Source organism: Drosophila arizonae, chromosome 2 (assembly GCF_054131065.1).
Source record: "Drosophila arizonae isolate 15081-1271.41 chromosome 2, UAZ_ARI_1.0, whole genome shotgun sequence".
NCBI classification, from domain to species: domain Eukaryota; kingdom Metazoa; phylum Arthropoda; class Insecta; order Diptera; family Drosophilidae; genus Drosophila; species Drosophila arizonae.
In genome coordinates, this window is record NC_142922.1 from 27,489,456 (window position 1) to 27,609,805 (window position 120,350).

Here is a 120,350-nt window from a genome sequence, read left to right on the forward strand (position 1 = left end):
CTATGCAGAAAAAGAGGAAATCCCTTTCAAAGATGCTCGGCAGTATATTAAAATTTAAATTTAGAAATAACAAATATTCTTACTACATATACTCTAAATTTAAATACATTGTGTGACTAATCCAATAACGAAAACAACAATTTCCATAAGTTTGTGTGACATATAAAATTTCGTTGAATATATGAACTTCAAATATTCGTATTTTTTCTTATCAAGAAATATTCAGTATTTGAATAAATAAATATTTATATATAAAAACCTGAAGTAATATGAAAATAAACATCAGTCTCTAAGCTAATTGATATAAAATATGAGAGCAAAAAACTGTAAAAGAAATGAATCGGCTATAATTTAAAGATTAATAAGTGAAACATTAGCGCATTGTATATGTGATTATTTAATATATACCCTCTTGTTTTTAATATGTGTTGATTGGGTATAATATATCACAGCCAAATATGTTATACCAAATGATATGAAAAATAATTAAATCTATATATATAAAAGAAAGTTGTGTAAAAGTGAAGACTGCTTATAACTTGATTTGGGCTGAACCAATTTTCATGGTTTTTGATTTGTTGGATTTGTCTCCGCAACGAGCTTAGTATAGGGTCTTAAACATACTGAAAAAATTTGCCGAATACTTGAAAAACGCGGTTTTTTCCCCAAATGTTCAAATTTTTTTTATACCCAGTAGGCTTGGTAACAGTGACAGTTTTGACAATAGTGTAGAAGTAAATAAACAAATGTAGTCAGTCAGTCTACGGTCTCCTGACCTCGAGCAGACCTGACTATTCAAAAAAAAAAAAAAAAAAAAAAAAAAAAAAAAAATTTCAAATCAAAAGGAAAAATATTTCAAATCAAAAATCTGCAAAAAATCAAAAGATTAAAACCTGACTGTTCAAAAAATAAATAAAAAATTTAAAATTCGAAATTAAAAAAAAAAAAGGTAATTATTAAAAAGTGTATTTTTGGCTTTTTATATTTTCGGACTTTTAAACTTTATAAATATTTCAAATCAAAAATCTGCAAAAATTAAAAAAAAAATCAAAAGATTAAAACCTAACAATCAAAAATAAATAAAAAATTCAAAATTCAAAATTCGAAATTAAAAAAAAAAAAGTTAATTATTAAAAATTGTATTTTTGGACTTTTACAAAAGCTAAATATCTCGAAAGTTCAGGTATTTGTTTGTCTCAAACATAAATTTGTGTAAATTATTTATATTTATATTTCTCGATTGTTTTATATGGTTTTGTGCGAGGGCAGTATTACTATTAATAAAAATGCCGCGTCCTAGAAGATCTAATCTTTCCCGGCGGACCCATGATGCAATTAGGCAACGGAATAGCGCGAGTCAATTATCTGACGAGAGCGAGAAATCGCCCGAGAAAGGCTCCGCGTTAGTACCCAGGGAAGAAGGGCCTTAATTCGTGCTTCTCAAAGAGAGGCAGCCCGTGAAATGGCAATAAGAAATGGTTCAAGGATTGATTTGAATCGAGCAGCGTTTCGATATGATTGCACCATTGATTACAGCTTGAATCGTTTAGTTTGCATTGGTCCAATGGACGTTGTTTGCTAGCATTGTGGCGCATTGAAGTTTGCTGGTGAAACGCCCGGTTTGTGCTGCCTTAGTGGTAAAGTGACATTGCCATTAGCGGTCACCATAGCCATTGCGTTCCCTGCTTTATGGCGAAACACTAGAATCACGACATTTTCTAGCGAACACTCAAAAATACAATGCCTGTTTCCAAATGACATAATTTGGGGCGGAAAATATTGGAGACGGATATTTAAGGTAATTTACGTTAAAAATTTTATTTTCTATGACTGCCAAAAAAAAATTTTGAATAATGTAGTTTGTTAGATTTCTGTAAATAGTGTTTGTAAATATAACTATAACTATGGCTTTGAATTTAAAGATTCAAGGCCAGATTTGCCATCGCATTGGATCATTGCAACCTATTGAAGATGCACAGCAAAAATTCTTGCAAATATACTTCATGGGCAATATGGAAGAACAACTTGACCGGCGTCAAGAAATGAACACAGCTATGAAAAGAGCAATTCTCCATGATTTGCATGCTTAGAAATTTAAACCAACCAAAACTGTGCAATGGAACGCGTTTGGTGATAAGAAAACTGATGAGCAATGTGATTCACGCGTTGATACTCAAAGGAAAATTTAAAGATGAGGAAGTTCTTATTCCTAGGATTCCGATGAGCTCAACAGATATGCCCTTTGAATTTAAACGAATTCAATTCCCGCTTCGTCTTGCCTTCGCCATGACGATCAACAAGTCACAGGGCCAATCTTTGACTATTTGTGGCCTCAATCTAGAAAATGCGTGTTTTTCTCATGGTCAATTGTACGTGGCATGCTCACGTGTTGGCAAACGATCCGCATTATTTGTTCTTGCACCCGACCAAAAAACGAAGAATGTCGTTTACAACAAGGTGCTTGAATGAAAATCCGATTAATAAATTTATCAGTGTATCCCAGCCTGAACAACATAGCTTTCAACAATTTTTTACCTAGAAATAATATAGAGGGCAATGCAACGTTTGCCGGGCCAGCTAGTATAAACATAAATTACAAGCTCAAACTTTAAACTTAATTTTAAATTATTGAAAGTTCAAAGAGAGATCTCATCTTGTTGAGAAATATCTTTTTACTCCATTGTCCTATGGATGAAGTCTATTCAATAAGCTTACCTACCTAGACGATGGCTGATTGTAAACATGTGGACAAGATATACCAAGCAGTCAAGGAGAGTGGGAGTCGCTCTGACAGCGGGCAGCCACTTGAGAAATTAATAAAATTGCGATTACATCTGTTGTGTTTCATTGAAAAACACAAAAGAAAGAGATGGAGATATGCAAAATGCAGCGTCGAACAAACAATTTCATTGTCTTCATAGTCTTGCATATGTTAGAAGGGGGAAAATCATAAATTTGTTGACTAATTTATTAATGTAGGCCAGGCGCCAGATTCTTTTGGCCAACGAAACGTGATGGGGGATGTAGGAGGGAAAATTGCTTCTCTCTATAGAAAGAAGAGGCAACCACATTCCATAAAATGATTGTATCTAATTCCAGGGTATATTGTGATGCGAATAGGTTTGGGAACACATTTAGTTGTGACAAATGTTAAGTAAAAGTAAATGAAAGGGGAAGCAACTTTGATGTGAAGGCGCGCACATAAACCAAGAACTACTTCCCGTTGCCCCATAAAGCAAAAACTAAGAAGAAATAATTGTGAACAGCGCGATAAAAGGCTAACGGCACTGCACTTGCAAAGCAGGAATTTCTGGCTTTACAGATGGGGAGCATCCCCCAATGTGGGTATTTTTAGTCGCTAGAGTTCCCCAAACTGAAGGCGATGTGCTCCACATCGAAGAGGGGCGACATTTGGCTGCCTGTTTGGGCGTGAATTCAACTTCTTTGTGTTCCACTTTAAGTTCTCAAAATATGCTTATGGAATGCAAGAGGCATTTAAAAGTCCATCTAAATATATACAATATATATGTAAATGTATATATGCGCACATTAAAGAGAGAGACACTATTTATTCTCCCCATGCATTTTGTCCAGGTATTTTAGGTGTATCCAAACACTGACGACCCCTCTGGGTGCGCCCTGCTGGTTGCCCGATCTTTGGCGTGGCCTGCGATTGGAGCAATATCTTTAATAGTGTACTAATCTATTTCGAAGTGGAAATATTGCGAAATTACAGCATTAAGGGAATAAGCATAAAAACACAATAGTAATATAAAGCGAGAGAATAAACATAATGTTCTATGAAATAGCATAAGGAATCCAGTTTTAAAAAATACAAACACGTGTGAACCAATGCCAGAGTGTCTTGTTTGCATTGGAAACTCGATTATTCATGGTCTTTCAGGCATTCGTAGTGCCACTCCCATTAAATGATGGGGTGGGGGTGTGAAGAGTAAAGTCTTTCGAGTCCAACAGCATGAAATATGAGTGACGCGAAGTGTGTCAGAGGGTTGCTGCTGCATATATGGATGTTTGTCAAGCACATACACACACACACACACACACACACACACACACACACACTTACGTAGCCAGGCAGACAGATAGACAGACGTCCGCTGGCAGCATGTGACCCTGGCTTGCATTGAATATATATGTATATACATATATATATTTGTATGTATGGCATGCACCCCCATCTGCAGTAATCAGTACAGTCATGCATGAGCCGGGCCTAAGGGTGGTGGGCCAAGCAACAGTGGGTTCATTCAAATTGTGGCTTGCGCTCAGCGTGACTCTGACACCATCTGCTGCTGGTAATGCGGGCAGAGGTCTTCGAGTCAATGATCTATTAGACGGAGATGAGTGATCTGACAGCGGGTTGATTTTCATTAATATATAAACCCAAAAAAATAGGACTTTTAAGCACAAAGTAATTACTAATGTTTTGCAAGAGATGCGCACACGCACGAGTTTGCATTTGCCCTAGTCCTCCTCGCATCGAATGAATGTGCGTGTCATTTGGTTAGAGTTTGGGCTTGGAGTTCGACTCTAGGTGTGGCCGAAGTAACGCACCCTAACAATCGGCTTTCCTGGAATTGTTAAATTGTATTGTACACATGCACACACACACACACACACTCGCATATATATGTATACGCACACGTACAGCAACAAGCTAACGTTTGTCACACGCACACTCTGGGCCATTGTCTAAATGCTCATTTAGGTCATGTTTCGGGCAGGGATACAACAGGCTTGCCGCTCGCTTGTTTAACCTCAGGTCAGGCCTTTTGCGTTAATTGTGGGTGTTAGCCAGATTGCCGTAAGACATTCAAAACTAGATGTATTCCATTTTTCTTTGCTCTACTTAGCGCATCCGCATTTATTGTTAAGCTGCTAAATTGGTATAGGAAGCGTTCCTTCCACTGCCTTACTCATTTATTTAGTTCTCACTCTGCTTTCACAGTTTATAAATTACTTAAGCAGCTTGGGGTTTCGGTGGGTGCACGTGTGCCAGGTATTCAGAGTTTCAACCCTCACTCAATTCAGTTACGACAGACACTGCGTAAATTGTTGTGGTATGATAATCACTTATCCATGCGGCTCTCACTGATTTCGATTCCGTTCTCCGAGATATGGAAAATGTTCTCCAGCACCCGCTAATTGCTTGACTTGACAGACGAAGGCTCAGTGCCAGGCACTTCAAGTGAACGGATGGGCGTAAGCGGATGCGTTAAAATTAGCACTACATCTGGAGGCCAGCTCTCCAGGATGTATTTATAGTTCATGCTGGAGTGTCAAGAGTGCTGGAAAAGAAATTATTTTGTGGCAACAATGATCGCTAGGCATATAAAAGTATAGTCTTTATTTATGTACAGCTATCAGATTATTTCAGCTCATCTAAAAAATATTCCATTGCCTATTCATCCGGGATTACTTGCGTTTCTTGGTGCTGCCGGCTTTCTTCTGTGGCGCTGCTTTTGGCCTCTGATTTTTACGCATGCTTCGCTTGCGGTTTTCAGCTTTTTTGGCGATATTTTCTTCTTGACGCTTCTTGATGAACTCCAGACGCATTCGCGACTTTACAATCTGTTCCGGCTTCCGCAGCTCCTTGTCGTTTCCGCTGATGCGCTTCTTCAACTCCAGTTTGGCATTGTAGCGAGCGTGCCGGCCCACAGGATAGCGTTGCGCATGAGACAGCGGCTTGAAGTTCTCGTCGTCGCTGCCCGCGTTTTCACGCTGCAACTGCTCCTCGATCTTCGACTTCTCCTTCCACTCGGTGTAGCGACCTGTCTTGAACGAAGCGGGTATCCAAGCGCCGGACTCTGTGCGTATTTTGTTTGCGCGCGGATCTTGAACGGAGACCATTTTCTTTTTGATTCGATCCCATTTCTTGAGTCCCGGCTTGTGCTTCACATCCTGTGCTGGGTTGCGTTCGTAAACAGAGAACTCGGCGTTCCGTGCTTGACGTTCGAACGAGTTGATGGCGAGGCCATCTTCGGTGTGTTTATCTGCCGACTGATAAGGCACATAGTTCTCCTCATCCTTGACTTGCACTTTGCGTTTCTTCTTCTTAGGCTTGTCAGCGTATAGAGCATCCATATTCTGTCGCTTTTTTGGCGCGACGACCTTTTTAAATGTGTTGGAAATCGACTCATCATCAGCTGTTGAAATGGTGCTTGGCTTCTGGGCATCCACGACCTTTTGCACCTCATCGATGTCCTCCTTAGCGCGTTGTTGGCGAAACTTTTCAATGACTTCTGTGTGATGTGAACGTTTGTCCTTCATAACAACAAAAGGCACCGACTTTTGAGTCGTATTCAATTCAAAGATTGTCTAATAAGAATAGATATGATTATATATCAAGATATTCTGGCTAGTTGCAGGTACAACTTACACCACTCGGTCGGAAGTTCCGCATCTTGACTAAGATATCGTGTTTTTCATTTTCCAATTTACGCTCGCACTCCGCAACATCGGCCCTAGACTCATCATCCAGTTTCTGGCCAGAAATTTTAGCAGCTTGCTCCAGCACAGGCGCGGCGTTAAAGAAGTCCTCGAGTGTCTTTAAAGCAAAGAACTTGATCTTCTTGGCACGAGCATTCGCATCTGTAGATGCTGTAGGACGCGAGCTCAAGTACTTCTTGTATGCATTTTCACTTGTCCGCAATACGCCTGCCTATTAATTTAAATTTATATTAAAGTAAATAATACTATAGGTTATATATTAAACATCTTACTATATGATGGCTCTTCTTGATTTCGTTCACGGTCAGGTATTCCTCCTCCAGCAAGTCCTGTGGTATGGTGCCAATAGATGCGTTATCATTGATATTGAACGGCCGATTTAAAAACAAGTGCAAGTCCAGCAAGTGAGCTGTGTCGTCTGTGGAGAATATAGAGTAGGCTGTGCCAGTGCGTCCGGCACGAGCGCAACGGCCCACGCGATGCACAAACAGCTTTGGCACGCCAGGGAAATGCAAGTTTACTACATAGTCCAAGCTGGGTATGTCAATGCCACGTGCAGCCACATCTGTGACGATGAGAACCGAAACCTTTTTGCTGGCAAATTTAGCAGTATTGATTTTACGGGCAGCTGGATCCAAACTGGAATACACTGAGGTATTTGATATGCCCGCATGAGTAAGTATCTGAAAGGGAAGCAAAATAAGAGATTGCATTTAAGATTGAATTAGATTTGACTCACAAATGAAATGAGCTCGACGTGATGTTGTGTTCCGGCAAAGACGACTGTCTGAGCCTCTTGAGGAATCACATATTTTAGCAGCACCACCAACGCAGTGTAGCGATCATCTGGTCGACAATAAAGAAATTTAAGAGATAGTGTGTCTGGCAGCTTCGACTCAACATCCAGACGGATGAGCACAGGATCGCTGAGACCAGCCCGTGCGAATTCAACCAGAAGTTTTGGCAGCGTTGCCGAGAACATGACCGTTTGTCTCGAGGATGGCAAGCGATGCAGCGTCTCGTTCAACTGCTCGCCGAAGCCCATTTCGAAGAGCCTGTCTGCCTCGTCGAAGACCACGTACTCTACAATAGATCCGGTATAAATTACAATCGGCATATTAGGTATATGGATAGGACGCTTACCTATTGAGTTTAGCTTCAAATCCATTTCCACACACAAATGCAGGAATCGACCAGGCGTAGCCACAATAATATCTGGGCATGTGTGAATGGCTGAGAATTGCGAGTCCATGGAATCACCGCCCAGCACTAGGATCGTCTTCAGTTCCATAAATCGGCCGAGATCCTTGATGAATTTATACGTTTGCACCGCCAACTCTCGCGTTGGAGATAGGATCAAGGCACGTGCACCTTTAGTGGGCTCGCGGCGTTGCAACTTTTCGAATAAAGGGATTAGAAAGCAGGCGGTTTTGCCGGAGCCTGTTTTAGCCATGGCAACAACGTCGCGTCCCTCCAAAATCAATGGAATGGTTTTTCGCTGAATGGGAGTGGGCACCTTATAGCCACGTTTAGTTATACCCTTCAGTAACTCGAATCCCAAACCCAACGATTGGAAGCCACCGCTCTTTTTCGATTTAGGTTTGGTTTTAAGAATATCATCGTTGCCGCCACTGGTGCCACTTTGTTCCAATGACGGAAAGCCTGGTATTTCATCTGTCTGTTTCTTACGCTAAAAGTCAATATTGTTTTTAATAGCGATTACAATATCTTTGCATATATTTACTTACCATTTCTAGCGAGTTTGTATAACACGAACAAATAACTTATTTACACGTGCATATGCAACAGTGTGCCCGTTAACAATATAGTAAATTGCAAATTCTATCGACATATCGGCAACATACATGTATATATCGATAGTTATAAACTTTTAAAAGAAATTTACTTTCAGAGCAGAGTGTGCTTGGTATCGATATCATGGTCTGTTGCTTGAGAGATTGCCAAGAATGTGGTTTAATTTTTGAGAACAGTTTTTATGCCTGACGTAATGTGCCGTTCCTCCTACGTCTAGAAAAGGCATAAAAGGCATGCACAAACTCTCCTAGCTCCTTCTGTTAATCGACCTGCAACAGATCAAAGCAGACGGAATCTAGCTTATTTGAAAGTGATATAAATGTATTGAAAATGAGATTTTTAATAGAACTATAAAACCAGCAATGGACGAAAAAGAATTACAGAAGATTATTTAAGTGGTCTATATGTATGCAGCAGTACTCATTTGGCATTTATATTTAAGTAAAACGAAGCTAGACTGAATACAGCAGCAAAGAATGTTCCCATTAAAGCTCTACTACTTGCAGTAGCAGAGAGTGCTCCCATTGGTCACTTAAAGGTCGGCTGCAACGATCCCTACCTGGCGCCGGCCTCAACATTTGAGCGCGACTTACGCTTTGAGTGAAAGTCGCCCTATATAAAGGGAAGCAGCTGCAGCATTTCTTCAGCCGCCCAGGCCTGGTGGGTATCAGAAAAATTTATACTGAATCGAAACCAAATCTTAAATAACGTAAAGTGCTTTTGATCAGAAATTTTAATAGCATTGTCAATAAATAAATAATAAATTCAGTTTCCCTAATTGGTTGTTTCGTTACCTCTAAGCAGCATTGCTTATACATTTGGCACGTTGCTTTAATTTGTATAATATTTTCATTATACACAGAATTTATACCTAAGCTGACCAACTTCTTACCCGACACACACAATATTGGATCGTCTTTTGCTGTTATTTATACATTAAACTGTTCCCTGTTTACCCAAGACACATACCAGAATTTCAATGAAAAGTTTTGCCTCACAGTTGCATATAAGAATAATACTTGTATATTCTGTTATATTTAATTTATTTTTAGTGCAAAGGGATAATTTATTGTATATTTGCAAAGCCTGCCCTATATTACGGCAACTACGATGTCAGAGTCAGTTGCGTGCTCTGCGGGACCTATACGGCTCTATCCTATATACTATAGTATAGTATATGTATACTACTATGTTATCTGAAACCGAAATATCAAACTTTTCGGGGTAAAAAAATTGATGTAGTCCCATTAATACCATCGATACCTCATTGATATTGGCCGCACAGCAGAGCTTATTATAAGCAATATTAAATTTAGTTTCATCATTTTGCGGATTATAAATACTGATCATTTGAAATATTAACCACCCATAAAAAATTTTAAAATATATATATTTTCTTTAAATCTTTTTTTTTTCTTTATTTTCCGCATTAGCTTATGTAATATTTTTGGATTGTTGTGTCTGGCGATCGGGCGCTAAACAACTGAAATGGTCCGGCGCTGCATAAAGCTGTTAATTAGCGTCGTAAGCAAATGAAATAATTCTAGGTACAATAATTTGGTAACGATTCTATAAATGATATCTGTGTGTAAGCGTGTAGGCATCTATAAACGGAGCTCCGTGAAATGTAAACAAACGACAAAATATAAATATATAAGCTATTGTACATTAATTAAGGAACTAAAATCTAATCGGTACACTCATGTATTTGTGAATCGATGCACTTTTTACCTTAGGGCTATGCTTATATCTACGATTACGTGTAATTATAGTTGAGGATTGGATGTTCACTAAAAACAAATTTTATTATTTTAATGGTAGTGTCTATGGCATAAACTTTATAACAGGCTAAGTATTCAATTGGAAGTATATAGTAAGGCTGTTGAGCCCCTAAACAAGTTAAATAAATATAATAAACAATTTTCAACTACATGGAATGCTCGTGAGCAGTTGCAAAAAGTATTATTGAATAATATGAAGTTAGGAAAAAATCATAAATTAAATATTCTTAATATGCTAATGCAATAAGTATACAGATCTTGAATAAGACAAATCAATGAGTATAGTTTGCAGTAATATGTTTGACAGTATCGCTTATTATTAATAATTCACATGTACTATGATCTCGGCACCGTGTTTTAACATAGCATTACTAAAAGAAAACTTAGAATGACAATTTTTCGTACAATATTCTTAAACATATATCCTAAATACACTCAACTTGTATGAGAGAAATGTTAAACAAATGATTTCAATTACATTTCCATATTCATACATAAATCAACAAAAATCGTGAAAACAATTAAACACTACGAAGATAAAATCTAAACTCCTAATGAAACGCTCTTGAAAATTATTTAAAATACGAGTCAATGATGAAAACTAATGCGGTTGCATGCTGCACGTTGCAAGTGCAACGCAGCACGAGCAACACAACAAAATTTAAATTCCGTCACTCACATCACAATACGTTCGGGTCGGCCTCTAAAGCTGTGTGTGCCTACGTGGCCATGGACGTGGAGAAGTGGGCGTGGTGGCCTAGTTTCTGCAATTGTGTTTAGCTTTGGACTGCCCGCTGGGCATATATGCCAAGCATCTGTAGTTGGGTGGGTTTCACCAAAGAAAAAAAAAAAATAAACAAACAAATTTGAACGTCAAAGGAATTACAATACGAAACGCAACCAAACTAAATGGTAATGTCGCCATAATCCTGCGACCATTTCTCGTACGAGTTGAGACTTTGCGGCGCCACTGAACGGCGTATTCGCTTCAGCGAATTATGGAAATCCTTCTCGGTGATGGGGCGCATAGCGCTGATGTCCAGACACTTGACTTGCTCCACGTTTAGTTCACGTATGGGCTCCAAGGCGGCATCCTTGGCCAGCGCGGTTAGATCGGAGCCCGAATAGCCATCGGTTATTTTCGCCAAACGTGCCAGAGCTTCCGTATCCAGCGGACTGCCCTGCTTCTGGAGCAGACGACTTAATAGTAGTTCGCGTGTCTGTACCTCGGGCAGCGATACGTAGACACGCTTGGTAAACCGACGCAATGCAGCCTCGTCCAGCTCTTGCGGACGATTGGTCGCCGCCAGCACAACAATGCGATCGCCCTCCGGATTGCCTGGCAGCCCATCGAATTCAACCAGGAATTCAGTTTTGAGGCGACGCGACGCCTCATGCTCGTTACTGCTGCGCTCCGAGAGCAGCGAGTCGACCTCGTCAATAAATATTATCGATGGCTGCAAGTGGCGAGCCACCGCAAACAGAGCGCGCACCAATTTCTCGCCATCGCCCACGTACTTGCTGGTCAGCGAGGCAGCCGAGATGTTGAGGAATGTCGCACTGCACTCGGTGGCCACGGCGCGTGCCAACAACGTTTTGCCATTACCTGGCGGTCCGAACAGCAGCAGACCCTTGGCAGGTGCGCGCAGGCCTAAAAACGAAAGCGTTAAAACTGTTGCAGAGACTAATTAAAGGTGTTACGGCTTACCTGTAAAGAGCTCAGGACGGACGGATGGTAATATGACCATCTCCTGCAGCGCCTGCTTGGCCACATCCTGGCCAGCAATATCGGTCCACTCCACCTTGGCGCCACCCTCAACTATTTCGTCCATTATGATCTGCACCAACTTCTGCTCCACACCCTTTACACTTATCATGGGCGTGCTGGCGCCGCTGCCGCTGCCACTGCCGCTGGCTGCATTGTTGTTGATGGGCGTGCGTGAGCGCTGCGGCGGCGTATTACGTCCCGATGACTGCGGGAGATAGATATGAATTATATAGAGCTAATGCGATTGACCTGAGAGACTTACGAATTGGCGACGCACAGCCGGTGGAGTCGCTGCCGTTTTGCCCGGCTGACGCTGCAGGGCAGCGCCCACGTATGTGGAGGTCGTCTTCGAGCCAAGATTGCGCGGCAGCGTTTGTGACTTGTTAGCGACGGCCAGATTGCCGGGGCGCTTGTTGCCAATGGTTAATTTGCGACCAGATGCTAGAGTTGAGACTTCAATTAGTAACTGAATTGCAACTGCTTATTGCTGGGCGTAATTTACTAGCTTAGATCAGACAAAAACTAATCAAAATTCGAAATTCAAAAGTAAAAATGAAAATTCATGCAGTGCACGTTTGTGATGGAAATGCGAAAGAGCGAAAGAGAGTGAGGAAAATGTTGATTTTGATTGCTTGCTGTCGTTGTTGATCTGATAGTTCTTGTTGTTGTTGCTGTCTCTTATTGTTGACTGGGCGGTGCTTTAGTATTTAGCATTGTTGCTGCTGCGGCTGTTGCAGTCGCATTAAATGTTACGGCACTTACCCGCTTGCAAGGCTTTCGAGGTGCCTGCACTGGACCCCGTGCCGCTGACGGGTTTGGGTCCATAGCCGCTGCTGCGCATTGTTATCTTTGGCGGCTCAACGGCCGTCGCTTTGCTATTCGTTTGGCCCACGAGCATGGGTTGCTTGAATTTCGATGTGACCTGCTGCTTGTTCTTTGGCGGATCCATCAGGGACAAACGTTGCATTTGCAAATCTTCCTCACGCAAAGCTGAGGAATGAGGATGCGATTGGACGGGGCCGGGGGGACAATAAAACAAAACAAAAAATAGGTGCAAACACAATGACAAACAAAGGTGCAAAAGTAAACAAAAGAAAATTCAAATAACAAAATAAAAGATTACACTACGATTGAAGTGGTTCGCGGATGCAGCTATTCCTCCAGCCGTTACTTACCGAGAAAGTGCAGACGATCGCGTGCCATGGAGAGATTAGTTTGCATCTTCTCGTGCAAGCGCTGGGCGCGATCCCAGACATCACCGCGTCCGCTCCAGCAGTCAACAGCAATGCCATCCTCCAGCTCCTTGATGCCCTTGCGATACAGCTCAATGGCCAGCTCCTTGTGGCCTGAAAGGGGAAAGAGCAGGTATCAATAACATAGATCCACATATGTGTGCGTGTGTGTGGCTGTGTGTGCTTGCTAGTATCGATTCTCAACGACAATGCGATTAGAGTTGAGCGCGTGCTTTTCCGTGACACGACTTAATATCACAGCTTATCTAGGGAAACACGAATTTTGAATAACGTGTAATAAAGGGAAATGCTAAATCAAATTACGTTGCCACTAAATGTAGCAGAAACTTGTTTGAATAAAAAATTAAGAATTAAAATATATGCATACGAACATATTCAAAACTAATCAATATATATATATATACTACAAGCCGAAGACCCAACAGTAGCCAATGCTTAGCATTAAGTTGGTTTAATTTTAAGAAATATTTACTATAGTATATATTTATGTAAACAGTTTTAGCTCCCATTGCAGCGTGTAACACGAGAGACACGCTCACCTCTAGCTTATACAACAAGTATGACAACAAAGCGCGCGCTGCGTCTGATGACTCATAAAGCACACCACTCCAGCAGCCAGCCAAGGGGCCAAGACAAAGCAACCCCATGAAAGGAATACCTACTCACCTTCGTTCTCCTCGTCGATTTTGAGAGCTTTGGAAATGTACTCGAATGCGCGTCGATGGTGATGCTTCTGCTTGGCCAGCAGCGGATCACCGGGGCCCGGGGAGTAGCCACCGCTGCCGCCTCGATTGGTTGCCATTTCTAATGGGAGCAACGCGCGTTGTCTTTGGGGCAGTGCTTGTTGGGCCTTTTCAATGCCGTCGCTCGTATTCCGCTCCAATGGACAAATTATAGACTGTTGTTCCTTGGAGTTCTGGACAACGATCTCGATGTTGCAGTCGCGTCGATGCGGACTGCGATAGATCACCTTTGTGCTCGCACAGTACAAGTAGCGAAAAATACAGAACAGCTGATAAATCAGAGAGCGCAAAACGTTGAACAGAAATATAATGGGAAATGAAACAACGTAGAGGTTTTGCTTGTGCACCGAAGTGCCGCCTCTTGGCCCGTATCCACTGGTCGGTGTCAAATCCGCATCGGTGGTGTCGTCGTCTGGTGAACTGCCCGGAGTTGTGGATGTAGTTGTTGTTGCTGTTATTGTAGCGCGTTGACGATTCGACGACAATTTCGAACTAGTTTTGCCGTCATCGATTAATGCTTCACTGCAGCTGCGGCTGCGATTGGCTCCGCTGCTGCCACCTCCGCTGATCTTGACCGGCGACTTGGTGCTGCTGCTGGCGCTGGATGACGACGATTGGTTTTTGGTGCGTACCATCGATATTGATTCCGAGCCGCAGCACTGTTTTTCTATACGAGTCTCTTTTCACAAACACAACACCCTCCGCCCCCACCTCCAGAGAAGCGAAGTTTTGCTCCTCTCTTTCTCACTCTCACACAGTCAATAGCTTCCACAGCTCAGACACAAAGACAGCAAAACCAAAAAGACTACGCAATTAAATAATGTACTGAAAACTGAAATAAACTGAAACGGAACACACGACGCGCGCTTTTTGTTGTTAATTGTTATTTCTCATTTTTCTATATGTAAATTTATTGAGCGCCGTTTTTTTTGTGCCGTTTCCAACTCACAAAACAAATTTTCTCCGTCTCCGCTGATGTAGTTGCCACATCATTTCAGTTCTAACGATTTGAAAATGTTGGGGGGGAAAAACTTCAGAAAGGCAGTAAACGCTATGTTTTTCGAAATAATACTTTGGTAAATTAGAAAAGTTCGATTGAAAGATCAGCAAATGCAAAAAACACCATACACAATTAAAATATTTTCAAATTGACAATTGGTCCGGCAGCACCACATGGGTTGTTCTAGGGTTGTTGTCGCTTTGAAAATTTCGATGTATTGAAGTATCGATACGCGTGTCTTTATAAATCAGCTGCCGTCTCGGTTGTATCTGCGGTTTTTGCATAACAAAATCTTTAAATTATCCTAAAACCACAAGAAAGAGAGGGAGAGTAACCAAAATTGCTGAAAACGGAAACGTAAAGCGATAACGTAGTGTACTTACATAGAGAATAGCAACAAGATAATAAGGAAGAGTGATGGGTCAATACACGGCGTCGCAGCGCAAAAATGTGAGAATTCTGCTTGTCGGCGATGCTGGAGTTGGCAAAACGTCGTTAATATTGTCCCTGGTCAGCGAGGAGTATCCCGAGGAGGTGCCGCCTCGAGCCGAAGAGATTACAATACCGGCGAACGTGACTCCCGAACAAGTGCCCACCAATATCGTTGACTTTTCGAGCGTTGAGCAATCCGATGAAGCACTGGCCGCCGAGATAAACAAAGCGCACGTCGTGTGCATTGTGTACGCCGTGGACGATGACGACTCGCTCGATCGTATAACATCGCACTGGCTACCCCTAGTCCGCTCCACCTGTAGCAGCAGCAGCAGTACAAACACAGACGGCGAGCCCGATGTGGCGCGCAAGCCAATTGTCTTAGTTGGTAACAAAATTGATTTGATCGAGTATTCAACCATCGACAGTGTTTTGGCCATCATGGAGGACTATCCGGAGATTGAGAGCTGTGTTGAATGCTCCGCTAAGACTCTGCACAACATTTCCGAAATGTTCTACTACGCACAAAAGGCGGTGCTGCATCCCACCTCACCGCTCTACATCATGGAGGAGCAAAATGTAAGCCACATTAGTTGTTAGTTGAATAATAATTATTTCCAAATTCGAGTTGATCCTGCGAGAGAAATTTCCCACTAAAATGTAAGCTGGAATAGTCCGAATTCATTATAAAGTTTATGCAATGGAAGTGAAGACACGAAGCTTGATTAGTCCGAATATTGTGATAACCTAAATAGTACTCCACCTCATGATGACCAAAATGTAGGTTAGAACAGCCTCAATTTTCGAGGATATTTTCCATCTACGAGAGAAACTTCCTACTAAAATATAAGTTAGATTTTTCCGAATATCTTTTAAGGCTGGGTACAACAGAAGAGTTTGATTGGAAGATGTCACAAAATAAGACTACATAATGGACGATTAGATAAGTAGGAATTTTCAGTTGTTGAGATAATGCCCATAGCAGATTTGCTGCTGCGAGGCTTCTCACGAAAACGTAAACTTGATTAGTCCGAAGTTGTATTTGGTAGGCAACTTTTCCGAAATATAAATTCTCATAATCGGCAATCGATAGATAAGTAGATTGGTTTCTAGAGATCATTCTGAACTCTGAGAGTAGGTTCGCACTAAAAGGTAAGCTACATTAGACTGAATTCCCTTTAATAAAGCTTGCACAATGCAAAAACAATAGAACCTTAAGACTGAAAATTTTAGTAGATAAGTAACACCCTATCCAAAGTACAACTCACAATAAAGGACAGCAAAAAAGTAAGCTAGAGTAACGCTAGATTAATTCCAGCTTACTCTTTGGTTGTTCAGCTTAAACTATTCCAGACTCTTTTAACTTTTCGTTCCAGACCAACGTAGTCATAACGTAGTACATACATATGTACATAGCCTTGAGAGCTATTTTTATCAGAATGCAATATAAGCAACTAAATAAAAATGTTTTTTGTGGGACTCTGTGCACAATAGAATTAATATATATATATAGAGAGAGATTTGCTGGTGTTTAACCTTTGGCTAACTGAAGATAACTTTTCCTTGCAATACACTTACAGCTGACGCCTGCCTGCAAAAAGTCGCTGGTGCGCATATTCAAGATATGCGATATTGATAGCGACAATCTGCTGAATGATTACGAGCTGAACCTCTTTCAGAGGCGTTGCTTTAATACGCCGCTGCAGCCACAAATATTGGATGAGGTGAAGTCCGTGATACAGAAAAACGTGCCGGATGGCATCTACAATGATGCCGTGACGCTGCAGGGATTTCTCTTTTTGCATTGCCTGTTCATACAGCGTGGACGCAACGAGACAACGTGGGCGGTGCTGCGGCGATTTGGCTACAACGATCAATTGGAGATGTGCAAGGAGTATTTGCGGCCGGCGTTGAAGATTCCGCCGGGCAGCAGCACGGAGTTATCGCATCGCGGTCAACAGTTTTTGATTGCGCTCTTCGAGCGGTACGATCGCGATGGCGATGGCGCGCTGTCGCCGGAAGAGCACAAAATGCTATTCAGCACCTGCCCATCGCCGCCCTGGTCCTATTCGACGGACATACGCAAGTCGTGTCCGACCAATGACTGCGGCTGGGTCACACTGCACGGTTGGCTGTGCCGTTGGACGCTGATGACCCTGATCGATGTGGTCAAAACCATGGAGTATCTGGCCTACTTGGGCTTCAATGTACACGAAAACGACAGCCAACTGGTGGCCATCCATGTGACGCGAGAGCGTCGCATTGATCTGGCCAAGCGGCAGAGCAGTCGGTCCGTGTACAAGTGCCACGTGATCGGACCCAAGGGCTCGGGCAAGACCGGACTGTGCCGCGGCTTCCTCATTGACGACATGAGCAAGCTGCTGGGCAAAGAGTTCAAGACGAATGTGGTGCACTGCATCAACTCGGTGCAGGTGTATGGCCAGGAGAAGCATTTAATATTGCGTGACATCGATGTGCGGCATGCGCTCGATCCGCTGCAGCCGCAGGAGGTGAACTGCGACGTTGCCTGCCTGGTGTACGATTCCTCCAATCCGCGCTCTTTCGAGTATGTGGCCCGCATATACATTAAATACTTTGCGGAAAGCAAAATTCCTGTCATGATTGTGGGCACCAAGTGTGATCTCGAGGAGCGTCGCCAGGACTATCTAATGCAGCCGGCGGAGTTCTGCGACAAATACAAGCTGCTCCCGCCCCATCTCTTCAGCCTGAAGACCAACAAAAAGGAGCTCTACACTAAGCTGGCCACAATGGCGGCCTTTCCGTGAGTATTGAAATGCTTTTCCATTTGGGTTGCGGCCATTAGAGCGCTCATTGGGTTAACACAGATCATTTGGGCACTTGGCATTTTTGACATATTCGGATTAATGGCTATATATATATTATTACTTTTATTATCTTCTCTTATTCCCTCCCCTCCACTTACCCACTACGATTTTTGTTTGGTGTTCATGTTATGTTTTGTTGATGTATTGTGCATCCTTAATGCTTATGGAATCTGCTGCTGCTCTGATCTTGGATTTCTTGGATATATGCTGTGCTGCCGCTGTTGCTGCCACTCCGTAGGCGCTTTCAAGCCGCCTGGATACTGTTCTACAAGCACAGGTTGGTACAGCTGTGGGAATCGGCGTAAGTGTTATACATCTGACTTGAATATTTACTAACGCTGTCTGGGTTCTTTACTATATTCCTAACATGCGCTGCGATCATTCTAAACCTCACGCACTCATACACCTAACACACGCTTTGCAAATGTGTTGTACGGAGCATTCGACAATATACTTAGTTCCTTTAAAAACCATCTTTCAATTCTGTTTAGTATCTGTATCTCATGCACAATTTGTCTTATCACATCCTCTTAGATATTTGCGACAATTCGGACTGATGACTGAGGATCCGAAGGTATGGCTCAAAGCTGGCTTGGGCGTGGCCGCCGCCACGGTGCTGGGCTTCATAGTTCTAAAGGCGATAAGTGCAACTGGAACGCACTCTCGTTAAGGATTTTCAGGACCGGCGGTAACTGCCCAGGAGGACACCCACAACACAAACACACAAATGTTCAGAAATTTATGTAATTTATGTTAACTGCGGATTACAAACGCTTTTAATTGTAAACCGTTACATTATCAAAATTTTGGTTGAAAATGCCGCGTGAAACTTTTCAAGTGGATTGATAAAAGGAAGATTTTCCATTTTCATGTCAAAACCTTAGTGTACATATATTAAGCTGATCCACGGACAATGGCTAGGCGAGAGGGTATTGCAGGGCACAGGGATAGCATACATATAGTATATGTATAATATTAACTTAACTCTGTATTCTCCCATAAGTCTTAGTTGTTTACATCATATATTTATGCCCATTAGCAATCGTCTATATCTCTCACGCATACAATGCTGTGATTAAGATCGTATCTAACTAGCCGTTCTATATACTCTATATATATAAACAAATACATGGATTACGTGTATATATATCTCTATACATTTATATATATACATATGCCAATCCTATTTATAGCCCATAGATACACATTATTCATTTGGCGCCAACGGCACTTGTAAATACGCGCAAAATACCAGAATGAGCAATAAAATCTGTTTAAATATTTACTTTAATCTTAACATACTAGTATTTATAAAAGTTGTAATAAGAATTATATTTTTGTCCGTATATTTGCTTAGTTCTTAATCGCGGTCACTGCCGCCGCCGTGGGCGACATGCAGTTGCCATCGGGATAACGCTTCTGGAATTGGGTAATTAGCTCGGGGTCGACTAGGCGAATGCCATCCAATTGATTGCCCAGCGTTATCCAGTTTGGCTGAATGTTGTGCGGTCGGCCGAAGAGCTCGATTTTTCGAGTGCCCGGACTGAGGCGCTCAATGATGCCATAGATCTCGTCTGGCTTGTGACTGGTGGCGCGCACCTCTGCGACGATAACATCACAGTCGAGGCCGCGATTCAGATTTGTCGGATTGCCCTTCATGCCGACCAGGCAGTGCTCCTTGCCGTGATTCAGCCAGTGACCGGTGCGGCCAGTGCGTATGATGCGCTGCAGCTGATTCGTTTTCACCCAGATCAGCTCATCGACACGCTCATAGCCCCAGAGCTTCAGGCAATCACGTCCCAGTTCCATGGCACGCCCCGTTACCCATAGAAATATCAGGCCTTCTTCCTGCAGTGCTGGTATGCCTAGGGCACGCATCTCGTCGTCCGACATGGTGCCATACGGCAGCTCCATGTGTATGTCCCATGGGGGATCGGCCATGACGACAGCGAATTTACCGAGCACCGTCATGTCCAGAAATCGAAGATCACACTGAATCCACTGCGGCGGATAGAGAGTGCAACTGGAGTCGATGCTTCGTTTCATGCTGAGCTTGGTCTTCACATCCGTCGGCTTATTCGTGTTGATATGTGGCAGCGTATCCACCTCGTAGTGCACGTACTTGCAAGTGGCCATGTGGAAGCAGGTGTTCAGGAAACTGCAATCGCCCAGCGACTCGTCCGTGTGGGATTGAATGATTTTCTTAAAGTGCAGTTTTGTGCATTTGTCCGAGTCACCGGAGGATTCGCTATCATCTGTGGACTCCTGCGAGTCGGCCTCACAGTTGTTTAGGTTCTCCGCTATGATCTCGCCATCTTCGGCATCCTCGGAACTCAGCTTGACTAGCTTGCTACTATTGGCAATGGCTCCATCGGCAGCGACAGCATTGCGCAGCTCTTTCTCCTCGCGACGTTCGAGTTTCTTCTTTGCTGCCATTTCATTAGCTACCTGCTGAGCCTTGAGGCACTCGATTTTGGTTCCATGGGAGCAGAACTCCATGACTTGTGCACCTCCGTGGGATTTGAACTTTTCGGCCACGGAGCGCTCCTTGGCCGTCGGTTTGGTCAGCAATTCGAGTATCTCCTCGCCGACCTGTTTGCTTTGCTTCTCTCGTGTTGAAGGCAGGGACAACAGCATCATGATGTCATCCGATGCATCCAGACTGGTTGACTCTTTGCGAGCGCTTCCTGAATCCACTTTTTGTATTTTGCGCTGCAACTGCTCATCATCGTTCTCGTCATCCTGCCCAGATTCTACTGTTGGGTGCTCTATATTAATCAATATATTCTCAATCATGTACAAGCATTTGCTTACATTTTCGCTTCGCATCCGTTTCCTCATTCTGCTGGCAACTGTCGTTAATATCGTCGCATATTTCCAACAACTCCTTGGTTTGTACGGAAATCACTTCATACCCCGCTTCTGTGCCAATTGTGACATTCCTTATACCAATTGCGCCCTGATTGGCTAGCTTCCCAAGTATAAAGTTGACCATTTCCATCGTTGGAAGCTTCTCCATCAGGGAGCCGACTTTGTCGACCACTTGCGTTGAGACAATGGGAAGGACGAGAGTGCTAGCGCTGAGTGTCTGAAGTACAGCCTTCTGTACATCCACATCGGCTTCAACTGAAAATATGATATTTATATTAATATTTAACGCATTTACTTGTTGCCGGCTCGTCGCTTACCGAGCTCTTTTTTTGGGTTGGACTGGTCCTCTTGTTTGTCAGAAAGTATGTCGATCCGTTCCTTTTTACGCTTTTCCAGCTTCTCGCGCAGAGTATTGCGCTTTGTTTTAAGTGACTTTATGTCCCATACATCGGCCATTATTTGTAAGATTTCTTTTCGTCGCCGGATAATTCAGTTTTGTTTACATTAATTATGACAGATGAGACTGCTGATGCCCTGGCAGCAAGAAGTTATCGATAAAACTTAGTGTTGGAAAATGTTTCCTCTGTTCTTATTTATGAAAGTTGCAATGATTTGATGTCTGTTTAATAGCTCTTCATTCAAACGACATCCGTATTTTAAACATTTTTGTTCAATTAAACACTGTTTATTAAATATTAGTAGATATATTGCATTGCTAAAAAATGTTTGCATTCATGAAAATCAACTTTGTGTCGTTTCAGTAAAAGAAATTTGCGGTCACTGTTAATAACATTTGAGTAAATGTTAAGAAGTGTTTGTTGTCTATGTGTTAGTTTATTGCTGTTAGTATGTGTTTGCCTGAATGAGTGGCGGACGTCGTAGATTGTTCCGCGATTTTTTGGTGAATTAATCGTGGTAAATAAAATAAATAATACATGAGAGAGTTTATATGTTAAAACATCAACGGTGTGCACTCAAATTCAAATTAAATGTTGTGAAAGGCGCTGTTGTTGTTGCTACTCCCAATGTGCTTTCCTTTCCATACATTTGCGGGTATATGTATATGTCGACACACACAAACATGCATCCAACACACTTGCGTGCAATTGGTGGGCCTTTTGTTTCCTTTTGTTTATGCGCGCGTAGGAGAGCATAAAATGCGCGAATAAACACACGAACAAGCCTAACACGGACACGAAATTTGCAAAAGCGCCAACGTTGTTGAGTGCTCGTACTCGAATTTGTGCTAGTGTGTGTGATTGTATGTGGGGGAGTGCGCACATTGTTATTGCTGCCGCTTGCGCTCTTGACGCGCCCCAGCAGCGGATTTGCTGCTCACTGAATTTTTCTCTCTTTCACTCTGTCTCTCTCCTCCGCGCACTCTGGCTTCAGCATGCGAAACGAGTGACTGTGAGAAATTTATAACGCGACATTTGCACGGCTACTTTGGAGCATGACGGTTGTTTCGGGCTCTCCAACGTCAAATAGCAGACAACGCGTACGTGCAGCAGGCACATCTCTAAGCTGCTCCGGGAAATCAGTAAAATTCTATAACAGATTCATATTGGGTAGCAGCAAAAAATCGTGTTATTGATTCTGTGAGTGAGCGTTCGTGTGTGTGTGTGAATTTTGCAGTTGCAATCGTATTTGGCTCTCTGCCTCTGCTGCTGCCTCTGCCTATTCGCGTTCCGTGTACCCCTCCCCATCTCACTTCTGTTGGTCGGCTTGCTTCTCGGTTTTGGATGCGTCGTGATTCTGTGTATACCACGAAGCGCATCTTTTTGAACATTAAGGGCGAGCAGCACAGCAGGCAGCCAGCAGCCAGCAGCTGGCGCGCCCCACAGCAGCAGCCGCCCAATTGCTGCAGCGGAGAATATAAATTCTTTACTATTAAATAAATAAATATATATACACATCTATGTATATGTATGTGTGCGACAATAGAACAAAAGTTTGCGACGCTTCAAACGCTACACTCGAATAAATTTAGTTATATTATACATAACGTGTATTGGAATTTATGTGAAACAATATTTTTTACTAGATTCATAATGTGCAACAACAGAAATTAACAGCAAACACACAACAACCAAAGAAACAACAATATAATACAACAATAATTACAAAATCACCATGAAGATGGTGGACAAATCGTCAAAATTGATGGATAAATTTGTCGCCAGTGGCAGCGGCAGCGGCAGCGGCGGCGGTGGAGGAGTCGGTGGCGGTGGCGGCGGCTCAGCCACAGCATCGGCAACAGCCAACGTAGCTGCCGCTGGCGCTGCATCGGGCAATGCGTCGGGCACGGCCAGCGGCCTCAGTGGTGGCGGCGTCATCAGCAGCAATATGACAGGCAACGGACAAAAGCCGGTGCCTATGAAACTCTTCGCCGCCTGGGAAGTCGATCGAACACCGCCCAATTGCATACCAAGGTGAGTGCAAGAGCAACATTTACATAATATGCAATTGATAAAGAAATAAGCGAGAGTGAGCGAGAGAGAGAGGTACAAAATAAGTAGAGAATAAGTACACAGCGAGCAGTGTTTTTCTTTTTCGTTGATATTTCTATACAAATTAGGCGATTTGTAATTTATATTAAAAATACTATAAAAACATTTAAATTGAAATTTATCTTAATTATCTATATTTTTGATGTACACCAATTCAACATACATCAGAAACAACAAAATTCTCTGTTTTTGTTACCAAGGTAAATTATTGAGTAATTTTAATTGAAAAGCGAAAGCGAGGCAATGCTAATTCAATAAAGATTAAATTTGATAGAAATAAAAACAGAAATTAAAACTTGCAAAATACTGCGACTCACTATATTATCGGCCTATTTATGATAAAAGATTGTGTTCTTTATATATATAAACATCTTTGAGTACATGTAAGGGTATTTAGTCGTCATCAGTTGGAAAAAAGTTTTGAACTTTTGTGTTTCTTGCTCTTGTTTCTTTTTATTTTCATTTGTAAACAGCAACAATAATTGCAAAACAATTGCATTGTTGTTGTTGGCTATTTCGACTTGACTGACATATCTATTGGCGTACATCTGACATCTGTGCTAGTGACCCTAATGTGAGATTAGAGATTTTTAGTTTAATAATACATTTTTTATTTGCCAAATTCGCGTGAGTCACACGCAGAATATAAAACAAAAATACTATACAGAATCTGGCGCGTGTTTACCCATAGATAAGCTATGAGAACTTTAGTTTATTTTGACAACAACAAAATACCTAAAATGTCTAAAGACCCCACATAATTTCCTCGAATCGCCATTTATCAGAGTTTAGCTTTTCATAGCAATCAATATGTTCGCTTCAATTATTATTGGCCCGAGAGAGAGAGAGCATCAATTGAAATTTCTATATTCTTAAGCTGTTTGTAAACAGAGTCTCGCTGTAACTGCGCTGTATATTTGTATATATAAATATATATAGCTACCTATACATTTCATCGTAACCTTTTACCTTTGTCATGCACTCGCTACCCAGTGAAAAATCTCTAAAATGGGTTGTATTGCTGTGTGCATTCAGCTGTAAACTGTTATATTATTTATATATCGATATTGATATCGTTAGTTATAAAATTTTTTATCTGCCACTCTTAAGCTTATACTTCCGAGTAGGTATAGGGTATCATTTAGTCAGACACTCTAGCTGGTATCAATTTTAGATTTTCCCCCTTTTGTTTGTTTATCTCAGCCCAAAAAAGGTCAAACACCGATGCGACTCTGGCTTGAGCTAAATCGAGCAAGTTTTTTGTTTTTTTTTTTGACAGCCCGTCTGTTGTTTGTTTATAATTATGCGTTCGCTTGCGCCCCGCCCGAGATGAGACAGTTTACGTAAACAAATTGTTGTTATCAGCTTCCACTGCCATTTGCGAAGCGTGAAAGCACACAGTTTTCCTTAAGGGTCAATATGCTTGTGAGTGTCGACCTTTTTCCTCCATCCCCATCATCGTCATCTTCGTCATATTGGCAACAACTACAACAGCTTGGTTTATTTTTTTATGCGATTCGGTATTTATCTGCGGCACGTACGGCATTATGGCCTGGTATTAGGGCACACGCGGCATTAACGCAACAAATCGTTACTTTGCCTCTGATTGACCAAGAGTACGTGCAGAGCCCAGCCTGATGGCTAGACTGGGCTGGACTAGACGAGCCGGAGACTTGTTTTGCGTCCGGCTGTGCTGGCATTAAACTCACATCAAATGTTTTGCTATCACTGATTATAAGTGGATTTGAGCGATGGGATGTGTGCCTGGCGATGCAAAATGCAATGTTAAAGCAGCTTGACATCGACTTTATATATTAGTATTTATAACGGAATTACTTAAAGATAGTGCACAGATATGAAGAAATGAATATGTATTAGGTGCGATAAATTGTTGGATGTTGGCTTAATACTATAAAATTGTTAACAAGGTAAGCCCAAATAGGGCTCTCATACTATTTTATTCATTTCACATAATTCGACACAAATATAAATAAATAATTTCGTTTTACATAATTTACTGCAAAACATATGCAAATCGCATAGAAAGGCGTTTTTTCTTTTTAAATCAAAAGAGGTTAATGTTGCTGTAACATGTATACAGTTTTGGATAAATGGCTTAAAGCTGTGAAATTCTCAATTTGAATATAGTTTTAATAGTAATTTCTAAGATAGTTTAACACAGTGCAAAATAAATGTTTTCGTTAGATATAATATTATGCATTCAGTTCTATATATACTATCAAATTTATGCAAATCGCATAGAAAGGCATTGCTTAGAATCAAAAGAAAGCTTATGTTGCCAGAAATTTAAAATCGCATAGAAGAGCGTTATTATAAATCAAAAGAGTGAATGACTTCGCTCTCTTAAAATTTGAACTAGATCCGAATGCTCATTATTGTTAAAGATAATCATATAATAAGCTCAATTATCAATTATCATGTGACACAGCAAAATAGGACGGGGGGAAGTCGTAAATTAGATTAAAATAAGCATGTAAAATGTATTATTATTTTGACAGCTGAAAAAATAAATAAAAATTGAAGAAGAAGAAGTAAGAAGAGTGATCTAGTCGAGCGGGCTCGACTACGATATACCATGAATGGATATTCTAATAATTTTTTTCTGCATACACAGAAAAAAGAACTAATGCACACGCCCACGCAGACGGATAGGGCTAAATAAACTCAGCTCATAGCCCTGATCAAGAATATAAATATATTCTCTATGAGGTCTGCTACAGCTCCTTTTGCCTGTTATATCCATTTCAACCATATATGCCCTGACTTCCTAATTTCAATGGGTTTAGAGTATGAAAATAAATGTTGAATATAGATATTAAATGACTACCTCTTGAAGAGTGTTATTAAGAAAGCCAATGATATATAAGGTGTTTCGAATAACTCAAAACGCTCCCTATTTACCATGTATATTTGCTCTTACAAACAGATAACTTTAGTTCCAGCCTAACAATGCAATATAGATTGACTGATGTATGTCAGGAGCATTTCAGATTTTTAACATTGCAATATATTCCAATGCAAACAAATTTTAGAGCATCGCAAAGTTCCAGAAATCTATTAGTTCCAATAATCTTTACTTGCTCAACATACTTTTCAGCTCAATATTTACGCTGGATTCAGATAATCTATGTAGTTATATTTGTCTGTAGGTTACCAGAGGACAACTAGCAAACAAAATAGATTAGAGTAAGGTGTCAGTTTGGGCTAGGTCCGATTGGTGCGCACTTTAGAATTGATGCTTAATCTTAGCTGGGAATCGCCACAATTATTTCGTAGCAATTTGTGTAAACAAAATTCTTTCGGGCACATGACAGATCAGATCTTATGTATGCTACGTATATACATATATATACATATTGGCGCTCATGTATATATTTATAATATCGCAAATGCGAAATATGTGTATAGATTTTTTGTTGGGCCTTTCTCTGTGTGTGCTTAAAATAGAGCACCTGGCGACAAGGTTTTGATAAACTCTCTGCATAACAGCTTTTCCTTACTAAATGTGAATTTATAAACATGCGGCAATGCTTTTACGAGAAATTAATTGAACGCCAACGGCCAACAGCCAACAGCTAGCAGCCAGCAGCCAAGGCGCAATTAGCTGAATGACATACTTATTTTGTTGATACAATTTTCTATTATTTTCTTGTTGTTGTGCTTTTTTATCGTATATTTCTCTATGTAACTGAGCAAGTTGAATTTAAACAACTGTTGTTCAAATTCAAATACTCTTCTAACTAACTGGGTTATGCAAGCTAAAAGAGTTGAATGACCACAGAAATTGGGAAAATTCCATTTGCCAGGATGGAAAATGCATGAAAAACAATTTACAACTGTCTTCAAGCTCGATGGGAATAATAAATATTATTTATTTTGAAACATTTGAAAATTATTTTGGGCTTAAAGCAAAATTCTTTGATGTAGAGAAAAACAAAAAACAAAAATAATAGCAATAAAAAATACTTTTAAATATATAAATACAAATTTGGTATAATCTATATTTTATACATACGTAAAATAAATAATATAAAAATAATAATAAATAAATTTACATAAACGTATGTACATATTTATATACATGTGTTTGCATATAAACATATAGCATATAACGTATACATAATGTTTTTTAAATTTATTTATTATTTATTCTTTTTTCAATTTTATATTTTATACCATTTTTAAAAAGCTTATTCAAATATTATTCAAATTATAGCTGAAATAAATTTTACAATAGTAAAAGCAATATTAAGTAACATTTCGTAAGAGTATTTTAAATTCATTTATTCGAAGATTTAATTTATTTTCTAAATTTTGTTTTATTTGCGCGCATGTTGCCCACCAAATTTTAGCCTTGAACTTTTTGTTTGTGTTTAACAACAAAAAGAATAAAGAAACAAACACACACGCAAGTATACACACATACGAGTTCCCTCTATGTGTGTGTGTGGGCATTTGACAAATTGAATCGAATAGAAATTTCCCTGCAGCAGCAGCGTCGTTTCAATATCTGCTGCTGCATTTATTTGTCTTGTTTGTCTTGCTGTTGTTGTTGTTATTTTAGTTTGCTATTTAGACAAAAAACATTTGTAAATGCATTCAATTTGCTTCTACGACTGCTGTTGTTGTTTCTGTTGTTGTTGTAATGCAAAGCAAAAGCCAGCTACTGCAATGCGTTCGATTTTTAATGGACTTTACTGTCTGATGTTTCAGTTGCATGTTGAAGAAGGGGCTTGGCACCTAATTTATTGCAGCCAAACGAGAATTAGTATAATAAATGAAAAACGAACAAAAACAAAAATACCTTAAAGCGTTGCCAGCGTATATGCTCGACTGCGCAATACACTGTTCTCAGGGTGTGGCAGAAATTCGAAATTGAAAATGAAATTATCGAGTATTAGTTTTTATCTAATTTATTTATTTGTTATTTTAACTACTCTACCATTCTACTACTATACTATATTCATACTATTTGACTATTTATAATATTCTTTACGTAAATCGAAGGGCTGAGTATTTTATATATTTGTATGTATATAAAAGTCTTCTTCTAATATATTTTGATATCATTAAACTCCGTTTTTCCTGATTCTGTTATTGTAAAGAGTATATTCGATATATGCTCTATGCGTGTATATAATGACTTGCACTATATACATATCACAAAAACTATGTCTGAATAATATTTTCTCACTTTGTGTAGTAAATTTTGCTGTAAAAAATATTTTTTTTGATTTACAAAATTATATCTGCACTTGATCGATTTATATGGATAAATTTAGCTAAATTTTTTCTTAATGAAAAGAATGTATGTAAAGTACGTGCCCAAGTCAATAGATGCTTTTCAATCTTGTGGAATAACAGTGCAAGAATTTGAACTTTTTTTTGCAGTAAATAAATACACAAACTTATACAAATGGTCCAAACTGTATAAATTGCGGAATTCTTGTTTTTTGTTCAACTCGAATCGATTCTAAACCGCATCGATTTCTCGACTGCGTTGCTGACCCAAATACCGCAGCAAGCTGCAAGCCCAACTAATTTGAGCCTGGCTTAACTCACATTTCTCCCAAGTGGGAGTGAGAATGGTGAAGAGAGAGAGAGAGAGAGAGAGAGCAAACCCATAATCGCATTAGCTGCGTTCTGCGGCTGTTTATAAGTTGGCGTTAGGTTAATGCTAATGCATTTTCACCGACCAGCTGGAAAATCTCTGTGGTCATTAGGGCCGACAGCGTGAAATGGAAGTGGAAGGGAAGGGTAGAGTCAATTATATGAAATGAGCCATAGCTGGCGATATGAGCTACGAAGGGGATTCGCTGGCTAGTGGAGCCTAGACAACAATGAACAAAGCTTAATAAAGATACGAAATGCAACACTCGGTAGTTGGTTGCATGTTGCGTGGCAGCAACAGGAGCTGGCAACAACAATGGCAACACAGTCCCAATATCTGAAGACAGTCTGACTCAACCAAGGAGCTGGTGGCATGGCATGGCCTTCTGTTTGCAAAGCTCTTCAACAAAAGAGACAGCCAGCAAAGAGAGAGGGAGAGTGAGAGAGAGGGCCAATGGACAAGAGCAAGTGGCAGCAACGTCAACAAAATGCAGCGTCAACGTTAAGTTTGTTGACTTGTCGTCCGCCAACCTGTGCCAAAGTGGAGCTGCCAGTGGCTATAACCATACCAGCAACAACAGCAGCAGCAACAACAACAAAAGCAAAGAAAACAATGGATTGGATACCTACGACTAGTCGCAGGAAACTTCCGCTTTTGACGAGCGTCCAAACGAGCAACGGATGTCAGCTGCATAAATCGTTGCCTGTCTGTCGCTCACATCTGCATATCACACACACAAACATACACACATACACACACGCATGACCATAAAACTGCAATTTATTAGCATGTAGAGTGAGCTCTACACAGGCCAGACCCAGGCCGAAACAGTTGAATGCAGCGCAGGTTTTTGCTCTGGGCCCATGACTTTTATGGAGTAACCCAAAATAAACAAAACGAAGAAGACAAAAAAATAGTAAGATGTGGTTTGCCCCACCTGTGCTCGACTAGCTAGTTACCCTGTGTAAAACCATTAAAAATGTTGTTTATATGTTTGCTTATCGTAAATGTCACAAATATCACATTGAGCTTAGTGTATATGAAAGGTAGTGAACGTGTGAATTTTCCTTTTTTTAAATGTGCATAGCCTAAACAAATATCATCGAAATATTGATCATTTTATGAGCTATATGATAAATATTTGATATATATATCTGTATACATTTGTTTATTTTATGCCGAGTTGCGATTATCTTTAAAAACGCGTTGACAAATGCAAAGTATATGTTTGTTCTTTAAGTTTATTTTTAATTTAAATTTTAGTTTTTACTTATTATGTTTAAGATCTAATCATTGCGTCGACAAAGTATTTAATTTTTAACCAATTTTAATTTGTATTGTTATTTTTATATTTATTTGTTAGATATAAATACATAATAAAACTAATCGTTAATTAAAAAAAATAAAATAAATCTATTTAGCAAACCAAAGAATATATTTATTCTTATATTTTTTATTAGTCTAACATTTTTTTTAAATTTGTTTTATTCTATAGAAATATCTTATTTATTTTTTGACCAAGTATAACATTTTATTTTAATTTATGTTTCAATTCTTTTGTCTTTATAAAACCTCTTAACTGCTCAAGTTCGTATTATTACAGAGTATATAATGAGAAAGCAAAAGCAAACGAAAATAATCAGTTTTGTTGTGGCTGCAGTCGCCAGTTTTTCCAGTGCCAACGCCAACGCTGAATATACATATATGTGTGTATGTACATAAATGCATACATACATACAGTCACATCCATACACATATGTGTATGTATATCGGCCACTCCATTGGCCATAAAAATGCAATCAAATTTGGGATGCAGTTCTCGTGTGCATTCAATTTGGCATTATATTTGCTGTCCAAGACTTTGCGCCGTATTCAGTGGCCCTAAAACGGAATGCTGATTCGCATTACGCAACATTAATTTCTGATATTCAGATGCAAATTGAAATATGCAATCAAATTTGAATGGGCTTGTAAATAGTGTGAAATATTAACATAAGCACTCAGAGCTAGATAAACCATTAGATGTATTAATCCATATGCCTAGTCACGAGACATGGATGATGCTTGTCGCAGTCTTATTTATTACAGTTCAAGTTCAGCAGCCACTTAATTTCAATAAATTTTGTAATTTAACACAAATTTGAAGCTCTGATAAGTGCATTCTCTTCAAAGTACATTGTCTCATCTAAAGATGACGTCGTTGATGACTCACGATCAAGTATGAGTGTTCAGTGAATGGGTTGAACCAACTCGAATATCTGCTATAGTTGTTGTTGGCTGGTTATTCATTAAGTAAATAAAAATATGAAATTCACTTACAGATGAAATGCTCTTCTATTCATATTTTAGTTTAACTTTTTACAGCTACAAATTGGCAAAGCTCGGAACATATTGAATAGATGGATATTTCTGTGTAGTAAACCAAAATTTATATAAATGATTTGTCTAACTCCAATGCCCCCTATATAAGGAAACAATTTATATTGACATAGAGTATTAAATTAAATATGAAAACTTAATTAAATACCAATATAATTAATTAATTCTAATATACTTAATTTGAGTAGACGAATAAACATAGAATAAAGAAAAATGTTTTGGATGTTACATATATATTATATACTCAAGTTTACCTTAATAATTGTCGCATGCTATACCAATTAAACTATTTATATATAAATTGAGCGTTATAAAAGATAGATAATATTAAATGTTTATTTAATTTTTATATAGTAAGTTGACTAGATGATTAAGGAAATAGAATGTTTTGCATAAATATAAATGTTTCTCTTAATAATCGGTCTTATCATAACGCGGGATATATAAGAAAACTATCTATAGACATTAATAATTTATGTATAAATAATTAATTAATTATTAATTAATAATTAATTCTCATATGCGAAGATTAATAGAGATATATTTATTTATATGCAATATATAGTAATTTGATTAGATGAGTAATTACATTCGATGTATTATTATTTTGCAAAGATAAATGATATACAATATCTATTTTGTCTACTATATACACCCATGCATATTTAAATACATATTTAATTGCACACAAAATACACACAAAAGGTATATATCTTCTGCAGTTAGTTTATTAAAGTCGAGTAGCGAGTCGCAAATAAAACCCCGCTGCTGAATCATATCGCATCATTTGAACTGTTTTTTATCTTTTCCATTTTTTATGGCTTTTAACTTTTGCGTTCGCAATATTTTTTTTTTTCTTATCTGCGTCTCGTGCCGTCGTCAAGTGGCAAATGTTGAATTGAAGCCAGTGTGGCGCGGCACATGTGACGGCTGCTAACATATAAACATAAGTGGAAGCTGGTCGAAAATATAAAAAAAAGTAATAATAATAATAATAATCAATTTGAAAGTGAAAGGCGCTGAAAATGCTTCAAACTTTTGCATGCACTCCAAAATGAAATGTGGCGAACCTGCCTGCCATTAACTGAAAGAGAGCGCCACTTCTTGTGATACACAAGACAAAAGCAAAGATCCGAATGGCCTCAAAATGTTAATGAATCGTAGCTGCGGCAATTTTGAGCTGCCGTTTTGGCCCGTTGCCCCTCTGTCTTGTTGTTGGCCCAGTTAGTAGAGGCGCTTTGGCCAAAACTAAAGAATCTGCTTGACATCAATTCTGGCCACTGCTGCTTAGATTATTCATATGGTTTTTCATTAATATTATGAGCTGACATTATAAAAAGCAAGAGTGCCCTGGCTGGGGCTTGCCCGACTAGCAAATACCCGGAAGTTCGTGTAGAGCAGTTTATTTCAGCTTTATCTGTGCCTAGACTTTCAGCTCAAATACAAATATTGACATTCTATAGTAAGATATATGTATACAATTTTGAATCCTCATCCTCATCAACTCTGATTCTGATTCTCTCCTTATAGAGAGAGGTTCAACCCTGCCTTGCTCAGAAAATGCATACCCTTTCTGCCTATTTTCAATGCGTACAGGGTATGTAAAGTGGATATTAAGGCAGAACTTTGACAATCTTGAAATCATATTCATAGAGGTCGATAGCATGAGGAAGGAAGGTAAATGAAGACTTCAACTTTGCCTCAGCCACTTAGCACAGTTTTGAAGAAGCCAGAGAGCGGCAGCCGAGGCAGTTCTTAACAATGCTCCAGTTTTTCAAAGAGTAACTTTTGCAAGCATATTTTATTCGGATTTACTGCAGAGCTTTTACTTTCACCTTTATTGACAGAAAAGTTGGCAAAGTACTTTGGGTGTTTTTAAAATTTGATTAGTGTATGAATTCTGTGCTGAAAGATAAGAGTTCTTGATAATACCCTATATTTAGCGGTCAAGTTTTGATTGATAAAATCGATTCTGATCAAAGGCAGACCTCCAGAACGGCAATGTGTGTATTCAATAATATTTCAGCAAATGTTTGGCATACTTAAATATAAAAACATAAAATTCCGTTTATTTTTATTTTTATTTTTATTTTTTTGAGTGAAGCACACAAAAATCTGAAATCATTCGCTTTGCAGAAAATAAACAAACTCGTTTATTGTTTATGAGGTATGCCACAATATATGCTTCTGTATACAAAAGTGTGGCATTCATATGTCGAAGCAGTTCAGCAATATGGCTTTTTTATGTGGAAAAACTTAAAGAAAGTAAAATCAATGGGCATCTCAATGGCAGCTTATAAATTACAAGTTTTTCTAAGGCAACCATACGTCGGTACATGTGTTAATGCTCTAAACAAATTCAATAATTGATTGTATATAAAATAAGAAAGCAATTCTGGCTCAATAGAAAACAGAATGAACCGTCAATCATTTCGGTTTTTGAAAGATGTTTCCCATATCGATTTAGTTAAATTTAATTTGTTGATTAAATTTCAAATTATATTCGCCCACATGCCAAAGAAAGCTCAGCTGGCAAAATGTAATTTTATATTTAATAAATTTTAATGAAATTTCCAAGTTGAAATTTTGAGTTTATCTTCTTGTTCCTCAACTCACAAAGGCAATTCCTATCAATATTAAGAGAATTTGGCATAATAAAACCAAGTGAATCAAGCAATTTTCCATTTTCCACTTCCATTTCCCTGTTTTCTGCTGTGAACTTCTCATTTGAATGGCAACATTTGTCAATTCCCCCAAGTCGTCAAATTCTCGGAAGTGGTCAATTTCAATTAAACTGAGAAATTCGTTCGCCCAGCTAACTTGGTAGGCGATGGCATCCTGCTGTGCTGTGCTGTGCTCGTCGCCCGCAGTGTTTCAGTAGCAATGTCAGCAAAGAGCACAAACACACATACACACACACACACAGTAAGACAGAGGAAGAGGTAGAGGGAGACCCAAGGCACATATTGCTGGGTAAAGCCACAACCACTTTAAAGGCAAAGTGTCAGGCGCTGGTTAGTTTTATGGGACTCATTTTACACTGTCCTGCAGCGCAGGCGGCTTGGGGCGTGGCCCAATATTGAGGCAACATGGGGCTCCCCATGTTAACCATTTCGACACGCCTTGTGCGGCATTTTTTTTTTTTGCTTGCTGGCCTTAAATTTGGCTCGCTTTGAGGGTATATTTTTTCCTGCAACTAATCTAAGGTATCTGCTAGTCGTCCACATTCCAGTTCCAGTTCCATTAAGCTTTTTACTTTTTAAACTTAAATAGATTTTTTATTTTGTCTAGCAACACACTTGCCTTGCTTTTGGCAACATTTGTGGGCGGCATTAAAAAAAAAAAACAAAAAAAAAACATATAAATCCAATATTTGTTTAAGGTACATACATGCACGTGTGGGTATATTTTATATACACGAGTCTACGCTATATACATATATGCTATATACATTTATTTATATATATAATCATCTAGGAAATTCCTAAGTCTGTAGCCAAGTGTGTCTGTGTTTTTGTTTTATATAAATTTTCTACGTACAAAGTGTCAACAAAATCCCATAGATTTGCGTCACAAAGAGCTGTGCAAGAACCTCATAAATAAGCACAATTTATGTAATAAGTCTATACGATTTTCTAATAAGTACACGAATTCGCCTTATTTCTACCGAGCAGACCCTGACATAGATAAATGCCAGAAGACTTTATGCCCAGAGTAAATGTGTATAATAGCATTATATAACATAAACACATTCGTGTGCTCAGCATTGAAATATATAATCATAATAATAATAATAATAATGATTATCATTTGAGTTAGCTGTGTAGCTAGTATATGATTCTATTGATAGTTTTTCACAGCAGCCCTTAATTATATAACTTTTGCTCTATATTCGCACAGCCTTGCTTCCCTTATTTTTAGCAAAAAGTGTTTAGTTTAGACCAATGTGCTAGCCTTGTGGCTTGTGTTCTCTGCTCTTAGCCTTGATTCTAACACTTGAATAGTTATTTCTAGCATTTCAACATTTATTCGCATTTTGTTATTTATTTTTAGCAGCTTAAACCGAAGTCACTCGGCTGCATTGTTAGCAAATTTGTTCTTGCTTTTGAGCGGCAGTCATCTGTGTTGGGCGCTCGTCTCAATTGAGTGACCGACGCGTCGGCCCCGCTGTCCGTTGGGAACCCTTGTCAACGTGACGTATGAGTAATCGGTTGACAGATTCATGCAGCATTTGTTATTAGTTATTGTTTTGTTGCTGTTGTTGTCGATGTTGTTTTTGTGTATGTAAAGCACAGACACATGTATGTGTAGCAATATATGTATTTAATATCCAAGCCGTTGAACAATTTGTTAATGACCCATATATCATATGACCCATCGACCACTCCCCCTCCACTGCCTCTGTCTCTGCCTCTGCCTCAGCCCAACCCAGCTAAATATCTACCTACATACCGTGCAACCAGCCATCGCTCTTTATTAAGCACTGCTGCGGCTTCTGTCAGTTAACGCGTTGCTTATTTAGTTTCTTCGGTTCATTTTTCGTCGATGGTTACAAAAGCAATTTGCCAATGCCATTTTATTGATTGCATTTCACATTCATGTTACATAAATCCACACACACATATATATTTTTATATATATATGGACATATATCTATCTGTACTTTGTTTATGCCCAAGTGCAAAGTTTGTTTGCCATCAGCGCTCAGCTTTTCGCTTAATCCATCAAGATATTTTTGGAGTCTGTCATCGTTGATTGACGATTCGATATATATAAATATAAATGAATAATCGCAATTTGGGCAAATCGAATTTAGTAAATAAATGAAAGAGTATAGCGAATGCATTTGTTGGGCTTGTTAATAAAATTACACGCTTAAGCACGCCATAAATGTAAACTAATGTAACGCAGTAATTGTATATAGCTACATATATAAATATATACATATATGCAAGATTGGCATCAACAGCACAGTCTATTTAGTCAGGGCAGTTTTATTGTATGTCGCATGTCGTATGTCGATTTTGTATAGAATGCCATGGATCGATAGTTTATTTGCAGATCATCGATAAACACACACTTAAACCTAAGTTGAGTAGCTCTCCAGCAGTCCCTGCTTAATTTTAAGTTCGTTTTTAATTTTATATTAAATCTATCATACTATTATATATAAAAGCACTAGAAACAGAAAACATATTTCATTCCATTTAGTTTATATATACATCTTTTTTTTTCTCTATTTAAGCAGAGTTATTATAACTTTACCATAAAATAAAGCTTAAGCTATAGAGGTAGAGTCTCACGATTATGAATTTACTTTATACAATTTGCTTTTTTCCTCATATTTTTTGGTGCAAAATTTGACGAAAATATTTAAATTGAAATTAGTTGAACATATAGTCAGTAGTCATGGTCAATAGTGGGTCAATAGAATAAATAGATCATATGCAGATAATTTGCAAAATTACATATTGTTAGAATTCAGGTTATTTAGTCCTAGCTCGCCCACAACTATAGCATTTTTCGTCATTCTTATTTGTAATTAAACTGAGTTCAATATAGTTTCTAAACTAATTAAATCTTTAAAAATACCTCTTAATTGTTGGCCAACTCTTATTGAATATTTAATATCGATTCTTAATTGAAATTCTGAAATTTCCTAAGTGTAGATATTTTCAATGTTTACTGAAAGTACGCAAGCTATCTGCAATATTTTCAATAGTTCAGTTTTTATGGCTTTTTAGTGGCTTTTGAGTACTTAAAGCATCGTACCAAGCTAAGGCGTGTATGGAATGCTGCGTAAAAATAGGCGTAAAATTGTGTTTTTCACAAATTACTTAACACATTCGCTGCATTTTAATGACGAAACGAATTTCCTTTTAATTGCCGCTTGAATATTTATTGGAGTATAACCAATAATATGGCTGTTGCTGTTGCTGTTGTAGTAGTTTTTAATTGTTGTTGACTGTTGTAAAATACAGCACTTCGAGTGACATTCGTTAATTATCGATGAGGACGAAGAGGGCGCGACTTTGCTATGCTTTCAGTCAACGAACTGTAATAACCCGGTGGAATTTTATATTGACGTCATTAAAGACACGCCCACTCGCACTATACAGCCCCATTGTAGTCGAGCATTTGTTGTGCATTATTGCTGAAGGCTTTTGGACAGCAATTTGTTAACAAATTATTGCAATTTTCTGCTGTAAATAATTAAATAACTATTTTCTAATTCACTGCAATGCTAGGAATTCAAATTGCACTGTTAGATTGTAGATTAGTAAATTACAAGTAAAGTGTCAAATCCTATACACATTGTTTGTATTTCTGTTTCAATATCAAAACCATCAAGGAAGAATGTTGGAATCGGGAGCCACCGACTCAATAATACTCATTCACGGTTCAACACACATTTTAATTTATATTTTTATTTTCCACAGCGTCTGTGGACATGGACATATTAAATTTACACTAATCCTTAAAATGATTACATTCACTATTATATACCATATCAGATCAGACTATAAAATATCAGCTCAACTATAGCTTATTTTGATGTTTACATAGCAGACGTCGGTGCTTGGCATTGCTAATTGGCAGTTATTACAGGGTATTTTGCATACATTCATTATTTGAAAATATCGCTATCGAATATAATGACAGTTATTTGGAATTTGTGCGAGCGTTTAAACAATTTAAATTGTGGCAAACGGGCCCCTCAAAATGTTGAGCCACAGACGCACACCCACACACACATTCAATTATTTTTGGCGTCTGAGCTCCACTCTCATGCGCTGTCATTCTCATTCCCATTCCCGTTCGCATTCGCATTCGCATTCCCATTCCCATTCTCATTCAGATTATCATTCCCGATGCTATTGTTGAGCGACTGTTGTTTCCGGGGCATTTGAGCATTGTCGAAGCATGCTTAATTCTCGAATAAATTGAATGGGCCGCTCAGGGTGGCCAGCCGTGGGTCTTTGGTTGGGGCATGCATAAGTAAACGTCGTTAGCGTCGACGCATACGAAATGCATTTGATCAATAATGCAATGACCCAGTCCGTGTGTCCGGCCGTCCGTCCGTCGGTGGGGCAGGACTTGCCAAGTCTGGCCCAGACTGGCGCCGGTGCGAAACTTATGATTACAGGCAGAAAGTTGTACGTTCGAGCTCAGGTGGTGAACACACCGCCTAATTATACGCCCGCCTTTAAATATGCAAAACCGGTTTCGTGCCTTAAATTCATTAAGAATTTGTGGCCTGGACGTTTTTACCGATTCATGAGTCATGGTTTGCCCGGACCTATGCAAATCCTTTTCTTTTTATTTTTTAGAAATCTACCCCGAAATTTGTAATGTTTCCCGTAGAATAATTATGCCGTACATAATGTATGCATGTGAATCGATATGCCATGTGTCAGCAGGAGGAGGAGGAGAAGGACGAGGAGCAGGAGTATAGAGCACTTAAATGAAATCCCCAAATATAGCTCATAAGTCGCGACTCGCATTAGCCCAGAGAAAAATGTAGGCTGCTCGGGATAATGACGTCTGTCTGGCTCGGGCAAGCAGGGCAGGGCAAGGCAGGGCAAGGCAGGGGAGGGCAATCTGTGAGGCTCACTTGTTATTCTCGTTCTCGTTCTTGTTTTTGTTCTTGTTTGCTTTTGTTGTAATGAGGCAATTTGCTGTGCAATGACACTTGACGTCTGTCGATCTGTCGGTCTGTCTGTCTGTATGTCGGCTTAATACTCGTTCTTGTTGTCCTTGAGGTCGCGACATTAAACAGCTCTTTGTCATATCATCTGCGTTAGTGTAATATACACTTTGGTGGGGCAGCTAGTTAAGTTATTAGCAAATGCAAATAGATACTTAAGTAAGCTAGCTTAGATTCTCAATTAGTTTTCTCTATGCTTAAGTAATAAATTAGAAATGCTTCAGATTCTGAAGAGAGATACTGCAGCGTATTACACATATCTCATTGTAATATCTTATTTGTAGCATTTGTTGTCTTTTGGTTTCGTCAGATGTCGTAGAGCTCACTTGAGCAGCTCGACGAGCAGCCCTCGGGGCACTGGGCTGGCACTTGTCATTGCAGGAAATGCAAAATGCTATTTAAGTGACGCCCCACCTCCAACGCTGTCTTTTGTGTTGGACCCTCGTGACTCATGAGTCGGCAAACATCGTGGCACGCAAATGAAACGCTAACTGCGAGAGTATTTTTGCCAAGTGAGTGTCGGCCTACTGCAAAATAACATGTTAACAAAATTGTCAGTTATCGCACGGTCTTTACTGTCTCTGTCTATATGTCTGTCCGTCTGTCCGACTGTCTGACTATCTGTGTGTTTGGGGTGTTAACAGCAACAACATTAACAATTGTAGATCATGATTTTACATTGGCATTCAAATGACTATTCACGAGATACGAGAGCGCTATCGGCATAGGTCAGATGAAACAGGGAACTTAAGTGAGAAAAACATATTTATGAAAATTGCTCACTTAAATGTTGTGAAGGTGCTAATTAAATGATTGTCACAATGGCAATAATTGCAAAGCAGGTGTGTTTAAAGGTAGCCTTAAAAATTGATAAATCTAGGGGCAATATATGATTAAGATGCAGCTTACAAAACAGAAGGAGTAGATATCAGACTTATTATTAGAGCAAATGCGATGCAAATGTTAATTAACAGAAAAATGTTCTCTTCGTTTACATTTATAGCATTCCTTGTTTCGCTGTTAAGAGTGCAGTTTACAAACGAGAAACAGTACATGTTAGTGTCGAAGCTGTTATTGATAACATCTCTGCCACAATTGCAGTGGAAATGTTAATTAAGAGAATAATGTTCTTTTACATGTAAAACATTCGCTGTTTTGCAATCATTAAAACTAACTGAACTGTTAGTTAATAGAAATAGTCCAGTTCTTTTGCTGTTAATGTTAACATAGCCTTTTTCTGGCTTTTGCAATGTCTTATCTTTTCTTTTGATTCACCATTTTTATAGGCATATTTCCAGCTTATAATTTGTACTTTGACTGCTTCCCATTTCTAATGAAATAATAATCTAATCATATATTTTGTGTACATAGTGACTTTTTCTATTATTCACATTTTGTGTATTAATAAATCTTCATATATTGCTGACATCCAAAATAATTTGTATATTTATATAGTGTACAATAAACTTCACTAATATCCATTAGTAGAAACCCTCTTGAAAACACCGTTCAAAGTATTTCCCATTTGCTGATGGATGCTTATCGTGATGTGCGACTGATGGGTCGCGTCCGGGTCTCCGCTATGTGTGTGCGTCCGCATTTAAGTCTGAGCTGCCGGCGAGTCTCAGTCTGGGTGCGGGCAACGCGCCAGTGACACAATTTTCAAACCAAACCGAGTGACAGTAGGGGCTGGCTGTTTTTTTAAGTTTGATTGACGCGCTCGCGATTTCAATATAACATAGTTCATGTATACAAATATTTTTTGTATTTGTTTCTGTCTGATTAAGCTTCACAAAATTCCTGTTATCAGCTTTAATTTCATTCCTCTCAGGTTTTCGCGTTTCAATTTAGCTTTCGCTGCATATTGAGGAAATGCGCTGATAATTGAACCCATTTATAGTCGACTTCTAGCTGCAGTTGAGGTATTTAATTCTCGTCGAGCATTTATTATGAAGCTGGGTGCAAGTGCTTACTAATTGCAGTAATTTATTAGTTAAGCTGCGTTCTGAAATCTTATAACGTTTAGAAGATGAACCACATAAAAGTTTTTCGTTTTAGCCTTGGTTCCAATCAGTGCCTTCCCGTTTCTTCGATTCACCCATATGTGTCATTAATCAAGCCAATGTAATGCGATATTGGCTTTTGCCTTTGACACAAGTTATCCCCTATTTGAAGTACAATGAACCTTTTTTTTTTTTTTTTTGTCGTAAAGTTAAATTTGAATATCAAATGAAAGTAAAACGAAAAGAGAAACGTAACGAAATTCCTTCCGGCACCATTCGACGTGTGCCATTCATAAAAAAAACCCCAAACAATTCGCATTGACAATATTCGGAAAAAAGCAAAAAGCTCCCAAAGAAAAGCCGAAAGCAAATCAATAACAACATCAACAACAACAACAAAAACAAAAGTCACTTCACATAGATCAAGCCATTCACATTGTCACAACAAAAACAGCTAAAATGTAATAAAAGAAAAATATGCGATAGATAGCACGACTCGGAGATACTCCTCAGTTGAATGAAGGTTTATTTTGGTTAACGTAACACAATTTTTGAGTTTGATATTTAATCATTTTTAGAAGTTTTTGATAAAAGCTAAGGGGTATAAAACTTTGTTTTTTTCATAGGCAAACGAACTTAAACTTAATATGAAAAACATTTAAGATATAGAACATATACAAAAATGTGTTTAAAGATTGAAACTTATCGTATGTTTAAAAGTGTTAAAAAAATATAAAAAAATAAATAAAATAAATCATTAATAAATTAAATAAATAATAAGAAATAAAAAAACTCGTTGCCTATATAAATAACTATAATTATTATAATACATTTTGTATGCTAACGAAAAGTAATATATTACGTTTTGGCCATCAACAATGAATACCGGTGCAAAAAGGGGCGTGTGCGCCTCGTAACATTCACATGTGCGTGTGTTGCCAAAAAGAAACAAAAACAAATAAAAGGCGAAAAGCAAAAACAAAATCAACAAATGAAAACGTGTTTTTTTTTTTTTTTTTTTTTTTTTTTAGAGGTAACATGCAAGCGCCACAACCGCTATAGAGCTATATCGCTATATCACATTCATTCACATGATTAACATTATTAACAATTATTCATTGATATGCAAATTCACATATAGTTACTTGCTATCTCTTAATTGCTTCGATTATCTCCTGTTTGCTGATTTTTAAGCTAGATATTATAATTTCTATTATTCAATTAACTGATGGAAGTGCAATAGTAAATAGCAGTAAAGGGGACCCAATTGCGAATGGTCTAATTGGGGCTAACAGTGAAGATATGACTATATGTTTATGTGTATATAACACATTCACTGGCATTTGCTATGCGATTGAAAGTAATATAAATAATACTGAAATTACACGTTCATATTGGTTACATTACATTACAGGTCCTGTTGTTCGGCTGTCTGTTATTCGGATGTCTGTATACTCGGCCAATGTTAAAGAATATGCCCACTTTACAGCTTTACTGTAAAGTTTTATACTGTAAAATCTCAATAGATTTTAATATTACTGTAAAATCTCAATAGATTTTAATATTACTGTAAAATCTTAATAATCGGCATATGAGAAAATATTCGCATTTATGTATAAAAATATAATTTGTTTTTTTTTTAAATTTAATTTAGTTTCATATTTAAATAATTGATACATTTTTGTATATATATAAATTAAATTAATTTTTTTTTATGTAAAGTTTTTATTTTGATATTTATATTTATAGTCCTCTAATAAGAATATACTCTTCTTATAAAAATACATTACTTTATAAAGCTGTACAAATTTAGCTCACTTTCTGTAAGTGTCAATAACTGTTAGATATGCACGAATAACACTTAGCCTTGACAGGTGCACCCTATACGGAGTAGCTGACCGACTGGCCATATACTATATATATATTTGGCATATATATATATACATAAATATATATGGATTGACATCTGGTGCGTCTAGATGTTTCGTCTGACAATGGCATTTGCATGTAGTTAGCAGAGGTGACTGTTTGAATTGTTAATTTCAGTGGTGAATTGTATGACGAATCCGAACTTGGCCCCAACGGCATTCCAGGCCATGCGATTTCATTAAGAGGTTTTGAGAGAATTCAATTACCATGGAATACAAAAGCTAACAACAAAAGTGGATAGCAAGAAGAAGAATTCATCTTTCATTCGAGCCGAGCTTGGTTGGCTCTTCAGTCCATTTGCATTTGCAGCCGGATATGTGTATTACGACGATTGCCTGACCCACATGAGTTTTGTGCCCCCTGCCCATTGGACAACTCTCAACAAAAGGCCCAACAGCTTATTATAAAAGAGCGTTCGTTATCTTTAAACTCTTTGTTTATCTGAATACGTTGCTTTCTTTGTGGCTGCACAAATGACAAGGCACAATTAATCAGGAAATAATTTATTTTTATACTTGAATAATAAGCAGTATATATATGCATATAAATATTGCACAATCGGGCGCAAAATGCTGACCTGCTTCATCATCATCCTCCCCATATCTAACATCCTCAAAAAACAAAAAAGCAAAACTCTTCCTTGTCTTGTCTTTGACTCAGTTTATTTTTTATGTTTTTGTTTTGTGGCCATAACGAAAACAATTTCCTCTTGTAATATTTTTATGACCTATTGCGTTGAGTGTTTTATGCGTACTTTTCATTTTCATCTTCTATTTTATAGTTTATCGCTCGCTCATGCCGGAAAGAGTTTTCGGACTCTCTCGATCTATAAAACCGACACAAATATTTATGCTTTTCTTCACTTTGGCTCGGGGATTTTCATTTTGCTCTGCTTTGGAATTTTTCATTTCACTTACATATTTGCTCGCTTATCGTATACCCTGTACGCATTGGTTGATTTTATGAGGTATTTAAGTCATACAGAATATCAAGGGTATTTGAGTAGTCAAATTTCTTGTAACGTGTAAATTGATTAGAAAATATGAATGAGCCCGGCTAAATTGGTAGACTCTGTTGAAAGCTGTTTACTGATTAAATAATAAATTTGATGCCAAGCTAAACAAAATTCGGACTAATTGAGTTACAGAAACAACAACAGTTTCCATTAATAAATTTGTACTTATTGCAAATACTTTGCCTGATGAAAGAGTCAATCGAAAAGTGAAATTTTATAGTAAATTTCAGTTACAAGAAATCTGTCTAGCTGAGGAAAACAAACTAAACTTTTAATTAGATTTCATTCAGGCTAATTGTAAGCAAATAAATCAATTAAGCTGACTTAGGATAGGCATCTCAATTAATTTAATTAATCCACCATTTCGTTTTCAACATATTTTCAGACTCTGCTCGTTGACAATAACGCGTCTTTCCATCCTGACTCCCCTGCCGGGGGACACGAGCTCGCTTTCGCTGGCGGTCAAAATGCAAAGCTCAAAGCGAACGCTGCGCAGCCACGAGATACCCATCAATGGCAGCGCACTGACATCCATGGCATCCAGCCGGGAGAGCTCCATGCAGGGCAATTCGCCGCTGGCCAATGTGGTTGGGGGCTCGGGTCTGATTGGCACGCCCGGGAATGTTGGTAATGCTGGCATCGGCACCGGCTCCGGCTCCGGCACCGGCACCGGCACCGGCGCTCTGCCACTGACAGAGACGGAACTAGACTTGCACTTTAGCTTGCAGTATCCGCACTTTATCAAGAGAGATGGCAATAGGTGAGTCAAATCTTGCTGCTACTAGATACTCATATACCAATCCTACCATTTCTCTTTTTTTTTAGACTGGTCATTTTGTTGCAGCGCCGCAAGAAATACAAATCGCGCACAATTTTGGGCTACAAAACGCTGGCCGAGGGCATAATACGTATGGATGCAGTGCTGCAGAAATCGATGGACATGATCATTGAACTAACTGCATCGGGCAAGAATGGACGGCCCGGCACTGTGGTCGCCTGCCTGCGCGCCGAACGCGTCTCCTCCATTCCAGTTGACCATGACAATAAGAACAACAACAGCGTACTGCTGGCAGGTGAGTCATCCAGTCAATCCAAGCAAGCGAAGCAATGCTGCCGTCCACTCCACTCAGCCCGTCCCATCGCACGCAGCCAAGCAACTTATTGCCAAATCCATAAACCACATATCATGATCATCGTCGGTCCAAATGTTGAGAATTACAGTGTTAATGACGTGTGGCCGTCCAGGGCGGGGCAGTTGATGGAGGAGCATGTCTAAATAATATCAGGCGGGCCTTGCGCTGAATGGCCAGATGCACGATGCTCTCTTGTTATACTTGCCCAGTATCTGTATAAATATGTATGTGTGTGTTTATGTGTATATTCTTATATCAAAAGATGATCCCAATTCGAGTTGATGTTTATGGTAATTGTGCTTGTGAAACAATTTCCCAAGCGACGAATGGTTCGTGACGTCAGCCCTGCCCGCCGCATACTTTAAATATATTCTTCTATTTTTTCTGTTCCACTTACAATTTGGTCTTGTAATCGTTTTTTCCCTGAATCTCCCCATTTATCTGGGCTGCCGCATCAGCAGCCACATCATCGTCTGATAGCAACAAACAAAAATAAAAACGCTACAGAATTAGCCAGCCATAAGTATTTCATTAAAAATATCTCTCATACACTTGATCAAATTTATATTATTGTCACTCATTGCGTGTGATTCATTTAAAGAGGCATATACGACCGCAAGATAAATATGTCGTTTATTTATACTATATTTAAGTTTCTGAATGAGAACTATCAATAGAACTGTTGTGGACCTCATCAAACGAGTTTTTGCATTAGTGTAAATGTGATGGAATCAATTTTAAATTTAAAGTGATACACATCGGATACTTTAATAGACAAATATATATATATATATATATATATATATATATATATATATATATATATATATATATATATATATATATTTTACACATCGGTTATTTTATAAATTTATTCTTATTTCTGGCAGACTTGTTCTGATTTTGTCATTGTAAATTTAGACCGTATGAAGTACGAGCTTATATCATTTATTTGCAATAACTCAACACAATTGCTTATATATATGGATTATAAATCGTAGTTTTAATACTGAAAAAGTTTGAGATTATATATAAAGAGATCTACTATATTTTTGGGACTCTATATACCTTTTCTCAAATTTGAAAAAATAAAATAAAATTAAATTAAAAAAAAAAATATATAATTAAATAATAAACAGCTAAAATAAAAAAATAAAATAAAGTGTACAAGTTAAAACAATATAAATATAAAATACGAAAATATATTAAAAAAAAAAAAATGCTTCGAACTGTAGAAATTTGGTTTGTACAAAATACAATACATACATTCTCTTAACATTATCATGTTCTGCAATGTGATAAAAACAAGTTATCTAGAACAAAATTTTAAAAAATATATATATTATGTATATTCTCAGAAAGTCATTTTTATAGAAAAAAAGAGTAAATTGACCAGATATTTTCTAGTTGAGCATTCCCTACATAAGCTTTTCCCTTTTTATTTCATATAACTTTGCCAGCTGTAGTTCACTCTGCTAATTCATTAGTCATAGAGCAGCTAATTATTTGCAGAGTATTTGCTATTTGTAAAACCACACTGAAATATTGGAGCGGTCTATTTTCATACATAGAACACACATCTCCGCTGCTAAGAGTGCAAACATTCAACCGCAATCCCAAAGAATTGTGCACAAATTCAATTATGAGATTTACCAAGAAAATATATTATTTAGTATTTGTCTGTTTGCAGCTCGAAAGTTTTGCCGTTTGTCAAACTGTTGAGCTTCTCGGCAAAAGTTGGCCAATGCCAATGCATATATGTATGTGTGTTGTATATATGGAACTGGTCAAGGCAAAAAGCCCTGAAATGCAAGTGGCATGCGCCACGAAATGGCCAGCTCATTGGGGACATGTTGCAGCATTGTCCTTGCAATTGGAATTGTATTTGCACAATGTGGCCGTCGCGTCGCCGGTTGACGGTCAAAAACTTGTCGCTTTCCACTTGGCAACTGCCCAAAAGTGTTGCCAATTGGGACTTTGCTGTGCTTGGGGGGGTCAGCCATGCAGAAGGCACTTGAACCCGGCCGGCCGGGCAGTCGGATAGTTTTCCGCGACACCGCTGACAGCTCGCAAATTACTTTTGGGGCTCGCTTTCTAATTTGCAAAATGAATTTCAGTTACGTGGCGGGTTTGTACGGGGCGGGGCAGGGTCAGGCGATGCGGTTTGGGGCGTTGTAGAAAGGCGTTTTTAACCTCCATCTATTTTGTCTATTGATTTTTGTGTTGTTTTTGTATTTTATTCAGCGACCTACAAAGGGCTGCCTCCGGCACTTTTGGAAGCAGCAGCTAAGGCGATTGCATAGTCAGCTTGTTGAATGCCACACCCAACGCCAGCCCCAGCTCAAGCCCGAAAATCGGCTAAGGGACATCAGTGCAATTTGTGGGACACTCCTGTAGGCTAGTTATCTTAGCTTTTATATGCCATGAATTTTGCATAATACTCCAAGGGTTTTTATATTCTATGAATTTAATATAATAGTCAACGGGGTGTACTGTAGTTGCTTTGCTCTGAACTGAACTCGACCTTGGCGCAGAGATTCGCAATCAATTTTTTACAATGCGTGATTTACTTGTAGCAAAATATGTTTTTGAGAGGAGCCTGAAAATTCATAGTTGTTAATATAATAATATAATAATATATAATACCCTGAATCCATTGAATTAGGCTTTCTAGAGTATAATGGTTTTATTCAAATGTATGTAGCAAGCATACGGATCTTGATGAGGATTAATCCGATATAGTTCACTCTGTGCATACGCCTTGGGCTAGAGGACGTAGAAGAGGTAGAGACTTTAAATTCCCAAAGTTTAAAGTTCAATTAAAATAATTAATTACATTTTCAGTTTGAATTGAATTGCATTTCTTTTGATGTAAATATTAAAAAATATGAATTCTTTATATTTAAAATAACACAATTCATTTGTTACTGAAGTGATGAAATGTTTTCTTAATATATATTTTTTATTTTCTTGGCAGATTTACTCTTTGATTGTTAAGATGGTTATTTAAATACAAAAGACTTTTTGTTTGTCAGTTGAATTATTTTTAACTTAATATCAAATTGACCTTATTTCAAATATTCGTAGGTTCGTCTAATTTTAGATGCGATGACAAGAATTTGCATGTTTAAGGGAAAATATGAAAAAGATATCAAATGTATTAATAGAAATAATGCCAATGGGATAATGTAAAAATGCCAAAAATATATTTTGTAATCAGGGTATAAATTTGAGCTGAGCTACCTCACAATATATATGTATGTATATGTATTGCATGTGTCGCCCACGTTACGGGCACTCGTAAAAAGATCACTTAAGGGTCTGGCCACAAAAGGTATAAATGATGGCATAACAACCGTTGCCACGAGCCTTTGAATTTATCCTTGAGCATTACGCAGTTGAATTGCCTGCATTGTCATTTGTAGCTGCTTCTGACAGGAATTAAGTCATTTGTCCTTGTGCGCCAGAGATAAGCACAAATGAAAGAACGAGAAAAGCGTAAGCGGAGGCGCAACGAGAATATGACGCACAGGTGGACGAACGAGGGTGGCTGTCGGCTGTGGTGCTGCTGCCTCTCCTGTGCTGGGATTGTAGTCCATTCGGGCTACACATACTTATATAGTATATACATGTATATATATGTGTACATATTTGTATATATCTTCATCGTTGAGTGTTTAATGGCAAAATGCGTAAATTATGTCGAGCGTTGCTAGGGCGCATTATTGTTCACAGCTGTCATCAGCCTCCTGCCCGCCCAGCTGGCCCATTTCCCCTCCCGTTGCGGCTCCCGACTCTCATCTAATGGCAATGTCCGCTGCTGTTGCTGCCATTGCTGCTGCTGCTGCTGCTGCTGCTACAGCATCAGCTTTGGCGCTGAGTTGTTGGCCAAGGTCAAAGTAGTAGCAGTACTTTTTGTGTGCCACTTCTTTTTTTTTTTTTTTTTTGATACCCTGCACACATTGAAAATGAATAAAATGTATATAGGCCGAGTGCATCTGTATATTATCTAAGACTTAGAATAATATAATTGCATTATCATTTATTCCATTTTCTATATCTACTGAGATTTCAATTGTAAACATAATTCGAAAACTACACCGATTGAGATACCTTCTAATATTCGTGCTTTTAAGATATGAATTTGTATCTTATTTATAGTAATGCATCTAATAGTAATAAATACATATCGCTTCAGGCTGCAAACTTTATCTAACCTTAAATGTCTTCAACTGCTATGTACAGGGTATGAGCAGTCGTGCATGCAAGCTCGTACTCTTTAGGCGCGTTGTTTATCTGTTGGTTGTCTGCCAAAGCCACAACCATGGAACGCTCAACCACAAAGAGGAACAGCATCAGTTATGTATACACATACAACATATACAATATTGTATATATATGTATAACATATAGATACATGCAATATTTATATATACACAAGCATTAAATCAATGTCGTTCGTCGCTTTTCAATACGATTTTCATTATGTATACGCCGCGTGTTGCGGCGCGTGGGCACCCATAAGTGTGGCATCTGCTGCGGCGTGTGATTCAGGTGTGGCAATTCGCCCCAAACCATATTGGCCGCTAATGATTGCCACTCTAATGTTTAGAAGCAACACTTTGTCTGCCGTTCGCCTGCTTACTTTGAGCAACAGCCCAACAAAATTGCAGAGCTTCATATATGTGTGTATGTGTGCTTTGAGGTGAGTCTATAAGAAATTTTTATATTTTTTCTTGGAAATTTAAGAAATATTACTGGGAATTACCAAGAACTACGGTAAATAAATATTGCATAGAGTATACAGTTGAAACATATTCCTTTCGCCTCGTTCATGGTCAATAATTTGCTAAATTTGTGTGAAAAGTAAAAGTTTACGGAATTTTATATACATGATTGAAACTTTATTTACATTCAGTTCGGGAAACTTTTTGCATATTTTGTAAGAAAAATGCTTCAATAGACACGCTGCATTTGTGGCCTATATACAAACTCAATTTAAAAATTCCCTGTAAAATTTATATGTACATAAAAGTTATTAAAAATGTGAGATGGGTCAAGCTAGATATACATAAATACAATAACAAATTCCAATTAAAGATGAAAACGAAATAATTGCAGTAAAGTTGTTGTTCTTCTTTTGCTCAATGCATCCGTGCACAGCTCCAGCAGCTGCTCCATTTAGCAGTGGAATCTTGCTGCTGTTATTGTTGTCTGATCGCTCCACACGCCACTTGCTGGAGATAACAGAAGTATGTACATATATACATACATATGTATGCGTTTTGTAGACAAGGAGTACGACTCTGTTCCTGGTTAAGATGCTTGTTTTATAATCACCTGCGCTTCTAATCAGTTAACTGTTTGTTTACTGCTGTTAAAAGTAACACTTATCCACTCAAAGAGATACACACGCACACACATACACACACACACACACACACGCTACGATCTTAGGGCCTCCAACATTTTTGTTGTCCATTTTCGATTCACACGTTTCCGTCGCTCGGGCACGCGATGGGCGGCCGTCGTTGCCGGCCGGTAAACGCTCGATTCGAATTGTGTGTAAATGATAACGGCAGCAAAACATGCTAGAAAATAAATAAATAGTAAAACAGAAAGCCAAACGGCGGGGGCAAACAAACGCGCCGATCGACGAATTACATGCAGACAATAATAAGCAATAGGCAGATGACGGGACAATGACAACGGCACAAATCTAATCAGACTTTTTCTTTCGTGCACGCCGAAAGCCCAAGCTTAAATGGTGAGCGAACGAGCGAGCGAGATGGGGATAGAAAGTGCGCTAACGAGAGTTTTGAAGTTTCTATAAATACATACATGTATATATGAACACACATGCACATGCATATAAATATGCGTGTGTTTATGGATGTATGTCTGCTCATCGATGAGTATTTCTTCAATTAACTGAATCGATGCGTAAAAATAACTTTAATAACCGTTTGCCGTGCCCCCGCACGACTCGAGAGCTTTCGTACGAATACATACATACAGACATATGTATGACGTATGATAACGCATGCAGTAGTGTGAACTGCTCGAGGGTAGTTCGATCAGTATTGATAGCTCTTGGTATGTCTTATTTACATTTGAAAGTTTATTCATTACTTTGGTGATTATTTAGTATTTTAGTACTTGGTTAGTTAGAGAAAACATGACATAAATATGTTGAACATTTTGAACTTTTTAAGTAACCCAAACCTTTTTCAATATATTACTATTGCTTATCTGCCAAACCTAATGCAACTAACAATAATTCTTATCAATCAATTACATCGTAGATGCATATAGATATATGTAGATGAATATAGATAAATTTAGATACATATATGTATGTGTACCTTATATATCATATATACGTATTCACCCATTAATCATATATGTATATATCTATAGAGCTTATAACAGTTGGATCGACCCTCGCATATACCTAGGCGTTCGGCCGACAATTTCTCGCAATGATTTCAAACAATTTCCCCCAGTGCGCGGCCAGCTCATCGTCCATCGCTCATTGCCCACTATTCGCTGTCCGCTGTCCGCTGCCCGCTACCCCTCCCCCCTCTGTCGCAGTGCATAGGTGAGAAAGTGGCGCGCTCTTTGCAGTTACCGCTGTTGCTCTGCTCTGCTCTGTCTCAGTCGCTGTCGTTGTCTGTGCTCTGCTCTGCTCGGCGGCCTCTGCTGGCGTCGCAACAAGCACTGTGTGTAAAGAGTCGGCACAGCGCACATTCATTAAGCTGGCAACCGTGTGGCGAAGCACACGTCGTAAGGAAAAGCTTTCAGTTCAATCGACGCGAAGGTGAGATGAACCGATAACTCGAGGCTGATATCTTGTGATTAATTTATTTACGTAGACGTCAGAAGCAGCGGCAAAACAAAAGCAAAGCGCGCGCGTGTTTTTTCCCTCTTTACTTTGCTGCACTTTCCGATGAAGTACGCAGTACGCGTTTAAGTAAAAACGAAAAAGACGCTGAAAGAAATTAAAAAACAAAGCTAAAAGAATTATTAAGTAAACTTCATAAACGGCGGGCCTCAATAAACAACGCAAAAAGAAGCTGGCAGTTGCGGCGTCACGTCTGACGAATGTTTAACCAGACACAACTGTCGAAGGCTTAGACAACAATATACATATATACATACATACATACATATATAGATTCATTTAAATATATTGAAAGTAAGAAATGTGCTAGCATTATAACAAACGGTCTATATTATACATCTGGTTATTCAATATCTTCTGATAGATCGCGTTGCAGAATACTCAGACGAGGACGAGGAAGGTGAATTCAGTTCAGGTGAATTCAACGACGAGTCCAACGAGCTGGCCATCACCGGCTACGACCAGAAGCGTGACTATAATCCGGCCAAGCATGATATGCGCAAGTATCGCAATAAGCTGCAAAGATCGGGCATTGAGGATATCGCAATAGTTGGCCATCATCCGCATCAGCACCATCCCGTGGACAGTGACAGCGAGTTCGAAATGAAGGACAAGAGCTCATCCCGTGCCAAGTTCAGTCGGGTGAGTCACAACATATCCAATATAAATAGCGCACATAGATATATGACCCATGCATATATAAATATGTGTGCGTATATCGTGTAAGCCTTAACAGGTGTGCCCTAATTTGTCCACCCACCGATGTATTTAAAATAATTGTTTTGCCCGTTTGACATGGCCACAGTCAAGGGCACTTTCTCTAAAGCGACCGATTTCTGTTCATTATGCAGTAAACAAATAACAACTTTACTTATCTTTGATAAACAATAAATTAAATCGAAGAAAAAATAACCACTTTAGATTACACACCTTTGCCATAAGGTCTTTAATTAGATTAAAATCATTTGATAAGTTCCTTGCTTGAGTAACTTGCTTAAAAGTTTATATTAAAAATTAGAGAAATTTTCCCCTAGCAACAATATTATATTCACGATATTTATAACTGAATGTGTGGTGACATATATTAAATATATTTCATCAGGATAAAGGTCATGCTTATAACAGAAAAATAATATATAATCCTTATATTAATACAAAAAGTTAGACTTTGTTTAGCTTTATCAGAGCAAACATGGATCAGCCAAAGTATTTTTATCAGAACAAAAGTCTGGTATAAAATAGAAAAATAATATTATAATAATAATAAATTATAGTTATTATAGTAAATATCTGTAAAAAATTAGACTTTGCCTAGTTTTATGAAATTAGGCATGGGTCATTTATAACTAATGTGTGGCGAAAATATATATTTATATATTATATATCTATATATTGTTATAAAGTTAATTTGTATTTTTTATGCACAGCTTTACTTCTTTTATTCTTTTTTTGTTTTTTGTTTTTATTATGATCGCTCATTTCGCATGGCTGCAATTATCAAAGGCTTTGGTCTGTGACAGGTTGCCAGCCGTAGCACTTGCTCTATATTAGCCACAATATAAATATATATATATATATATATACGTACATAAATACATATTATTTTATTCACTTGCAGCTATTGTTGTTGCGGTTGCCTCGATGTTGTTTTCGAAATTTTAAACAGATGACGCAATAATCGGGGCAACAGCATGCAATTATTTCCGTAAAGCAAACACATTTTCGGCATTCTCTTGCCCAGAGTCCCCCACTCTCTAAGACATTGCATAGCTCTAGATAGGTACTATGTTTAGGTGCAACTAAGGCATGGCTAGGAATTTGCTATCGAATCTGTTGACAATTGTCGTGTCTGGCCTTGAATTCATTCGCACAAGCCACCAGACTATTTCAGTGCCAGCAACTGAATCGGCCCAAGAATCGTAATACGTTGTTATGCCATTTGGGGTCGCTTAATGCGATTGCCAAACCACGCTGCTACTGCTACTGCTACTGCCACTGCTGCTGATGATGATGATGTCTCCCCATCAGCTGGGGGCCTAACAAGATTTCACTGACGTCTCCAACGCCTTGATTTATGCAATGAATTTTCAATCGCTGCTGCTTCAAATGTCATTAACCAGAAATAGCTGCAAGTGCAGCCGTAGCTTATTGCCAGACTGACTGCATGTAAATTGGATGGCATGAATCAATCTGTGAATGCACTGCGACATGCAAATCGCAAATCAAAGTACAAATATGAATGCTCGACTCTGATATATCCTAGAATGTTAGTTAATAATAATAATAAAGAAATTCACTGGCTTGTTTGCTAAGTTAGACAATATGTTTCGACTTAGATAAGTATATTTGAGTTATTTTGTCAACTAATTTTAAAGTCTTGGTCTTCACCTAAGCCATTAGCAAATCAACTTAAATTGGTCAATAACAAAGAAATCTTTTTCAACGTATCATGAGATATACAAATATATATATGTACATAAATATAATCATACCCCTTAACGTTTGAATTCTAACTGATATCTGATAAGAAATTTGAAGCTAAATATATCAACTGATAATGACCAATTAAAGAATTTTTATATATTGTTACTATACATGCCATATGTACATATATAAAGAATACTGCATCCTAAATATTAAATTATTTATTATTATTTTATATTATTCCTGAAATTATTTACTAAGAAGTATATTTATATTTTAGCTTGTGTACAATAGTTAGCCAACAAATTGTGGCTAATCTCAGAGATAGCTAAATGTAAATCTTCAGTGCTTCTGATAAGATTAGAGAAAACTGTCGCAGCTGGGGTTCTTGTCGAATGGGAATCAGTGGAGCATGCCAATAGCACCGGCATTGAGGCTTAGGTATAATTAGAAAATCAATTTCATATTTTTAATGCGGAGGCAACCCCAGAAGCAACAATATTTAGTGTAGGGGGACAAAATTCTTAAGAACTTAAGAGCTCTTATAAATATTTAAGAAACAAGCTAATATAGGGGCCAATTATGAGCGGCAGGCGAACGACTGAACAAAGTAGCCGACTTATATGGTAGGAGCGGAGGAGAAGCTGGTGGAGCAGGAAAAGGGAGGGGCATCGTAGGTGCTCCTCTGGATAACTAGTTGCCGACACAAAATGACATGTTCGACTGTTACGCCCCTTTTGTGAGCAGGCTACCTGAACAGGTGTAATATTAGACTGCGTCATTTGTTTTCATTGCTGTCAGTATAAATATTGTTGTTGTTGTTGTTGCGCTGCACGTTATTAATGTGTTGGCTTTTATTGCCAGGATCATTTAAATGTCTGTCGTAGATAAAAAGATGCTTAATGACTGAGAGAGGGATAGAGAGTGGCGGTTAAGATGGGGCGACGAAAGACACGATAGCAATTCAAAAGCTTCTTTTTTTTTTGTTTTATTTAAGCAGCACAGCTGCATAAAACTGCTTCACGCAACTTCCTTCAGTTTTGATTTTAACGATCTGTAAGAGCCTAAAGTTTTTATGGCATTAACCCCTAAAGCATTAATATTTAAATTACGACAGGAAAAACTAGTTAACGACTGTGCAGTATAAATAGCCAGCAGATAAAAATAAAAAGGTATTAATACATGCCTATAAATAAATATATAAATATATATGTGTATTATATATATACATATATACATTACATAGATTATATATGTAAATATGTTCATGTTATATTATATGTACCTCTACCCCTAGTTATAGTCCTCATTTGCAGTTTTACTTTAAGCTGCCTAGATATATATATACAGAACATCTCTCACGCTGATAAGAGGATTATTGAAGGAAATTGTTTTTTATATATTTAACTCATTTAAAATAGCTCAGACGACGGGTATCATGCTTTAAGGCCAACGTAGGTAACAACCAGAAGAAGGCGTGCTGGCAATGCGCTTCAGTCTGTGCTCAGTTCCTCCAGCAGGAATACCATAGCAGCTCTATGCATTCACAGTTATTCAATTAAATATTTGCTATGATAGGGCGGCTGCAGGCAGTTAAAGCGCAGTCGCTACATAAAATGCGCAGTTGGGAGCATTACGTGTGTGCGCGTATGTGTGAGTGCAAGTATATTTAGTCAATGCACTAATATTAGGATATATAACACTTGTGTTTACGTACCAGAATTAGCTAAGCAATTAGTTTAATTGAATATTTGACTAACTGTAATCAAATTTAACTTGTTTCTTCTTTTTTTCAGACAATTTCACTGCAGCAGCGCAATTTTAAACAGAAAATTGTCGCACTGTTGAAGCGCTTCAAGGCCAGCGGGGAGCTGGAGGATGAGGCACATAGTGGCACTGCTGCATTGCGTGGGGAGCGCGACTTGGACGCCCTCTTTCAGGAGCTGGAGTCGTTGTCCTGCTGCGAGGGCGATGATTCCGGGCCGGACATGGACAGCATATCGATTGGATCCACGCCGAAGCCATCGCTGCGTCCGTTCTTCACCAACTCGCGCATCATGCTGCACGACAGTCTCTCGGGCAATGGCAGCGGCGCCCCAGGCAGCGGCGTTGGCGGTGTAATGGGTAAGTGCTGATAAACATCTAATAGTAATTCATGTTGGTTGTGTTCGTTGTTGCTATCGTTGTTGCATTTTCACGGGAGCATTGCTCCAGTAATTTCAAAGTAATTGACGAGTTGTCTAATCTTGATATTTTTATTGCTCTCTAAGGTAACATTTTAAGTACTTACACTAGCGTAAAATAACTCCTATTTCCGTTTGAGATTGCGGACCGAAAAGTGTCTTCTGCCGAAAAGCAAGCAATACTTTTTTTTTGCACGCCCACCAGCAATCGAAAGTTGATATAGAGGGTATATTACATCAGATCAAGTGGAAGAATAAAGCATGTCCGATAGCTTCATTTCAGTATCATCAGCTGGTTCAATATAGAATTGATTAATAGGAATACAGAATACATGGATAATAAACATTAAAAATTATACAAATCTTTTGCATTTCCTTCAAATATTAAAATTGTAAGGTATCATCTCTTCGAATAGCTCAATATTTTGTCCGCTTTCGGTCAAGGCAACGTTTGGTGCGAAAATAAACAGCAGCACGTTTTATACCCACACACACACACACACAGACACCGATACTCACACAATTGCAAGGCCACATAGAAACAGAAAGAGAGAGCGAGAGAGAGAGAGAGAGATTGAACTTCGTCAGATGGACTCTTACTTGCAGTCAATGCAGTGGACCATTTGTCCAACTGTGACGGCTATAGCATATTGTACATACATATGTAAATACAAGTAGATAAATAAACACCAATACACAGAAAGCAGAGAGGCCCGAAAATGAAAAGGGAGCGTAATTGGAGGCAATGCAATACAATTACAATTACAGTTACAATTAATTTTGATTCGTTATAGTTTTGCCTTATTTTTAATTAACAATTTAAGTACTGACACTTATTCGATTGGAAAGCTTAATTGTTTCCCATATTTATATTTAATACACAAACAAAGAAAAACCAAAACATTTTGCATGGCTTGTACAAATTTCTTTTGCAGGAAACTCTGAGCGCCGATCATCGGATAAGAGCGACCAATTGACCAATTCATCTTACAATATTGAATATAACAAAAACCAAAAAAGCATTCATTTAACAAACAATAATAATTCGGCTACAACACCAGGTCTGTGTAAACTGCAGCAAAACAAAAGAACAAATCAAATTACAAAATAATTAAGCAAATCCATACTTAATACCCTCTAACTGTATAACACGAATAATTTAAACCCCTATGGTTCCCCCATGCTCCCGACTTTCGACCCCCCACCCGCAGCTACAAAAATATACAAAACATACCCACATTTCCTGCACACACACATTCAAAACTCACCAATCCAATCCAATCCAATCAGAATCAAGTACAAGGCACGTTTGATATATGAGTTGACTGATTGACTGACAGACTACAATGTATGTATGTGTGGTAGTGACCATATCCAATGTGCACTGTACTTGCGCAAGCAAACGAACACATTAAAAACTTTTGATTTGTTATGTTTATTTTTAAAATTGAAATCCTTGGCCTGCCGCCCCATTACGCACGCCCTTACTCACTCACACACCCACACAAGCACACGACACAAAACTTAATTCACACGCGAGCACACACACACAGAGGCAGGCTTACGAATAAAATTGCACTTGAATGTGCAGTGTGACCGTTCATCGGCTGCTGTTATTTGCATGAATGGGAAGTGCTGTAAATGTGGTGACGTCACAAAAATGCAAATGGGCCGTGGTAATGTTCAAGAAATTAAATTAGAATTCATGCTGTCCTATCAAAATTATGACACGAAAAAAATACATAAAGACATAAGCTATGCATGCTCGAGGGCTTTTAGCCCAACAAAAAGAAACAGAACATCAATTAATTCATGAGTTTGTTTATTTTTAGCAAAAAAATGCTTTTGTTTTTGTTTTTGTTGTTTTCAATTAATAAACACACTAAAAATACATTAAACGCACCCTTAATCACAGCGTCTATGCTACTGGCCATTTGCCACCTCTCCTTTAGCCTTTTCATTGCATGTCGAGTCTTGTCCCCCAATTGAGATTAATTGCGACATTGCTAAGAAAACTCAAGTGGAACACGCTATACAAGTAAAAATAAATATACAGTCCAAAGGTGTTTAACCAGCATACACTTTATGTATGCACATACATACATACATATACACTTATGTACATATGATAGCACAAATACGTACGCCTTGGGCTAGGAGTAGTAAAAAGTCATACCTGTGTATATTTACGAACGCCGCATTTATTATTTATTTACCAATTTAACGTCGTCACATACGCACTAGAGCACCTTGGAATGAACTTCATATGTATATCCCGATACTTCCTCAAGAGCCAGTCCGCTGTGCAGGGGTGGATCGGAGGGGAGGGGGTGGGAACGTTGACTGTTGACTTTCCCAGTTACAGCCTGCATGCCTAGTAATAGCTTTTCTCTTTTGATAAATCGAGTTTTAGTGCACCTCACCTAGCGCAATAAATCCTCAATTCCCCCTATCTGACCTGCGAATCGAATATCGATTTCAATCTAACTTTAATTCAACTTTTCTTTACTTCCTACACAGATCGCGCTGGCAACGATAGTTCCGGTAACGAGGGCAATGCCGGCTACACCGATGGCCAGAACTCTGATCCCCAGAACAGTCCACCCAGGGACAAGGATTACATGCGCCAGCAACAGTATCAGCAGCTGACACCAGTCAGCTCCGTCACGGGCAACATGAACAGCATCAGCCCGGCGCAGGCACAGACCGAGAAGCGTTCGCGACTCTTTCGCACATCAAGCAATACGATGGCTCTGGGTAGTGCCAGTAACGCGAGCATTGGGAACAACAGCAATGCGGTGGTCAAGCGGAAGCACACTCTCAGCCTGAGCGCCGAGCCGCGCTCCGCACTGGAGGCTTGCCTGTCGCCCACGAATGTGGAGCCGCGCAAACTGTTGCTGGATCAGCTGAGCCGCGTATTTGCTGGCGATGATAATGTCATACCCGAGGTGGTTACCATCATTAGTCCGCCCGAGGCTCTGGGCGGCAGCACGCTGCTGGCTAAGCTCGTCACATTGTTTGCCAATTCCTTTAAGCCGGCATTTGTGCCACAGAACACGGCTGAGGTCAAGGCTGTGCTCCAGGCGCTTATGGCCAAGATCCAAAAGTAGTAAGTGAACATCCCTTAATAGTTTTGAGCTGCAACCATTTAACATCTCTCTCTCTCTCTCTTTCTCTCTCTTCTCCCTAATCCAACTAGTTGCAACTCGAACGCCAAGCCACCCCACACGGTAAAGGTGCTGCTGATTGGCGGCGACTGGCTGCAGGGCGCGACACTGCGGCATTACGTTGAACTGCTGGGCGTACGTCCACCCGACTGGCTGAATCACTTACGGTTCTATCTGGTGCCCATTGGCGGCGGCAGCAGCAACGGCAGCGTGGCTCGTCACCTGAGCCAAATGGATCAGGCTTACGCCGCGATGTTCGGTTCCGAGAACTGGGCGCAGCTGTGCGAGCGTGCAGCAGCTACAGCGGCCGCAGTCAGTGCGGTGACCACAGTCAATGCCACAGCGCTGACGGCCAATCTGGCTGATGCGGGCTCCGTGGCCAAGTCGGACATTGCGGAGCTGGTGCAGCGTATACAACGCTATCTGCATGCGGCGGGGCCGTGCACACAGATTCCGATTGCGGAGGCCATGGTCAACTATAAGGACGAGGACTCGTGTCAAATCTTTGTGCCCTTTGTCAGCGTAAGTACAACGCAGATAATTCAAGTGTTTCATCCACATTTAAACATTTTCGTTTTGGCTGCAGGACGTACGTATTGGCTACTTGGATACGCAGGCTTCGCTGGACTTGGAGGAGAACGTCACGTCCAATATGACTGGCAGCGCTGGTAGCGGCAACTCCACGAACGCTTCTAGCAACCCCATACCCATTGGTAATCAGAGCAACACGAGTATGCACGGCGGTATGTCGGGCTCGCCGCCGCAGTCGCAGCAGCCACAGCAAGGAGGCCAGGGCATGGGGCGCATATCACCACCGCTGCAGACGCCGCCAGCGTCGGGCATGACGCATCGCGAGCGAGGTGCCAATGAGGCGCTGATAACGCCCTCGCAATCACAGACTTTGAGTGGTGCGCTGTCTGCGCCAGAGGCCGTTGAGCTGCAAGTGGACTTTTGGCCGATGGTGCGGCATGGCGAGGTGCATGCCAAGGAGTCAAAGAGCGGCATGTCGCGCGGCAGTGATGCGGGCGGCGGAAAGAGTAGCATTAAGAGTACGTTTAGGAGTCTGCAGGTGTGGCGCCTGCCGCAGAATGCACAGCAAATGGGTGATATGTCCAATGGACTGACTGTTAGTTTCGCCACCAAGGAGAAGAAGCAGAAGCAAAGTAAGCGGCCCAAAAGATAAACCATATTAGTTTCTAATACACTCAAAAATTATTCAATCTACAGTTATGCGTTTGGGCAAGAAAAAGGACAAGGAGCGTGATCTCGAGAAGGAGCAGTGCGTCGAGGGTGTCGCACGTCTAATATGCTCACCGAAGCAGTCACATCCCGTGCCGCTGCGTGGTAAGTGTTGCCTTTCGCTAATGAGATTTTAATGTTTATAATGATTTTGTTGCTCACAGTTTACATTGACGGCACCGAGTGGACTGGCGTCAAATTCTTCCAGTTATCGTCACAGTGGCAGACTCATGTAAAGAACTTTCCCATTGCCCTTATCGGCTGTACGCCCATGTCGTGTGCAGAATAAACCTAGTCAAACAAATACCCAATGCCCATTCTCATGCAGACTCGCTCGAACGCGAACAGACACATGCAAACATACAGAGAGCAAGGGAGCCGTACGGATGGACGGCAATTAATATTATTTACTAAGAAGAATGATAATTTATTTTATAGTTAATATTTGTAAATTTTTAGTTAATAAACTACGTATAGCTTCTAATGTTCTTTAAGTCCACAAAACGCAAACTTTGTGAATTTATCAAAAACCTCTCGACTTTTAACACAAGCATCACACATCAATATTCAATAACTAAAGAATTAGAATACATAGAGAAATTATAGAATCCAAACGTTTAACACTTGATCAAATTAACGCGTATCAAATATCCTGTACAAGTAAACCTTATCTATGTAGTTGCAGTTGCAAGAAATCAATTTCTCAAATCAAGTTTGTTAACCAGGTCTATTGAACAGTTGACCAAATGGTTTCGTTTGCAAACAGTTTTTAGATAAGCTTGTTCTTTAATCTAAACAGGTGCTAAACAAGAGTCAGGAGCATTGCCAGAAGAAGGGCTCTAGACTAGGCCACATGATCTCAAGCACTCTCTGCTCTTAACACAGCAACAGCGGATTGTAGTATATATACTCTGGCATTATCCAAACTAAACTAAAGAAGAAACTATCGTAAATATATAAATGATATTCAGCATACTCTAACTACAACTGCTTAGCAATGTGAATGCATATTTAACCAACCCGTCGTCTATATACTATCTAAATTCAGACATTATCTGTATGTGCAACTAAATATCTACTTATACAATAACTTATATATATATACCTATATATATATATACCTATCTAATCAGCATATTCTAACATATGTACTACTCTTATTGTTGTGATTTTTCAAAAATTCATAGTGCGAATAGCCGATTCAAAGATTGTACAAGTTAATATATGTAAGCAATTATATGCGTACACTATTTAGAAAAGATATGTAATGAATCTGTTTCGAAAACATTGTACTAATGGGGTGCGAACGTTGATCAATTTAAGATGAATGTCGAAAGCGTTGCGAATGAGTGCGAAATAACGTAAAATTAATTCAAGTTTAAGATGTGTAATTTATAATTGTATTATTAAATATATATATACACATATATATAACATTTAAAGACAGATCGAAAACAGTTTTATTTGTCAAAGACGCGGGATCATTGCGATTGCAGCATCAACCCACTTGAACCACTTGATATGGCAGATTGGTGACCACAATGGAGCGTTTCTTAAGGCCTTGGTCACCGTCAATGCCGCCAGGTGGCAGGAGAAATGTGAGGTGTTCGTGGCCCTTGGGCTGCGCAAATTCCACAAGATTGGCATTGCTTTCGCTTAACGCCGCCAAAGACCAAACAGCCAAGTTTCGTGTCTTGCCATGGCGTGCCACCACGTAGAACTTTAAAAGGTAAACATTTTTATTTTGGATATTTAATTTAATTAAATAATAACTCACCTTATCCTGGTCATCAATCAGATAGCCCACAATAAGTGCCCAGTGAGCGCGATGGCCAGATCTCTGGCAAGGCGCATGATTGACATCGGCATCATACCTGAATATTCAAGATTTATGTCTAGAATTAAGGTTAACCAAAGTTTCGTACAAATTCTCTTAATTGATACACACAATCGGTAGCACTTTATTTCAAGCAATATTAATACAATTTGAAAAATGCAGCATCTATTCCTTCCACTCCCACTCATCATCTACCCCACTCGCATAGGAGGCGAGACCAGTATAACGCCGTCCCCTCGCACAAATAGCATGGGAATGGTGCGTTTTGTGGTCTTGTACACCTCTTCGTACGTTTCTTCATCGATTTCAACGGTGGTTACTGTTTCCTCAGCATCACCTAGGACCATATTCAAGTGCTGGTCGAACGCGTGTAATCGTCCTCTCAATTCCCGCTCATTACGCATTTTTACGTACACTTTCTCATCCAAGCTGAGGCGAATTAGGTCTAGCGGCTCTTTGACCGGCAAAATTACCTGGCTGAGCTGCAAGTATACAAGTTAGCCCGCTAATGCTTTAGTTGCTGTACTTACGTACCTGTTCCTCTTCAGTTGCCATTTAAACAATTGAAATCTATAGGTTCACAATAAATTAGTAAATTATAAAAATATCGTGGAAAAACGTAAATCGTTTTGTTTCCTTTTTATGTACTAAATAATACCGAAAATTAGTATATTCTGAGTAGCACCACACGCGCTACCAGTGCTGCCCATAAACATACTACAAAACATACTGAATCAATTGCTGGAGAAAATATTTTTTGAAAAGGATACGGAACCAATAGACACGCTCCAGAGCATAGTTGCTGCTTGATTTGGTCACAATCTAAAAAGCCTTCATGAAAATGGCATGTCAATGGATTGCTTACATGCTTCTGCACCAATTCGTATAAATATTGCGCACTGAACATTTCGCCATTTATTGTGTACTTTTGCGCACTGGCATCCGCAAGCAATTCTGCAGCCGTTGGCTGTCCATTAAGCAACATACTTAGCGCTGTCAATCCACAGGTGGGTCCTATCTGCCAATTGCACAGTTAAGAAAAGAATCTATACATTGTGCATATCGGGATTGCTAACTTGTAGGATGCTGTCGATGGGAGTATATTGGCATCTCTTGGGCTGTGTGTACTGACAGACACGACTAAGGAAACAGCCCTTCTGTAGTTCAGGGTAGTTCAATGCCCAGCTGCACTCATCGTTGGTTAATCGCGGTGCAATAACTTTATCTTTTTCTAAAGCTGTACGGAAACTGCTCGAGGTAGCTAGTAAAGGTGGTGGAGGCGGCGGCAGAGGTGGAACAGACGCGGATTCAGACATTTTCAGCTAAAATTTAGCAACGAGATTACTGCGCGGAGTTAAGAAACTTACAATAACAAATTAACAGCTGATTTCAGGCGACTGGCTGCACTGTACTTAAAAAATGATCTGCCAACTTGTCTAAAAACCAAATGTAAAGCGCTTCGGGTTTAAATATACAGAGCTCTCAATAACTGTTGAATGCACCTCGATGACTGCAAATAACTGTCTTTTACTGAAAAAAAAACGAGAGCGTTTTCAGTTGCTTTCCTAACCAGAGCTTAAAAAATACAACGTTAATCAGATATTGGCGATCTATGCTTTAGAACACTCAAATTTATTAAGAAAAGCCAAAGTTGAAACTATTTAATATATAATCCCGTTGAAAGGCAGGGATTTTCTTGGTTAATTTTTTTTTGCAAATGATAATCAAATTCTTTGTAAATTGCTTGGTGGAGATAAAGCGAAGCACAAGAGCGTTAAGGCTATGTGTATATACGATATGAAAAAGCTTTTCATTTGATCGCACGCTTACTCCCGCAATGCAATAGTTAAGCTTCTATGCGCTTTCTATAACTGCTCAGCTTTTATGGCGTTGTAAAAAAAGTATATCAGAAATTCAATCTATTTCAGTCGAGAGTAATGAATGTACGATGAAAGTTTCTTTTCTATTATCCGCGTTAGCCGGGGCTTAAATTGCTACAGACGTGTCTTCAAATATTCTGGTTACTTTTTATTTATTTTTATTGAACGTTCAATGCTTTTAGCGCTGTAAATGCTAATAGATATTCATTCCACTGATTTGGGATACAAAATATTTATTAACTTTTTTATTCATTGATGGACTATTAAATTACATGTACTGTGATTGGCATTGGCATTGATTACTCAGCAAGAACAAAATTCGTGGAAACTCATATCTTTATAGTCATATCATTACTTTTACAAGTTATTTACTTTGCAATTATCTCCCTTGAAGATTGATACCTTTGGTTGGAAATCAGGGTATAATGGTTTTGTGGAAATGTATGTAACAGGCAGAAGGAGGCGTAGCAGACCCCACAAAGTATATATTCTTGATCAGGGCGACGAGCTGAGTCCATTTGGCACTGTCCGTCCGTCCGTCTGTCCGTATGTTTGACTTCAAATTTTTTTCAAATGTCCGTATATACAGCTCGGATATCGACCTTATCACCAAAAATCGATAATTCATCCCGTTATTTTTTATCGATAAAAAACCGTATTGAAAATCAGTTTTAAAATTATATCTCCTACATCTTTAAAGCTAGAGTCTCCAAATTTTAAATGTGTACTTATATGCATTTTATACAATTTCGATTTTTGTTAAAATTATCTCCCACCTTTATATCCACCCACTCACCCACATATTTTTAAAAGACGTATTTCAAATACTAGAGAGGGAGTTCAGGGGATCTCGTAGTTGAGCAATTTCTACTAGAGCTTTCTTACTTGTTTAAAAGTGAAATGCATCTAATTTAAATGATTTCTAGTTTGAAAGATTGGCTGGATGTTGCCTGCACAGCTGTCTAATTAACGTAATCCCTAGTTTGTGGAAGGGTGAAATTGAACAGGAATTATAAAAGCCTGACTTTTATAAATTAGGGTAAAATTTCTCTTTTCGCTCAGACTTTTTACCAGCATTTAGACAAAAGGTACATTTAATTTAAAATTAGTTTAAACTTCTAAATATTACTAATTTAAATGCAACAGCATTTCTTTCTTTGATTTAGTCCATCCATTTCTAGAGTTGTAGGAAAATCTGCATCGCTTAGCCCCCTTTCCTGCGCATAGTCCATAGCCAATTTCGATGCTATTCTGAAAGCGTCTTCCACGTGTCGGCTATCTTTTGCTGAGATCTCGAAATGAGGTATATTGTTGTTCAGTTTACACCATTGGCGGACTTCCTCAGCTGATACCTTGACATGAATTAATATACAATTTATAATTACTTCAATTATTAATTATTTATCTCTGAGACGAACATTATATTTATTAAGATCAGCTTTATTTCCAATCATGACAAAGGGAAAACGCGTAGTGTCTATTGGACTTAGACTTTTTAGAAATCCAGTATGCCACATTTCTTACATATATATGAAAATTGCGTATATATAACGAACTAAAATATGGATTATTATCATCACTGTTGAAAATGGGAATTCATATATATTTTGATCGTACACTTTAAGAAATATTTTTTTAATTAATCCTAAACATGGATATTGTAAGAACGGTGCGTATCCGCAACTTCCTTAAATAATCTATTCTTTTTCTTTTCATTAGTTTCCTGTAGCATTCATAAAAGGGAATGCTAATTCATTCTTACAATTTCGAACATTTCTTCACGAGCAGATATGCCTCAACTGAGCAATAATACCATGACAACTTATGCTCCTGACATTTTCGATTATTAAGGCAGTATTTGGAAGGAATGTCCGCTCTTCTTCATATCAATTAAAAAGTATATTTATCTTTTTTATGTCATGGACAGCATGGGACAGCATGGAAATCTAAAAATCAAAAATGGGGCAAATATCACAGAAAAGTTGTTAGGAATGAACTCCATTAGTTACGTAAATGATTATTACTCACACAATACCATCTGGAATTTGCTGAATAAACAGACATGAATTTTGAAGTGCACAAGACATCAACTTAAAAGCTATATAAATATTTATATAACTGGAATGCTAAACTGATGATAGCTGACCAAATTGCTGCATATATAAATATTTACAATTGCAACATAAATTTAAAGCACTTGTATGATCACTTTTCATTTCAAATATAATGAGTTCTCACCCAATGTTTTTATTCCACCAGTAACTTTGCTGCAATGAACTTATAATAAATGCTGAGCAATCACTACTCGATAAAGACTTTGCCTCAAAGGTAAGTTACGAGCTTTCCCACTGCAGAAATATAAAACATTATCAGGAATCCAAAGCTTTGTGGTCGAGCGAAGGTGCAATGAATGTGCATACCCTTTAGTCTTACAAAATTTAACACTGCTGAGAATAGTACCTAATCTATATATATAAAAGAGAGTTGTGTAAAAGTGCTCTAACACTTATAACTTGATATGTGCTGGACCAGTTTTCATGGTTTTTGATTTGTTGGATTTGTCTCCGCCACGAGTAGGTCAGTAGATCTTTAAAATACTGAAAAAATTTGACGAATACTTGAAAAACGCGGTTTTTTCCCTAAAAAATAAAATATAAAAAATAAAAATATTTCAAATCAAAAATCTGCAAACATTAAAAAAAAAATCAAAAGATTAAAACCTGACTGTTCAAAAAATAAATAAAAAATTCTAAATTCGAAATTAAAAAAAAAAAAGTTAATTATTAAAAAGTGTATTTTTGGTTTTTTATATTTTTGGACTTTTAAACTTTATAAATATTTCAAATCAAAAATCTGCAAAAATTAAAAAAAAAAATCAAAAGATTAAAACCTGACTAATCAAAAATAAATAAAAAATTCAAAATTCGAAATTAAAAAAAAAAAGTTAATTATTAAAAAGTGTATATTTGGCTTTTTATATTTTTGGACTCTTAAACTTTATAAATAATAATTGTGCGCGTGCGTACAAAAGCTAAATATCTCGAAAGTTCAGGTATTTGTTTGTCTCAAACATAAATTTGTGTAAATTATTTATATTTATATTTCTCGATTGTTTTATATGGTTTTGTGCGAGGGCAGTATTACTATTAATAAAAATGCCGCGTCGTAGAAGATCTAATCTTTCCCGGCGGACCCATAATGCAATTAGGCAACGGAATATCGCGAGTCAATTATCTGACGAAGAGCGAGAAATCGCCCGAGAAAGGCGCCGCGTTAGTACCCAGCAAAGAAGGGCCTTAATTCGTGCTTCTCAAAGAGAGGCAGCCCGTGAAATGGCAATAAGAAATGGTTCAAGGATTGATTTGAATCGAGAAGCGTTTCGATATGATTGCACCATTGACTATAGCTTGAATCGTTTAGTTTGCATTGGTCCAATGGACGTTGTTTGCCAGCATTGTGGCGCATTGAAGTTTGCTGGTGAAACGCCCGGTTTGTGCTGCCTTAGTGGTAAAGTGACATTTCCATTAGTGGTCCCACCACCAAAACCATTGCGTTCCCTGCTTTATGGCGAAACACTAGAATCACGACATTTTCTAGCGAACACTCAAAAATACAATGCCTGTTTCCAAATGACTTCATTTGTGGCGGAAATTATTGGAGACGGATATAATCCGACATTTAATAAATTAATCACAGTGTATCCCAACCTGAACAACATAGCTTTCAACAATTTTTTACCTAGAAATAATATAGAGGGCAATGCAACGTTTGCCGGGCCAGCTAGTATTAAATAATTAATAAGATCTTGGAAAGATTTAGCTTTTTAATTATAAAATCAATCTGATTAAGATGCATTAAATTTGGAGCCTTCTTTAAAACTAAACTCGGAAGACTTCGGTACATGAATACTGAGGACACAACGCATTATTTATAAATATCTGAATTTTGATTTAAGATAAAGATATTAGTTTTTCATTGCCAGAATAAATATTTTTAGTTTTCAATTTATTTCCTTCAGCAAGTAAATAAATATACAATCTGAAGGCGAAGCTCAAAACCTCTTGGCATGTGAACGAACTATATAACTATAGTATAATAAAAAGTTTACCCCTATAAAAAGTGCCTATAAACATTAAATGTTGCTACACATTCATTCATTCTCCAACACAAAATGAGTTTAGAGCAATCCAATGTTTGTAGATTTTAGCATTGTTTATTATACAAATTAAACCAAAGGCATGGAGATGTTAAATAAAAAGTATATGAAAATTACATAATATATAGTATACACGAAAGTTGTGTATGTATTACCAAACAGAAGCAATTTATAATACTCTAGGCCTTACGAAATGAATTTCTTAAATTTTTTGCTCAAACTTATTAATTTTGAGAGCGGGGCTGAACTGAGCCAATAAAGTGCCGATCGCATCGAATGTTCTGAATAGTTTATAAAATTAATTACAATAAAAATGTATATTTTTTTTTTTTTATTAAATTTACAATCACAAGAATTTTTTTTTGTGTTCCAAGATAATTTGTTATTGGTGATTCTGATGTTTGTTTCCTGCAACGGCAGCATCGGTTGCGTGCTATAATTTTACTAATGACAAAATAGTACTAGGAGGGCATGCACAATATGTAAAAGTTATTTAAATGATTGGTAAACACACAATTTAGCATTCTATCATATTATTATACCTATGCTGTCGCTCAAATTGTTTTACTTAAACTTATAACCTTGCTGTTGTTCATCATATTAGCTTTTCATACTCATTTTCTGTTATGTATATTATTTATAATGTAGATTGTGTAATTATGCACGTTGCGTTGTATTCTTTTGCTGCAGCTCATCATAACATATAGTAATATTAGCATTGACAATTGTCAGCGTTGCTGGGACGATTGTTTTCAGAGTTCAAGCGTAGTTGATCGGGGAAATCGTTTATAAGTTCAGCCTGAAAATAACGAGAGATATAACTTGGCTCTTGATTCAAGAGTGGTTCAAAACATACCTCCGCCTCCTGTTCCAGAGCATTCTTAGCTATGGTTTGAAACGCCATCTCAACATTGATTCCCTCCTTTGCTGACGTCTCATAATAGGGTATGTCGTTTTTCGATTGGCACCACTGCTGCGCACGGCGCGTAGATACCTGAAACAATCAAACAAGTTTTGCATAAATAAACAAATAGACTCTGACCTATATAAACCTCTTAAGAAAAGTCTTTTAATATAAACAAAATAGTTGTATTGGATTGCAATATATAATAATAAGCTTTTGCAAATCTGATGTATAAATACTGAGCAACACAATATGCGGTTTAGAGCGTGCGTCGGCCATTAGCTATATATACATACAGGTTTGCTAAATTATTTCCTCGGATATTATGATCTTTATCAAATTATTTGTATACTCACTTGGCGATTATCTAAATCCACTTTATTGCCCAGTACGACAAAGGGAAAATGCTCTGGATCCCGTGGACTGGCCTGTATTAAAAATTCATCTCGCCACGAGTCTAAATTCTTGAATGAGTTGGGAGCCGTCACATCATAGACAAGGACACAACAATCCGCACCGCGGTAGAAGGCCACGCCAAGTGATTGGAAGCGTTCCTGGCCGGCCGTATCCCAAATCTAGGAAGTAGACCAAGCATTCAGCATACCATTTATATATAAACAAAATTATAATTATGGCTATTTGCTCACCTGCATTGTAACTACTCGGTCGTTAACAACAACCTCTTTCGTACAAAAGTCCGCTCCGATCGTTGCCTTATATTGATTAGAGAATCGTTTGTTTACATATTGATTCATGAGCGACGTCTTTCCAACGCTGCTGTCGCCCAGTATGATAACTTTCAACAAAGATTTCTTTCTGGTGGCCATGTCGATGTTTCCTCCTATTAGCTTTTAAATATTCTATATCGATCTGTTAGTTAAAAATATACTTTTAACTTATTTGACTTAATCTAATTACACGCTTATCTCGAACACCTCGGATTACCAGCACGGCAACACAAGCCGAAATTGAGCTTTAATGGGAGCATTGGCATGGACATGAGCTTGAACATGGGCATGTCGATGATTAAATGATAAATTCTGATTTTACACTATGCAAATGACTCATGAACACTGAACAATGACCGTTGAACGGAGTACACGGAAGTAGACGAGGGGTGTGCGGAAGCCCGCATGGAAGCGATAATAAAATAAAATACGACTGATAGGAAGTATGCGCAGCGGAGAAAGTGATGATGACAACAAAGAAGATGTGGTGTATTTAAATGAACCAAAATTCACAATGTACACTCGCAAAAGCAAGTTATGCAGGCTGTAAAAACATAATAAACAATAAATAGTTGAAGGAAAACGCCCATATTTATCAATGCAAGGATGCTGAATAACATTGAAAATAATTACAATAAACACAACTACAAACAAAATGGTGCAAAACTGAAAAAAATTGCCATCATATCTTTCCACCCGTCCCGTGTTAGACCCACAAATGACTTGTTTTTGCGCACTACTACAATAACATGAGTATTTATATGTACATGTATGTATGTTTTTCTCTGTTTGAGCTCCACTGGCATTTTCCATACCGTTGCTGCTGCGTAACACTATTTTTCAATGAGTTTTCGTCTCAAGCAGCGTTGGATTTCTTAATTTACAATATATGACAAGCACATTTAGATCGACTTACTTTATTAGAACGTATTATTATTGTTTAAACGCAATTTATTTCTACTGAACTACGCAGTTAATTTTTTTTGTTTTCTACAAATTTTGGTCAATATGAACTAATTAATCGATATCGCGACTATCCGATATCCGATGAGCATTTACAATTCTGTTAACAGAGCACTTCAAATTAACATTTTAAGAAATTGCTTTTCGATTGCAGAGGCATTCTCATTCCGATTACAAATCTTTGTATTTGTAATTTTTCACTTTTAACATGTGATATTTGTTGATTCTAAATGAATTATATTAATTCCATCTCATTTCGAAAATTATAATTTATAATCCAAATCATACAATCCGATGTTAAAAAGCAAACTATAGCAGGCATATGAATATCAACAACACTACCAGCTCTAACTTTACACATATTAAAATTATACTTGCTATTGGTCACACTGCCATAACGAAAAACAAAATAGATTGTAACAATTTTAGCCAGAACAATAAATAAAACACAGAGTGTAATTCTCAACAAATTGAGTGTGTGGAGTGGGTATTCCTTTAAGATATCGCAATAAAAGTAAACATGGCAACATTACCGCCACGCAAGAACCAAACACCAACTCGTATCTGCCAAGCCATGAAGCCACATTTGACTCCGCTCCAGACGTTGCTGCAAATGGGATTCCCAAAGCATAGAGCGTAGGTATCAGCGTAATGATTTATCTTCTATTTGTTTAAAAGTAGACGCTAAAAAACTGAAATCGTCACACCGATATTTATTGATTTTTTTTGTACCTTACCCCAACTCCACAACAGTGAAAAGGCTCTAGCCTCAACCGGCAATAGAGGCGTACAGATAGCATCTGATTGGCTTCTGGCCCATGTCAATGATGCGACATTGGATGAATGCTCACCACGCGAGTATATCATATATGCGTGCCCAACTGGACCATTTTTGCAGCAGCTGGAGGAGTTCTGGGCAAAATCACGTCAAATGTGTGGTTGGAATGGGGCACACAACTATGTGCCGCACATAACGCTAGTATCATTCTTTAAGGTGAGCATCAGATAAATTATAAATAAATCCATTAAAACAAACTCTATTTTTTATTGCCAGGCTCCCGATGAATGCTCGCTTCAGCTATCGAAGGCACTTAAGCAAGTCGTAGATATGACTGGTGCTTTGCTGGATCGCCCAATTAAATTGGAGCCATATATGAGCCAGAACTTCATGGGTTTCTTTGTGGCCGAGGATGATGCCAACTACTTGAAACGTCTTGCTTTACAATATGTTAAGGAGGTGTCCAACTCAAGTATGCTGGGCCCCATTGCATCTCTTGTTTGGTTGCAGTTGCATTGTTTCTTTCATTATGGTTTTGCACTATTTAACTGGTTATCTGTTTGTTGCCGATGCCTTCGGTTCGGTTAAATTCTGTTTTGGCGTGGCTTACGGTTTCGTTCTCTTCCTATCTCTTTGCCTGCACACACACACTAACCGTTTGCGATGGACAACAATATTGGTAACGGAGCACAGTTATAAGCGACACTTACGAACAGCTGGACGCCATTGTCGCCTGCTTCCCTTGGTGTGGAGCAGTTTCCTCGGGCACCCGCTGCATTCCGCGCAGCAGTCGATGTAAGCGCCATTAATTTAGCTAGAGTAAACCCTCTCCAATTAGTTCCTTGTTCATTTTTACACTCGCATGCTTAGTATTTGAAATTACGTTCTTCACTCTTATCTTGCTCACTAAATGGCTATTTTTACGCGCAGATTATCTTGGGGAAAATTTGCACATAAATACACATACTAATTACGCCCTTATCAATATATAGTTGTAGAGACTAATACGTAGCGTTTGGACTTAGAAATTGGTCTAACACACTTTGTTACCCGTAGCCATTTCACTCGAGCCACACGTAAAGAGCCTGCACCTGACGCTCGCCTATCAGTTTCCGCAGTCACAATTCAATGCACTGAAATCACTTGTGGAAACCCTCGATGCCAGCTGTGCATCCAATTGGGAGCTGCGTTTGTATTCCCGCGACCCAAGACTGGCCACCAAACAAGTTAGCACAACGCACTGTTCGCATCGACTGGACAATGAAAATTTAATTGATTCTTACAAATTGTAGGTGATGAAAGTAGTTTATCCCCATAATCCACATGAAACGGACGAGCTGGAGCTGCGCATTGGCGACTATATCTACTTAAACAGCGAAGGCATTGATAGTTCGAGCGACGGCTGGGCAGAGGGAATATCTTGGCTAACAGGCAGTACTGGTCATTTGCCAGTTAATTACACGGAGCGCACCGCTGAATCGGATGCCTGGACACTGCATCGAGTGGTTCAGCTTTCAAAGAGTGTTGCATCGTCGCTTAACTCTGCCGAAGATATTGACATTGTTGACGGACGGAGTATATCCATAGAGCCCGAGGAGCGGCAACGAGACTTACAACAAAGTAAGTTGAAACAAAGCTCTTCAAAATTTTCATTCCGCCATTAAAATTTATTTTTAGTCGCACAGCATCCGGAGATTATAGAGGGATCTTCTTTTGAGGAGTCAGAGCAGAGCGTTGAAAAATACTTGCGCCAGACCTTGCAGCCCTGCCTGGAATTGCCGTCGGTGCAGCTCCTAAACAGTCACAATCTCTCTCTTCAACATAATCAACACACGCCTACTATTGAGATAACGGCGAATCTGTCTTCCAACTCAATATCTAAGAACATTGATGAGATCATGGTGGAGCCACTAGCAGAGCAGTCACCCCGACCGGATGATACACTCAGCGTGCACTCGGACCATTCACACCCACACTTGCAGCCAAACGCATTGGATGTTGGGCCCAGCAAGAATCGGAAGGTATATATTATGAGGCATGGCGAACGAGTGGATTTCACATTTGGTACCTGGATACCGTATTGCTTTGATGAATTCGGCAATTATATGCGCAAAGATCTCAATATGCCGAAGGTATTACCGCATCGTCGCAACAGCCCCGAAGGCTGGCAAAACGACTCCCCATTGACAAATGTGGGCGTCTACCAAGCGCGTCTAACCGGTGAGGCTCTACTGGATGCAAACGTGCAAATCGATCATGTGTACTGCTCGCCCTCATACCGATGCGTGCAAACATGTACGAGTGCTTTGGAGGGCCTTGAATTGAGTGGTAAACACAAAATTAAGCTGGAGCCTGGACTGTTTGAGTGGATGGCGTGGTATCCTAATGGTGTGCCCGATTGGTTAAGCAGCAAAGAGCTCATTGATTCCAAGTACGATATTGACTTGAACTACGAGCCTGTGCAGCAGGCCACAGATTTGGCATCTCAGTTAAAGGAATCAACGGAACAGTTTTATATGCGTAATCATGAAGTGCTGCTGCAGCTGCTCGAGCGGACCAGTGAGTATCTATAAAGATCCTCATTCACAGGACAATTAAATAGAGTTATTGTAATTCTTACAGCTGGCAATATTCTTATTGTCGCACATGCCACCACGCTGGACACTTGCTCGCGCCAACTGACTGGCGGTGCAGCTCGCAATACCAACGAGCTGCGCCAGGTTATCCACAAAATACCCTACTGCAGCCTGGTCACAGTTGAACAGGTGGATGGTGTTTGGAAATTGGTCGAGCCCGATTGCCTGCCTGTAACACACTCGAAAAACCCACGATTTGAGTGGAGTGCTCTTTCGGCCACCTAGTGCCCGTGCTTGGAGCAGTTTCTATGCATGCATTGAGACTGAACAGCAAATCACATCGCACCGCACATCACAACATACGTAATTTGTTAAGTTTCTCAATTGGCAGCCACAACGCTTGCAACATTATTTACATGTATGCGATATAACCACTGACGACTATAATACTACTGCTATACGTTTTTGACGCAATTCAAATTGAAACACCCATGCTTACAATATATAGCTAAATATTTATGCTTGTGCATACACAAATATGCAGTACAGAAACTTTGCTGCAAGTGCTGAAATTCAGCCAAATAACATAGTTTTTTCATACGTTTTATAAAATGATGAAAAGTAATACTCAATGCTTACAATAATTGTTAACAATATATATATTTATAGCGGGCCCATTTAGCCTTACAATTAGCATTCCTTCGCTGCTTTACACTTACTTTAGCTTGACCTGATGGCGCAATCAACAATGCATTCCCTTAGCTTTACCGTTGATATAGCCAATACGAAAACTATATCTGAAAATAGATCAAACCCCAGAGGCAAGTTCTTATACGTACATACATACATATGTAGACATAGTCATATAGATTATAATTACTCATAGATATCAAATATGCTTTAGAAATAATAAAGAACAAGAATATGTAACAGCAATAAAGATGACAAAAAGTATATTTCGTACTACTTTGAATCATTCGCAATCTCCATCTTTCAACCAATCTGGAAAGGACTAAGGAATAGTTCGCTTTAACTTGTGCGGCTCTGCAGAAAAAAGCCGACATTTTATTTATTGCGCATAGAGTTAGTACAGTAATTTGTTGTAATTGTTAAAACTATGAAATATATTATTGTTGAACTATTAAATTGAATTATTATTTGTATTGGTATTTTGCAATATACATACATATATTTCTTGATGTATATAATTTTTTAGTTTTTTTTTGTATTTTTTTTTTTAATTTTATTTATTTATTTATATATTTTTTTTATTTTTGAGTTTGTAAGAAAAACTGTCCAGTAATTGGATGAAAATAACGAACTTATAAGAACTAATTATAGAATGAACTGTTTTATTTACTACCAAATATTGCTTTGAATTTTGGTTAGCATATTAAGCATTTCTTGTTTTAATGAAAAGTAAGTTAAAATTCACGTCACTTAATGCGACGACACGTCAGTCCTGAAAAGGACTAAGAATATATTGTAAAAAATGTATATGGGCGAACTTAGTTGACGCAACTGACAACTTCTATTGAAATAGTTTCTCAAGAGTAGGGAAAGCCGTTCGTAAATAATCCCATGCTTTGGGTCAACTCAATGGCCAATAATAGCAGGAGCAAGAGGAAAACCACGCCTGCCCTGAGCCAGGATCATTGTCCCGACGGTTGGTTTTCTAATTGTTAGCATTGTACTTTGCCAAACTGGACACCGCGACGCTCCAGGTGCTCGCGATATTCCTTATAGTGCATCTGGATCTCCTGTGACCGATAGCGCGTCAGCTTAATGGACTTGCGCAGGTCCTGAGTAATAACTGCCCGATAGCCACCCTTGCGCAATAGCGAGTCAATGGTTTGTAGTTGATCCCACCCTTGCTCTGTGGCCACTTGCGGTAGGTAGGTGGCTGTGCGCTTTAGGCCGCGCTCGGTGAAAAACTCAATCCGAATACCATGGACACCCAATTGCCAATCGAGATGACCCTGAGCCTCCTCAAAGTTTTGCAAGATGGAAACAGACACCGTCAGCCGGGGCAGCTCATCGCGCGAGATGGGTGCGAAGCGTGAATCCTTAAATGCACTGGTCAGTGCATATTCACGAAGTCCATTGTGCAGCTCCATGGCGCTAAAGGTGCCAATACAACCTCGCAATCGCTTGTCCCGTCCGATTTTCCATGTCACAAACAACGGATAGGCATCATTGCTAAACATCGGAACAGCTGGGCCCTCAATATTATTGAGCTCACAGTCAAGTACCTCGAAGCAGTAGAGACACATGTCCGGTACAGCGACGGTGTCCAGTGGCTTTATCCGCATGCCATGACCATTCATATAGTGCTGCGAGTAGTGTACCGGCTGCTGCTGCTGATACTCCTCATGCCTATCGTCCCCATTGCTATTGGAGTGTTGCGGCTGTTGCTGCTGGTAGTTGTTGTGGTGTTGCTGGTGGTTGTTGTAGTGGGAGTTGGACATTTTAGCTGCTGCTGTTGCTGCGACGTTTAAGTTTAAATCTACCAATTATGTTATTTTTCTATATATATATTTTTATAGTTAATGGCAGTGCACGTTGATGATCAAGGTTCAATTAACACAAGAGAACAACGAAAAGAAGTCTAAAGGATCTTTTGTCTAGCATGTAAATCAAACGCCAGCCAAGCGTATCACATCCAGCTAATGCTGAAATATATTATGGCATGGATAAATATTACCTACTTTGGATTGCAACATACTTACCTTGGCAATAAAGTCACTGGCCACCTTAGTTTTGTAACTCTTATTCGTTAGCTATTTGCACCCGCGCGCTGACACAGCTCGTTCTTTTTTCTTCTACAGGATGATGCTCGCATTTAATAGCCCGCACTTTTGTCGTTGTTGTCCTTGTAGTGTCTGCTGATGTTGCTGTTCCTTGTCCTGTTCCACTGCAGATTGCTTCCAGACATTTGCTCTTGCCCCCTGCTGCTGCTCGGCTGCCGATTTGAATGCTACAAAGCCATAGCTCATAAACAAAACATCGAATTGCTGCTGCTTGTGCTTCACCTCCCTATTTCAATTGAAAGTGCGTCAGTGAGCGCCGTCGTTTTCTTTTTTTTCTGTGGGTGTAAAATTATTTTCATTATATATTTTTAACGCGCGAATGCAATCTTCACCTTCGCGCAATTGCCTAATGCAATCTCATTGCGTTATCTGTTTGAAAGACAGAAGAGAGAGAAAGTAGTGAAACCCTTGTTTTTCAATTTGTTTCATTTTTACTATCTTTTTAATTGCTCTTTGTTCCCACTTCATTTGCATTTTGCCACACACTCGTAGCACTTTCAGAAGACCAGATAGTTACACAAGATCCGTAGCCTTTTATTTAAGCAATTTACACCAATTGTTGGCATTTGTTCCAAAATTTTAAAACTGCATTTACCTTGTGCGGAGATCCAATTTAATGTAAACAAATTTAACAATTTTTTACGATTTTAGGAACAGTGTTGCCCAATGCCCGAAGCTGACCCAAAAAGGAATTAAAAAAAATACTAACAATATGCAATGTTTTCAACAATCCGTGTGTAAATAAATTAAAAACTATTTTGTAGCAACTGTAACAAACATTTTTATAATGCTCGTTAACATTGTTTCCTAACGTTATATGCGTATTTATATTGTACACATTAAATAACTTCCAGCAAGTGAAATCACATTGGTACTAAAAATGACAGCAAATTGTAGCATATAAACACATTTCCATACTTGCAGTAACAGTAGTCAGCTACAGCTGATTGTGATTCATTTAAATTTAAAAATATAATAAATAAAATAATTATTAATTAGGGTCAGTAAGTAACTACTAGCATAGTCTATTAATTACTTTTATTTTTTAAATTATTGGAGTTGAAAAAAACTTCACAAAAGTTTATTTATATTTAATAAACTTTATTTAAGAAAAACTCAATCAAATTTATGCGTCATAGGCCTCACAAAATAAGAATTAACAATTTAGTAACCATTTATAAACATTTGTCAATTGTATTGCTAGTGGTATTTTTAGTATTTAATATTTAGATATTTTTGCGCTAACAAAGACCGTTTTATTTTTCAGTGTGTATCCCCAGCCCTGTTGTAAACCAAACAATAATATAAAAACACTAGCAAGAATTTTTTGCATAGAAATGGCGTTAGCAAATGTACTTTTGCTTAGTCAAATAGCTGGACATGTTCTGCTATTTATATTATCCTTATGCATTGTTCTGCCGCTATCAATAAACCTCAATCAGTTTTGGTATGTATTCAACGACGCAGTTTTTCAGAAAGAATAAATAATGTGAATACACAACCATTCGCCAATCCAGTGGACACTGCTTGCTCTTTACAACGGGTAAATGGCGAGAGGAGGATGGTATGTTCGATGTTCATTGGGCTTCCGACGGATTCTGCAATTTTCCCATAATCACTGGAGTCTTTCTCTTCATCATCTCTGTCGTACAAATCTACCGGTGAGCATAGACAATACAGCATTGTGTCTGATTGTGTAAATTAAAATTCTGTGGCCTATTTCAGATATGTTCGAATGAAGGAGGAGGAGTCCTTCATTGCCCTTTTTATTGACGTTGTGCTTGGCATTTGGATGCTGGCTATGTCCATATTGTCCGCAATTTTCATAACGTTGGGTTTCATTGTCTGGTGTGATGGAATGACCGAACGATTTCCATCGTGCGAAACATCGGCTGGACAAAACATTATCAGAGGCGACACCGAAAAGATTAATACATCAGGATTCTACATTGAAATGGGTACCACTCAGGTGAGTTTTTTATTGTGGACCTGTTATAGTAAATAATACAATAAATATGATTTGTATTCCTTTAAAGTTTGGCGCTTGGGGAGCTTTTGCCATTTCAGTGGGTATTGGAGTCATCGCGTTGCTAAAACTTATACATAATCATCAGGTCCGAAATATAAAGGTGTCCATGTATTTAGAACGTCAACGCTTGGTTAATCAACAGAATTTCGATGGACGCTCAACGCCCCCTCTTCAATCGGGTGCTTCGTCTGATACCGACAACAATAAATAGTTGATATTTTCGTCGAGTCAACAATTTGTTATTCTTTATGTTTTTCTCATGATATGTACGATAATTATTTTATGCCATTTGATTGTGGTACTCATTATTACGATTGAGACGCGGCAGCAGGCATTCATAATGTAGTACAGTTTATCTAAGTGTATATTGTTATCTTATTAAAATATGTATGTATTAAGCATTACCTTATAATCGGTAATTAAAAATTATAGTTTTTAAGTAATATATATATGTATACCAACCACAATTTTCTTTAATAAATAAAAGATTATTTCTGATTGGAATCTTAAGTAGGAATTTCATTAAATTTTTGCACTTCTAGTAGAATCGTTTGTATAGATTATTTGGGACATTCTTTGACAAGTTAATGTAGTAAACACAAAAATTGATTGAATATTATTTAAAAATACTTACTGAAATAGGGTAAAATTTTCTTATTCGTGCGTGCGTGCGCATGCGTGTGCGGCAAGATTTCGCCAATTCTGTTGGATAAGGTAAGTAGCACAGCAAAATGTAACAACCGACAAAAGTAGCAAGTAGTTCCTCCAAGTATTTCCCCCATCATTTCCTCTAAGCTTTTAATGCTTAGCTAAGCGCTCATTGACGACACTTTACTTTACTGCACTGCACGACTGGTCCCGACTGCGCCTGGGCGACTGAAGAAATGCTGCAGCTACTGCCCTTTATGTAGGGCGACTTTCACTCACACATTGACTCGCTCTCAAATGTTGACCCAGCATCGGTAGTCTTTGTTGCAGCCGAGTTTTAAGTGACCAATGGGAGCACTCTCTCCCAAGCTAGAATGCTTGCTTCGTTTTACTCAAATATAAACTCTGCTGTCATTTTTAGTAGTGGAGCGTTCACGAAGTAGATAGAGAGTGAGTATACATTTTTGTTTTTGTTTTTTTTTTTTTTCAATGTCTAATAAATTTAGCTTTGCCAGAGATTTGGTACGATTGCAAAGAGACTCTCTCCATCGTATTGATTCTAATTATAGAATATTACATTGCTTTTCTCAGTTATAAACTTTGCAGACTCTTTCTTGAGAGTTGGTCGAACTGTTTTTGGATTATTAACGAATAATGCACAGCTGCTTCAGTATTATAATACTTACATACTTGAGCCCCAATTAAATAAAAACAAATTGTTGGAATTCTGTTATGTCAATTACATTTATTTTGCAGTTATTTCCTTTTCATATCTGTTTTTTTTTATGCTTCACGAATTTTTCGTTCTGTCAAACGGATTTTGGATTTGGATATTCGCTATTTTTTTTTTTTTTTTTTTTTTTTTTTTTTTTGCATTACAACAAAATGATCATTATAGACTTTAAAGCGATTCCCATTGTACATTATAAATTCCGTATTTGCATGCGTAGTCTGTTTAACAATTTCCGCAACGATTTCCATTTTGAATTTGGGTTGACAAATTTTGCTTTTATCATTTGTTTTGTTTTAATTCTTCTGTTTTTTTGTTTCAGTTTTTTTTAATATACATAACATACTTATTTCATTCAATTATATCCTCTGCCTGCAAAAAGATTAATTTAATATGGAGCAAAAAGTGTTGCAGTTTACTTTGGTTTTTAGAGAAAAATAGTTACTTGTACATTTATGTATGGATTTTGTTCTGTTTTGTTATCTTGAGTTCATGAAACAATTTTATAGTTGGCTCTCAAATGTTGTTATTGGATTTATAATTTTGCTTTTGTTTTATTTATTTATTTCTTTTATTTTTTTTGTTTTTTTGTTTTTTTTTTTTTGTTGTGGTTTTTGCTTAATATTAACACTACATCAATGTATGTACTATAATTAGTATTTTTAGTTGTATGTTTTTGTTGTTTTTTTTTTTTTTAATTTTAAATTTTTTTTGGGTTTTTTGTGTGTATTTTTTGTTGGTAATTATGTTTTGGATTTCTTTGAATAGCATATTATATTAATTCATTTTTGTTTTTTTTTTTTTTTTTTTACTTACACTAAGTTTTTCAATACATAATAAAAGAAACATAACTAAAATGTTGGAAAAAAACTTTGTGTGGTTTTGTTGCAGTATATTTGTGTTATAAATTAGGCAAGAAATCAAATCACCTGCGAGCTGCAATTTTTGTGCCAGTGGCTAATCGATTCGAGCTCGAATCAGTTTGTTTCGAACTCGAATAAGTTTGGCGAAAGGCCACACGTCGCGCTTCGCAGTGGTCTATGCAATATGGGAGAGGTTAAGTCGGATTTTTCATCATAGCCAAATAATAGTAATTTAATTTTAAAAGAAAATTACTCTTTCCATTTTTGTAATATTATATTAATTTTTTTTTTTTTTTTTTGACGCGCATTCATTTTTTTTGTTTTGTTCCATTGCATAGACGACTGTCCCGGCGCCAAACGTGTGCGATCGCTAGGAAATTCACGGAAATCGGGTGTGGTCTGATTAACCCCAAGCACCGAGCCCCTTAACTGCAACAGGTCGAGGTGGTTTGCTGAACGCAAAAGTCGTGTGATGTCTCTTTAGAAGTCGGCATGAACAAAATGTTTGGGTGAGTGTTTATATTTGGATTTTGGATTTGCTGGGCGACTGTTATGCGATTTCCGTGTTAGCATAACAGTAAATGAGTTAAAAACGGTCTGCTTTTGTGTCTGCTGTACGTGTGTGTGGGTGTGCGTGTATGCTTGTGTGTGTTGGAAAAGGCGACTGGAAATACTCTGCAAGGAGTTCCTTCTCATTGGAACCGGTTATTCCCACTTCCAGTCGCCTTCACGTGTATCGTGTGTGGGGATGGGAAGCTTGTGCATGCGAATAACCGCGAGTGCAGACCATGCACATGCGCCCCATCCCCAGCAGGGATAACGGTATTACAGCAAGTTTTCTCAGTGTGTCTTGTGTTTAACAAAAACATTTAATGTAAAAATAGTTAAAAAGTTTTCAAAAATTGTTTTTTATAAGCGTTTTGAAGTTGAAATTGTAGTGTCTCCGGTTCTTTTCTTTTCCTCATCTACCTTCCTTTTCATTTCTATATCTTGTTTTTGTTTTTCCATTTTTCTGTAAGTGGGTTCAACATCCAAAAATGTTCAAATGCATGTGAAATACTTACGTGCCCCAAAAACTGACTAACTGACCGACTGGCCGACCACCAAAGGCGGACAATCGGACAGAAATACTTTGTAATCAGGCACATTGTTTTTTTTTTGTTTGTTTTGTTTTTGTTTTTCTGTAAGAAAATGCATTCGTTTACTTTGAATAATATTTGCACAACAGTGGAGAAAATTCATACCAATTGCACAATCCAGATTTTTGTTTAGCTCATTCATAATTTTCATGCATCTTATCGTACGCACATCCGTATGCACATACATACATACACATGCACCTGTTATATACATATGCATGTATGTGTATGTGTCGGTGCACTCGAATTTGTAGTACAAAATTTCTATCGCTAGTTCCGTTTGGCCTAACGATCTTTTGATTTTCATATGCGAATTGTTGCGTCCCTAATAGTTTATATGTCTATACATACTATGCAATTTGCAGCGATTTTGTTGAAAACAAAAGCTTCGTAAGAATTTTCTCGCATCTGTCGTAGCATTTATGTTTAAGCTTTTTGTGTGTGTTTTTTTTTCTTTTTCGTTTTTTTTTTTTTTTTTTTTTTTTGTTACTTTTCCGTGTAGGTTGCGCTAGAACGCTGGGCAGCACTGTTCCGCCATCTGGCGGTCATTGCTGCCGTTGCCAAATTCGTTAATTTTTGTTCTTTTGTTTTGTCACGATTCATTATTTTCTTTTCGTCAGTTGATACCAACAAACAATTATTTAACAATTCAATTTTGTACTATTTTATATGTTGCTATGCTCTTTGCGCTGGTTTTGTTTTTGGTTTTCTTTAGCTTCTTCTTCTTCTTGCTTATTAATGGTATCACTAATCTGTCGTTGATTTCTTTTATACACACTTAGGAACGAAACGGTAAGGAACATAATTGAACTTGAATTTCTTTTCTTACAACATTTGCCAGACTATTGCTGTGTGTGAGTAAGTGAGTGTGTGTGTGAGTGTTTGTGTGTGTGTGTGTGTATGGAATAATTATTTGAATATATCATGCACACATACTTCCAATACACACTATGCATGTCCTGTGCGTACACATACATACATACATACACACATACGATGCTGAGTAGTTGATGCGTAAATCTGATGCTTGCAGTTGCGCCCAGCTGCTGTTATAGTATTAGTAATAGTTGTTGTTCTTGTTCATGTTGCTGTAGTTATAGCATTAAATAGTATTTAATAGTTGTAGTTGTTTGTTTGTTTGTTTGTTTTTCATTCTTTCTTTTGTTTTTTGGAAATTTATTTTGTTATATTTAGTTACAGTGTTGGCCGCGCTGCTCGTCAGTTACTTTCGCGAGCCACTGTTCGAGTTTCGAGCTGTTTGAGTTTAACGTACTTATTGCAGACGATCGATGATATAGTATGACTATGACATAGACACCATCTCTATACACATATACATATATAGGAATAGAAATACACATACATACATATACATATAGTAAAAGAGTTAATTTTGATTAAAGTTGTTTGGCTTTTTCTTTTGATTTGTTTCATTCGCTTTCATTTTAGTTCAATCTGTTGCTATGGCAATCGACAATGAGATTGTGGCTGCTGTGTGGTTGTGCGGTGGTGTAGTGGTGTGGTTGTGTGACTGTGTGGATGTGGTAAACACTGCAATGAGCACGTTAAATCAGACGCTCGCTATACCATATTCAGAAGTCCGTATTATTTGGGCCCGCATCTGCCTCGGCGGCATCGCCCACCTCACCCACGCTCGGTGGCAGCGCCAGCGACAGGTGTGGAGTTGCTGAGCCGGCGACGAGCATGGTTGGCTCCGTGTTGCGTCGCTTCATTTTAAGTTTATTCTTTTTTAACATGGTGGCCTAAGTAGGTGAGGCATGATTCACAAATCGATTAATCAAGTTGAAGAGGTTAAATTGAAATATTGAAATTTTTTGGCGTCCGGTGCATAAATTGATTAAATTGATTAAGAGCAGATTAAATGTATGTTGTTGTTGTAGTAGTAGTTGTTGGTGTCATAGATGTTATACATTCAATTGTTGTTGTTTATAAAAGATCATATTAATTTATGTTCAGTAATATATAGAGAGATAGAGAAAAAAGAGAGAAAGAGTATAAAAAGGAGAGTTAACATAAATGAAATTATGTTATTATTATCATTATTATTTTTGAATTAGTTAGTTAGTTAGCTTGTAAACTTTTACATATTGAAAATCAAAGTATTAATGGGCAGTAATTAATTTCAAATCAGAATTAAATCAAAAATCATGTTTAGCAAATCAAGCAAAATGCACGAAATTGGAATAAACTAAATTTCAGATGGTAAATCATTTGCATCTCTAGCAATTTGTAATCAACAAAATCGAAAACAAATAATATACATTTTTTGCTCAGTGTATATATAGTATGTGAGTGTGTGTATGTGTGCAGATTAGTTGTAATTAGGCCCTGCACACTCTAAGCGCATTTCAAAAGAAGGGTCAAAGCATCAAAAAATTATTTTCAAAATCAACTAAAGAAACTCTTCAGACGTGTGTGCGATTCTGTGTGTGTGTGTGTGTGTGTATATGTGTGCGTGTGTGTAAGTGTGTATTAACGTTTTACAACTAGTTCAAGTTTTTTAAAAGCGGTGGTCTTTATATTATTGTTGCTCTTGGTCAGAGGATGGTGGCTTATTATTTAGGTGGTTCGGTTTTAAGTATTCTATAAAAAGAGTTTTCTTTTCGAGTTTTCATCAAAGTTTGTCTAATTACTGCATCAGTTTATTCACAATGCTTTTGATAACCCCAGCTTGCACAAGTTTATGGTATATTTCGATTTGGTATATATGTATATAGGTTTGGATTCTTTCTTTTGATGGTTGTTTATATTTCTTATAATATGTGTAGTCGTATGTAGCATTTTGTTAGGTTTCCTATAGATCTGCGCTTTCATGCATGTTGTGGCTGGCATTTGGTTTAGTTCTTCTTCTTCTCCTCCTGCCGTTACTCTCTCTATGTATGTTGTTTGGGTAATGGGTCGGCCTATGGAAAGAAACAGGAGAACCAATATCGTACACCGGACACGTATGCCGAGGCTATACTCTATGTGCTGCCAAAGGGTGCCGAAGGCGGTACTGAAATATCCTTGTCACCATTTTCGGCCGCATGCTGCGGCTGTTGTTGCGCCTGTTGCAGCTGCTGTTGCTGTTGCTGCTGTTGCTGCTGCTGTTGTTGCTGATGTTGTTGCTGCTGCTGCTGCTGCTGTTGCACCTGTGATTGTTGCGGTGTGTTCTGTATGGCCGTGGTGCTGCCAGCCGCCGAGAGGCTTAGCACCGCCGGCGAGATATGCGGCTCCGTAAGTCGTCGTTTACTCTTCGTTTTCTTCAGCATGGTAGCCTGAATGTAGCATAAAACACACACAAGGGTCAAAGGCGACATATCTCAACGGCTCAACACATCAACAACGTATACACCCAAAGAAAAACAAAACATTTACAGTAACAAATCGGGTTGCTGCTCTCTCTCATACTCCATTTCCTCAAGGATTTCAATAGTTTTTTCTCCAAATATTTCACAATTCATAGATCTATTAACATTGAATCGAAGTAAACTAAAGAACAAAGTTTGTTCCGAAATGAATTAAATTTTCAATTTATTCCAAACTGAGTAAGAATTAAGAAACGTCTATAAAATTCGGAGGAATCTATTTCACTTTCTCAATTTGTTTCCTTCTTCTTTTAATATTTTTAAAGGGGATGCGGAATTATATATATGTACGTCTCATATGATGTATGATCAAATTATCTTGCAAAATACACACAAAAAATAGAGTTGGACAAATACTGCACTAAATTTGTATATACATGATTTCTGGTGGGGCTTATGGGGACAGCAGGTGCTCGAATATATAAATGTATATATACATATATATGTAAACACAATTAATATCGAATACAGACACGCACTAACAGTGACAAAGTTTGGTTTCTATTGCAATTGCCTTGCTATCAACAACAATTATCTGGATTAACTTGATGAACAAATCAAATTACAAAATACGTGTAACACAATTATTCAGTTGGACCGTAATATTTGCATTTTAGGACGTAGGACGTGGCTGTTGGTTGATTGGTTTGGTTTGGTTTGGTTTGGTTGATTGGTTGCATGCAAACAGTTTTCATTATTATTATTATTATTATTTTTTTTCGTTACATAAAAACAAACACACACAGTTTTAATTCAATCAAATCATTTCTTACAAAGATCGATCTACTTTTAGCATACAAATGTGTCAACAAACAAATTCTTAAGCTATTTTCCTCAGCTTGTAGCTGTTTAACATGTAGATAACTGGAGGATAATGTGGTTGTCAAATGTTAGCAAGACTAATCGAAAGAGTCGCGTTCGCATTAGTATTATAAATTAAATGCGATCTGTTAAGGTACCAAGCTGAACTTCAATCATCAATCATCATCAATCAATCGTCGTTCGAATCCGAGTCGTATAACTTAGAGCGAAGTTTCTTTTGTTTCCTTTCTTTTTCTTTGTTTTCCAGTAAACTTTTCTAGTTTATAATAATGTTATTATTCTTATCCGGCTTAATATAATTTTTTTAGGTGGTTTGTCAAGTATGATCTGTGGTTGCTGACTCATTAGGTGTACAATCAGTAAGTAACGTACGCAGAAATTTTAGAGAAACCATAAAAAGGAAAAGAAGTGGAAAAACGCGCAGTGACAAAGAGTTTTGGTGCAAATGTTTTGAATTCATCGGGTCCATATGATATTGCTTGTATGTATATACAAAAGAAATGATAACGGAAAGCTGTCATGCAATACTAACTGAATATTTGAAGCATGCAATCCTAGCTTATATACAAAGGCCTTTAATGCTTGGCTCGCACATACCTTGAGCGCTGACTTGAGGACCACAACTTCGCCGGGGCTTTGAATCCATGGCTCGCCATCCACCTGAACTGGCATATCGGTTTTCAAGTGTATCTTGATGTGACCACCCTGAAAAGTCGGCAGAGAATTAAGTGCCTTGCTCGGGACCACAGAGCGTATGCTTAACCCACCTGTGCTATGCGCATGGCCGTGCGTATGCCCGACTGGATCTGTCCCAAGTGCACCACACCGGTCACTCCCACGACCTCCAGCATGCCATCGTAGTGATTGGGCGTGCTGAACTGATCATCCTTATCCGGACCCCAGGGATTTGCGCCGCTGCCCCAACTGCGCGAAGAAGAAGAAGAGTGATTAGCAATAGGTCATACGATATTTGTGTGATCTAAGTCCTAAGCTTACCTCAATATATTTAATATGATGATGCCGTCGACCGGTGGCAGATCTACAACCTTGCCATCGACCTCTAGGCGAAGCTCCTTTTGCAAATCCTTGACCGTTTTGCGTCCCACAATCTTGCGCAGTCCCATCTTCACGTAGTAACCCTTGTTGCGCAGCCGTGAGTTGAACTGATTGGGATTCTCCTCGCGAGCATTGTGAAAGTCCAGGCAGAGATCAGCATCGATGCCAATGCCAAAATAGTTGTTCATTACGAAGATCTGGGAGTTGTCCTCGTTTTGGGCACCGCCTGGCAATTGAGAGCAATTATTTAGTTCGAAGTTGTTCGAATCGTTGGGTGGGGGGACAAAACGCTAAACGCACACATTGACACATCACAACAAAAATTGAATTTACAAAACATCGAGTTGGATATATGAGTCGGTTTTACCGATGTATTAAGAGATCGAATTCCAGACAGCAGCCGAACTTGATACTTATATACTTTACCTGTGCTCCAGGAGCAGCTCGCTCGCTCGCTCGTCGGCAGAACTAACTACAACTAGTACGGGTGCATGCAGAGCTCTACTAAGAGCACAAATATATCGTATATACATTCAAGCTACAGCATTTATCATCAGCTAACAAACTTGACGGCGCAGTCTGCACGGACTTTACTTTTATATGGTTAGATCGGGAGGCTTGGAATTTATTATTTTGACTACTTTATGGCAGCTAAAGCTCAAATCGGGTAGCTCGACATGACATGAGATATTTCTGCAACTTATTGGAAGGATTCGAAAGGGGAATCATAAAGGTAGTAAAAACCTGTTTTTATTTCTCTTGTTAGTTGCAAAAATATTCACAGAAATAGATATCTTTGCGGATATTTGTATTATTTGTAAAGCAGTATTTAAAAGCACATTTCAAATTACAACACGAAGTGTAGAGCTATTGCTGATTTTTTTTTCTTTTTACAAGGATATTGGCCTTGGGATTGTGGATGGGGGCATTAGTTAAATTAGACAGTGAAACGCATAATAAACAATAACAAAATTTTGAAACATCAAATGACCTGATATATCACTCGATGTCAGAGCCGGTAATTGATGATGCTGATTTGTTTGTTGCGATAAATGTGCTTGGTGCGCCTTCTTCTTCTTACCAGTGGTTTGTGAGGGCGCCTTCATAGCCGGCTCTTCGGGCTTATCTTCCGGATGGAAGACGACGGTCCAACGATCCAATCTAATCTCCTCGGCCTCGATGACATCACGCAGCATATTTAGGGGATCCTCGCCACCGGTGTAGCCGGAGCCCCAACATAAAACGCGTGCCAGATCGTTGCCTGGCAAGAATTTGGCTTAGGCAACAGGAAACAGGTGGGCAAATCGGAGTCTTGCTACTTACCTGTACCCAACGGCACAATGGCGCACGGCGGACTAGAGCATTCAGAGTCCTGGCCCACGTTATCCAAGCATTGCAGCACCCAGCCAATGGTGCCATCGCCGCCGCATACCAGGATCTTGTAGTTGGTGATTTGGCGGAAAACGTAGAGCCTGTCGATGAAAGGATAGTAGATAATAATTAGGTGCTCAAGTTCTTAGGCATTCCATTTTAATTGTCGCTTACCCGGGTAACGGACCACCATTGTCCAAGTCAAAGACCTGGTACGGGTTAAGTAGTTTTCGAAAGCTCGATATTAGTTCCAGGCCCTGACAGCCGCCGGATTTCACATTTACAAAGACCAACAGTGGCCTGACATCGGAGGGTACCATGCTGGGTTCAATATTTGGCAATAGCAAGACCAGTAGCTTTTTGTCCTCAATGATCGTTTCACGTAGGTTGTAGAAAGCGCGAACCTGATCCGAAATATACGAAATTGATAAGGATCCTCAACAGTCAGTTCTAAGGTGTCTACTCTTACCGCCTTTTGAGCGTCCTCGAATGTTAACACGACCGAACCGTACTCATAGTAAATGGGTCCAATGCTGATGAATTTGTTCTCATCAGTCACATATTTGTTTAAAATTTGCTCGTAGTTGCGCTGCGAGAGTCCTGTGGGCAGGTTGCCCACAAAGAGTGCAATGTTTGGTCCATGGGGATCCTGCTTATGCTGCATGTAGAAGCGCATCAGTTCCATTTGTCGTATGGAATCCTTGCCCAGATGCTTCATTATATCCCAGGGACGTTCGTTCCACGAGAGTATGCGCTCGGTAACGCCGCGGTCGAGCAAGACTTCCGAGCATCTGGGAGCGGATTGGGAGTTAGATAGTTGAAATTTTTGATTATGAGTCGTCGTACCTGTAGTCCTGTATTTGGTTATCATGTAGACCGAATTTATCGAGAGCGTCGCGTATCAAGTCCTTGATGACAGTTGTATTATCCACAGGAACATTGACATAGGGATCCTCCAGTGAGCACTGCAATTTGCCAGGATACACACGCACATGTCCCCGGTCCCTGTCGTGAAACCTCAAATAGATGGCCGGTCGCTTGCCCTCCAAGTGCGTCAGATTCAACACGGGCGTCGGATCCTGCAGCGGTGTGTCTTCCATGCCAGCGGGCGCATACATATCGGTCAGATAAAAGGCCTGCGGATCGCGTGTGATGTGAAAAGCTCGCAAGGCGGTGGTCAATAATTGCTCCAGCGTGTATGTGCGCTGAACGACGATCGCACGGTACTGCTGGCGTCGGAATGAGTTGTTGCCATCAAACACCTTGATCATCTCTGCAAAGAATGGAACGATGGAACTGGTTAGTCTTGGCCTTGGGAGTGGGATATCCTTTGTCATACTCACCTATATCCTTCTCTTCACGTTCTTTTTCCTTTTTCTCTCGGTCCTTTTCCGATTTATCGGACTTGTGGCCCGTCGGCTCGGCTCGATACTGTGTGGAAGAGCCACCTGAGCCAGGACCAGTGCCGCTGGCGCTGGCAGCAGCTGCGCCTCCGCCACCGCTGCTGCTACCGGCACCGCCTTGGGCGTTCATGCCATGCGAGGACTCGCCCTTGCCCAGGGATTCCTCGTCCTTGAAGCGGGGCGCATCTCCGCTGCTAAACTCCTCCGATATACTGCGTGCTAAATGAGCGCAGAGTTACAAAAAACCGTTAGTCTCTGCTTCAATCACTGAACCGGGCCGGGTGTTAGCTTGAGGTGATCATGCAGTGTCGGGGTTAGTTGACTGTGGATCGATTGTGACTGTGACGATTGTGGCGAAATGTGTAATGCGAGGCGACATGGTGCGATCGTGTGATGATTAGTCGAGTTAGTAGTTAATTAAAGTAGGTTAAAAACAATCGATAACTAAAACAGATTGTTAGCTCAATAACTAGAAACAAGAACCAAGAACCGAAATCAAACTTAAGCCAATCGAGCACTGAGTACTGACAGTATACGGCAGTCGGTGGCAGTTGCTGTTAGAGAGAGATTACAAAACGAGTACAAAGATAGCGGTACGCTAATCACCTCTGCGCTTCTGGTAGCGTGGCTTGCGCCAGCCGGCGGACAGGCCGCGCACGCGCCGCAGCAGACGGCCGAGCACGTGACCCGGTGCCTGGCCATCGGCATCGCTGGCACGGGATCGACTGCTGGCGGCGCCATCGCTGATATCGCCAGCGATGTCCTCGCCACTTAGGCCGCCGACGCCGCCGACGCTATGCGGCCGATCGTCCAGATACAAATCCTCGTAATCCACATCGTCGTAGCCATCGGCATCCGTATCGTGGGGCAGACGCGCCGCGGACAGCATGTGATAGTTGTCATCGTATGGCTGATAGTTGCCATCCTCATCCTGTATGGTTATCTCAATGTTTTGCGATAGTCTGTCCAGGCTGTAGTTGCTCTTGGCGCCGCCCTTGGGCGAGCGCTTGGAGCGTCGACGCTGGAACAGACCGCGTCCGTATTTCTTGTTGCGGGCGATGCCCGGCTCCTGGAACGACTTGCTGCGGCCCACAGGGGACAGCTGCAGGACCGCCGCGGTCGGTGCGGGGGATGCCGAGGAGCAGTCGCTGGAATTGGGTGAGCTCACCGATCCGCCCTTGTGCTTGGGCGCACTGAGTATGGGTTTGGGCTTGGGCTTGGGCTTGGCTTTCAAGAGAGCTGCAGTCTTTGGGTTGCGGCCGGCGAGCACGCTTAAGGCATGTGAAGCATCAGCCGTGGGCGGACCAGGGGCGGGGCCCTTGCCCTTGGCTGCGCCTGAGGCTGTGCCTGTGCCTGTGGCTGTGCCTGTGGCTGTGCCTGCGGCTGTGGCTGTGGCAGTGGAGCGCGCTTGATTCCGGCGCTGCTCGGAGGTGTTAGAGGTGTTACTATTACTACTATTATAGCTAAGGTTGCTAATCAGATTCATGCTGGAGTCGAGATCGTCGGTATTGGTGAGTTCACCACCCGTATCGGACGTCTCATAGCAGCTTTCCCGCGGCGCCGTCTCCAGCTCCACGTCGCCATGGTAATCCGTCTCGCTGACGTCGCGCGGCGATCGACGCGAGCAGCGCTTGCGCAGCGAGACATCGCAATGATCGTAATCGTCGCTCAGGTCGCCGCCGCTAATATCACAGACTCCGCCATCCAAGTCATCGTCGTCGTCGTCATCCTGCTCGCTGTTCGAGGCGCCGCGACGTCGACGTCGGCGCGCATGGTTCAGCTTGCGGAACAGACTCGTGTAGAGCAGATGCAACGAGGAGTTGGCCGACGGGGACTTTTGCAGTGGCCCTGGGCCCACATTGCTGGAGGCGGTGGTCAGCTGAAAGGCGCTGTCAGGCTCCGTCGTATTGCACTGCTGTTCGTAGTCGTCCTCCTCGGCATCTGGCTCGTCCGGGTCCTGATAGCCGCCGGTTAGCGAGTTGCTTGTGTCGCCCACTGTCAGCGATGGCGTGGGTGAGACACAGAGGGAGATGGAGCCACAGGATGTGGGCGTGGGCGGCGTTGAAAGTAAAAAATGTTGTTTCGATTGCTCAAGACGCTGTCTGTGGAGCTCGAGGAGCTCCTTGAGACACAAACCCGATGCACCAACTTCACCAGCCGCGGCCTCTGCACCGAGCTCCGGGCTGGCTGCCAAACCAAACCAAAAAAGAAACGTTTAAAATAACACAAGAAAAACTTAATAAATGAATAAATCGAAATGAAAGGAAGCAATCGACAAAGAGACAGAGCAGAGTGAACGAAATGAGGAAATAAACCGCAGTTGTAGACTGAACAAGTTTCAATTTGAAAACAAAATAAATGAGAACAAACAGAAGAAGGAGACATAACAAGACGAAAACTGTTTGCGATAGTGTAACAAGGTGAGAAGAGTAGGATGAGGCTTGAATAGCTGAGATGATAGTCCATGGATCTGAGAATACATTCAAATGTGCACAACATCGAGAGCTGATGCAGCTTATTGGGTGAGTTTGGGTGAGTGAGCTGTTGTGCGCCCATTGGCTGGCCGCCGCATTTAGGCCGTGGCAATTGGATCGCGCAATCGATGCGATCGAATTTGGGATACGTTTGCTAGAAATGAGGCCAGTTTGGTACTTACGACAAGAATAGTCGCGTACGAGCGACGTCTTCGATTTGACCTGGACGCCTATGATCGCCTCGATGGGCACCTCTGTACGTGGTATCGACACTGAATGCGGAGGTAAGTAGATAGGTTGTAGAATACCAAAATTACATTCGGTTGACAGGTACATGCGACATCCAGCGTGCGTGGTCATGCCACACCACTCGCAGCGATAGCCTGAGCGAATAAAGGGAAGCAATTGATTAGCATAAGGAAGATTCTATCGTATAATCATTCACTCACCTGTGAGGCATTCCGAAGACCAACAGGTTTTCTTGCAGTAGGCGCATTTGGACGTTGATGGAAGATTGCCCTCCCGCCAATGATGCTGTGAATCATATCAGATTTCTCATATCTACCATCTGTATCATCCATCTATTATTTGTTACTCACTTGATGCCTCACATTAAGCAATTCCTTGCCTGGCACGTATGTTGCATTCTCTGTGCAATCGGGCACTGCAAAATCTTGGCACTCAATATGTGCGAAATATTCGCAAACTGTGAGGGGGGATACATTATTTTATTATATTTTATTATACATATATATGCATATATACTTGGCAATAAATAATTTTAGTATATTAATGTAAGTACAAATTTAAAATTAATTTTTGTGGACAAAATTTCCTGAAATTTCTATAAATATACAAAATTCAATTTTCTATATGATCTCACGATTCTATATTAATTTGATGAAACTAACATATATATAGAAGTAAATTTTTATAGATATTTCTTGGAATATTTCGAATTAAGTTCTGGCGCAAAAATAAAAATATACATATAATTTTATATAGGTCAATCTCACGAAATTAATTAGAACACTTTAAAATAAATATATAAGCAAATTTAAATTCATGTACTTATATAGATCATGAAATATTACGAATTAGACTTTGACGAAAATGACACGAAAAGTGCATAAAGCTATAAATAAATTGAATACATGTTTGACATGAACAGGAATTGGTTATGAAATGCATTTTAAATTAACAGACAGCCCTCAAACCGGGACAGGAGCGAGCTTCGAGCCATTCTACTTGTCGGTCGATGGGGCGCGCTGGCTTACCTAAACAATGCACCGCTGGTGTTTCATCCAATCTCTTACGGCATACGGTGCAGAATTTTCTCTTGTGATGGGTTGGTTCCGACCAACAATGGGCGACGGGATTCTGTCCAACGAGATGACAGTTGTCAAGTTATTCAATGAACAGCAGATATGCGGCAGGCATGCATGTATGTAATGTATATAGACCTACATGCATGCATGCATGCCTGCATATATATGTATGTATATGCGGTAGTGTACGCACCTTTATAATGCATGGCGCAATGCCGGAACAGGGCGTTACAACGCTGGTGACACATCGTTCGTGTATAATAAAGTTGCAAACTGCAAAAGAGAGAAGCAAAACGGGGAAGTCATGAAAGTATCATTCAATAGCAAATAAAGGCACCGTTCTCTCTAGCTATGTAATGTCAGTGCTTATCTAAATGAAACAGACATGCATATAGATGTATATGTATGTATCTATATGCACATACATATACACATACATATGTGTGAGTGAGCCCCATAATTTTACGCCTGGATGTGAGTCGCATTTGCATTACATACAGTCAAAGCTGCTTAAAAAATCGGACTTTTAAATATTTATATGTTTTAAATTTCTTTTTGATGAAATATAATGAGGCTACTTAATAATTATTGTGACAATAGACGATAATAATAACATAATTTAAGATTCAATAGAATCAGTAAATATATTGTATGTTACTACAGGTATTTTTTATATATTCCATATTTCATAAAAAATAATATTATAATTTATTATTTCTATTATATTATAATATTTCTATTTTACTTATGCATATCTAGCTAATTATAATTTAATTCCATGCGGACCTAATTAGCCAATTAGGCTAGCCAACGAGGCGTTATCCTCAGCTCCTTTATAGTGATTTCACTGTACATGTTTAAAGGTATGTGCCCTGAAATGCACATTATATGCTTGGGTTTGTGGACAATGCTACGTCATCGTCAGCCAACCATTACTCGGCCATTCATAGCGATGGGCCAAGCTGGCTCTTGAGTTCATGGGCGCCATTTTCATTGAAGGCTTATGCACACACACACACACACTCACACGCAAACACATACACGCATGCATGTACAAAAGCACTTGCATGCAGATGCACACAAACACACACATACACACATATATATACCAGCACACACACACACTCACTCTCAAGTGAGCTGAATCAAAATGGAAGCGAACGCTAAGTGGCTAACCGAAAGAAGAGAAGCAAAAGCAGCACACAGCGAGAGCGAGAGCGAGAGAGGGAGAGAAGCACGGACAAAAGCGAAAACAATACTGTAGGGCAAACAAAGAGCTCTCTCCCGCTCGCTCCTACTTCGTCTACTCTATGTGCGCGTGTGTTGGTGTCTGAATGGAAGTAGCAACAGCTCGCAGCCTGTGACCGAAGCTGCGCTGCCAGCGTCTTGAGCAGCAACACTACACGAATACATGTGCTGAGTGCAGCGCAGCTACATATACGCATAGGTGTGTGCGTGTATGTGTGCATGATAGTGCGTGTGCATCTGTGTGTGTGGTCTCGTATGTATTTTTGGTAGATCTCTCTGCGTGTAGCCCAACATAGAAATAAGAATTTTATTTTTAGCATTGCGTGAACATTTTACAAACATTTTATGTACATACATACATACATATATGTATGTATCTAATTATATGCATGCATAGGTACTTATGTATGTGCATAGGTGTAGCAAAATAAACTCATAATTGAATACATGCCAGTATGTACGTATGTATGTATGTATGTATGTATGCGTGCAGTTGGGGCTACATTTATTTGTAGATATGCATTTGAGTTGATGTGCTTGTATGTATTTGGCTCTGAGTCGAATTAGGCCGCTGACCTGACGCTGACGCCCTGACGTCATGAATGAACTCATGAGTTGTTGCTGCTGCTGTAGCTGTAGCTGTTGTTGTTGCTGTTGTCGTTTAGCTATGTATATAAATAAACGAGTACTCGAAGCGTTTACGGCGCATGTTGCATGTTCCAAGTGGATTACAAATTTTTTAACCAAATGTGAGGCTGGCATGAAATCAACTGCAGCCTCTCAATCGACGAGAGAGTGAGCAAGCGGGTGAGTGTCTGTGTATGTGTGCAGGTTCATGAAACATAATATTATACATATTTGAAGCAAGCAGCAGGCATACAATTCTCATATCCATATCGTTTGATTCGAGTGGAGCACGTGGCCCGCACTAGGTTTATTTTATGATTTGGAGCATTACGAGTGGACGTTAACTATCTGTGCATACATACATATGTATTTATGCATACATATATATTAAATACATGTATTTATAGTTATATTCATTTTGGTTTGCATTTTCTTTGGCATTATGTATACCAAAATGTTAACGTACGCATGTATGTATATATATATGTGTCTGTATGCCAACAGAGAAGATAAGCGCGACGAGGACGCATGGGAAATTTTCTAATGTTATTCTTCAGTCTGGTTGGGAAATTCACGAAACTCAACACACTTTTACTTTTTCATCTTTTGCTTTTGCTTAGCAAGGGCGCGTTATCGTCATTGTTTGTGAGTATATATATATGTGTGTGTGTGCGTGTCTGTGTGTGTGCTTACACTTAGAACAACAATAACAAAGGAAACCTAAAGCCAAATCGTCTAAAAGTACTCAAAGAAGTTGGCAGCAAGTAAAGCTCGAAGACGATGCCCAAAAATGAAAATATATATGTATGTATGTATGTATGTATGTATGTATGTATGTATGTATGTATGTATGCATGTGTGTGTGTGTGAGGTGGCAAAAAATGTTTGCGAAGCCAAAAGAGCACACACTCTATGTGTGTATCCATACTGATTGTGTGTGTGTGTGTGTCTGTGTGTTCGTGTTAGCTGTGGCAATTGAATGGGCACAAGTTGACATGCGTAGTACAATAGCAACAATTAAAACTGATATTTGCATAGAACATAGACATGAGTTATAGAAACTTGCTTTCGACAGCAAATCAATTTAGAATCTAACTTCATGACAGCTAGACTCTCTCGAAAATAGATGAAACCATAATTAAATATAGAAATGATTGGATGAATGTGACGCATGAATAACATACATATATACATATCTATATAGATATGTACATATGTATATAATGCGTATTCGCTTCTAAATTTGTGGCCACTTGGCCCTGACCACGACCAACATGGCGTATGCGCAACATTCGAACTCGAGGGCTTTTCATTGGAAATGTCAACCGACGCTTTGACGAATATGTATGTATGTATGTGTGTTACAGTTACAGTTACAGTTACGGCAAGCGAGTGCAGCCAATTCATAATTCAATAGTTCGTCAAATTGCATTTGCGTGCTATTTATAGTTCATCAATCGAAATAGCATAACGCTTTAGTTTACCATAAATGTAATTTGTTGAGCTCCAAATGAAATAAACTCAATTCGATTCAGAGCCAAATGCGCGCAGCTACAGAATTTGCTGTGCGAGCGTGCACGCACACACACACACACAAACGCGCACATAGCACTTTGGAGCAAGTACGTAAGCACACACAAGGCAACAGTCAAGGATATATAGCGCGAATGGCTATCAACGCGCGATGTTGACGTCGACATTGCCGCCAGCTGCGCCACTTGATAGAGATTGGATTTGCATACCCTGTAACTAATTTATATTTATAGGCTGTATTATGCTTATCTCGGATCATAGAAAAAGAGTAGCTCTAGACAGTTTACAAGTTGCTTTTTGACTATGCTAAGCTTTCCCATTTGCATGTACCGTAATATCATTTATAATATTAATTGAATAAATATTATTGAAGGTATTTAATATAATAAAATAAACTTTTTATACTTATTGATAATGAGAAATCATTTGTAAATAAGGTAGACCCAAAATCAGATATATCTTAAATTAATTTGAATTCGTGTATTAAAGATTAAAAATGTAGAAATTAAAAAAAAAAAATGTAATTCCATTGTTTATATGTATGTTAAATTTTTAAATCATTTTTATTTATCTAAAATTCGAAATAAACTATTACGTATTTAAATTTAAGTAATCAGCAATTAATTAGATATAATATAATTTAATATAATCTAAATTTATTATGATTCGTTTATTTAACATTCAAAATAAATGCCAATTTAATAGATATTTTCTAATTATTAAATGCATATACTAAAAAGTATAAATACGAAATTAATGAAAATCAAAGAACTATTTATTCAAATTGAGTTATTAAACGAGTCTATCTTTATATACAAATATTTAATTGAAATTCAAAATTAGATTTATTAAAATTAAACTCATAAGTCAAAATATTGAAATTTATACTCATCTTTAGTTATTAAAAATTTAATATGAATAAAAAAGAAATATTTATTTATTTAAAGCAATTGGCGCAACTTTTTTGAATGGATTAATTATTTTATAAAATTCAAATATATTGATTCTCTGTTTCTTGCTTTTGAATGGAGATTCAGACATCGTTACTACATAAATAATTTAATTTTAAATTTAATATTTGAAAAATTTCCTTCCTATTTTTGAAGTAATCCTATCATATGATAATGAGCCAGGGATACAGTTTTGGTCTTAAAAACATCAAATTAGGCATATAGAGTATCTTCTGTCAGCCCGTGTGGTTTATGGATCGCGTAGCTAAATTCAAAAGCCAAATGTATTGGATCAAAGTTGTTGTTGCTTGGCGCGCAACGTCAGCAGTGCCACTTGAGGACAGCCCGCTCTCGCAACCAACAATCGAATGGTTCTGCCAGCCAAACTGACGACCCACTAGTTTACGAAAAGAAAACAAAAAAACAAAACAAGAAACACAAATACAAAATCTGTTTTCATTTGTTTGTTGTTTTATATTGTTGTAATTGCTGCTGCCATTGTTGGGAGTGGTTGTGTTGCTGCTGTTGCTGTTGTTGTTGCTGCTGCTTTGGTTTTCTATATAGCGTTATGAATGAACAGCACCGACGATGTTGTGGAGAAGGTAATTAAACGGCAGCAGGTCCGCACCTCTGTTTGCGCATATGGCACTCGGTTTTTTGGTTCCGCCACATTCATGGCGGCCATTGATGACGCACTTTTAGCCCTTCATTGCTATCGGCTAGTAACGGAAGCAGGGGTAACAGCTGTCTGTATATGTGTGTGTGCCTATGTGTTTCTGTCTGCCTGTGTGTGTGTATGTGTGTAGGTGTGTTAACAGGCCCACACACACACGGACAAGGGCACGACAGAGCTGAACAGGGCAGAGCAGAGCAGAGCAGAGCAGGCCAGCCGGCTTGTAACGAGCCCACACACTTTTTCACATTCAATTTGGTCCTTATGCTCACCTGCTGCTGCTGCTGCTGCTGCTGCTGCTGCTGCTGCTGCTGCTGCTGTCGCTGTTGCCGCTGCTGTCGCTGTTGCTGCTGCTGCTGCTGCGTCTGTTGCTGCAATTGCCAGTTGTTATCGGCCCCCGCAACCCTTGAAAACCAATTGAAACGTTGCCTGCAGCTGTGCGCATCCTGTACGCGCGCGGCTCTGTTTGTGTGTGTGTGTGTGCGTGAGTGTGTATTTCTGTGTGTATGCAATTGTGAGTGCATCTCGACCTAGTTTTAGGCGAGTAACAGAGCGCAACCGCTGCTGTTTGGCAACTGTGTGTGGGCGAGTGACTTCTCGTTCTTTCTGTCTCTCATTCTCTTACTCGCACTTTCGCTGTCCGATTTCTAAGTCTCTATCTCTTTCTAGCCGCTATAGGAACAGTGCAGCTTGCACACCTGCCTGCCGACCTGTCTGCCTACCTGCCTGCCTGCTGCAATTGAATTCTTAATTCAAATGCCAATCCGATCTTTCGTTTGCTCTCTCCCACTCACAATTTAATGCTCAAACTCAATTAGTGCAGCGTAAAACCCCCTCGCACGCTTTCCGATGAGAGCGACGCCTGGGGTTATGCTACACAAAACGAAAGTTTGCTCTAAAAATACATTTGAGGCGAACAGAAATGGAATATTCAATTGCATTTCGCTATAAATAAATATACATACATATACATATTATTTGTTTATTTCTATATATATATTTCGTCATAGATACATATGTATCATGTGTATTGTATGTACGAAAATGGGGATAGTTCATTCCGAATATTAATGCAAAGCATTGAGTTGCAAAATCTTCAACAAATGATGTATATAATAATAGTATCTGCATGTTTATTTAAAAGCAAGAAATAGAGATCTAATATATTATTTATATATGTATATATTATTTATAAATGTATTATATAATCCCAATGCTTTCAATATGGACTCTAAGGCATATACGAGACTGTAAAAGTTGTTTAGAGTGCAGGGTATTTGATGTCATTATGACCTTTTAAGCACTCTTGACTCTAGCTGTTGTCGAAATGCATATTGACAAGCTGAAGCTGTCATAGCAACAATTAAATATACAATTGCACTTAAAATATGCCAATGAGCGATTATTTTTAGCTGACACTGTCAAAAGCCAAAGCCTCAAGTCTGTTGGTATATTAAAATCTCGAGCTGATTGCGATTGCATTTATATGTAATATTTATATGTCATATGTAAATATATATTTTTATGAACAAATTTGCAGCTGGCCAACTGAATTGGCTGGGAAATCTTTAGGTATACGAAAAATAGGAAGAAAACGCTCTATGCAATAATTATAATAATAGCCGAAACAGCACAAATAAACAAATTAACGCACGCGGCGAGGCGCCTAACGCGCTTCCAATTGGGAGAGGCGGCAGCAGCATCAGCAGCAGCGATATGGCGATTGGCTTGTCCGGCCTGGCCCCAGTTTGATAGATTCTCGTGGCCAGCCGCAGCCCCAATAGACCCCAACGCCAATTGCCAGTGGCCCCACGGCCGTTGCTGTGTCTGTGACGTCGTTGGCCGGGCTCACGTCATGATGCTGCCAGCTGCTGGTTGAACAATCTATTTGTTTTTGGGAAAGTTCAAATGCGCACACTTTTCGCCAAAAATAGAACGACGACGATGATGATGATGTTGTGGATGACGCTGATGATCATTGGCGTGCATCTCGGTCATGTGGAGAGCGTGCGGATGCAGCTTGTAAAAATCACACGATTTCGGTCCACATTATGATGGCAATTCGAAAATGTATTAACAAAACTAGACAAATGTATTTTCATAGAATTTTGGGGCCACTTTTCTCTGATTTGCGCTTTCGATTTGCTCGTTTAGTGCTCATTAAATTGAACTTGGCAGCTCGCAACTGACTAAAGGCCAGAAGTGATCTACGATCAACAAACAACAACAAAAACAAAACAAGTCCGTCAAATTTGTATAATTAAGATCTATCTATAATATAATATGTGTCCCATATATATTACATTTTTCTATATGTATGAATAGTTTACTGCGTTCTATATATAGAGCTTACATTATAAGAAATATTAGTTTTAATTTAATATCTTTATGATGTTAAAACAAATCAAATTATCCTATTTCTGGGAGTAATAGGGGAAAATATCCAGAGACATGACTCTTAATTACTGAATTCCTTAAGAGAATCAATTTACAGGAAAGTAAGAACTGTACTTGCTATGCAGTCCTATGTGTAATATTTCAAGTACATATGTATATATGTATAATCATGTCCAATTTTAAATGTTGTCAGATACAATTTCTACTGAATATATTTTGATAGATATATATGTATAGATATAGCATCATATGGCTGTCATAAGCAATTAAGTCCTACATACAAATTAATGCTATATTTAAATGTCAAAAACAATTTTTATATCTGGGTTCAATGCCTATTTAGTACTTTAGTACTTTCTAAAATCGCCTAATAATAATATCTGCGTGACTAGATTCGATTCCCATAAATTTAACCTTCGCTAAAACTCCAATTAAGCTCCAAACTATGTTATTAGATTTATTTAATTTATTTTATTTTTGTTTACTAATATTTAGATAATAATTAAAAAAGTAAAAGATTTGGAAGTATGGGCAGCATAGATAGATTGCTGCAGCTCCCTCAACGGAGAGCAGCATAGATCACTGTCGGCTGTCATACTGTTAAATACATCTAAATACAAAGTGTCGTATACTCAATTAAAAACCCTTCAGATCTGATTAATTGTGCTCTTTCAAAGTTTGTGCTAAATTAGACAGTAGACAGAGAATCTGCACTAATTAAAAGATAATAGGGCACTGAAATGATCCAACGACAGGCGCCGACTAAGCATGTTCAGGAACATGATTAGAGTGACTGAAGAGAGAAAGAGGAAAGAATCAATTTCTAGCAAAGCTAAAACTATTGAACCAACTGCAACTTCTAAATAATGTTAGAAGTAATGCCAGTTTCGGGCCTTTACAATGTATTGCTCGTTTAGCTCAAAGACAAGTTGTATAGTTTTATTAATGTCATACCAGTAAAATTTAGTTTATTAACAAGATACAATTGATAAAACTTAATAAATGAAACTTACTATATGCAAGAGAACTTGAGACATGTGTAAACTAATTTATCAAGAATTATCCTGTTATGCTGACAAAAAGTAATTACTATATAATATATGTACTATATATATCATGTGTTTATTTTATTTTTAAGTTGTGGTCTCTACAATTGCTCGCTTTTGGGTTGCCATATAAGAAAGATTTTTATTATTAATTTGCTTAGCTGCAGTAAGCCAAAGGGCACTGAAAGAACGATCAGAAGGAATGCCAGCAAAGAGAAAACGAGAAAGATAGAGTGACCTTCCCGCTCTGTCATTTCCAAAAAGAAATTATATATACAATACAAAATTATATATAATATACAAATACTCATATAAGAAGAAATATTAGTTTCTTTTAATAGCGTAAACCACTCTGAAAGTCGAACCCTATGATAGTTCCTTAATGATCTACTAATCGCACTTACCTTCGCAAATGTAGCCCTGCTGTATGAGGCCCCACAGTAGATCCGAGCAGTGGTGACAGTAAGTTGGCTTATGAAATGTCTTCTTCACAAATGAATGCCCATCCGCCATTTTGTTTTTGTCGGCTACTGCTAAATTTTACAATTAGCAGGCGGCTATCGCTGGCGCCTGTTGAAAAATCGCGTGGGACCGTTTAAAGTTGCTGGGCGTTGTGTTGTTGTTGTGGTTGTTGTAAATGTTTACTATGGTTGTTTAAGAGTGACACGCGAATTTGTGCTTTGTTGATGACTATTGTTGTTGTTGCTGTTGTAGTTGTTGTCGTTGAGAGGCGTTTGTGCGTTGTTAATTTGGTGTTTGTTGTTTCTTTGCTTCCTTGTTGGTTTGTTGCTTGTTGCTTTTGTTTAGATGGGCACTGCAGGCTGCATGTGCATCTGCGCACCTTTAGAATAGTTTGGCTAGCCAATTAACTGTAGTAACTGGTGCGTACTAAGCCGCAGCCAGCTGAGGCAGTGGCAGAGTGCTTGGGCTTAATTCGAGCAGCGGCAGCGTCACTTGCGAAGGCGCTTCCAGCAATATGGGCGTACAAAAATAGGCGTGACTTGAGAGCTGCGTAACCTGTGTCGCCAACTGCTGCTGCTGCTGGACTGCTGCGGCTCCTGCTGCTGCTGCTACTGCTGCTGCCCTTTGGTGTTTCAGTTGCTGTTGAGGTTGTTGTTGCTGTTGCTGTTGTAGTTGCTGTTGTTCGTGTGGCAGCGGCTCCGACTCTGGCACCGCCTTCTGCTGCTGCTGCTGAGGCTGACAAAAGCGATGACAAATGGACAACGACGACGACGACAAAAATGACGACGACGGCTGCATTTTCATCCATTGATCAACTGGTTGTTGCTTTTATCCAGACATTTGTCGGAATTTGGCGGCGCCTCTGCGCTCCCACCTTCGTAATATGGTATTAAGCAGCGAATTCTTGATTTTCCTTTAGTCCGGGCTTTATAATCAGATTGAAGGCTACGTTGTCATTTACGGTTAAAAATAGAGCTATTGGCTTTTAATTGTAGATCATTGTAGTTTTGTATTCTTATGTTTTATATATTTGTTTAGTTGTATATTTATAAATATTTTGCTTCGCGTTTGGTGGAGTGTTTGTTGCTATATTTCTTTGTTACTTATTTACAATTAACTGTTACTGTTGCTTCAAGCTCTGCTTTAAAGAAAAAAATCACAAATTACACTTAGCTCACTTGCTCGAAAGCTCACTATTTTATTTGATTGCATTTTTCGGAACTAGGAATTATTTATTTATTTAATTGATTCGTTTTTCGCGTTTATTATTATTATTTCTAGCGTCGCTCAACGTTCACAACAGCAGCGAAAATGTTGGAATGGTCTTTAGATTCCGCTGGCCCGCAGTTGGAGCGTGTTTTTCCTCCTTGGCGCTGCCTCCTTTTCACTACGTGGGCGCCGCACCCCCAAACGACAGGCAATAAAAGTTTCGAGATAACATAATATGCATGAGCGGGAGTTGTCGGCAGCCCACCACAGCCAGAGCGTGAGAGCGTGAGAGCGAGCGTGCGCGAGAGAGTGTCTAGACTCTAGAGCCCAGCGTGTTTGCTTGTGTGTGGTGAGTTTGCTGCGATGAGCAGCAATACCCGTTATTTGAGTGTACGCTATTTCCCCACACACTTATCGCACATATAGAAAGTAGTAGACATCATATAATAATAAAAGTGGCAAAAATATGATATCAACAGCGTGTCAAGAGAGAGACCCAGCACGAACGCAACGACAGCGAGCGGGAGAGAGCGACAGAGTTGAGCTGCCGATTGAAAATGCATTGAAAGTTTTAGATTCCAGAATTGAATGAAAATGCATTATGCTTTCCCTGTGCATTGCCTATCAAATGCCCCGATAAGTATGCACCATTGTCAAGCGGAATAACAGTGGCACTATTGCTCCTGCTGCTGATGATGATGATGATGATGACGGCATAGTCGCAGAAACGTATGTGTATGTACATATGTACATGTATACCGTTGTATATATATGAGTGCTCCAACGACACCCACGCACAGAGCGTTCATTCACTCAAGGACAATCGCCAGAGCTTGACCATTAACTCATACAAATTCTAATAATAGACGGCACACTTGAAATTTTCAGCTTTACGACAATATGAAAAGGACCAGCAAGACCAGCGGCAGTCTTTATAAATATATCAAATCTACTCGACATACACACTTACATATGTACATGTGTACATAAGTATAACTATATGAGCCAAGCATGACACAGAGGCCTGTCGCCACCGTCGCCACGACGTGGGAGGTTCATGTTCATGTCCTGGTCACCCAGCGGCATGCGCAGTCCCCAATTCACCACACAAAAGCCGAAGCGAAACTGTGTGCAAAAAGTGGCCAAGTTTAAGGATAAATCACTACGAACAGCAGCTGAAAAGGGAACAAAGAGCAGTGGAGCCCAATGGAATTTGGCAACAAATGTTGCTGTTGCTGCTACTGGCATTAGTGGGGTTAAGGCCGCATCAATTTCGTGAGTGCGAAATATTATGGAAATTAATAAAAATTATTGACGTTGAGGCAGTTCGCACAACACACATATAAATGTTTATGCGCCTGTGTGTATGTGTGCGTGTATAGCACGCATGTACATATGCATATGTATGTTTGTGTGTGTGCATGCATACATATGCGTAGAGCAAGCAGCAACCGTAACACTTTTCACCCACAGCCCGTGCTTGTAGCGCCCATTGCCCGTTGCCCACTCCCACTTCCAATCTCACTCTCCTTTTCTTTTACTCTCTCTCTCTCTTTGTCCCTGTCTCTCTCGCGCTCTTTCTCTCCCTCTCTCTCTGTCGCTCCCGAACGTTGCGCGCTTCGCTCTTTTCGAGCCGCATGAACAAATCGCAATAGATAGAGAATTTTTTTCTTTCTGCCACGGCTGCTCCTGTTCTGCGGCTGCCAACATCGTTCATTCCTTGCCACACATACACACACATATTCACACACACCTACACAAACAGATAAACGGCGAACACATATACACCCACACATTCACACACACATTAAATGGCAAAGTCCTTGACTGCGTGGCTTTTATTGTACATATATTTTTGAATTGTCCAAAACTTGGAAACAATGCAAACTTTTATTAATGGCATTTTGGAAATTTTCAATTGTATTAGCTGCATTAAATGTTTAACGAGCGCTTATGAACTTTGCACATATGACAACGTAATTTTCACGTTAACACACGCACATACACATCTATATATATACACGCACGCACACTCACACGCACACACACACAAGCAGACACTCGCGCAGATACAAATTTTATGTACCATATATTTTTGCTGGACAACGTTGACGACGGCAATTTGCAAAATTGAAACTGCTGCTGCAGCTGCCAGTGCGAATTTGCACAATAATTTTCGATTTTCATTTTCATTTTAGTTTACACATCTCCGCTGCGGGAGCTAAGAATTTTCACTGCTGTTGCGATTGCGGTTAACAAGAATTATTCTTCATTTTACTTGCGCCCTTTTGAACAGGCTTTCGGAATTTTTCGCACTTGAATTTCAATTTTTCTGGGTTACGTTTACGTTTCGCGATTTATTTGGTTTATTGTTTGCACTGCGATTGTTTGCCGTTTTTTATTGAATGGAAAATTTTCACAATTCGAATGTGCAAGTTTTCAAGTTTTTCTTCTTTTCTTGTACATTTTTTCCCACTTTGTTGTGTGGTATGTGAAAATGAAAATTCTTCTCTGTGTGTGGCAGTGCCCCCGTAACGTACAAAGAGCACACACCTAGTGGGTTGTGTGTGCTTGTGCTTCGCTGAAGACGATGGTGCGCTCTGACTGGGGCCGAAAATTGTTCAACGCTCGCCAGCTCCGCCACTCGGCTGCTGCCTGCAAATTCGGCGTGTTGAAATTTTTGGCGGCCGCAGCGGAAAGTCCCACCAACAACACTGGGAAAATAGCGGGAGCGCGCTGCCCAATTTGCTCAAATTTCTCTCAAATAGGCTCGCTCTCGCTCTCGTGCTCTCATGTCTCTTTGCATTTGTTTCATACTCCCTCTCAGTCAATCTCACAGTCAGTCAGGCACTTGCTCTTCCCGTGATGTTTTTGTATTTTTTCTTTTTATTTTTTTTGGCAAACGTTTGAGTCGGTAATCGATAAGAAATATCGAGTCACTCCTTTTAGACAGGAGAGACATTTTTTTGAATGCACTGATGGAAAATAAGAGTTTATAATGCGACTGATCAAAAAACATCAATTGGTCAATAAAGAATGTATAATTTAAACTCAATAAATTTAATGGTTTCTTAGCTGGTAATTCCTTTAATTTAGTTCATTACTACATTAACGCTACAAATTAAATTTAAAACGATTGCCTCAGCTGTTTCGTCAAATGGGATTTAAGTAGAGACTGCAACACTTTCTAGCCGAGACACACATCACTTGTACTAACATCGATTGCTCGATATTGCCAAGTGTGACCATAGATTAAAATAAAAAACCGTTTTCTACATATGGATATTTTGTATTAGCATTGTTGATTTTATTTATTAATATTGTGTAACAAATGTTTGTCAGCAGTTAAAGATGATGTATGAAGGTAATTTATGTTGTGCGTAACTATGAAAGTACATGTAATGTATATTTATATAGATCAAGATATATTTATATATATATTTGAGCACACAGTTTTTTATTTGTAAATAAATATAGCAGTTACACATATAGCTTTAAAGGAGTCGATTCAGGAATCAAGCCTTTAGGTTGGTATTTGACAACTTTTCTTTTTTTTTTTTTATTAATGAGAGAAAGTATATTTATTATTTTATTAATTCTGTAAGTTTTTTCTTAATGTGGGACAAATTAAATTTGCCTAGCATTTGTAAAGGGAATAGGTTGCGAGTACATTTGAATAAATATATATATATATTATAATATATGTGTAACAGCGATTTGTGTATAAAAATTTTGTAGCTGCCAAATTGTATAATCATTGATAAATTAATATAAGACAATAGACAATATACTTTTTCGGTTATGATGAATACACGCATACATTAAGGCGACTTAAATGGTTAAAGGATTCGCATTTGTTGCTAATTAGCCAAGGCCATGATCGTCAAAGAAACTTTGTGGTGTTTCGTCCTGTAAAATGGAAATGCGTTCTTCATTATGTATACTCGATACTTCACTTGTTGTGAATTACCAATTAAAAAAAAATTAAAATAAAATGATCTAAAAATGCTACAACAATATAAAAGTGTTTAATTTTGCAAAGAATATATAAATTTAAACCAACAATACAAATAAGCTAAGGGACGATTTAGAAACAGGTTGAAATTTATCGATAGTATTTTATCTATATTTGTTGCTTTTATTTTGTTTACAAAGCGGGATAGCGTGGAGAATGGTCTTAAGGAGAGAGAGAGAGAGAGTGGAAGAACAGCAAAGACAGCATAGTGACTCGAGCAAACAATCAAGATATTACCAAAAACATCAATCACGAGAAATAATAACCAAAGGAACTTAAGATTTAAAAACAACGATCACCGTTCAAACCTTACCTCTAAGCATATTAAGTACATTTTTATTTTTGCATACAAATACATACATACAATTTTGGTGATTTTTTTTTTTTTTTTTTTTTTTTTTTTTTTTTTTTTTTGTAAAATATCTCGTTTTTTATTGAAATACAAAACACAGGAATTTGGCTAAAATGTACAACACACATATGAATATATATAGATAGAGAGTTAAATATATTTTGTATATAAACTATTGATTTTGTATTAAATATATTTTATATATATATTATTTATTATTTACTACTTAAGGTTTAACATTTCATATTTCATTTCAGTTTCTGCATTATTATTTTTTTTTTGTTTTTTTTTTTTTTTCGATTTTAAAGCTTAAATTTTCTATATATTGCAGTTATTTTCCCTATTTTCGACTGTTATTGCCCATTTAGGAGTGGAGAATAAATATAGTAAAATAAAAGTAAACAATATTGCTTTCTCATTGATGGTCTCGGAATGATACTTTTGTCAATTATTAAACTATTAAACGCTTATGAGAAGTTAAGTAAATGTTGCATGAACTTTATTCACTACTAAGGATGAGAGGACGACAACGCGCCATATGCTTGTATTAGACGCACCGCCGCACCGACTGCTGGATGCGCTACATGTTTGAATAGTTTTTAGATTTTAGCCTCGCTATGTGAAAATACTAATTGCACTTTGTTGTTTATGCTTACGAAATCAAATTTATCTAGAGTTTAACTTTAATGCGCACTGACAAGATTTTGTGTTTTTCTTTTATTATTAACATACACTGTGAAGTTGTGTGTGTATCTGTGTGTGTGTGTGTGTGCTGTGCATTAAATCGCTGCAGCTAATTACTTATGTATGTATGCGTGTATAAGGTGTTTGCGTTCTATAAAAGGCGTGCGTGCTTGTTTGCGTATGTGTTATATCAACTACAATCTAATTATTTTTTGGCTTTCTTTTAGAGTAGTCCAATGTCTCTTAAAGTGCCCTCAACAGCTTCGTCCTGGAGTACAGAGAATAAGAACAATAAGAACAAGAAGAGTAGATACAATAGATAAAAGAGTAGTGTCTATGTGTTTCGGTGTGTGTGTGTGTTTGTGTTGTTTTAATTTTGTTTTGCTTCATGTATTGCAATATGTTGTTAAAGGAAGAAAACGGCACAGCTCAGTTGCAACAGTGTGTGTGAACAATTACTTGACATGTACACAGTATGCATGTGTGTTTGTGTGTGTGAAGTAGACAGCACAGCTCAGTTGTGTGTGTGTGAGTTTTTGTTTGCCCATGTACACAGTCTGTATGTGTACATGCATGTTGGTATGCGTGTGTGTGTTGTAAGCGCACGGGGCGAGTCGAGCGGGGCGGGACAGTTGACAAGCTACGCATTGCAGCGAACAAAATCCTATGTAAGTGTAAGTGCAGCCGACGGCAGGTAGAAAAAGCTTAGCAATATTTACAGCCTTCAGGTTGTTAATCAAGAGACTTTCACGCTAATCCTTCACAAAACAAATCTGGAATCCTGTCTAAATTGTGTTCCTCTAAGGATCAGTAGACCACCTAACTATTATTTATTAAATGTTTTCATTTTGTATGATTGTTTATATATATTTTCTTTTTACAGAATGGTTTATTTTCATGTTTTCATGTTTTTTCTTGTCAACTGTGATTAGTTTAAATACTCATTGAAGTCCTGTAACATCGATATATGCAGTGGCGGGTAGGGTAAGCGTTAATAATAGTAATACAAGAGAGAGGGTATTATGGTTACACATTTAGATATGCGGTTAAATAAGTTGCTATTTAGGTATATGTAAGTGTAAAACTGTTAGTTAGTTGTTGTTGTTGATTAAGTTCGATTGGGTAATGTAATTACAGCACTACAAAGGTCATGCAAAACAAATAACTTGATACCTTCTCGATAATGTTTAGTTTTAGGAAACAATACACAAATTTGACTACCACAAATTGTACTACATTTTAATGGCAATATATACTCTAAATGGACGGAACTACATTGAATGTTTACAATTATGGCAAGCGCTTAACATTGTGATTAAAACGATTAAGACATTCAATTCATTCTCACAATTAGTTGCGTGGGCTTCTCGTATATTTCGTTTGACTCTTATGTTTTTTGTATTCTTTGTTTATCTTGTTGGCAAGTTTGTAATTTGTCGGAACATTAAAAAATTTAAAAGCGCATTGCATGCAATGACAAGTAAGGGCAAATAAAATAGAAATATGTGTATCTGTTTACAAATCATTTAAACTTAAGCTTAAGAACAGTTTCACTGAATATATAAATTGCATAAAATATTAATTGAATAAATAAATATCTATTGCAGTGAGTAAAAGAACTCTTCTTGCTGTTTGGTTTTGGTGTTCAATATCAATAAATTCAATCAAATTTATATAGTTTCGATTAGTTTCGTTTGCACAAATTAGAGAAAAAGTATAGAAAGTCAAAATAATAATTAAGTAGTAGAATTTGAAAGGTATATGTACCGAGTGATATGCATGAAATGGCTTTAATATAATTGTATGATATAACAAAACATTAACGAGATAAAGATAATAAAATAAACTTTAGTTTAGGCCAGTAAAATTGATGGAACAATCAAAAGATCTCCGGCATAATTTAAATAGATACACTTATATACACACACAATGCTAGGCATTAGAGTTCATATATCTCTGGTGTACTGACCTCTTGTAGCAGATCCTGTGAGGCGATCGCCTTGAGGACATTCTTCTTCGATGTCTCCTGAATTTCGCCGCCAATCAACAATTCGTCCAATATGAAATACGCTTTCTCAAAATTGAAGATGATGTCCAATTCACAAACCTGCAAATTATGCATATGATAATTGCCACAATCGATATGGAATATTTATATCAAGTGCTTACACTGCCAAAATACTTATCCAACAATTCCACGTAGCGATGGATTATCTCCAAAGTCAGCAACTCGTTGTCGTTCTGCTCGATGGCACAGCAAAAATATAAGCTAGCATAGCTGCAATATAAGAGTTATTTTGGTTAGCGTATATGTATACATATCTATTGTTATTCAAATACCGTTTGTAGACAATTTTGCAGTCTTTCCACTCCAGGAAGGAGCACATCTTGGGCTTGCGGGCTAGTATTGTCGTGACCAGCTCACGTGTTATCTTCTTTTTGGTCTTGTCTGGATAGGCCATATACCATTTTTGCAGTCGAAGTTTTCCTTGACGACTGAATAGCAACATAAACAGCATCTGAAACGGAATGACACGCAATATAAAAATCAGCATAGCCCGACTTCATTGCAGGCGGCCATATGCACTTTTTGACACGAGAAGGTGACTCAGGTGTGTTGCGCTGGCCAGCGCAGCAGGTTTGTTATCCAATCTGACTTTTCACATTAGCTAGAGCAAAAATTGTTTTCACTCCACTTAACTTACCATTTTAACTGTTTCAGCTTTGTGTTTCTACTATGTGTGTGGCTTAATTACCACAAATTTTAACAAAACTTAAATTTTTCACTCAGTACATATAGGAAAATTGCTTCTTCAACAGCTTTCAACAGTCACTGCATCAGCACACAAACAGCTGTAGCCCAATGTAGTGTGAATGGCAAAATGAATTCTTATCGATGATAAGTAGTTCGTAATCGATTAATTAAATTTTTTGACAATATTCTGTGGCTTACAATTCTAAAATTAAAGAACCTGATTAATTGTAATTATTCGCTGATTTTTTCCCAGCAAAGTACAAAACTGTATATCTTGCTTTTATATTGAACTATTAGTATAATTGCATCAGTGTGAATATTGGGAATATCACTGAAGCTATCCACTGGTTCAATTTATTGTACGTTGAAATCCAGTTCGATCATTTAGTTCCTCATTCATCAAAATAAAACCGAAGTGGTGGCAGGCTGCCGTGCACTTGTATATAAGTCGACCAATTTCATAATTTACGAACAGTTTGCAAACGAATTTATATATAGGCAGAATGTCTATCAAATTAAAAGCAAACGTTAATAATCCACCCATCAGTAAGTTGTGTCTATTAGCAATTAATTAAAACTGTTTGCAATATTGTGAGGTTATGGTTAAATGTGCTGCGGCCTGCATTTACACATATGGATCTATTTGTGAACTAAATATATGCACCTATTGCATCAGTTTTATCTTATGCATTTAATAATAGCTGTCTCTTCCATACAACCTAAGGTGGCTTGGCAACGGCGCATTTGATCAACGCTTCAGTGCCTGTGGAAATTGTTTGGGGCAAGGAGACTTCGCTGCAGTTCCCGGACAATCGTGTCCTGGTTTGTCACTCGAACAACGACGTGTTGCGGGCGCTGGCGCGTGCTGCACCGGATTACAAGCTTTATGGCGAAACGGCCATTGAACGCACACAAATCGATCACTGGCTTTCGTTTTCACTGACATGCGAGGATGACATCTCGTGGGCCATGTCCTTTCTGGACAAGTCCATTGCGCCAGTCACGTATTTGGTGGCAAATAAGTTGACTATAGCTGATTTCGCCCTGTTCAATGAAATGCACTCGCGCTATGAATTCCTTTCAGCGAAGGGCATTCCGCAGCACGTGCAGCGCTGGTATGATCTGATCAACGCACAGCCACTGATCCAGAAGGTGCTGAAATCCTTGCCGGAGGAGGCGCGTGTCAAGCGTAGCACCAACGAACCCGCGGCTAAGAGCGGCGAGCGCAAGCAGGAGGGCAAATTTGTGGAACTGCCTGGCGCTGAGATGGGCAAGGTTGTGGTACGATTCCCTCCAGAGGCTTCGGGTTATTTGCACATTGGACACGCCAAGGCGGCGCTGCTCAACCAGTATTATGCGCTGGCCTTCCAGGGAAAGCTGATCATGCGCTTCGACGACACCAATCCTGCCAAAGAGACTGTAGAATTCGAAAATGTCATACTTGGAGATCTGGAACTGTTGCAGATCAAGCCGGATGTCTTCACGCACACTTCCAACTATTTTGATCTCATGCTTGACTACTGTGTTCAAATGCTGAAGGAGGGCACCGCCTATGTAGATGATACGCCGCCCGAGCAAATGAAGCTGGAGCGTGAGCAGCGCATCGAATCGGCAAACCGTTCGAACCGTAAGCATGTTTAATTGGTTTTATTATTATTGCTCTATAATCCAAAAATCCTCTGATTTAGCTGTTGAAAAGAATCTGGCCATGTGGCAGGAGATGGTGCAGGGCACCGAGGCTGGCCAAAAGTGCTGCGTGCGTGCCAAAATCGACATGTCCTCTCCCAATGGTTGCATGCGTGATCCGACAATCTATCGCTGCAAGAACGAACCACATCCGCGCACAGGCACCAAATACAAGTGAGTGAGCTCTTTTATATAGAGGACCTAGAAGTTTAACGTATTTCTAATCAATTCAGGGTCTATCCCACTTACGACTTTGCCTGCCCCATTGTGGACGCCATTGAGAATGTGACGCACACGCTGCGTACTATGGAGTACCACGATCGTGACGACCAGTTCTATTGGTTTATTGATGCACTTAAGCTGCGCAAGCCGTACATTTGGGAATACAGTCGCCTTAATATGACGAATACGGTGCTCTCGAAGCGCAAGCTTACGTGGTTCGTGGAGTCGGGCCTGGTCGATGGCTGGGACGATCCACGTTTCCCCACGGTGCGCGGCATCATTAGACGCGGCATGACAGTCGAAGGACTCAGGGAGTTCATCATTGCTCAAGGCAGCAGCAAATCTGTGGTATTTATGAATTGGGACAAGATCTGGGCCTTCAACAAGAAGGTTATTGATCCCATTGCACCGCGTTACACCGCGCTGGACTATGAAAAGCGCATCATTGTGAATGTGGCCGGTGCCAAGTTGGAAAAGGTTCAAGTGCCAGTGCATCCCAAGGATGAGAAGCTGGGCACGAAGACTGTCACATTGGGTCCCCGCATATACATCGACTATGTGGACGCTGAGGCTCTCAAAGAGGGCGAGAATGCCACATTCATCAACTGGGGCAATTTGCTCATCAAGAAAGTCCACAGAGATGCCAGTGGCGCAATCACCTCCGTGGATGCCGCGCTCAATTTGGACAACAAAGACTTCAAGAAGACGCTGAAACTCACCTGGCTGGCAGTTGAGGACGATGCCACTGCCTATCCACCCACGTTTTGTGTTTACTTTGACAATATTATTAGCAAAGCGGTTCTGGGCAAGGATGAGGACTTCAAGCAATACATTGGCCACAAGACGCGAGAAGAGGTCCAGATGCTTGGCGATCCGGAGCTCAAGAAGTGCAAAAAGGGCGACATCATTCAACTGCAGCGTCGCGGCTTCTTCAAGGTGGACAACGCCTATGCACCGCCCAGTCCGTACACAAATGTCACCTCACCCATCATACTCTTCTCCATTCCCGATGGCCATACTAAAGATATGCCCTCGTCTGGCCTGAAGATCAATGCAGGCCCAGCGCCAGTTGCGAAAACGAATGTAAGTGAGATTTACAAATAATTCTTATTGATAGTACTAGAGTAGTTGATTGCCTCGTGTGATCAATGGGAGAACTAATAACACTAATGTCTTATAAGGAAAGGAGATGGTTTTGCAAGCAAGAGTGAAAGGAAAGAGCAGCTTATGACTTATATTTTATAGGACATACATCCATATGTATTTAGAGAGCTCCCTCACTTACAAGTATTTATCGTAGTGCAACCAATAGGAAAGACACCCATCTCACTCCCACACGCTAAACATTTAGTACTCAACTCTCTTGTTGCTTGAGAGCGGGAGAGGCCCTCCCACCTCCACATATTCCCGTCAACCTCTTACTTTTCACACTTCACACGTGTTCTGTGTTTGTAAATCGCCAAATTGGCAGCACTGATTGTATGCCTCTTGTAGGTATGGAGGGAAATTTTATTAGTTTTTTTTTATATATAATTAAAATTTAGTGTAATTCAGCTCAAGCAATAGAGCAAATCATTTAATTCGTAATCCAAGCATGGTTGTTAGTTATTCTCCGAAGCATTTGCTTAGCTCTTCATTTGGTTCACTGGCTCGCTGGTTCGTTCATGTTGCTCATCTCTAACGTGAGGCGGTAAGGGCAAAACCAGTTCCGTGCAGTCAGTGCTGGCGATCGGTTTGTGTTTGCTTCTGAGACCTTTCGTTGAACGTGGAGGAAGAAGAAGAAGACGAAATTGGTTTGTTGTTGCAAATTGAAACGTTACATGGCTGACACGTATTCAAAATTGAAACGAAAAGCACTTTCGTCTGCACTATATGCAAATTATTTAACTGACTCTTTCGTTTGCAGGCGACCAGCAATAAAACTGCCAACGTTGCATTGGACAAAGCTGCCGATTTGGATAAACAAATTGTTCAGCAGGGCGACCTGGTGCGTGAGCTAAAGGCTAAAAAGGCAGCGAAAGACCAAATTGACGTTGCAGTCAAGCAGCTGCTCAGCCTTAAAGCCGACTACAAGGCCGCCAGTGGCAAGGATTGGAAGCCTGGCCAGGCACCAGCAGCTATGGCACCGACAAGTGCGGCTCCAGCTGCTGCTGGCGATGCAGCCAGTGTCAATGCGAGCATTGTGAAGCAGGGCGATTTGGTGCGCGAGCTGAAGAGCAAAAAGGCAGCTAAGCCAGAGATTGATGCGGCTGTCAAGCAACTGCTGGAGCTGAAAGCTCAATATAAAACTCTAACTGGGCAGGATTGGAAACCAGGAACCGTGGTTGCAGCAGGAGGAGCAACAGCAGCGCCAGCAGCAGCTGCAGCTTCAGCTCCCGCTTCCTCCGACATTTCTGCAGTGCTGGCTCAAATCTCAGCCCAAGGTGATAAAGTGCGCGAGCTGAAGGCAGCCAAGGCTGATAAGGCCACCATCGATGCAGCCGTAAAGACGCTGCTCAGCTTGAAAGCGGACTACAAGCAGCTCAGCGGCAGCGATTGGAAGCCAGGCACGACAGCGCCGGCCGCCATCAATGTTAAGCAGGAGAAGTCGCCGGAACCGGCAGCTGCCAGTGCCGTCGCCAATTTGCTGAACAAGATCACGCAGCAGGGCGATAAGATTAGACAACTAAAGTCTGCCAAGTCGGAAAAATCGCTGATTGATGCCGAAGTTAAACTGCTGTTGGCTCTGAAGACCGACTACAAGAGTCTTACGGGTCAGGAGTGGAAGCCAGGCACCGTAGCGCCCATAGCGACGCCAGTCGCTACCGTAGATCTGACTGCTGAGGACGCAGGCAGTGGTGGTGAGGTTGGCAGTGTCTTGTCTAAAATCAAAGAGCAAGGCGATAAAATACGTCAACTGAAATCGGCTAAGGCAGCCAAGGCAGCCATCGATCCGGAGGTGCAAAAGCTGCTCTCTCTGAAGGCGGAGTACAAAACTCTAACTGGCAAAGATTGGACACCTGACGCAAAGGTCGAAGTTAAGGTGGAGATTAAAGCAGAGGTGGCTGCGCCTGCCACTGATCAACTGACGTTGGACATCAATGCTCAGGGCGAAAAGGTGCGTGCCGCCAAGAGCAGCAATGCTGCCAAAGAGATTATTGACGAAGAGGTCCGTAAGCTGTTGGAGCTAAAAGCCAAATACAAGGAGGTCACCGGCACCGATTTTCCCGTTGCTGGTCGCAGCGGTGGCGGCGGCTCTGCAAAGAAGGCAGCCAAGGAACCGCAGCAAAAGGCGGCGAAGCCGGCCAAGAAACCTGCGCCAGCTGTACCTAAGCCAGATTCTTCAAGTGGTGTAAAAAAACAAACCCGATTGGGTCTGGAGGCTACAAAGGAAGATAACTTGCCTGACTGGTACTCGCAGGTGATAACCAAGGGCGAACTGATAGAGTACTATGATGTTTCCGGTTGTTATATACTGCGTCACTGGTCCTTTGCGATTTGGAAGGCGATCAAGAACTGGTTTGATGCGGAAATCACGCGCAGGGGTGTCAAGGAGTGCTACTTCCCAATCTTTGTCTCGAAAGCGGCGCTGGAGCGTGAGAAGGATCATATTGCTGACTTTGCACCGGAAGTGGCATGGGTGACCAAGTCAGGTGATTCGGATTTGGCCGAACCAATTGCTGTACGTCCTACCTCTGAAACTGTCATGTATCCCGCCTACGCTAAGTGGATACAATCCTATAGAGATTTGCCCATTCGCCTCAATCAGTGGAATAATGTTGTGGTAAGTAGTTGGAAATTCAATTGGATGTCCTCATCCTAAGCACTTTTCCTACTTATTTGTAGCGTTGGGAATTCAAGCATCCTCAGCCTTTCCTGCGCACTCGTGAGTTCCTCTGGCAGGAGGGTCACACAGCGTTTGCCACCAAGGAGGAGGCCGATAAGGAAGTGCTAGAAATCTTAGATCTGTACGCGCAGATCTATACAGATCTGCTGGCCATACCCGTGGTGAAGGGACGCAAGACCGAAAAGGAGAAGTTTGCTGGTGGCGACTACACTACAACAGTGGAGGCCTTCATTTCGGCCTCGGGCCGTGCCATACAGGGTGCGACCAGTCATCACTTGGGCCAAAACTTCTCCAAAATGTTTGAGATTGTCTACGAGGATCCGGAAACGCAGCAGAAAACATATGTGCATCAGAACTCGTGGGGCATCACCACGCGCACCATTGGCGTCATGATTATGGTGCATGCGGACAATCAGGGTCTGGTGCTGCCACCGCATGTGGCATGTGTGCAGGCTATTGTCGTTCCGTGCGGTATTACGGTTAGCACTAAGGATGAGGAGCGCGCCGAGCTGCTGGGCGCCTGCAAAGAGCTGGAACGCCGTCTAAGCGGAGCTGGCGTGCGCTGTGAAGGCGACTATCGCGACAATTATTCGCCTGGCTGGAAGTTCAACCACTGGGAGCTGAAAGGTGTGCCAATTCGCATCGAGCTGGGTCCCAAGGACATGCAGGCGAAGCAAATTGTGGCCGTGCGTCGTGATACCGGTGAGAAGTTAACCATTGCCATGGCCGACGTGGAAAAGAAGATTCCCGCCCTCCTGGAGACCATTCATGGAAGCATGCTCAACAAGGCGCAATTGGATCTGGTGTCGCACACAAAGCTCGTCAAGTCGTGGGCCGACTTCTGCGGCCAACTGGAGAAGAAGAACTTGCTGCTAGCTCCATTCTGCGGAGACACGTCCTGCGAGGATAAGATCAAGGCGGACAGCGCACGCGGAGAAGAGAACGAGGCCGAGCCCGGTGCACCGTCCATGGGTGCCAAATCCCTGTGCATACCCTTCGAGCAGCCGTCAAAGATTACCGACAGTGACAAGTGCATCAATCCCAGCTGTAAAAACAAGCCCAAGTTCTACACGTTATTTGGACGCAGCTACTAACGGATCACTACTTTGATTACCAATTTGTACTCAATAATTGGACCTCGCTTTACTCCAGACGTTGTTCAAACATTTATTTAATTTCCTAAATATTAATTCAACAAAACATGGTCTAATTTAATTTTTGTTTTATTAAAAAAAAAAAAAAGAATATACTTTTAACAACCTCACGTAAATAGTAAAGTTTTACTCTATATTTGTTGCCCGAAAGATGTTGTTCCATTTAAATGAGTGTATTTTAAGAACTGCGTGAAATGGGGACTTTATCCATAAGGAAATAATCACTTCGAATAACTGGTTCAAAAGTGGTTTCCAGTCATAGCTTGGCTTTTACCCGGCTCGAACATAAGCTGGCAGTATAAACTAGAGTTGAGCATGTGACGTGTTTTCTCTCGTGACACGAACTTTAAACGCTCACAATTCAAATTTAGCGCGTTGATCGGTAATCGAAAGTAATAGAAATACTAACATAATTCATATAATAAATAAATTAAGAAGTATT

General features: G+C 39.3%; 14 protein-coding genes and 2 long non-coding RNA genes across 47 annotated transcripts; 7 read left to right on the forward strand and 9 right to left on the reverse strand.

Annotated features, from left to right (window-relative positions):
• The first annotated feature begins 469 nt into the window (after nucleotides 1-469).
• Nucleotides 470-2,516, forward strand: LOC149270685 (uncharacterized). Its single transcript, XR_016271658.1, has 3 exons — nucleotides 470-1,183; nucleotides 1,270-1,798; nucleotides 1,923-2,516. It is a non-coding gene; the product is annotated as an uncharacterized LOC149270685 (long non-coding RNA).
• Nucleotides 2,517-5,353: 2,837 nt separating this feature from the next.
• Nucleotides 5,354-8,371, reverse strand: LOC108609097 (ATP-dependent RNA helicase DDX54). Its single transcript, XM_018000789.2, has 6 exons — nucleotides 8,220-8,371; nucleotides 7,615-8,161; nucleotides 7,211-7,554; nucleotides 6,744-7,154; nucleotides 6,401-6,682; nucleotides 5,354-6,339 (listed from the first exon to the last, which is right to left on the reverse strand). The coding sequence occupies exons 1-6, from the start codon at nucleotides 8,220-8,222 to the stop codon at nucleotides 5,437-5,439; spliced, it is 2,490 nt and encodes an 829-aa protein (XP_017856278.1). The 5' UTR covers nucleotides 8,223-8,371; the 3' UTR covers nucleotides 5,354-5,436.
• A 57-nt stretch (nucleotides 8,372-8,428) lies between these two features.
• On the forward strand, nucleotides 8,429-10,595 carry LOC149270686 (uncharacterized). Its single transcript, XR_016270972.1, has 2 exons — nucleotides 8,429-8,727; nucleotides 8,793-10,595. It is a non-coding gene; the product is annotated as an uncharacterized LOC149270686 (long non-coding RNA).
• On the reverse strand, nucleotides 10,363-14,803 carry spas (spastin). Of its 2 annotated transcripts, XM_018000123.2 has the most exons (6): nucleotides 13,755-14,803; nucleotides 13,011-13,181; nucleotides 12,598-12,825; nucleotides 12,098-12,276; nucleotides 11,776-12,040; nucleotides 10,363-11,718 (listed from the first exon to the last, which is right to left on the reverse strand). In XM_018000123.2, the coding sequence occupies exons 1-6, from the start codon at nucleotides 14,464-14,466 to the stop codon at nucleotides 10,973-10,975; spliced, it is 2,301 nt and encodes a 766-aa protein (XP_017855612.1). In that variant the 5' UTR covers nucleotides 14,467-14,803; the 3' UTR covers nucleotides 10,363-10,972. The 2 variants fall into 2 exon arrangements, with proteins under 2 accessions (XP_017855612.1, XP_017855613.1); XM_018000124.2 differs by lacking the exon at nucleotides 12,598-12,825.
• A 69-nt stretch (nucleotides 14,804-14,872) lies between these two features.
• Nucleotides 14,873-19,400, forward strand: Miro (mitochondrial Rho GTPase). 3 transcript variants are annotated; one of them, XM_018000126.2, is made up of 4 exons: nucleotides 14,873-15,842; nucleotides 16,844-18,045; nucleotides 18,348-18,410; nucleotides 18,644-19,400. In XM_018000126.2, the coding sequence occupies exons 1-4, from the start codon at nucleotides 15,249-15,251 to the stop codon at nucleotides 18,777-18,779; spliced, it is 1,995 nt and encodes a 664-aa protein (XP_017855615.1). In that variant the 5' UTR covers nucleotides 14,873-15,248; the 3' UTR covers nucleotides 18,780-19,400. The 3 variants fall into 3 exon arrangements, with proteins under 3 accessions (XP_017855615.1, XP_017855618.1, XP_017855617.1); XM_018000128.2 differs by having other exon boundaries at nucleotides 14,876-15,842; nucleotides 18,348-18,386; XM_018000129.2 differs by lacking the exon at nucleotides 18,348-18,410.
• Mettl3 (methyltransferase like 3) lies at nucleotides 19,379-21,855 on the reverse strand. The gene is made up of 3 exons (XM_018000130.2): nucleotides 21,298-21,855; nucleotides 20,924-21,235; nucleotides 19,379-20,865 (listed from the first exon to the last, which is right to left on the reverse strand). The coding sequence occupies exons 1-3, from the start codon at nucleotides 21,434-21,436 to the stop codon at nucleotides 19,463-19,465; spliced, it is 1,854 nt and encodes a 617-aa protein (XP_017855619.1). The 5' UTR covers nucleotides 21,437-21,855; the 3' UTR covers nucleotides 19,379-19,462.
• KrT95D (phosphofurin acidic cluster sorting protein KrT95D) lies at nucleotides 21,761-61,710 on the forward strand. Of its 4 annotated transcripts, none has more exons than XM_089473616.1 (12): nucleotides 21,761-21,895; nucleotides 23,025-23,412; nucleotides 44,542-44,916; nucleotides 44,982-45,229; nucleotides 52,558-52,835; nucleotides 56,414-56,741; nucleotides 57,736-57,861; nucleotides 59,321-59,909; nucleotides 60,000-60,489; nucleotides 60,554-61,130; nucleotides 61,195-61,311; nucleotides 61,371-61,710. In XM_089473616.1, exons 2-12 carry the CDS (start codon nucleotides 23,114-23,116, stop codon nucleotides 61,493-61,495), a joined length of 3,552 nt encoding a protein of 1,183 aa, XP_089329742.1. In that variant the 5' UTR covers nucleotides 21,761-21,895; nucleotides 23,025-23,113; the 3' UTR covers nucleotides 61,496-61,710. The 4 variants fall into 4 exon arrangements, with proteins under 4 accessions (XP_089329742.1, XP_089329750.1, XP_089329746.1 ...); XM_089473624.1 differs by lacking the exon at nucleotides 21,761-21,895 and adding an exon at nucleotides 21,929-21,946; XM_089473620.1 differs by lacking the exon at nucleotides 21,761-21,895 and adding an exon at nucleotides 22,431-22,578.
• A 680-nt stretch (nucleotides 61,711-62,390) lies between these two features.
• Nucleotides 62,391-64,470, reverse strand: LOC108609304 (actin maturation protease). 2 transcript variants are annotated; one of them, XM_089473699.1, is made up of 4 exons: nucleotides 64,120-64,258; nucleotides 63,814-64,057; nucleotides 62,984-63,080; nucleotides 62,391-62,926 (listed from the first exon to the last, which is right to left on the reverse strand). In XM_089473699.1, exons 1-4 carry the CDS (start codon nucleotides 64,151-64,153, stop codon nucleotides 62,705-62,707), a joined length of 597 nt encoding a protein of 198 aa, XP_089329825.1. In that variant the 5' UTR covers nucleotides 64,154-64,258; the 3' UTR covers nucleotides 62,391-62,704. The 2 variants fall into 2 exon arrangements, with proteins under 2 accessions (XP_089329825.1, XP_017856554.1); XM_018001065.2 differs by having other exon boundaries at nucleotides 62,578-62,926; nucleotides 63,814-64,061; nucleotides 64,120-64,470.
• Nucleotides 63,135-63,738, reverse strand: LSm3 (U6 snRNA-associated Sm-like protein LSm3). The gene is made up of 2 exons (XM_018001066.2): nucleotides 63,578-63,738; nucleotides 63,135-63,525 (listed from the first exon to the last, which is right to left on the reverse strand). Exons 1-2 carry the CDS (start codon nucleotides 63,596-63,598, stop codon nucleotides 63,235-63,237), a joined length of 312 nt encoding a protein of 103 aa, XP_017856555.1. The 5' UTR covers nucleotides 63,599-63,738; the 3' UTR covers nucleotides 63,135-63,234.
• A 4,646-nt stretch (nucleotides 64,471-69,116) lies between the features above and the next one.
• On the reverse strand, nucleotides 69,117-71,772 carry Rab7 (RAS oncogene family member Rab7). Of its 3 annotated transcripts, none has more exons than XM_089473715.1 (5): nucleotides 71,628-71,772; nucleotides 70,631-70,853; nucleotides 70,340-70,558; nucleotides 69,936-70,073; nucleotides 69,117-69,878 (listed from the first exon to the last, which is right to left on the reverse strand). In XM_089473715.1, exons 2-5 carry the CDS (start codon nucleotides 70,808-70,810, stop codon nucleotides 69,792-69,794), a joined length of 624 nt encoding a protein of 207 aa, XP_089329841.1. In that variant the 5' UTR covers nucleotides 70,811-70,853; nucleotides 71,628-71,772; the 3' UTR covers nucleotides 69,117-69,791. The 3 variants fall into 3 exon arrangements, with proteins under 3 accessions (XP_089329841.1, XP_089329846.1, XP_089329851.1); XM_089473720.1 differs by having other exon boundaries at nucleotides 70,631-70,843; nucleotides 71,628-71,766; XM_089473725.1 differs by lacking the exon at nucleotides 71,628-71,772 and adding an exon at nucleotides 71,527-71,543.
• Nucleotides 71,773-71,876: 104 nt separating this feature from the next.
• Nucleotides 71,877-76,174, forward strand: Epp (Ecdysteroid phosphate phosphatase). 2 transcript variants are annotated; one of them, XM_018005831.2, is made up of 8 exons: nucleotides 71,877-72,310; nucleotides 72,428-72,668; nucleotides 72,729-72,924; nucleotides 73,146-73,247; nucleotides 73,509-73,678; nucleotides 73,745-74,072; nucleotides 74,130-75,011; nucleotides 75,075-76,174. In XM_018005831.2, exons 1-8 carry the CDS (start codon nucleotides 72,195-72,197, stop codon nucleotides 75,311-75,313), a joined length of 2,274 nt encoding a protein of 757 aa, XP_017861320.1. In that variant the 5' UTR covers nucleotides 71,877-72,194; the 3' UTR covers nucleotides 75,314-76,174. The 2 variants fall into 2 exon arrangements, with proteins under 2 accessions (XP_017861320.1, XP_017861330.1); XM_018005841.2 differs by lacking the exon at nucleotides 73,146-73,247.
• Nucleotides 76,052-77,980, reverse strand: LOC108612892 (uncharacterized protein CG5902). Its single transcript, XM_018005954.2, has 2 exons — nucleotides 77,758-77,980; nucleotides 76,052-77,700 (listed from the first exon to the last, which is right to left on the reverse strand). Exon 2 carries the CDS (start codon nucleotides 77,494-77,496, stop codon nucleotides 76,711-76,713), a length of 786 nt encoding a protein of 261 aa, XP_017861443.1. The 5' UTR covers nucleotides 77,497-77,700; nucleotides 77,758-77,980; the 3' UTR covers nucleotides 76,052-76,710.
• Nucleotides 77,981-78,170: 190 nt separating this feature from the next.
• On the reverse strand, nucleotides 78,171-108,654 carry LOC108612762 (uncharacterized). Of its 19 annotated transcripts, none has more exons than XR_016270925.1 (19): nucleotides 107,493-108,654; nucleotides 103,948-105,146; nucleotides 95,263-95,342; nucleotides 95,019-95,121; nucleotides 94,341-94,447; nucleotides 94,191-94,275; nucleotides 93,924-94,124; nucleotides 91,874-93,454; nucleotides 91,208-91,486; nucleotides 90,711-91,137; nucleotides 90,334-90,655; nucleotides 90,039-90,268; nucleotides 89,817-89,965; nucleotides 89,485-89,754; nucleotides 88,434-88,719; nucleotides 88,205-88,361; nucleotides 88,035-88,142; nucleotides 78,548-85,010; nucleotides 78,171-78,207 (listed from the first exon to the last, which is right to left on the reverse strand). XR_016270925.1 is itself a non-coding variant. In XM_089473577.1 (18 exons), the coding sequence occupies exons 2-18, from the start codon at nucleotides 104,054-104,056 to the stop codon at nucleotides 86,232-86,234; spliced, it is 4,788 nt and encodes a 1,595-aa protein (XP_089329703.1). In that variant the 5' UTR covers nucleotides 104,057-105,143; nucleotides 107,768-108,654; the 3' UTR covers nucleotides 85,864-86,231. The 19 variants fall into 19 exon arrangements, 16 of the variants coding, with proteins under 16 accessions (XP_089329703.1, XP_089329722.1, XP_089329683.1 ...); XR_016270924.1 differs by having other exon boundaries at nucleotides 78,434-85,010; XR_016270926.1 differs by lacking the exon at nucleotides 91,874-93,454 and having other exon boundaries at nucleotides 78,434-85,010.
• Nucleotides 79,150-80,377, forward strand: LOC108612914 (transmembrane protein 179). The gene is made up of 4 exons (XM_018005992.2): nucleotides 79,150-79,285; nucleotides 79,356-79,499; nucleotides 79,564-79,807; nucleotides 79,875-80,377. The coding sequence occupies exons 1-4, from the start codon at nucleotides 79,176-79,178 to the stop codon at nucleotides 80,076-80,078; spliced, it is 702 nt and encodes a 233-aa protein (XP_017861481.1). The 5' UTR covers nucleotides 79,150-79,175; the 3' UTR covers nucleotides 80,079-80,377.
• A 227-nt stretch (nucleotides 108,655-108,881) lies between the features above and the next one.
• On the reverse strand, nucleotides 108,882-113,131 carry AP-1sigma (AP-1 complex subunit sigma-2). Of its 4 annotated transcripts, none has more exons than XM_018006027.2 (5): nucleotides 112,971-113,131; nucleotides 112,606-112,784; nucleotides 112,435-112,543; nucleotides 112,235-112,372; nucleotides 108,882-109,123 (listed from the first exon to the last, which is right to left on the reverse strand). In XM_018006027.2, exons 1-5 carry the CDS (start codon nucleotides 112,971-112,973, stop codon nucleotides 109,079-109,081), a joined length of 474 nt encoding a protein of 157 aa, XP_017861516.1. In that variant the 5' UTR covers nucleotides 112,974-113,131; the 3' UTR covers nucleotides 108,882-109,078. The 4 variants fall into 4 exon arrangements, with proteins under 4 accessions (XP_017861516.1, XP_017861527.1, XP_017861537.1 ...); XM_018006038.2 differs by lacking the exon at nucleotides 108,882-109,123 and adding an exon at nucleotides 109,845-110,533; XM_018006048.2 differs by lacking the exon at nucleotides 108,882-109,123 and adding an exon at nucleotides 109,845-111,217.
• Nucleotides 113,132-113,392: 261 nt separating this feature from the next.
• Nucleotides 113,393-120,058, forward strand: GluProRS (Glutamyl-prolyl-tRNA synthetase). Its single transcript, XM_018005751.2, has 6 exons — nucleotides 113,393-113,566; nucleotides 113,745-114,647; nucleotides 114,709-114,880; nucleotides 114,940-116,011; nucleotides 116,835-118,691; nucleotides 118,754-120,058. The coding sequence occupies exons 1-6, from the start codon at nucleotides 113,524-113,526 to the stop codon at nucleotides 119,846-119,848; spliced, it is 5,142 nt and encodes a 1,713-aa protein (XP_017861240.1). The 5' UTR covers nucleotides 113,393-113,523; the 3' UTR covers nucleotides 119,849-120,058.
• The last annotated feature ends 292 nt before the right edge of the window (nucleotides 120,059-120,350 follow it).

What these genes read in the sequence shown, in the direction of transcription:
- LOC108609097 (XM_018000789.2), bottom strand. An exon ending in TCAAGAAGAGCCATCATATA is followed by an intron (nt 6,683 to 6,743) that starts GTAAGATGTTTA and finishes TTAAATTAATAG; the next exon opens with GCAGGCGTATTGCGGACAAG. An exon ending in GGAACTTCCGACCGAGTGGT is followed by an intron (nt 6,340 to 6,400) that starts GTAAGTTGTACC and finishes TATTCTTATTAG; the next exon opens with ACAATCTTTGAATTGAATAC.
- Miro (XM_018000126.2), top strand. Translation starts at nt 15,249, where the DNA reads ATGGGTCAATACACGGCGTCGCAGCGCAAAAATGTGAGAATTCTGCTT. An exon ending in GCCACAATGGCGGCCTTTCC is followed by an intron (nt 18,046 to 18,347) that starts GTGAGTATTGAA and finishes GCCACTCCGTAG; the next exon opens with GCGCTTTCAAGCCGCCTGGA. An exon ending in GTACAGCTGTGGGAATCGGC is followed by an intron (nt 18,411 to 18,643) that starts GTAAGTGTTATA and finishes ACATCCTCTTAG; the next exon opens with ATATTTGCGACAATTCGGAC.
- LSm3 (XM_018001066.2), bottom strand. Translation starts at nt 63,598, where the DNA reads ATGGCAACTGAAGAGGAACAG. An exon ending in TGGCAACTGAAGAGGAACAG is followed by an intron (nt 63,526 to 63,577) that starts GTACGTAAGTAC and finishes GTATACTTGCAG; the next exon opens with CTCAGCCAGGTAATTTTGCC.
- Rab7 (XM_089473715.1), bottom strand. Translation starts at nt 70,810, where the DNA reads ATGGCCACCAGAAAGAAATCTTTGTTGAAAGTTATCATACTGGGCGAC. An exon ending in ACCGAGTAGTTACAATGCAG is followed by an intron (nt 70,559 to 70,630) that starts GTGAGCAAATAG and finishes TCTACTTCCTAG; the next exon opens with ATTTGGGATACGGCCGGCCA. An exon ending in CTCTGGAACAGGAGGCGGAG is followed by an intron (nt 69,879 to 69,935) that starts GTATGTTTTGAA and finishes CGTTATTTTCAG; the next exon opens with GCTGAACTTATAAACGATTT.
- LOC108612914 (XM_018005992.2), top strand. Translation starts at nt 79,176, where the DNA reads ATGGCGTTAGCAAATGTACTTTTGCTTAGTCAAATAGCTGGACATGTT. An exon ending in ATAAACCTCAATCAGTTTTG is followed by an intron (nt 79,286 to 79,355) that starts GTATGTATTCAA and finishes TCGCCAATCCAG; the next exon opens with TGGACACTGCTTGCTCTTTA. An exon ending in TTGAAATGGGTACCACTCAG is followed by an intron (nt 79,808 to 79,874) that starts GTGAGTTTTTTA and finishes ATTCCTTTAAAG; the next exon opens with TTTGGCGCTTGGGGAGCTTT.
- GluProRS (XM_018005751.2), top strand. Translation starts at nt 113,524, where the DNA reads ATGTCTATCAAATTAAAAGCAAACGTTAATAATCCACCCATCA. An exon ending in CGCACAGGCACCAAATACAA is followed by an intron (nt 114,881 to 114,939) that starts GTGAGTGAGCTC and finishes TAATCAATTCAG; the next exon opens with GGTCTATCCCACTTACGACT. An exon ending in CGCCAGTTGCGAAAACGAAT is followed by an intron (nt 116,012 to 116,834) that starts GTAAGTGAGATT and finishes TTTCGTTTGCAG; the next exon opens with GCGACCAGCAATAAAACTGC.
- LOC108609304 (XM_018001065.2), bottom strand. Translation starts at nt 64,359, where the DNA reads ATGTCTGAATCCGCGTCTGTTCCACCTCTGCCGCCGCCTCCACCACCT. An exon ending in CCATCGACAGCATCCTACAA is followed by an intron (nt 64,062 to 64,119) that starts GTTAGCAATCCC and finishes TGCAATTGGCAG; the next exon opens with ATAGGACCCACCTGTGGATT. An exon ending in GGAGCGTGTCTATTGGTTCC is followed by an intron (nt 63,081 to 63,813) that starts GTATCCTTTTCA and finishes TTGAATATTCAG; the next exon opens with GTATGATGCCGATGTCAATC.
- LOC108612892 (XM_018005954.2), bottom strand. Translation starts at nt 77,496, where the DNA reads ATGTCCAACTCCCACTACAACAACCACCAGCAACACCACAACAACTAC.
- AP-1sigma (XM_018006027.2), bottom strand. An exon ending in TGCAAAATTGTCTACAAACG is followed by an intron (nt 112,544 to 112,605) that starts GTATTTGAATAA and finishes CTTATATTGCAG; the next exon opens with CTATGCTAGCTTATATTTTT. An exon ending in CACAGGATCTGCTACAAGAG is followed by an intron (nt 109,124 to 112,234) that starts GTCAGTACACCA and finishes TCCATTTTACAG; the next exon opens with GACGAAACACCACAAAGTTT.
- KrT95D (XM_089473616.1), top strand. Translation starts at nt 23,114, where the DNA reads ATGAAGATGGTGGACAAATCGTCAAAATTGATGGATAAATTTGTCGCC. An exon ending in ATCAAGAGAGATGGCAATAG is followed by an intron (nt 44,917 to 44,981) that starts GTGAGTCAAATC and finishes CTTTTTTTTTAG; the next exon opens with ACTGGTCATTTTGTTGCAGC. An exon ending in ATGGCCAAGATCCAAAAGTA is followed by an intron (nt 59,910 to 59,999) that starts GTAAGTGAACAT and finishes TAATCCAACTAG; the next exon opens with TTGCAACTCGAACGCCAAGC.
- LOC108612762 (XM_089473577.1), bottom strand. Translation starts at nt 104,056, where the DNA reads ATGGCGGATGGGCATTCATTTGTGAAGAAGACATTTCATAAGCCAACT. An exon ending in AACCAAATACAGGACTACAG is followed by an intron (nt 90,656 to 90,710) that starts GTACGACGACTC and finishes ATCCGCTCCCAG; the next exon opens with ATGCTCGGAAGTCTTGCTCG. An exon ending in AATGGTGGTCCGTTACCCGG is followed by an intron (nt 89,966 to 90,038) that starts GTAAGCGACAAT and finishes TTTCATCGACAG; the next exon opens with GCTCTACGTTTTCCGCCAAA.
- Epp (XM_018005831.2), top strand. Translation starts at nt 72,195, where the DNA reads ATGGCAACATTACCGCCACGCAAGAACCAAACACCAACTCGTATCTGC. An exon ending in GGATTCCCAAAGCATAGAGC is followed by an intron (nt 72,311 to 72,427) that starts GTAGGTATCAGC and finishes ACTCCACAACAG; the next exon opens with TGAAAAGGCTCTAGCCTCAA. An exon ending in TAAGGAGGTGTCCAACTCAA is followed by an intron (nt 72,925 to 73,145) that starts GTATGCTGGGCC and finishes AACGGAGCACAG; the next exon opens with TTATAAGCGACACTTACGAA.
- Mettl3 (XM_018000130.2), bottom strand. Translation starts at nt 21,436, where the DNA reads ATGGCCGATGTATGGGACATAAAGTCACTTAAAACAAAGCGCAATACT. An exon ending in CAACCCAAAAAAAGAGCTCG is followed by an intron (nt 21,236 to 21,297) that starts GTAAGCGACGAG and finishes TCATATTTTCAG; the next exon opens with TTGAAGCCGATGTGGATGTA. An exon ending in AACGGATGCGAAGCGAAAAT is followed by an intron (nt 20,866 to 20,923) that starts GTAAGCAAATGC and finishes AGCACCCAACAG; the next exon opens with TAGAATCTGGGCAGGATGAC.
- spas (XM_018000123.2), bottom strand. Translation starts at nt 14,466, where the DNA reads ATGGTACGCACCAAAAACCAATCGTCGTCATCCAGCGCCAGCAGCAGC. An exon ending in AATCGACGAGGAGAACGAAG is followed by an intron (nt 13,182 to 13,754) that starts GTGAGTAGGTAT and finishes TTCCCCTTTCAG; the next exon opens with GCCACAAGGAGCTGGCCATT. An exon ending in CGGCTGTGCGTCGCCAATTC is followed by an intron (nt 12,041 to 12,097) that starts GTAAGTCTCTCA and finishes TATCTCCCGCAG; the next exon opens with TCATCGGGACGTAATACGCC.